General features: G+C 32.0%; 27 protein-coding genes across 27 annotated transcripts; 16 read left to right on the top strand and 11 right to left on the bottom strand.

Annotated features, from left to right (window-relative positions):
- Window positions 1–18199: 18199 nt before the first annotated feature.
- K444DRAFT_583576 (putative salicylate hydroxylase) lies at window positions 18200–19641 on the top strand (the record flags this gene model as incomplete). Its single annotated transcript, XM_024877832.1, has 1 exon — window positions 18200–19641. Exon 1 carries the CDS (start codon window positions 18406–18408, stop codon window positions 19639–19641), a length of 1236 nt encoding a protein of 411 aa, XP_024741033.1. The 5' UTR covers window positions 18200–18405.
- Window positions 19642–20183: 542 nt separating this feature from the next.
- K444DRAFT_309311 (uncharacterized protein) lies at window positions 20184–20984 on the bottom strand. The gene has a single exon (XM_024871796.1). The coding sequence runs from the start codon at window positions 20738–20740 to the stop codon at window positions 20291–20293; it is 450 nt and encodes a 149-aa protein (XP_024741034.1). The 5' UTR covers window positions 20741–20984; the 3' UTR covers window positions 20184–20290.
- Window positions 20985–22317: 1333 nt separating this feature from the next.
- Window positions 22318–23761, bottom strand: K444DRAFT_660638 (glycoside hydrolase family 12 protein). Its single transcript, XM_024886491.1, has 4 exons — window positions 23485–23761; window positions 23385–23434; window positions 22958–23331; window positions 22318–22904 (listed from the first exon to the last, which is right to left on the bottom strand). The coding sequence occupies exons 1-4, from the start codon at window positions 23621–23623 to the stop codon at window positions 22577–22579; spliced, it is 891 nt and encodes a 296-aa protein (XP_024741035.1). The 5' UTR covers window positions 23624–23761; the 3' UTR covers window positions 22318–22576.
- A 924-nt stretch (window positions 23762–24685) lies between these two features.
- Window positions 24686–26355, top strand: K444DRAFT_641065 (cytochrome P450; the record flags this gene model as incomplete). The annotated part of the gene is made up of 4 exons (XM_024884564.1): window positions 24686–24778; window positions 24837–25352; window positions 25425–26032; window positions 26085–26355. 4 exons carry the CDS (start codon window positions 24686–24688, stop codon window positions 26353–26355), a joined length of 1488 nt encoding a protein of 495 aa, XP_024741036.1.
- Window positions 26356–26825: 470 nt separating this feature from the next.
- On the bottom strand, window positions 26826–27535 carry K444DRAFT_609267 (uncharacterized protein). Its single transcript, XM_024879542.1, has 2 exons — window positions 27298–27535; window positions 26826–27243 (listed from the first exon to the last, which is right to left on the bottom strand). The coding sequence occupies exons 1-2, from the start codon at window positions 27428–27430 to the stop codon at window positions 26948–26950; spliced, it is 429 nt and encodes a 142-aa protein (XP_024741037.1). The 5' UTR covers window positions 27431–27535; the 3' UTR covers window positions 26826–26947.
- Window positions 27536–30499: 2964 nt separating this feature from the next.
- K444DRAFT_521561 (uncharacterized protein) lies at window positions 30500–31931 on the top strand (the record flags this gene model as incomplete). The annotated part of the gene is made up of 3 exons (XM_024874136.1): window positions 30500–30871; window positions 30917–31377; window positions 31424–31931. 3 exons carry the CDS (start codon window positions 30500–30502, stop codon window positions 31929–31931), a joined length of 1341 nt encoding a protein of 446 aa, XP_024741038.1.
- A 288-nt stretch (window positions 31932–32219) lies between these two features.
- Window positions 32220–34884, top strand: K444DRAFT_309396 (MFS multidrug transporter-like protein). Its single transcript, XM_024871797.1, has 2 exons — window positions 32220–33484; window positions 33555–34884. The coding sequence occupies exons 1-2, from the start codon at window positions 32716–32718 to the stop codon at window positions 34676–34678; spliced, it is 1893 nt and encodes a 630-aa protein (XP_024741039.1). The 5' UTR covers window positions 32220–32715; the 3' UTR covers window positions 34679–34884.
- Window positions 34885–35187: 303 nt separating this feature from the next.
- K444DRAFT_641068 (uncharacterized protein) lies at window positions 35188–35723 on the bottom strand (the record flags this gene model as incomplete). Its single annotated transcript, XM_024884565.1, has 2 exons — window positions 35188–35381; window positions 35489–35723. The coding sequence occupies 2 exons, from the start codon at window positions 35721–35723 to the stop codon at window positions 35188–35190; spliced, it is 429 nt and encodes a 142-aa protein (XP_024741040.1).
- Window positions 35724–36110: 387 nt separating this feature from the next.
- K444DRAFT_309399 (uncharacterized protein) lies at window positions 36111–36674 on the top strand. The gene has a single exon (XM_024871798.1). The coding sequence runs from the start codon at window positions 36201–36203 to the stop codon at window positions 36498–36500; it is 300 nt and encodes a 99-aa protein (XP_024741041.1). The 5' UTR covers window positions 36111–36200; the 3' UTR covers window positions 36501–36674.
- A 3364-nt stretch (window positions 36675–40038) lies between these two features.
- Window positions 40039–41573, top strand: K444DRAFT_714313 (uncharacterized protein; the record flags this gene model as incomplete). Its single annotated transcript, XM_024888325.1, has 3 exons — window positions 40039–40199; window positions 40266–40696; window positions 40750–41573. The coding sequence occupies 3 exons, from the start codon at window positions 40039–40041 to the stop codon at window positions 41550–41552; spliced, it is 1395 nt and encodes a 464-aa protein (XP_024741042.1). The 3' UTR covers window positions 41553–41573.
- A 2614-nt stretch (window positions 41574–44187) lies between these two features.
- Window positions 44188–44581, top strand: K444DRAFT_641069 (uncharacterized protein; the record flags this gene model as incomplete). The annotated part of the gene is made up of 2 exons (XM_024884566.1): window positions 44188–44314; window positions 44391–44581. The coding sequence occupies 2 exons, from the start codon at window positions 44188–44190 to the stop codon at window positions 44579–44581; spliced, it is 318 nt and encodes a 105-aa protein (XP_024741043.1).
- Window positions 44582–45999: 1418 nt separating this feature from the next.
- K444DRAFT_641070 (alpha/beta-hydrolase) lies at window positions 46000–46987 on the top strand (the record flags this gene model as incomplete). The annotated part of the gene is made up of 3 exons (XM_024884567.1): window positions 46000–46191; window positions 46236–46560; window positions 46722–46987. The coding sequence occupies 3 exons, from the start codon at window positions 46000–46002 to the stop codon at window positions 46985–46987; spliced, it is 783 nt and encodes a 260-aa protein (XP_024741044.1).
- Window positions 46988–47396: 409 nt separating this feature from the next.
- K444DRAFT_609269 (putative ubiE/COQ5 methyltransferase) lies at window positions 47397–48382 on the bottom strand. Its single transcript, XM_024879543.1, has one exon. The coding sequence runs from the start codon at window positions 48282–48284 to the stop codon at window positions 47457–47459; it is 828 nt and encodes a 275-aa protein (XP_024741045.1). The 5' UTR covers window positions 48285–48382; the 3' UTR covers window positions 47397–47456.
- A 580-nt stretch (window positions 48383–48962) lies between these two features.
- On the bottom strand, window positions 48963–51239 carry K444DRAFT_650914 (MFS general substrate transporter). Its single transcript, XM_024885672.1, has 9 exons — window positions 50701–51239; window positions 50556–50633; window positions 50474–50501; window positions 50374–50443; window positions 50142–50304; window positions 50053–50107; window positions 49838–49994; window positions 49513–49682; window positions 48963–49467 (listed from the first exon to the last, which is right to left on the bottom strand). Exons 1-9 carry the CDS (start codon window positions 51023–51025, stop codon window positions 49278–49280), a joined length of 1236 nt encoding a protein of 411 aa, XP_024741046.1. The 5' UTR covers window positions 51026–51239; the 3' UTR covers window positions 48963–49277.
- Window positions 51240–52078: 839 nt separating this feature from the next.
- K444DRAFT_641073 (putative oxidoreductase yteT) lies at window positions 52079–53324 on the top strand (the record flags this gene model as incomplete). Its single annotated transcript, XM_024884568.1, has 3 exons — window positions 52079–52192; window positions 52272–52384; window positions 52457–53324. The coding sequence occupies 3 exons, from the start codon at window positions 52079–52081 to the stop codon at window positions 53322–53324; spliced, it is 1095 nt and encodes a 364-aa protein (XP_024741047.1).
- Window positions 53325–53364: 40 nt separating this feature from the next.
- On the bottom strand, window positions 53365–54981 carry K444DRAFT_309567 (uncharacterized protein). Its single transcript, XM_024871799.1, has 3 exons — window positions 54288–54981; window positions 54070–54236; window positions 53365–54017 (listed from the first exon to the last, which is right to left on the bottom strand). Exons 1-3 carry the CDS (start codon window positions 54888–54890, stop codon window positions 53405–53407), a joined length of 1383 nt encoding a protein of 460 aa, XP_024741048.1. The 5' UTR covers window positions 54891–54981; the 3' UTR covers window positions 53365–53404.
- Window positions 54982–55692: 711 nt separating this feature from the next.
- Window positions 55693–57246, top strand: K444DRAFT_583595 (putative quinone oxidoreductase). The gene is made up of 3 exons (XM_024877833.1): window positions 55693–55961; window positions 56011–56235; window positions 56323–57246. Exons 1-3 carry the CDS (start codon window positions 55838–55840, stop codon window positions 57090–57092), a joined length of 1119 nt encoding a protein of 372 aa, XP_024741049.1. The 5' UTR covers window positions 55693–55837; the 3' UTR covers window positions 57093–57246.
- An 8-nt stretch (window positions 57247–57254) lies between these two features.
- Window positions 57255–58734, bottom strand: K444DRAFT_609272 (uncharacterized protein). Its single transcript, XM_024879544.1, has one exon. It carries the CDS (start codon window positions 58711–58713, stop codon window positions 57313–57315), a length of 1401 nt encoding a protein of 466 aa, XP_024741050.1. The 5' UTR covers window positions 58714–58734; the 3' UTR covers window positions 57255–57312.
- Window positions 58735–59209: 475 nt separating this feature from the next.
- K444DRAFT_650916 (MFS general substrate transporter) lies at window positions 59210–61039 on the bottom strand. The gene is made up of 5 exons (XM_024885673.1): window positions 60599–61039; window positions 60008–60562; window positions 59801–59968; window positions 59453–59761; window positions 59210–59399 (listed from the first exon to the last, which is right to left on the bottom strand). Exons 1-5 carry the CDS (start codon window positions 60971–60973, stop codon window positions 59337–59339), a joined length of 1470 nt encoding a protein of 489 aa, XP_024741051.1. The 5' UTR covers window positions 60974–61039; the 3' UTR covers window positions 59210–59336.
- Window positions 61040–61985: 946 nt separating this feature from the next.
- K444DRAFT_555460 (DAO-domain-containing protein) lies at window positions 61986–63929 on the top strand. Its single transcript, XM_024876708.1, has 2 exons — window positions 61986–62847; window positions 62908–63929. Exons 1-2 carry the CDS (start codon window positions 62194–62196, stop codon window positions 63871–63873), a joined length of 1620 nt encoding a protein of 539 aa, XP_024741052.1. The 5' UTR covers window positions 61986–62193; the 3' UTR covers window positions 63874–63929.
- A 1768-nt stretch (window positions 63930–65697) lies between these two features.
- On the bottom strand, window positions 65698–68631 carry K444DRAFT_555461 (uncharacterized protein; the record flags this gene model as incomplete). The annotated part of the gene is made up of 6 exons (XM_024876709.1): window positions 67713–68631; window positions 67358–67664; window positions 66464–67311; window positions 65926–66417; window positions 65786–65863; window positions 65698–65732 (listed from the first exon to the last, which is right to left on the bottom strand). Coding segments are annotated over exons 1-6 (2394 nt in total), but the record flags the coding sequence as incomplete, so codon positions are not given.
- A 1256-nt stretch (window positions 68632–69887) lies between these two features.
- On the top strand, window positions 69888–71636 carry K444DRAFT_641078 (uncharacterized protein; the record flags this gene model as incomplete). The annotated part of the gene is made up of 2 exons (XM_024884569.1): window positions 69888–71489; window positions 71520–71636. 2 exons carry the CDS (start codon window positions 69888–69890, stop codon window positions 71634–71636), a joined length of 1719 nt encoding a protein of 572 aa, XP_024741054.1.
- A 636-nt stretch (window positions 71637–72272) lies between these two features.
- Window positions 72273–73123, top strand: K444DRAFT_309750 (uncharacterized protein). Its single transcript, XM_024871800.1, has 2 exons — window positions 72273–72409; window positions 72467–73123. The coding sequence occupies exon 2, from the start codon at window positions 72562–72564 to the stop codon at window positions 73033–73035; it is 474 nt and encodes a 157-aa protein (XP_024741055.1). The 5' UTR covers window positions 72273–72409; window positions 72467–72561; the 3' UTR covers window positions 73036–73123.
- Window positions 73124–76281: 3158 nt separating this feature from the next.
- On the top strand, window positions 76282–77265 carry K444DRAFT_309773 (uncharacterized protein). Its single transcript, XM_024871801.1, has one exon. It carries the CDS (start codon window positions 76362–76364, stop codon window positions 77178–77180), a length of 819 nt encoding a protein of 272 aa, XP_024741056.1. The 5' UTR covers window positions 76282–76361; the 3' UTR covers window positions 77181–77265.
- On the top strand, window positions 77186–77945 carry K444DRAFT_609278 (uncharacterized protein). The gene has a single exon (XM_024879545.1). It carries the CDS (start codon window positions 77278–77280, stop codon window positions 77917–77919), a length of 642 nt encoding a protein of 213 aa, XP_024741057.1. The 5' UTR covers window positions 77186–77277; the 3' UTR covers window positions 77920–77945.
- Window positions 77946–89739: 11794 nt separating this feature from the next.
- Window positions 89740–91745, bottom strand: K444DRAFT_660655 (uncharacterized protein; the record flags this gene model as incomplete). The annotated part of the gene is made up of 4 exons (XM_024886492.1): window positions 91555–91745; window positions 91430–91504; window positions 90310–91360; window positions 89740–90250 (listed from the first exon to the last, which is right to left on the bottom strand). Exons 1-4 carry the CDS (start codon window positions 91661–91663, stop codon window positions 89740–89742), a joined length of 1746 nt encoding a protein of 581 aa, XP_024741058.1. The 5' UTR covers window positions 91664–91745.
- A 47890-nt stretch (window positions 91746–139635) lies between these two features.
- Window positions 139636–141078, top strand: K444DRAFT_583606 (glycoside hydrolase family 28 protein; the record flags this gene model as incomplete). Its single annotated transcript, XM_024877834.1, has 4 exons — window positions 139636–139908; window positions 139966–140039; window positions 140106–140159; window positions 140340–141078. The coding sequence occupies exons 1-4, from the start codon at window positions 139642–139644 to the stop codon at window positions 141076–141078; spliced, it is 1134 nt and encodes a 377-aa protein (XP_024741059.1). The 5' UTR covers window positions 139636–139641.
- Between the last annotated feature and the right edge of the window lie 820 nt (window positions 141079–141898).

The following is a 141898-nucleotide window of genomic DNA, read 5'->3' on the forward strand; positions in this document are numbered from 1 at the left end:
ACAAATTTTAATATATTAGTTTTAATACGAATATTCTTAAAAAATTTAAAATAGACTAGGATAGGTATTATAGTAAAAGCTTTTTTTAAAGTCTTAAAGCTTTTAGCTACTTTATTTATTTATATAAAGAAACCGGATTTCCGGCCCTTTTCTATTTCTTTTAAGAAATCTATTAAGCCTATAGTTACCTAAGAGTAATAGTAAATAAACCTGTAATAGAAATTAGTAAATCTAAGAAATACTTAAATATTATAAAATAATTCTGGTTCTGGCTATTTAATAATACTATAAACTTATTTAGGATTTATATAAATATTTTCTATTCTAATAAGAAAGCCCAAAAATTCGATTTCCTTAATATTAAACTCGTATTTACTAAGTTTATAAAACAGGTTATTTTTATGTAGCCTAGTAAGTACCTAGTATATATAATTATAATATTTATTCTTATTTCGGAAATAAATAAGAATATTATCTAAATAAATAATTACGAAATAATCTAGAAGCCCTATAAATATAATATTAATATATATTTAAAATATAGCTAGTATATTAGCTAGCCTAAAAGGCATTATAAGATATTTAAAATAATTATAATAGGTCCTAAAAACTATTTTTTACTTATATTCTTTATAAATTCTTATCTAATAATATATATTCTTAAGATCTAGCTTTATAAAAATCTTGGCTTCTCGGAGCTAGTTAAGGGTCTTATTAATAAGAGAAAGCAAATACTAATTCTTAATTATAACTTGGTTAAGTTTATAATAATTAATATAAAAATATAATTTTTTATTCTTCTTAGGAATAAAAAAAATAGATATTCTTACTAGGCTTTTACTAGGCCTTATCTAATATTTATAAAGCATATCCTATAAATATAGATATAATATTTCTAGTTAGGTCTCTAATAAATTATATAAAGGCCTATATAAGACTATATTATCTATATTAATAAAGTATTTAATACTATTAAGATTAGGAAGTTCCGAAGCTTTATTAGAATTAAAAATCTCTAAGAAGTCTTTATATTTATTATCCCGGAAATAGATAGGTATTTCTAAGGCCTCTTTCTAAAAAGTATTAATTTACTATATTAAAAACTCCTATTTAGTATTATTAGAACTATATAATAAAGCAAAGACCTAGTAACTATTATAAATATATAAAGTCTATTATCTAGGATAGTTATATTTGCCTTTAGTTAAGAATAAAACTTAAAATACTAGTTTAGGGTACTAGTTAAGCTTCTTACTAAACTCTTTTAGTATTAGGATTTTAATATTATTAGGCCATATAAATATATATATCTATTATTTCTTAATATAATCTATATATTATATAAGAATTACTTTATAAAATTCTATACTAAAGACGAGGCTATAAAAGCTAATATTCTTATATTTATAGAACTAGAGCTTAAAAAAACGCGTTTTATTATAATTATCTATAATAAATATTTTAAGATTATAGGCTTAATAGATCTTAAATTAGTTCTTATAAAAGATTATAAATTCTTAGTTATATTTAGCTAAGATAATAAAGCCCTGGCTTTAAGCCTAATTATTATTAAGGAAGTTATAATCTGACCTAATATTACTAAGTCTACTATATATCTCTAAGGTACTTACTTCTGGCTATATTAATCTTGCTTAAATAGTTATATAAAGTAATATACCTTTTTTATTATAGCCAAAATTATTAATATTTAAGATTTAGCTTTCTCTTTTTTCTATTTCTTAGGAAAATCTTCTCTAAAGTACTTCTTTATAGCTATAGTATTAACCTGCTTCTATAAATACCTTAACTCTTCTATAGTTTTAGTCTTATTAGGGTTTTACTAAGCCTATTTAGTATACTTAAAATACTTTATATTTCCTAAGAAATATTCTTTCTATTTATAAGTCTAATAAATTATACCTAAAGTAGAACTAGTACTTTATTAAGGCCTTAAAAAGGCTAAAGTATTATCTAAGGGTTTCTTATATAATTTTTAGAACTTATTCTTTCTTTTTTAATAGTTTTATAAATTAGAATTTACTAAGTTAGGATTTTTAGAAACAAAGTTACTCTTACTAGATTTCCCTATTTTTACTTTTCTTAATTTAGGATAAGTAATATACTTTGCTTTCTAAGCTTTCTTAAGCTATTTAGAAATAGATATTACTTTATTTCCTAAGAAAATAAATATAAATATCTAATAAGTCTTATAATTAGATAAAATAGTATTAAGAGTCCGGACTCGGTTTCTTTTAGGGTATGAGTTCTAGTTAACTTTAAGACTAATTATCCGAGTATATAACTCGGTAATTATCTTACTATTTTTCTAATAAAGATTTCGGAGTTCCTTAAAGGCGTCTTATTAATGGGTTTAAGATACTTAGAGTATATTAGCTAAATAGGTCTTAAATTACTCCTAATAAACCTTATATAATAGTAGGCTTTACTTTATTATAGCCTCCTAAGTATTATAAGATTTGTTCCTAAAAGCACTTATAATAAAGTTAATTCTAGAAAAGTATCTATTATAAGTCTAAGGTTAAGTCCTAGAAACTGCTTTTTAGGAAAATATAAATATTCTCTATTTCTTAAGGAACTTTCTATAATATAAGTCAGGTATCCGGATCTTAAAAAGCTTTTTTTAGTCTAAATATATTTTTAGGATATTATATAATAGCTCCTAATAAATAGTATTAAGATTACTCTTAAAGCTTATTATATTAGGAAAGAAAGTGAGTTCTAATCCTATTTTAGGAAGTTCCCTAATAGAAATTACTAAGGAAAATAGAATAGATTTATAAATAAAGTTTCTATAAGATATAATAAATTATAAGATATTCCTAAGAATACTCTTATATTACTCTAATTATAGGATATATTAGTTAATTATATTTACTAATTCTTGCTTTTATTAGAGTACTTTAACTTTAGTATATAAGCCCTATTTCATAGCTTAGGTAGTAGTAATTCGGGTATTAATCTCGGTATTTTAATTATTACCGGGATTATTTCCATTATTATTACTAGTTCTCGGAGGCTCCTAAGGGGCCCTATTAAAAGTATTAGACGAGCCTTTACTATTATTCGTATTAGGGTTAATCTAATTAACTTCCTCTATAGGAATAGCTTTAGCGAGAGGTTATATATTTCGCAGATTTTGAAATATAATTACTTATTAAATTATCTTTTTTAAAAGTAGAAACATTAGCTTATAAGATATTTATTAGTAGGTAATAAGATAATAGAATAAATTAGTGAGTTATAAAACTATAGTATTAAATTTAGTATAGAACTAATCTCTATTTCTCCTATAAGATCTAGGGAAGCCCTCTCTAAATAGGAGGCCCTAATAATATATATATAATTAGTAATTTATAAGCCTAATACTTATAATATAAATAATAGTTAGTTATAAAGTCAAAGGGCCTCCGATTTCCCTAATTAATACCTGTAATATCCGAGGTTTATTATATGCCTTTAAGTTACATATAACCCTATATATATTATAAAATACTTATTAGTACTTTAAAAATACTAGATCTAATTATTATATTTTAAAACTAATAAATTAAGAATAATACTTTTTATTTTATTATCTTATAAATAGGAAATACTATTATATTTAGTATAATTAAATATATTAGAAAATCTATAAAGCTAGTAATTATAGCTTATATAATAAATAGAATATTTAAGAAATTAGAAATATTAGCTTAAATATCTAATATTAATAGAATTATTTAATTTAAAGATAATAGTATTAATATTCGAATATTACTAGCTTATAAATATATTATATAATTTTTATATTTCTAATTTATATTTTAAGAACCTTAAGGAAATATTAAATATAAAGAAATAATTAATATTAGAGCTAAAATTAATATTTTTTCTAAAAAGATCTCTAAAATAATATTAATAAAATAATATATAATACTATAAATTATTAAAGATCTATTATTACTAGAATTAAATTAGAATTTATAGAAATAGTAAAACTTAAAGTTAAAGTTATAAATAAAGCAAAATATAAAAATATTTTTTTTCTAATTAAAAAAGCTTTAAAGATCTTATTTAATTAATTATTTTTAATAAAAATAAAAATAAATATTATATATAAAAGTAATAGTTTATAGAATAAAAGATTTACTAATTCTAAAAATAACTAGAATACTTATATTATTATAATTATTTTATTTTTAAAAAATATTAGAAAATAGAAAAAAAGATAATTTAAGAATATTAAGTTTCTAGAATTAAATAATTAAATAATACAAAATAAGAAACTAAAAAGAAAAAGAAAAAATAAAGCCTAGTATTATAATAAGTAATAATATTAAAGAAAATAGAAAAATTCCGGGATTTCTTATAAATTCTTTTAATTTAGATTTAGGAATTTAGAAAAATTAATAATATTTTTAGAGAAACTAAAATAAAAAAAGATTTTAATTAAAGTATTATTAAAAATAGTTCCGGATTTAATAGAAAAGAAAATAAAAAGAATATTAAATAAAGATATTTCTAAAAGAGAAATAAAGTAATATTTTCTAATAATAAAGAAATATATTTCCGAAGCTATAAAATCTGGAATTTAAAACTAGAAAGAATTCTGGAATATATAAAAGCTTAAAAAAGATATTTTAGAATATTAAATAAAAAGAAGCTAAATAAAAAGATTATAAATTCTAGAAATTAGATAAAAATAGTATTAGAAAAAATAATTATAGCTTTTAAAGAAAAGAATAATAATTATAATTTATTTCTAGTTATAAAATTATATAAAATAAAAAATAAGAAATTTTAACTAATAAATACTAATAATAAAACTAGAAAAGATTCTAATAAATATTCGAACTAATTTAAGAAATTCAAAACTAGAGAATATTTATAGAAATATACTAGAAAATATAAGAATTATTTTTTATTAAAAATATTGGCTATTTTAAGAAGTTTATAACTTATTTTAAAATGTTTTAAATAATTAGATATTAGAAGCTAGTTCTAGAAGAAAAAAAGCTAATTATATTCTAAAAATTAATAATTAATTAAAAAGATATAATTATATTTAATTAGAAAAAAATAAGAAAAGTTTATAAAAATATTAGTTTATTTATTTTAATTAAGATTATTAAATATAAAGCCTAATAAAAGAAGAATTTCCTATATTTTAAAGCTTTAATACTAATAATAGTAAAAATATTATTAGAATATTTAGATTATAGAGTTTTTAAGAAATATAATAAATCTTATTAGAATTTATAGTTCTTAATTATAAAAAAGATTACTAGAACTTATAAACTAATTAATATTATTATAAAAATAAATTTAGTAATTTTATAAGATATTAATTAATTTTTATTTACTAATAAAATCTCGGAAGAATTTACTAAATATATTTATATTTCTTTAATTAATTTCTTTTTCGAATATAATTAATTTATACTAGATACTTATAATAGAGATTTAATTATATTTATAATATTTCTGGAATTATTAAGAATAACTATATTATTTTAGGAAGTTATTAATTCTATTATATAATTTATATAAGTTATTATAATTATTCTAGAAAATCTATTTTCTAAAATTATTATATTATTTATTAATAATATTAGAATAAAGAAACCTTATATAAATTATAATAAATAGCTAATTTTATTTAGTATTTAGTATTTTATATTCAAATATCTTTAAAACCTAAATATAATCTTAGATAAAATTAAATAGGCTAAAGCTAATATTAGAAAAAATTATAGTTTTATTATAATAATATAATTATTATTAGCTTTATTTATAAAGTATTTAGAAAAAGCCTTTTAAATTCAGGAATTACTAAAATCTTAAAATAAGAATATTATAATAATATAACTAAAAATAAGGCATTTATTAGAATTATTATTTATTATTATATTTAAATTAAAGATTTTATAATTATTACTTAATAAGGAAAGATATAATATAGAAATAAAGTAATAAATAAATATTAATTATATAAATTCTTTAAAAAAAGCTTATTATTATTCTAATATTTTACAAGTTATATTATAATTTATTAATAAATTAGAATATTATTATATTAATAATAAATACTAGCCTAAATAAATAGAGCGGAATTTTTAGTTAATATAATAATAAAGAAAAAAAAAGAATTATCTAGTATAAGTCTAGAATCTAAAATAATATTAAATAAAAATATAATATTATTAAAAGAAAATACTAAGAACTAGTAAAGTATTTATAGAAAATATAATTTTAGCTATATAAAATTTATTTTATTCTAAAGCTAGATACTAATATACTTATTATATAGCTAAATAAAGCAGCTATAAATCTTTCTAAAATTCTAATTATTTACTAATTAATATAATTTTAATTATTTAATTTTAAAATTAAATATATTAAAAAAATCAAATAAATTATTAAAATACCTATAATAAGAAAATAATATCGAAAATAATAAAAATATTAATAAATAATTAGTAATAAAACCTAATTTTATTAAAATAATATTTATTAAATAAAAAGTTTAATTAAAGAAAATAGTTCTGGTTTAATTATATAATATTATTTTTAAGAAATTAAACTTCTAAAACCTTTATTAAATATTTGAATAATAATATCTAATTACTAGAAATTAATAATTAAAGCCTTATTATATCTAGAAACAAATTAATAATATTAAAAAATAATAATATTCGAAAGTTATATAATAAAAGCTATAGTTTTTTATATATAATTCCCGGTAAAATAATAAATAATAATATTAATTTTTATACTTTATTTAATAACCTAACTATTTTATTAGATTTCTTAAATAATAGCTATTTCGAATAATACTAGAATATTATATAATATCTTATAATATTCTTTAGACTAATAGAAATATCTAAAGCCAAGTTTCGAAAATTATACCTAAAATATATTTATTTTAGTTTATTATAAATAATTAAGAATAAAAAAAGATATTTATTAAAGAGCTATATAATAAGATTAAATATATTAGAAAAGAAAGTATTTTTTTATTTAGTAATTAGCTATTATTACTAGGAAAATTATTATAATTATATATAAAAATATATTAGTATTTATAAAATTTATTAGTATAAGAATAAAGGAAAATAAAAAAAAGCCTTATATTTAATAAAAGCTATATTTCTTTTTTATTATCTCAAAATTAATATAATTAAATTATTAGATTATAAGAAATATAATTTATTAGTTATTACTAGAAATAACTTTTTAAAATAAGTTAAAATCAAACTTTTAAAGAATCTAATTAGTAAGAAAATTATTAAGTTTATTTAGAAAGAAATTATTTATAAATATAATTTAGGAACTTAATAAACTAGAGATTAATAGAATTATTATTTTAGCTTATAATTTCAAAAGAAATAATATAATAAAAAGAAAATATTAACTAATTATTTAAGTATTTATTATATTTATAATAAATAAATAAAAGCCTTAGATAAATTTATTATTATATATTTTATTTATTAATTAAATTATTATATATAAACTAACTAGATTTATTCTCTTTTATATAGTTTATAATAGAAAAGCTATAATATTTATAGAAATATATTTTTTAATCTAGAAAATACTTAAATAAAATAAAGTTTATAATAGAGAAATATTTCTAGAAATATATATAAACCAAATATAAATAAAATATAAAGATATTAAAGAAACTAGAATAAAGAAAAATAAAAGATATTAAAAGAAAAAGAAATAATTTAATATTGTTTACTAGATTTATTTAAAGTCTATTTCCGAAAAGAATCTTATTCTTATATATAATATTAAATTAATAAATTAAAACAAGTTAAGAAATATAAAGCTATTATATTATTAGTTTAGTTCGTATAAAATAAGATATACAAATTAATTAAAAGAATATTATATATTAGAAAAGCTTAATAGTAATATATTTTAAAGAATATATACTAGAAATTAACTTAAATAATTTATTAAAAGAAATAAATTCTAGTATTTCTCTAAAAATAAAGTTAATAATAAATATATATTTATAAATAAATACTTTAGAATAGATATAGAATTAGAAAAGATATAGAATTAGAAAAGATATAGAATTAGAAAAGATATAGAATTAGAAAAGATATAGAATTAGAAAAGAAAATAGTAATAAAATATTATAAGTAAAATAATACTTAGGAAATTAAGAAAGCTTTTAATATTATTATATATATTCTAGAATTACTAGAATTAGAAAAAGTAAAATCTATTTCTTTTATAAAGAACTAGAAAAAAGTATTTAATAATAGAAACTTTTTTTAACCTAAAATAAAGCTTATTATTTTTAATTCTTTATATATCTTTTATTTTCTTTCTTCTAATTATTATTATTAGATTACTATTCTAGAAATTAGATAAGTTTTATTATTATTTATTTCTTATTATTATCTAGTTATTACTATTATTATATATTTTACTAAATAGTATTTTTAATATAAGATTCTATTATTAGATTTCAGGAATTAAATATAAAGTATTTATTTTTAATATAAAAATAAATAGGGAATTAAAAGATTATTTTATAAACTCTTAATTTCGAATTATTATATTTTCTAGAAAGTTCTTATAATATAAATAATTATTATATTATAAAAGAAAAAAAAGAGCCTTTTATATATTTCTGACAAAAAGAAAATACTAAACTAAAAGTTTTTTAGAAGCTTTATTTGCTTTTCTACTAGTTATTCTCGCGGCTTATACTAGTTTAAAATTTAATTATAATACTTATAAATCTCGACTTTAACTTAAATTACTATTATAAGTTTATTTATAATATCTAAATAAATTTCTTAATTAGAAGTTATATATAAACGAAATAACTAACTAGAAGTTCTATAAAAGAAAAGAAAAGTATTATTAAATCTAATAGTTATTTCCGGAAATATTTAATAATATATAATTTTAGAAATCTCTTAAATATTAAATAAACTAAATTTATTTATTTAAAGCCTATCTCGTATCGAGAAATTTATTTTCTTTTTAATATAATTATAGCTATTTTAAAAGCATATATTAAGGCTTAATTAATATATTAGGTATTTTTACTTTTATATAAAACCTATTTCCTAATTATAAAATTACCTCTTTATTAGAAATCTATTACTTCTTTAAAAATCTAATATAATTTATTTCTTATTATTAAATATTATTTAAATAATTAAAAAGAATATCTTTAATTCCTATATTTTTAATACTAATTTATAATACTTAATTTTCCTATATTTTATATTAATTTTAATATTAATATTAATTATTTTAAACTTAATAATAATATTATAAATTCTATTTATATTATTTTATAATTCTTTTTTTTATAATCTCCGAATTCTTTAATATTACTTTCTTAAATATAGGTATTATTTTAAAGTTCTAATTAACTAAATAGCTTTCTATTATATAAAATCGACTTTAATAAATATTAAATAATTATAATTAGCTTTTAGAAAAAACGCGAATTAGTTTCGGAAAAAGTAATATCTTATTCTAAATTATTTCTTAATTCTATTATTCTAATTTCTTTTCTATTAATATTTATTTTATACTTTTCTAATATTTTTAATATATTTATATGTTTTACTTTTTATATATTTCCTATATTATTTTTCTTATTTTATATTATTTTTTAAATTAATAGAAACGTTTTTAAATAAATAGAAAATTGAAATATATTTATATTATAAATTTATTATTATTTTCTTTTATATTCTAATACTTTAAATATTACTATAATATTTATATTTCTATTATATTATCTTTTTATTTTCCTATTATTATTATTTAATTTAACTTGCTTTAATTATTTTCTAAATTATATTTTCTTAAATATATATATTAGTATTCTTTTTTATAATTATTTCTAATTTATAATTATATTACCTTAAATATATTTAATTATTATATCTATTTTTTCTATTATATATATTACTATTTTAGCTTTATTTCCTTATTAGGAAAAAAGAAAACTCGAATATATATAATACCTTTATATAATTCAAGTTTATTCTAATTTATTTTTTATTTTAGGAAGTATTTAAAAGAAGTTCTTATAATTTTAAAAACTTTTAACTTTATAACCTATAATTATTATACTAATAATATTTATATAATTTCTTTAAAAATAATAAAATAACTAAAGAATAGATTTCTTAAGCTAATAAAGTATAATAGCTAGTTTTTATAAGTTATAATATTACTAAAAGCCTATAAATTAATAATATTAAAGTTTAGAATATTAAAGAAGTTTAAATAGTTATAAAAGGCCTACTAATATAAGAAAAAATAGCTATAATTACCGAATTTGATATAAATATCCTAGATAAGCTAAATAGTATATATAATAAGCTCTTGAAATAAAAAGCTTTTATTAAAAACAAAACTAGACTAGAATTAATTAAAAAAAAAACTAAAGAATTATTAAGCTAATAATAAAGAATTTAAGAATATTATTAAAAGTATTATTAAAAGTAAATAAGAAAAGCTTAATAAAATTAAAACTATAATAAATGGCCTAGAAACTAAGAATTAGAATAGAATTATATTATATAATAAAGCCTTTAGCTAATATATTAATAATATCTATAATAATCTTAATAAAAATATTTATAAGAATTTATACTTTTTTTAAAAAAATAAAAGCTTTAATAAATAAGGCTATTTAGTTAATTAATAAAAATATTTTAAAATATATTGAAAATAAAAAGTATTAGAATATTAATATATTTACTAAATTAAATATTATTAAGGTATTTAAATATACTAAAGCTATTTTAGAATCTAAAGAATTGGTTTTTAAACTACTATTAGCTAATAATCTTAAAACTAAATAATATACTTTTAATATTTTCGGAATTCTTATTAAAAAATATTATAATAATAAATCTTTTCCTGGCTTTTATAATAAGCCTAGAAAATAGATTTCTATTATAATTTTAATAATAACTTAATTAGATCTAGCTAGTAAACTAGAACTAATCTAATAAAGTCTATTACTAGTATTACTAGTAAAGCTAATAAAGCTAATATAATTAATTAAGAATCTAGTAAAAAAGAAAAATAAGCTAAGGCTAAAACTTCTAATAAATAATATAAATTTAGATACTAGTCCAAATATAAGGCTAGTAATATACTAGAAAATAAAATAGAGAAAAGTAAAAAAGAAATATTAATTAGAAGGATTTCGAGAAATATATCTAGAATTAAGAAAAAGAAAATTAATAATATTAATAATATATCTAAATATTATATTTATAAAATACTTGCTAAATAGAAATTAATACTTAGTTATTAAAATAATTATATTTTTAAAAAGTTATATAATAGTATTCTAGAATCTATTTATAAATAAAAATATTATATAATTATAAATAGATTTCTTAAAGCTTTTTATAAAATATGTTTTTAATAATTTACTAATATTCTTTTTATTTATATAATTAATATTAAGCTTATAGATATTTTAAAAGTAATTATTAAGATTTATAAAATTACTAAAAATAAAAAATATATTTCTATTATTTAAATAAATAAAGAAATTATAAATTATAAATATAAGTATTAGGTTTCTAATTAATTTAATATTATAGTTTCTATTTCCGAGTTTAATATCTCTAATCTAAATATAAATAGCCATATTTATAAAAAGAATTACCTAAAATAAACTAAAAAGCTTAGAATTCGAAAGCCTTTAATAGAAAAAATAGAAATATTATAGTTTTATTTCTAAAAATAAAAATAAAGTATTAAAATATAGAAATCTAGATAATAGCTACTTTATCTTAGCCTCTTAATTCTTAATAGCAGACCCCTTAATATGGCTTGAATTTTATAAAGTATTAGCTAAATATCTTATTTATTTAGTTATTTATTCTTAGCTAGCCTAATATTATATTTCTAGAAATATTAATTATTATTAGTAAAAAAGTAATACTAATAATCTGGCTATTATTAAAGCTTTAAATAGCGAGTTCTTTCTTAATAAAGAAAATCGGAATATTAGTTATATTTTTCTTATAAATTATAAAAAAGTGGGTTTTTTTAATAAAAAAGTTCTTAAGAATATTAATTATTCTTTTATTTATAATAATTTTAACTTAGAAAATATAAAGAAATTAAATAAGTATTTAGTAAAGAAAATAGAAGAAAAGTATCTAAATATAAAATACTTAACTAGATAAATAAATATCTTTAATTAAATAATTTATAAGTCTGAAATTATAGTTAAATAATAATTCTCAAATAAAATAGTAATTAAAGAATAGTTTAATAATAATTTATTACTCAAAAAGCCTTTTATTATAATTCTAATAAGCCTAGTTACTATTTAAAACGAAATATATAAAAATAAAATCTCTTATAAAATTATTAAAACTTTTTATTAAAAGCTTTTCTTTTTTACTAAAGACTAATTTAAGAATATTAAAAGAAATACGAAATTTAAAAAAGCTATTTATTTAAAATATATTATTATAATTTATAATATAATTTACTATAATAAGCTATTTTAATATCTAGCTATAAAGGCTAAAATTAACTAATAGTTAAAGGCAAATATTAAATAATAATAAGAATTATATTATATTTAATATAAGAATATAATTAAATAAATTCGAATTATATTTAAATAAGTTTAAAAGTATAAAATAAAACTATTTAAAAGTAATAGATTATATTTTTAATATATTAAGAAGAAATTAGAAATATTAATAAAAGAAAATTCTAATTATTTTATTATTTTAAATTCTAAATAGAGATTTTCTATTAGTTTTTAGTATTTAAGAAATAAATATAAATAAATAAAAGATCGGATATAATATAGCAAGCTATAATTTATTAAAATTACTTTATTTTAATAGTTTTAAGGTTTTGGTTATATAATAAAAGCCATGGCCTTTTATATATAACTTATAGAAATTATATAAAAAAACTAGGTTTTTTATAATTCTAGATAATAATTTCTTTTTTATATATTATATACTATTTATATTTTACTATTTATACTTTTAATCTTATTATTAAATTATTAAATTATGTTTTATACTCTAATATATTTTATATGAGTTTTTATTTTATTATTTTATTTCTATTATTATAATTATAATATTATTTTATTATAATATATAATAATAATATAATATAAATTATTAGAATAATAAAGTAATATTTCTTTATTTTTATAAAAAAAACTTTTTTATTATATTTTATATTTCTATTAATAAAGTTATTTTTTATTTTTATTTTTTTAAGCTAGTATTTCTTTATATTAAAATATAAGATATATATAATAATTATAATATAAAAGATTATTAAATAAAATATAATATATTTAAATATAATAAAAAAAGAAATAATATATAAATAAGAAATAGACTTTAAAATATATATTATTATAGTTTTTTTTTATAAAGCTTTTAAAATAAAATATAATTTTTTAGAAATAGGAAAATATTTTATATTAGTAGATTTCTTATTAAAATAGCTTAGAATAATTATATTATAATAAAAATATTATTATTTAAAGTCTAAAAAAAAGCTATAGTATATAATACTAGTTATATAATACTATTATATATAATTTAATATATAGCTAATACTTTTAGCTTATTTTAAGCTCTTTATTATTATTATAATATTATTTTATTATTTTATTATAATATTACTTTATTATTTTATTATAATATTACTTTATTATAATAATAAAGTAATATTTCTTTTATATTTTTATTTTTCCTTAAACTAGTATTTCTTTATATTAAAATATAAGATATATATTATTATAACTTGCTTTTTATAAGGCTCTTAAAAGTAAGATATAATTTTTTAAAAGCAGGAAAAATACTTTATACTAGTAAATCTTTTATTTAAATAATCTAAAATAGCTATATTATAATAAGAATATTATTTTTTAAAGTCTAAAAAAGAAAACTTATTATATAATACTAGTTATATAATACTATTATATATAATTTAATATATAGCTAGTATTTTTAGCCTAAAAAATAGTTTTAAGTTCAATTCAAACTCTTTATTATTATAATATTATTTTATTATAATAATAATTCTTTAATAATAATAATTCTTTAATAATAATAATTCTTTAATATAATAATTCTTTAATAATAATAATTCTTTAATAATAACAATTCTTTAATAATAATAATTCTTTAATAATAATAATTCTTTAATAATAATAATTCTTTAATAATAATAATTCTTTAATAATAATCTTTTAAGTTTTTTTCGAATTATTTAAAAACTTTATAAATTTATAATTTATAAATATATATAAAGTTATAATTATATATTTTTTTAATTCTAGCTTTATAATTAATAAATTATATATTAGAACTCTTAAAAATGTTTTTAATTATATATTTTTATATTATTTATATATAAATAAAAATAAGATTATAAAAATAAAAATTATATATTTAAAATCAAGAAATTAAAAGGCTATATAAATTACTATTTTATAATAATTTTTCTAAAAGTAAAATATACTAATATTAAATAATTAAAAAATATATATTAAATAAAAAAGAAATTAAAAAAGCTTAATATTATATTTATTAAAAAAAAGTATTTTTAAAATATATTTAAATTAACTTTTAAATATTTAATTAAATAATTAAGGTATTTTATAACTATATTATTATTTATATATTTAATAAAAATATATTTAATATATTTTATAATAATTAGATTTTTTAATATTTAATTATTTATAATCTTTTTTCTAAAGTAATTATAAAGAAAGAAAGAGGTTTATATTTATTTATATTAATAGTTTTAATTATTATAACTAATTTATAATTTTTATAAATATAATTATATATTTATTAATAAGGTAATAAATATAGGCTTTTAATTTATTTATATTTAAGATATTTTTTTCTTTATAATATAAAACTTCTTTAAAGTATTTTAATATTTTCGAAATTATATTCTAATATTTTCTTTTATATAAAACTCGAATTATATATATATAATTAGTTTTATTTTAATTATATAAAGTATTTTATAATTCTCTATTTAAATATTAAACTAATTAATTAAATAGAATAGTTTTAAAAGAAATTTAATTTAATTATATTAGATATATTATTAGATTTAAAAAAAGTATCTATAGCTTTTAAATAAGTAATTACGGCTTGAATTATTTAATATATAATAATTATACTAGCTTTTTATTACTTATAATAATATTATTAAATTGCTTTATTTTATATTTTATTTAGAATTTTGTTATTATTATTATTATTATTATTATTATTATAAAGTTTTTAAAAGTTTCTCTTTTATTATATTTATAAAATACCGATTTTTATAAAGAAGATTTCTTAATATAATATATTCTCGCAATAATAATTACTAAATTATTATTATTTTTAAGGTATTATTTACGTGCTTATTAAAGATATAATAATAATTAACTTTTATAATATATAAATAATAGAAATATTTCTAGAATATCTTTTTAATTCTAGTAAAATTAAATAAAAGTATATTAATTTTCGGAATTTTTAAATGCGAATTAAATAATAAATTAGTTAATAAATTAGGTTAAATATATAATTATAAAACGCGTTTTTTAATAAAAATTATATATAACTTTTAGGGCTTATATTTTCTTAATAAAACACTTAATTAAATAAGATACTTGCTTTTCCCGATTATAAGTAAAGTATAATAAAAGAAAAACCGGCTATTAATATATAAAGAGCTCCTTAAGCTCTTTAGAAGCTAGCTTTATAAAGAGTAAATAGAAAGTAAGCTTTAATACTTGTGAATTACGAGAAAAGGAAGCCCTATATTTATAGGCTACTTAGTATTAAATTTTAGGGCCACGGTCGCTAAATTATAGGCTATAAGTACTAAAAATTTAGTGTTTGGTGCAAGGGAATAATCGTTTAGTAATCAATTACTAATCAATGCGATTTGATAGCATTCGATTATGGGCAGAATTGATTACTAATTGATTGCTTAGTAATCGTTGCCAAGCCTGATTTATTCCCGGTAAACGTATATATCGCTTTGCCATATTCACATTTAATAGTCTCTATATATTCCCAGTAGAATTTTCCTTTGCCAAAGTGAAGAACTATTCTCGAGAGAATTCTTTCCTGGTACTGTATACCCAGGCTCGAGACAATAAGGGATATTGCTATCTAAGATAACCGGTGAGCTCAACAAACTGCTCTTCTTTGAACTCGGTAACTCTGATGAAGTAGTTGCAGTCCTCCCGAGCAGGATTGACGAGGGTTTGCTAAACAGACTTCCTGGGCTATCTCTGCATTAGGTTATCGCAATATTAAAAAGAGCGTTTTAATAGACTGCGCACAATGCACATGCGAGCTGACTCATTTTTCCATTCTTCCGGATAGGCTTGGACAATACAAAGACTATCTATCCAGAGATATCTGAAGCCCAATCACCAGACAGAGGATACGACATCTCTGAACGTCCGGGGTAGCGCCTTCCAAGCTATGCCTTGCTTGTGTTCTCCGAGGGTGGCTCGAGTGGTTTTGAATTGCTTCGACGCATCACCTCAATAATGACTCGGACACACATACGGAGCTAAATCTGTCATTTCGCGGGTTTCAAGATGTTATACGTCGCGCTTTGGAACAGAGACATCCAGCAGGCGGGTTGGCAATTGGCATCTTCATTTCGTTTTCGTTGCCTTCGCGTCGACATGTTGCATGGCCGTCAAGGCAGCGGTGCAACCACGTTTTCGCTAGCTGGAAACATATTCTGAGGAAGTGTCTCCACTGACTTTGTTTAGCTAGTCAAAAACCCACTTTGGAGCTATAGTCTGCATCGATTTGAGTTTCACAGCGCACATTTCCTGTTTTCAGGGAAACTATTTACCACGCTCGAGGGTATTGACCGTTTTCCTTTAGGATAGTTGCCGAGTGGGACCGCGGGCTATAAAATTATGAATATTTCCAGGAATGTCGCCGGAGAGCATCAGGATCTTGAGTCTGACACAAATGACCGACAATCGGTAATAGGAATCGATCGAGTAAGCGGCCCCTAGCGAAATATTAGTATTTATCTCCGCAAGGCAACAGGAGGTAAGGAGAACTTTTAAGTCAACGTTGAAGGACAAATTGATGCCCGGCGGAAAGTTACAAGAACCATGTTTGAGCCTTGTAACAGCAAGGCTGAATGCATCGGATACTGAGCGTGGATAGACTGGCGACTACTGGTCATAGAGACTTCAATAGGGGGCCTTGCGCGGAATACTGTTCAGCTCCAGGTGGTGATGAACAAGGAAGTTGAATGAAGGTAGGACTCAAGTTGAACGTCTGTCATCTTCGTGCTGCCTGCTTGTCCCGTGGTGGTGGCTGAGCAAAGCATGTTGTTGAACTGAGGTCACGTGCGTAGCAATGTAAACCTGGTGAACGGTACTGAACTGACTGCTGTTCTATAGTAGTAAAGTGGTCTATATATATGGGGCTTGAGCGCTCTAAAACATATGCCATAATCCCCCTATCTAGCTGAGCTTTCAGCTACTATATTAGCAATGCCGATATTCAAGTCCAGAGAGGCCTTAGGCACCCAAATCCATCACACGTGACCAGCCGAAGCGCCGGAGACACTTCTCCAATGAGAAATCCCTATAGCCTGATCTGCCACTAACTTGAGGTAGAGCTTTACAAAGTCCTCAGAGCACAATATTTTTTGGGATTTTTATTTTCAAATTCTGGTACCAACGCCACCCTATCCCCGCATACTGTCCCTGGGTATCTCAACTTTTGACCCTAAAGTAGTACTTAATTGCATTGGGGTCGCGAATTTCCCCAATGTTCTGCGCCTAGTTGGTAAAATATAGCCCGCGCTTCTCTCGATAATATCTAACCAGAAAAATGGGGAGTGGCATCCAGACCAAAGGGGAAAGACAGCCTTCTAGCACGTGACCGCAATTCTGGTGCAGCAACTTTTCGTCCGAACCACATTTCAAAGCGCGTTCTAGTATATGTCCGAAAGCCGAATTCAAAGGGCTGAATGAATTTCTCGTTGCATTCGGTCTTCGGCTTCGTAACAAACTCAAGGTTCAGGTGGACTTCGCCTGATCTGTATCTTACTCGGATGCGAGATTCGGATCCGAGTCTCGGCCCTGCGCCTACTCGACCACATTCGACCTTCGAATCTTTGACGTGCCCTCAATATATATACCGCCTTGAATTGTCTTCGGCATTAACCAAAGTATTTCAGAACATTCATCTTTAATTTGACGTGCACCAAATCTTGAATCGGACTCCGAAAACCACTCCAGACCACCAAATCGACAACTAATCCGGCGGGAAATTCGACCACTCGAAAACCGTACAATCAAACAAGAGTCTTCTTATTCAAAATCTCAGCAACATGGCCTCTCCTCCACTCAATGTTGCCATTATCGGGGCCGGCCTCTCAGGCCTTTCCCTCGCTCTGGCTCTGCACCAACAAGGCATCTCCTGCGTACTCTACGAGCGCAACAGCGCCCCCTTAAACATCGGCGGAGCCGTCATGCTCTCCCCAAACGCACTCAAAGTTCTCGAAGCTCTCTTAGTCTACTCTCGGATCAAGACCAAAGGCTACAACTTCGAGACCCTCGAATACCGCGACGTTGATGGGAGATTGTTGGAAGTATATGAGTTCGGAGGCGAAGAGAAGTACGGGTATAAGGCGTTGAGAATCTATCGAACGGCATTGATTGAGGAGTTGATGGTAATGTTGAGAGAGAAAGGGGTGAATATTGTGTTTGGGAAGAAATTTGTCAAGGTCCTTGAGGAGACGGACGAGGGCGTGAGCTGGGAGTTTGCTGACGGGACGAGAGAGACTGCGGGTTTGCTGGTGGGTACGGATGGAATCCATTCGGCGGTGCGGAAGTATTTGTATCCGGACTTGAAGCCGACGTTTGCTGGAGGGATGGGCGTTACAGCTGCGGTTCCGACTGAGCAATTGAAATTGCCTCTAGGATATCACATTCCGGTCACGATCTCGACGCCACATGGTTCTTTTGTTATTGCTCCGCAGGAATTCAATGGCTTGGAGGTCTTGATTGGGAAGCAGAAGCGTGTTGCGAAGGGCCATGACAGGGCTGGGTGGGATGCTATCTCGGCGGACAAGGAAGCACTTGTGAAGTTCCTCCAGCAGGATACTGAACACTTCCCTGAGTTAGTTCAAAACGCGGTGTCGAGTATTCCGCACGGAAAGATAAACGTTTGGCCGTTCTACATTGTGCCAAAGCTTGAGAGGTGGACTTCAGAAAAGAGGCGGGTGATTATTCTTGGCGATGGAGCACATGCGATTCCACCGAGTGCTGGCCAAGGAATCAACCAAGCGTTCGAGGATATCTATATTTTTGCTTTACTGCTAGGCCAGGTGGGTAGAGTGGACATGCAAGATGCGTTGAAGTTCTGGCAGGAATATCGGCAGCAGAGGATTGAAAAGGTGATGGAATTGAACGCTCAGATTGAGTTCAGACGGATGACGGAAGAGGAGAAGGCAAAAATGCCAGCTGGCTCTATGAAAGAGATTGAGTTAAGTTGGTTGTACAAACCGAACCTCAAAGCGGAGGTGGATAGTTGGATTGCAGCGAGAACAAAACTTACTGCTTGAAGTTCTATGCCTTTGTTACATCATGGATTGAAATCGCAGGTTGAGTCGACTTCATTCTCACACTCTGTAAAGGTTAGTTTCTTGAAGCTGTGAGAATTTAAATCTGAAATAGCAGCTTTAGAAGGTCAAGAATAGATTTGCTATCTCGCTTTTGCCATGTCGCTTCCTAATTGAGTCTTGGTTTGCACGGAAACGTGAAGAAGCAAAACATAATTTTGAAACATCGGATATAGCTTGACTAGTATTGGTTCCACAACTCGTCACAAATATTCGCCGGTGCGTAGTCTGACAGGAAGTAAAAGTTTGCTTCATCCATTTCGAGGTAGGAGGTCTAAAATTGTCAGAAGCCAATCTGCGTTCCATATAAACGCTCATGTTGAGGTAGAGTGTAGTTTAACATAAGGGAGAAAGGAGGGAGAGTACCCACAAGATCATTGTTGGTTACGGGCAGATCAGCAACCATTGCCGACGGTCGACCAGTCGGTCAGTGCAGCCCCATTTGGAAATGAATGCTGAGCATTTTGAAAAGGGGTTTGCTGTGCATGCTTTAGAAATCTGCGACTTCACACTGTGTGAATTATAACATATACCTTGTCATTTGCGTTCTCCTCAATGCTTATATCCTCCTGTCTGCCGGCTTCTCGACATGCTATAAGTACACAGTTAATTCCTCCATCATCACGTCCTCATATTCCCCCGGGTAGATTGTGCTTTTAGCAGTTGAGAAAATCACCGATAGTCTAGTGATGTCCTTGATATCGCTTCCATTTCTCCCGATTCTTTTCATTAAGCTGTCAATCGTGTCGTCAATTGCAAGCAAGAGGCTAGCTTTCGTCCAAGATACGAGTCCCGGAACCTGTGTGTGAAGACACACGTCTAAGGCTGCTTGCATGGTACTGTTCTGGCATAACATGTGGAACAGATTCCAATATCTCTCTCGGTGGCCAGTTTCGGGTCCAGAAGTCCTGGGATCGAAGAGCTTCTGATAGAATACTGATAGTGAGCATTGTAAGTGTTGAAATTGGTACGCTACCATAGCTAGCTTACCAGTCCTTCCAGCACCAGGTTCAACCACTAATTTAGGGTTCTCCACTCTCATTTGTCATGCGTCAGTCGCCGAGCTTACCAAGCTTACTAGTATATCGTCATTTTGATTACCTTTGATTTATCAGCTGATTGATAATATATCGGAGAAAGCGGGCTCGGCATCACCGGTATCGCCGAAGGGTAATGGGAATAAATCCCTTACTTTGGACACTTTTCCTCTGTTTCTAGACTTCACTCTTCTGTATCTAGTCATTCTACGAAGATTGCGGCATAAAGTGACGGGATTACAGGGCATTTACGTTCGCATAGGGGTGTTAGCGGACTCCAGGGTGTGGCTTAAGGTACTGCGCCTGCTAAAAGCCTTGTAACTCTAGGCCTGAACCCCTAAAACAAGGGCTGTGAGACATTTCCAAGGTGGTGGAAAATCTTCAAGGGTTAAGGTATTGCTGGCGGAGCAACCGTAGTGCTCGGGCGCTGTGAGAGAGCTATTATAGGACCCTTTAGCGAGTCTGCCCCTGTAAGTACAGGGGATATGCCTTCTAAAGGTGTGGTACCCCTTGTTTATGGTTTATAGCGTGCTTATAGGAGAGTAGCCTGGAAATATAGGGGACTTTAGTGGGTGAGTGTAGTAGAAAGTGGCCTGAACGTGGACTTGCGGTACAAATGCCCTGTAATCCCGTCACTTTATGCCGCAATCTTCGTACAGTCTGTCAACCTTCAATATATCGATTTTCCATCAATAAATCGATTACTTTTCAATAGTAAGCCAGCCGTTGTTGCTCCAGTTGCCAATTCTGATCAAGAAACGGATGATGGGTAGAGGTGTAATAGGGCTCATCGAATGTGGACATTGAGTAAGATTGTACGAAATAAGTGTCCAGCGTCTTCTTTCATGTCACGTTGGAGAGACAGCTTCGGTGGGAGATGCTGTATACGAAGATTGCGGCGGAATGCGGCATAAAGTGACGGGATTACAGGGCATTTGTACCGCATGTTCACTTTCAGGCCACTTTCTACCGCACTTACTCACTAAAGCCCACTATATTTCCAGGCCACTCTCCTACTTATGGTACTCGTGGAAACAAAGGTTAATTTGGTTCCAGCAGGTTCTGCGCTAACAAGGATAATTGACTAATCGTTCTTTCAATTTCGAAGAAGTATTACCTGAATCAGTTTGGCTTGGAAGTGAAGGCTTTACATCTGTTTCCCCGGGTACGAAGTACGGTGCCGCCTTCATACAGTCTAAGCCGGGCCCCCTGGCTAGCGTGGACCATGTCTTGCCAGACGAAGGGATAAAGTGAACTCGTGAAAATCCCGACGTCTTTGGGGCCTCAGTGATCGCCGATACGAATTGATAGAACAGCTTGGTGGTTGCCGCGCCGAGAGAGATGACCCGGCGACTGATGCCGCAGCGGATAATGGGTCGCTCATTGTCTGGCAAGAGAAAAGAGGGTTCCTTCCTCTGGTGCCCGGCATTCGAGGTTTTGTTCCCGCCTGTCCAGACGAGGCTGCTGAGCTGCGCCACTTTGAATGAGGCCGTGTATGGAAGTCTCGCAAAATGAGGCGGTCTGATCAGGCTTTTACTTGGCTCGTTGCAAAACACGAAATATCACGTAATTCTGTAATTCAGTGCAAGGCAGTTCCTGATTATGATAATAAATTTGGCAAGCAGAGAAGCTGTGAAATGTTTTCTGTTCGAAGTCATAAGCTTATCCGAAAGTGATACATGCCTCCTAAAGTATTTAAAACTCCGAGCTCCTCCCAATGATTAAAGTCTATGGTATATCCCATTCCCTGCAAATTTTTCTTTGCTCCGCGCTATGACTTTAAGTCCTGTGGTTAGCCCCTCCAATTTGCTCTTCCCACCTATTAAAACGAAATCGACAGTCTAGAGCAGTGCCACCACACCCCCGAGCCCCAAGAACGCGATCAATGCCAAGTTCGGCGCCACTCCTCCCATTGCCATGGAGGCTTTCTTTATACCCTTCGTCACTTTGAGGTTGAAGTTCGAGGCCGAGAAGGTAACATTAGAGGTTGCATGGAAGGCCTCCGTTCCATATTGTACCGACCCGAGGTAAGTTGTCGCTGGAAGTAAATTATGGCTCGTGAGATAATCGAAGAGTGGGGAGATGTCGAAGTTGAAGCTGGTGATGTTGGACGCGGCCAGCCAGGAGAAGACGGTCTGACCGTTGCCGTTAGGGCCTGTGTAGAGCGAACTATGAAGCAATTAGTCAATGATCAACCAGCAAAGATGTTGATAGAGGCTTACAATGTTGTTCCATTCAGCTTGTATGTGGGAGGGGTCTTGGTGATGTTGGCCCCGATGGCGTTCGCATAACCAAATTGTCCCATCCAGACCATGACTTCGTATTTTGGCTTTGTTGAGCTGCTAGATGCGGTGATACGATTGGGATCCAGAAACATGTCGATCACAACATCTGCTGATGCACCAATGGCAGACAGGCTGCTCGAGCCGTCGCTTGGTGTCATGGACCAGTCGACCGCAAGGTTCAAAGAGGTAAGGTTCAACAGCTGAACTGGGAGTTGAGTCGATACAAGCCTGACGTTGGGGAATGCGTGAACGTTGTCCTGATTCTTGGTCCATTTCCATGTGGCGCTGAAACTATCGTCACCAGCGGGGATCTTCGACTGTGAGTTAGTATTCATAAACACAGGTCAGGAGAGGTAGGACTTACGCTGATACATGACGCGCCCGAGCCATCATTTCCCCATGCATCCGTACTGACTATTCAGGTCAGATATCGCGATGTTGGCCAAGAGTTTTTTATAACTTACAGATGTTCTGAGACGCAGCACTTGTGAGGGTATCGAAGTCCCCACAGTAAACCCTGGTGGTGGAGGATGAGGCTGTTGGGGCTGCTGCACAAAGAACGGAAGCGAACAACGCTGAGGAAAACAACCTTAAGAGCGCCATTATTTTATTAAGTTGTATGCTAGTTTAGAAGACCTAGAAGGATTCGAGGAAGTAAAGCTTTTGCGGTTCAGGTTTTGGGATTGCACAGAGGGCATCCATTGCGGTGAGGCTCCCTTTTGTTTTATATTTCTTCTCTCATTTCTTCTCTCACGTAATATTATTTTTAGATTTGCTGAGTGAGACCCGTGGGCAGAGGCGCTGGCACAGGGGAGGCGGAGAGGCACAGTGGCGCCATTTTGTCGGGGCTGAGCCTCAGCCGCAGCCCGGAACTTTATGGCCGCCTCCGAAATTTCTCACGCACCTAAGACTGCGGCTTTCTCATCTTTATCGATAGGCGCAAACAACGAGGCCCCACTCGTCAGACCGATACTCAGCTTTTCCAGATGTGGGCGCCATGACTCAGCCAAGTGAACAGCAGAAAGGCTCCTTCACAGTCTAGCAGTCTCACAGCATCAGCATATCCACTTAAGATGGAACGTCGCCCACCATCCCAAGCAACATGGGCGTTTCTGACTCCTCCGGCCGATACCCAACTCTGAAACTCTTTATCCGGCTGTCGATCTCAAGGCTGTTTTTTGCCAAGGCTGTCTCAGCTCGGAGGGTAGATCACGTGACTACAATGTACAGGATTTACCGTGACGCCTGGAGAAAGCCGATCTACCCTCACTCATATTCCCCAACTTTCAGGCTTTACCAAAATCAATCGTGGTACACTTGCATCCCCGTCTGGCGCGTCTGCCCGGCTTCCTGGGCAAATGCTAAACGCCACGTGCAGCCGTGGTGGGGGAGGACGGCGTCCACCCACATTCCGAGCCCCTCGAAAAGGCCTCGATTTCACCACAATATGGATTGGCAACTTTTGGTGATAGTTGGCGGAGTCTGCGGGGATATGGAGTAGTTCTAAGTGCACTATGTTCGCATAAGTATCCTAGCTTCCGCCCTTTTCCTTCCTTCAACGAATGCATTTTTCATTCCCTTCCTACCAGTCCTCATTTACGCAATCACGGAGAAATGAGTCTGGGCTCTTGAAAGATTGTGCTCATCTCAATATTACTCCAGACTATGCCTCGTCTGCCTATTGCAACGCAGACCTTTCCTTCTTTCATGCTAATATCAGCTGGTATTTCGCTTGTGGTTGTTGGCTGGCTTGTCTACGTTCGTCTCCACCAGGAACATTTCACTGCGAGGGGAAAACACTAAACGGCTATCCCAGATCATTTACCATGCTTACGTAACGCCTCTTCGACATATACCCGGGCCATGGTACGCAAAATTTACTCATCTCTGGCTGAAAGTCCAGGTACTCGGAGGTCGACGCGTCCAGTACATCCACGCACTTCATCAAATATATGGCCCCATCGTGCACATTTCTCCTGCAGAGATCGCAGTCGCAGATTTTGATATCTTCCGCGAAATTCATAGGATCAAGTCCGGCTACCTTAAAAGCCCTTGGTATCAAGAGTTCGGTCCGCCGGGGATCTTTACCATGATCGATCCTCACCGGCATGCAAAGCGAAGACAGCTACTCGCGCGAGGGTTTAGTAAGTCATATCTACGACAGAACTGGGAGCCTATGGTCAAGGAGAAAGCGGAGACGGCGGTGGAGAAGATCAAAAGAGACGCTCAAAGAGGGACGGCAGATATTCTAAAGTGGTGGACCTTTTACACGACAGATACTGTTGGCCAGTTGTCGTTTGGAGAGTCGTTTCACATGCTAGAACAAGAGGAGGTGAATCATTTCCCCCGCTTTAATATAGCTTGAATCATTGATTTGAATGGCAAGCTAAATCTTTGCATGTAGAAAAATACCTACATTTATGTCCTCGAGTCGGCTCTTATGATGAGTGGAATCCAGACAGAGCTTCCTTTCCTTCGATTCTGCAGGTATCTACCCCTGCTATCTATCCGAAGACTCTTCCGCGCAGACGACTACCTTCTGGAGTACGGCACTCGTGCGGTAGCAAATGTCAAGGGGCAGGAGGGTCACACCAGCAACGTCTTCTCTACCATCTCCGCCGAAGCGGAGAAAGTAAACATTGCCCTCTCGCCCCTGGACGTAAATCGCGAAGCGGGAAATTTCATCGTCGCTGGATCTGACACCACCGCCATCACACTCACGTACCTGACCTGGGCAGTCTTGAAACAGCCTGGACTTCAAAGAGCTCTGGAGGGCGAAGTCCATAGTTTAAAGTATGATTTTGCGGATGCCGATCTTGAAGCTCTGCCTCTACTCAACGCGGTGATCGAAGAAACTCTCAGATTATACGGCGCGGCACCAGCCAGTCTTCCACGGACAACCCCTCCAGGTGGTGCAACCCACGGTGGATACTTCGTTCCTGGCGGCACTACTGTCAGCACACAAGCTTTCACAATCCACCGCGATAGCTCTCTCTTCCCCAATCCAGACAAGTATATAAGTCCTTTCCTCCCCAGCCACCTACCCGGCTAATATAAAATCCAGATTCGACCCTTCCCGCTTCCTTCATAGAGAGAAACTATCCGCAAATGCTTCTGCCGCCCTTCATGCTTTTGGTGCTGGCTCGAGGGTCTGTCTTGGAATTCATCTTGCTCGTATGGAGCTTCGGATTGCAGCATGTTTGTTTTTCCGTGAATGCGTTGGTGCGAAATTGGCGGGCACCTGCACGGATGAAAGTATGGAGATGGAGAACTATTTCCTCATAGCTCCCAAGTCTCACCGCTGTGAAATAATGTTGGAAGCAAACGTTTCCTGAGTGTTATGGCGTTGAATCAGAAAATATAGGACAAGGTTTTCAGAATAGATCACCTTAATTACTGAATGTCGAAGACATTATTGCATGGCAATAGCGCACCAGGCTTTTGGCCAATGAGAAACCACCAAGCCAATCGAAGACGAGAGAGACGCAAGTAGCGAACATGGAGGTCGCAGGCTAGACTACTGCTGTCTTGTCTTGTAATAGGCCTCCGTCTCGATAGACAAGGTCTGCAGATAACGACCCGAGGAAGCCTCTTTGGGTTCGGTGAGGGGGACTCTTTGCCCGGTTGGGGTGGCTGGGCAGCAGACCTCGAGCAGGCTACCCCTCCAAACACTCAACCTACGCGTGCGTTTGAAGCTCTGTCCTCTTATAATCTTGATCTTACAAGAGGTATGGGATTAAATGAAATTGTGAGGCGTGCTGGCCATAGAAGTAGAGGGTCATACCATAAGAGCTTTCGGCAATTTCGGAGTCAAAAAATGGAATGCAAATGAAATACTCTGTGAACGATCTGATTGCAAAAGGATCAAGTAAGGAGTAAAACTTGCTTGCTTCGTCTCCACCCCCAGCTCAACTCCAGATCTTAACATCAATCGAAGAAAGCACTCTTCTGCTCTACAAGCTTTGCACTGTCCAACCACTCAATCATCCGCTTAATCTTCCCGTCCTCCTCAAACCAAAACGTGTAAACATACTGTTGTTCGTAAGCACCCCCTGTAACCACTGCATCCGCTTTAGCCGTCGCAAACAACACGACCTTCTTCGCCTTTGGGTCTTCAACAATGTCGGATATATTCAACTTCCAGTTTGCGAGACGAGGAATTACGGAGCCGCCAAAGAAAGCGCGGTAGGTCTCGTTGTCCATTGCAGGCTGCGCAAGACTTGCTATGAGATGAAAGTCAGTAGCAAAGAGGCGGGAACTAAGGGAATGGGGACTACCAGGCTGCACTTCGGTGACGCAGCCGGGTGTTCGGATGTTCATTATGTTGTCAATAGACCAGCTTTCGTAGGCGGCTACTACGTTCAATGCTGCCTTTCCGAGAGCGGATGTTGAGCTTGCTGAAGCCATCATAAAAGCATATAGTGTTGAGGGGAGCTGGGGGAGATTGAAACGAGGTTGGCAAGCGGACCATTAGTGGTGTTCTGAGGAGGTGCTATCTGGTCTCATTATAGACCGATGGATGGTATGCAGAAGCGTTATGCCGCAGCCAAGACTCCATCGCCCCCAAAGATAGGGAATTTTCGATTAGTAAGCCTCAAGTCTTACGTTATATGTAATCTCGGTTGGGCAGGCTGGTCAGCTGGTTAGCATCATATGCTAAAAATGGAGGACTGATTACATATTAAGTTATTACGCTCTAAAGCAATTGATTCGTGGGCCGCTGACGGGTTCTCGCTTCGCTAACTAAGTCTACCCCTTTTCCAAGCTCCTGAGCTGTCGCCTCGCTACCCCTTTATTCCACTGTGCATCACGTGCATGCCATTTACCCTGAACTTCACCCCACTGTGAAGGAAAGCAATGGAAATGCCCTTGAAACGACAGAGGAGGGAGGTGTTTCCATAGAGCATACCAAGCCTACCAAGCCAAATATATGGCTCTCGTATGAGTAAAATAGCCTTCTGTTCTGTTCAATCGAGGGATTCGAGGTCAAGCCCGGACGAAGCTAGGTTATCTACTATTAGACTGTACAGTAAAAACTCGCTATAAGGATAGGGGTTTTGTCGCCGATTCTTAAGGATATACCAAGGTATCCTTATATCAAGGATTACGTGCAGAGATATATAAATAGAAATATTACTAGGATTTGAAGATATATACAGAACCTCTCCATTCTAAGGCCTCACAATGCCCCAATTACCTGTAGATAATTCAATTACAGCTTGCTGTACCTTACGCTGGTGGATTTGCGTGCTTCCATCGCCGTACGGCACGTCGATCGGCCTCTGTCGTCGCTCTGCGCCTCTTTTTAGCCTGTTGGGGAGCCATAGGATCGGTGGGGGGGAGGGTAATAGGCTGTGAAGGCTCTGGAACAGGGAGATTAATCGTTCGGCGCTTCCCACCCAGTTTCTCGTATTGCTGACCCTCACCCAGTAAGCGTGCTAAGCGAGAAACTGGGTGGGAAGCGCCGAACGATTAACGCTTAGAGTGCGGGTTTACTGGTGCCTGAAGGCCTGACAGGAGCGGTAAATTAGCCCATCACGTGCATAATTATAAGGATAAAATACCAAAAAATCAAGGTTGGGATAAAAAATCGTAAGGATAATCCTTATAGTAAGGATATCCTTAGCTCAGGGCTAATTTTTATTGGGATCCTAAGGTAGCATCCTTATATTGAGTATCCTTTTAGCGAGTTTTTACTGTAGAACGCGATATATTGCGGAGTAAACCGTGAGAATAAAGCTAACTGTCAGCCAATGAAAAGAGAAGCGGGGGGCAGTGCATGCTGTATCAATTACAAAAAAACCTTAACACGTGACTGTAGTCTCGTGCCACCGCGACACCAGGGAAAATTTTCAAACCTGCAGCTTTCTTTTCTTTCCTACGAACCACGACCTTTTATCAACTCCACCCCTCCAACCTGGCATATCCTCATGCCGCCATCACGCTCCAGCAAAGCGGAGGCTCTCCTCCGTCCGCCTTTCATACGTGAGGCGTTCACAAATCGAGCTTTAGGTTGATTATCATTATTTAGCCTGGGGAGATATACACGAAAAGGGACAGTCTAAACCAAGAAAGTCTTGTCCACAGCCCCAGACTAGCCCAGTACGACCACCTTTTGGACCTCCAGGCCATCCGCCTCGGGAGAAAGCCCGAAAACTCCCCTTCTGGATCTCGATCTGGTTATCGCTTCTCCAGGATAAGTTAGTTTAATGTTCAGGGACGGACTGCGGCCGTAGACGCTAACGCTTGAAGGAAGAGAGACGAAAACTATTCCACCAAAGTCTTCTTATCGTCCGCAAATAATCCTTATATAATCTCTAAGCCTTAATATGCCTCTATAGCCTAAGCCCCTTAATAATATAAATAAACCCAAATACAAAAATGCCCGTTAGATATGTCCCCAATATCTCCTCAACCCCGATTAAGGATACGTATTATTAGTATATAAAGGGTCGGACTCCCTTCGTTGGCAAGCGGAATAAGGTACCGATTTCTTATGAAGTCTCAGTCGATTAGAGACGGGCGGGCGAATCTTGTATATTGACATTTGAATAATAGAGGAGATACGAGTCTCGAGTCGAGGGGAGGAGTTAATTCGAGTCGGAGCGGTGGCGACGGTGAGGAGGAGATTCGCTGTCGTCAGATCGGGGGACTCAATCCTAGCCCTGTATTCTCCAAAGAGACTGTAATCGGTGGACTAACTACTACAGGTTACCACACCGCACCACGAGGAGGTGTTGAGTCGTCGCGGTCCGAGGCGTTCACAAATCAAATCGCACAAAACCCCAACCGGATCTCGCGGGCTGCCGAATCCGAGCCCACAACCACCAAAACCTAGCACCATCCCGCAGATCATCACCACCTGACAGCACGCGAACAGCTCCGGGCTCCCAAGATGGGCAAATCAGGAATCTCATGTTGATATCTGATTGAGGTTTACTCAGCGCCAAGTGGCTGCTGCCGCAGTGCCGGCGTACATCCAAGGAACTGACTGCCGGCTTTTCCGGCAAAGGCAATCGCGCGTGTGCTCGCTGGCGCCGGCTCTACTCTCGAAGTAAATTCTGTACTTGCCTATCCATCGTTCACGAGACGTGCAGAGACGAAGCAGAGACGAAGCAGCGACGATGTAGTGGGCTCTATGATCAAGGTAGACAGGTACAAGTAGGTGGTCGTTCTTTCCCCGTTTCTCCTCATCTACGTTGCATGTTCTGCTGCTACTGCCCTTCATTACTGTTCTTCTTGCATGCGCATCAGAAATTAGGATGCCCCGCAGCATTTTCATTTTGTCAACAAAGAACCAGTGCCGGATCTCTCGGATCTCTGGCGCCATACACGTCACACACGCACACTTTATTATCCCGCTGTCGCTCGTTTGCGAAGGACTGTCCCGCGGAGCCTCATATACCCTCCACTCCTCACCGCGCAGTGACATATCCTCCACGCCATCTTCTCCCATCAACACGGTAGCGACAAGCCAACATGGGTGGGATTGGCGCGGTCACAGAGCCGCTTGTGGTTATCGCATTGCTTGTTGGCGGCACGTGGATTAATCGTGATTTCAATCCTGGCAGAAGAAGGAGGCCAAGAGACATCAGAAGGGTTTCCGATAATGCGAGGGTGCATGGAGAGACTGCGGCATTGATGGAGGATGATGTTGAATCCAGGTCTGCAAGCCCGAGTTTACTTGGAGGCCAGGAACCAAAGTGGAGGACAAGAACTCTTGAGGTGTGGGGAATGAGGAAAGAGGCTGTGACGCCGAATACGAGGAGATTCAAGGGGTATTTTTTGAGTCGGCTATTGGAGAGATTCCCGTTTTTGGTGGAGTGTTGGTATTGGGCTTTGATTTATTGGGTGAGTTGTGCAGACCGGCATTATGGGATTCGCTGACAGCCAAAGGTATATCAATTAGGCCGCGCAGCAACAGCAGTTTGGATCGTCGAAGGCACCATCCATGCCGCCCGAAACCACGCCCTAAAAGTCATCGCTATGGAGGAGAGGCTACGCATATTCTGGGAGCTGGATATTCAACGGTTCTTCATGCAGGATCATTTCGCAATGACTTGGATCAATCGGACCTACTCCTTTATCCATATTCCCGGCTCGATCGCTTTCCTGGTTTGGCTTTTCTACTATACCAATACGCGGAATCGGATAGATGACAGTCAGAACTGCAAGAATCGTGGGGAGGCGAAAGGGTCTCCTGCTGGCCCGAGACTGTACGAATCTCGGCGACGGACAATGGCGTTCTGCAATTTGCTTGCGTTCATCATATTCACCGTCTGGCCATGCATGCCTCCACGACTCTTGACCGCCGATACCTCCCAGGGGAAAAGCGGACAATTGGCAAGAAGCTATGGGTACGTTTTCCCACCAAAACCTGGGGTTACTTCTAACATGGCACAGCTTCGTCGATACAGTTCACGGACCAGGAGGTGAAGGCTCCATCTGGACCGACAACCGATTCACCAACAAATTCGCTGCGATGCCCTCTCTACACTTCGGTTACTCCCTTCTAACCGGACTCACTATCGCAGCGATTCCTCTAAACTCGGCACATCCATCCACCACACAGTTCGTACTCCCTTTCTTCAATCAATCGCACCCCAAACTCGCACCCAAGATCACAATGCCTTCGTGGAGACGGATGACCTGTCTGTTAGTCGGATTCTTATACCCAACAATTATCCTTGTCGCAATTATTGCCACGGCAAATCACTTCATCCTTGACGCTGTAGCTGGTAGCATTGTATGCGGCGTTGCATGGTGGGGCAACGACGTCCTCCTCAACCTGCTTGCTTTGGAAGACTGGTTCTTGTGGGTAGTGCGGATCCACAAACCGGAAACTGAGGTTATTGATGTCGAAGAAGAAGATCAACGTGGTACCTGGACCAAGGGAGTTTTGAGAAACTGAGCTGTAGCGGATGATACTAAGTTGTTACTCACTCGTAGGGCGGAATTTTGGAATGCATGGAGCCAAAGGAGCAGCTTTCCCCCAGCGGCGTGTTGGCACAATCAGCCTTAGCGTAAGGTATACACACGGCATTGAATGACAGCGACATCGAGATATCAGATCGGGACCCGCCGAACACCGTCTTTCATTTTCTGCAGGTTGATGACATCGCTCGCAAAGATTCTGCACTGCTACGTCCCGTGATCGGTGTGAGACTTTCTCCGGATGACTACTTCCGGCAAAAGTTGCCTCCTAAGAAATTCACCCAACATACCAAGTGGTAGACTGTACCACCCGGCACCTTACCGTTGCTTTTAAATTTTGCTTGAAGGGTAAAGCAAACTCTATCCCTCACGCAGTCAGCATGGCATATGCGGTGCAAGTGTCACCCCGGATTCTTATTTCAAAATTCGGAACCGACTCTTCGTGTACTGCCCCGAACCCCCTGTCAAATCTCAGGTCGCGGTCTGAATCATAGCCTCTGAATGGCTCTGAATGGCGAATGTCAGACATGAGCGCGGAAACGGTGCCGACTTCCGATGTCGCCCCACCCTCAATAACCTTTACTAAGACCAAAGGGTCCAGGGCGTCATTATATTCTCTCAAGGCCGAATGCGCGAGGGCGAGAGGGGGGCACGTCTTTCCTTCAGCTGAGAGAAGGTTTGCAGGATGGCTTTGAAGTTTGGAAGAAGAAAAGAGGTGACACAGTGACGAGAGACGAGACGAGAGACGAGACGAGATCAAGATGCACGAGAAACGAAGCGAAGCGGAGGCTGAAGCGCCAGCCGAGGCGGGTGCTCGCGCAGACAGAACAACACTCGAAAGCCAAATCGACGAGAAACACCAACGCGACGACCTCGACATCGACATCGACGCCTCGAAAGACAAGAACATCCCCACCGACTCCTCTTCCGCAAGTATCGAAGCAGCAGAATCCTCTTCCAAAATCGAAAATGCTGCTCCTACACCCCCGCCTCCCAAGGATGGCGCAGACTCGAATCCAGAGGCGTCGCGCACAAAGCTCGAGACAACAATCATCATGCTCTCCCTCTGCGCCTCCGTCTTCCTCGCCGCGCTCGACACGACCATAATAACTACCGCTTTGCCCACGATATCAGAATACTTCCACTCCAACGCCGGCTACACCTGGATCGGCTCTGCCTATCTGCTCGCGAACGCAGCGAGTACACCATCATGGGGCAAGTTCTCCGACATCTGGGGACGAAAGCCCATCCTGCTCGTCGCCGCCGCTATTTTCTTCGTCGGGAGTCTGCTAGCAGGAGTTAGCGTGAGCATCGGGATGTTAATTGCTGCGCGAGCTATTCAAGGCGTCGGCGGAGGAGGCCTGATTATATTGGTCAATATTTGTATTAGTGATTTGTTCAGTATGCGGAATCGGGGCACCTACTTTGGGGTTATTGGGATGGTGTGGGCGTTTGCGAGTGCGGTGGGTCCGATACTTGGAGGCGTGTTTACAGAGAAGGTGTCTTGGAGGTGGTGTTTTTATATCAACTGTAAGCTGCTTCCCCCATTTCTGTCTTGCTCCCCCTCCTACCTCAAAATCTTTAGCTGACAAGGTTGTAGTGCCAATCACAGGAACCGTATTCATCCTCCTCTTCTTCTTCCTGCACCTCCACAATCCCAAAACGCCAGTCTGGGAAGGCCTCAAAGCCGTCGACTGGGCCGGCTCCCTGACTATCGTCGGCGGCACCCTAATGCTCCTCCTCGGCCTCGAATTCGGTGGTGTTACCTACCCTTGGGCCTCCGCAAAAGTCATCTGCTTGATCGTTTTCGGCCTCTTCGTCGCCAGCCTCTTCATTCTCAACGAGTGGAAGCTTGCCCGCTATCCCGTGATGCCATTGCGGCTTTTCAAAACCCTATCGAATATTGCGTCGTTAGGAGTCACGTTCTGCCACGGCTACGTCTTCATAGCAGGGACATACTACCTACCCCTCTACTTTCAAGCCGTGCTAGGCGCCACTCCCTTATTATCCGGTGTCTACCTATTACCCCTCGTGCTCTCGCTATCTTTCGTGAGCGGCGCCACAGGCGTCTGGATCAAGAAAACTGGAAAATACCTGCCCGCAATTTGGTTCGGGATGGCGGTCCTCACGCTGGGCACAGGCTTATACATCGATATGGACGCGAGAAAGGCGTGGACGAAAATAATAATTTTCCAGATTATTGCTGGCATTGGCGTGGGGCCTAACTTCCAATCGCCTCTCCTTGCTCTGCAAACAGGCGTTGCGCAGAGGGATATCGCGACTGCGACGGCGACGTTTGGGTTCGTGAGGAACTTGAGTACGAGTATTAGTGTGGTTATTGGTGGCGTGGTGTTCCAAAACGAAATGCAGAAGCGCTACCCGTCTCTCGTTTCCTCCTTGGGGCTGGAAACAGCGAATATGCTGTCCGGCGGCTCGGCAGGCGCATCAGTGGGGATTGTCAAGGCACTCCCCGAGGCACAGAGGGCGGTGGCGAGGGAAGCCTTCGCGGGCAGTTTGCGGACGATGTGGATTATGTATGTTGCGTTCAGTGCGCTGGGGTTGGTGATTAGTTTGGGGATTGGGAGTACGAAGTTGAGTAAGGAGCATGAGGTTACGAGGACGGGGTTGGTGGAGGAGGAGAAGAAGAGGAGGGAGAACAAGGAGTTGAAGATGGCGACGAAGAGGGAGAGGAATGGGGAGGTTGTTCCGAAGGAAGAAGTTTGATGTGGTTGGGAACGGTGATGTATGATTGCATTTTGGCATTTTCGGGAGTTTTGGGAAGGGGATGAGATATCAAATCTGCATCAGCACAGCACAGCACAGCACAAGCATACCATTGGGTTGCATTTCACATTATACGATACGAGGCGTTCGGAGAAAAATTAGACATTATTGTATCCTGATTCTAATACTCGTACATTCATTCATCTCTTCTACGTCATGAACTGGCCAAAGCAGCCGTACATCGTCCTTCCATTTGTTCCAGCTTTCATCCCCTATCGTACTTCGTAATGTACATGCATCCAGTGCCCCAGCACGGCACCAGGGAATTTTCAACCAAACTTCTCCTCTTCATGTCGTTTGTGGGAGAATTCCCCGAACAGACGAACCGTTCGTAATGGCGTTCCTAGCGCCATGTCGTCTTCGCGTTCCATAATTTCTGGGTATATCCATCTCTTCATATCCTCATTCCCTACTCCTCCATTCTGGTATAATGTTGTCTCGTCCTTCGATCAAGCCCCATTCGTCTTCCCATTCCCATTCAATCCCGTCCCCGTCCGATCTACCGGCGTTATGAAGGGTGTCTGTCTATCACGGCCCGGCTTAGCAGGCATAGCGATCACCTTCGCAAAGGCCTCTGCAGATGCTTCGTGATCGCGAATTCGTCGTTCATGGTCTCGAACCCGGTCTTGGTGCCTTCGGACTTCTTGTTCAAAGAGTCAGCATTCCAATTCTCAGGTCCCTCATAGTTCTTCGATTCATCTCAGAGGAAAAAGAGGGAAGGGGAGATGCTCGCAAGCTCGCACTACGTACCTTCTTGATGTATCCTCACCTCCTCCGCATGCTTTAACGCCTCCGCCTCATAATACTGCCTCATCTCATACTCCTCCTGCGCAATTCTCTCCTGTTCCGCGGCCATCCTGGCCTGCTCCTCCAGCATCCGTTCCCTCTCCTCATTCATCGCATCTTGTTCTCTCGCCCTTTCGTCCGCCTGCCGTTCATACTCCAGCATCTGCGCCGTGCGCGTGCCGCGCGGTGGCGTCGCCATCTTTGCAAAGTAATTACTTATCGCAAATCCCGAGCTGGAGCCAAAGGTCGTGAGGCCGCCGCCTCGAGTCTGCGACGAAGATTGGGATAGGGAAGGAGCCTTGGTTTGCGAGGAGGAGGGGTAGCCCGACCGCCCGCGGCGATCCTCGACCGGCGGAGGGGAGGATGAGGAGCTGCTGTACGAAGTCCGCTTGGTGGATTGGCTGGGTGAGCGGGTGGTTGTGGATGTGCTGGAGGTGTCGATGGAGCCGGGCTTGCTGCGGAATACTTGCTCGAGCGGGATTCGTGACAAGGACATGAAGAGTGAGCCCGCTCTCTGGTCTTTATATTCTGTGGAGAGGAGAAAATAAAAAAGGGGTGGGTAAAGCCACTAGAGAAGTAATACGACCACCCGTTCGTGCATCTTGCACTGGCACTGGCTCGATGTGATGGGTCTTGCAGGTGAAGTCCAAGAGACAGATGTTCAGAGGGGGTCCACATGTGCACAATGTCTCGGCGGCCCAAACCCTTATGGGAAGGAAGTGTCTGGTGCAGAGGATGGCGCGCGCTGATGTCTGCTCAACTCGAGCGTGTGATCGCCACAGGGATAACCATCCCATCACCCAAGGACGGGGATGCAGCAGAGCTGCTGTGTGGGTGGAGACGTCAGGGCGTGTTACAATGCGTGCGTCACGTTTCTGGAGCTCCGAACGCGTGCTGCAGCTGCAAACCCCTTGTTGCCACCATGACCCAGGAGCAGCTGCTTGAGTGGTTTTCCAGACGCGATGGCCTCCTTTGAGAGAATATCAGAGTTTGTGGCTCGCGTGGCATTTCCGCGGGAATGGATATGGTTGAAGATGAAGAAGGGTTTGCTGATAACCGACGAACCCAAAATCACGTTTCAGCCTCAGGGTTTCAGCCTCGTGGTAATCGGTTGAGTGAACAACCCAGATCTGCCTACCTGTAAAAATCCGGGATTTTTTTTAAAGCCTTCAGGGCGGCAAACTGCCACCATTGGATGCGCTTCTGCAGAGAAACCATTTATGGGACAATTTGAAGCGTCGATCAATTTGAAACGTCGAAGCGGGTTTTTGCCCCTGAGCCAAATCGGGGCCTGCCCTTCAATTCCACTGCCGAGCACGTGACGTCTCCTTTTCCTCCTCATTCAATCGAAATCCCAATACCGTTCGAATGTTCTTCCGCAGATTTAGGATTCTAGAGGGATTTGGAAGTTACAGCATTACGTGGTAAGCCCTTTCGCGAAATAATCTCCTCACTCCACCTTCGTACAGGCAAAGTCTCGAATCGTGTACCACCTCAACCTCCTTGGTAATCTTTCGGTTCAGAGATCTTTCCCTTGGCACAGAGACGAGACCATTCTCAGGGTACATCGTCGGTTTCATTATTTTGACAGGTTTACCTTTTTTCTTTTCTTTCTTTCTTTCTTTCTTTCTTTCTTTTTGGACTTTTGGGGAGTTTCATGCGGTAGTTCGCGGATTGTTGCATCGACGTGGATTATTGCTTGAATTTGAGAAGCCGAGGTGCTTTGCAAATTACTTGTTATCTGCTCTCTTATAAACTTGTAATTTGCTACGTAGTATTAGAAGCTAATTTAGGCGTGGATGCCACCGCTCCTTTTCCATGGGCCAATTCCCTTTCACTCTTCAGTGGCTCGGGTCATGTGACGTGGCAACGGACCCGGTACACCCCTGTAGTCCAGGAAACTCTTTATGGCAAAGCTATTGTCCAGATATCCTTACCTATTCTTAAAACCACTCCAAAAAACAATCCCTGTGTGTTTCGACTGAATCAAATACGCTTTGCGAGGATGAAATTCAATTTTTCATATCTCCAGCCGCCGAGATTTTGGAAAAGGGGTAGCGAAGCGAGCAACCCTCCGCTGGCGTCTCCGCTTTAGGTGTTCACCTCATAAACGTATCAGGGGGGAAGGAATTGATAAATATGCCAAAAGGTGGGTTATCCAAATCGCTTGCACTACTCCTGTTTTTGGTTGTCGTAAAGGCTTTGGATCGAAAAGGTTACGGCATCGGGGGGCATTTCATGATTGACCCCAACAACCGTGATTTGGAGTCTGTAGTCAATACTATATACAAGCCAGGCATTGTTTAAATTTTGTTTTCTTTGCAGCATGCCTTTGAAATTTGCTATTTTATAATTCCCAACTTCAAACTGCACACCCATTCGCATCCAGTTACCACCCTCATCACGAACCACATAACCATTAAATCTAACAGACATGTCTTCCACAAATGATCACTACCAATTCCACGGTCTCACAAGAGACTGTACAGAAGCCGGTATTACAACGGTGTCTAGAAGGATGTGCCTCACTAATCATCCTGACAAGAACCCCGGATGTAAGGAGTCAGAAGAGAAAACTAAAGAAAGACAGTCTCCCCAAAAGCCTCACTCCAACTGGGAGAAGTTGACAGAAATAGAGGGTAAAGCCTACGAGATCCTGTAAGATCCAAAAAAGTGGGGAGCATACGACGCCCAGTTTTCTCTGTGTCGACCACGACTAAGTCCGACCTAGTACAATGCCCATTCCCAGGCATCTGAACCACGCCACTTCTGGGAGTACATGTTTGGCGCCGCCTCACGGAAGTTTCAGTAACTTTCCTCGCCCATTTGCGGTCATGATTCCTACTAGCCGAACATCTTTACACCCACGGCGACGACGCGGTGCAAGGCATGCATATGCATTCTACCAGCAAGAACCCATAAGTAGAAAACCCTACATCTCTACATATTCCGAGTCCGGCAGCCGATCTGGTTGCAGAGCTCCGCTTGGATTCGTTCGCACGAGCAAGCATAGTCGATGGTCGGACCTAGCCGAGCAGCGCTTGTTGGCACCCAAGAAAGTTGCGTCGAGTTAATTACTATGTGAAGGCGAGCTTGCTATGACGAGCCTTGTCCTAGTCAAATCCCTTCGTCTTGCCAATTCGTCAGATATTTCACTTGTTCGATTTCTGCATAGGGAAAAGGTGCTGGCTGCTGTGGCGGGGCCGCAGCTTCAGCCGTGTAGCTTCGTCACTGTCATGACTGGGCATCTTGTGATGGAAGATCGAGAATGAAGGCATTGTGAGGACTTGACTAGGTTAGCGTTCAGCATGAATCGATTAGTTCCGACTAAGTGCAAAGCGGGTCGTAGTGCCATGTTGCTTATCCCTGTGGTGTAAAGGTTATGTGAAGATTATTAAGTTATATAAAGCGATAAAAATGGAGGAGTAATGTGCACATCTTCTCCCTTTGCTTTCCGTAACCCCGGCCACGTGGAAGCACATTCTCGCCTCAAATTCAACTTCTAAGCATTCCCGAGTGCATCTTACTTTGCTCCCAACTTATAGCTTTCCAGAACGCGTCTCAAATCATCCCAGATGGCTGTTGGATGAAGAGAAAATGCAATGGAAGGCGCAGGCTTGCCATTTGGGTGGCAAGTGAGCTGCATGAACCTGCCAGTGTGATTTGAGAGGGACAATAGCTTCTGTCCATCTTTATGGCGATTAAATTGGTGAAAATGTTTGTCGTCGTGCAATTGCGGGTATTAGGGAAGACGAGACTCGCAAAGTGATCGACGCATCGCGACACCTTTCAGTGGGCCAACTCTTCTGCTATGTAGCCCCTCTAGCGCATAGGGCGACCCGTAGTTGATTGGTGATGAGAGGTTGCCAAGCATGTTCTGTCCGGTGTTCTGGTGTCAAAGGTTCGATAGGTACTAAGCGACTTGGCTTGTGGGTAGCGTGTGTTAAGATATATGGGCTGATACCTCATACATTCCCAAAGGATATTAAGGTAATATCCAGAATACAACGCATATTTAACTCACGACGGGGAATGGAAGAAGTTCCTTGCCGTAGAAATCTCCTTGACGTTTTATGTCCTTAATTATCGTAGCGGAGTTTTCTGTTTTGAAGGGATTTTACACTCTGGCTTGGATTATACATATTAATCAATAGAGCCTTCCGCATCCACTTGAATTGATTATTACATGTATATTACTTCCATTAACTATATTCACCTAGAATTCTAATTTTTGGGATTGGCTTTGACCTCCTGGTATTATATAACACTTGGTTGCCGCGTGAACAACAAGGCCTTCCATTCCCAATCTTGATAGCGGAATGTAGTCGATAATAATATCGTGCTTCTCTTCCGTCTTCTACTATTGTTTGTTTAGATAATCACTTTAAGTTTGCTGCCCGTATAATGGATGAAGAACTTTCGGTGAAGCCTTTATAGCAGATATTCCATCCCCTTCACATATCTACCTTTATTTAATTATTCCTTTTTGTTGTTTACTAATCCCCTTATTTATTATGCGGTTCCCAGAATTCTCATCAGCCCTTGCCCTCTCACTTTTATCGGAACCTATTGCCAATGGCCCTCCTTGCCCTTCTACACATGGCCAGGGTTATGTTGCTATCAGTGATATATCCATATCTATAACTACATCCGTATCTATTAAACCTTCTGTTCCGTAAGTTTACCTCGCTTCCATACAACTCAATTCACAATTCCATTTTCTCACAGCACGCGCCATTAGATCTCTACCCGTTCTAATCCTGAACGTCACCCAGCAGCAAGCCCAGCAGCAGTTCATACTTGAAATTGGGTTCTCCGGTTCGAGATCTGTTAGATTCGGGCAGCCTCCATCGTATGTCTTTTCACAGGGCACATCAACAACTTGTCAGTTCGCCACTGCCTTTATCCTTGTCGACAACCAGCTATATGCAGATAGACAACTAGTTTCAACGAGTGCAGGCACGCTATTTCAGCCGTTTGTCACGAGTTCATCTAGCGGTGGCATTAATGATGGGTTTCACCTGGTCAACGGTGTCTTGCAATGGAGTAATCCAAGATTCGCTGCCAGCTCTGCCACCTTTTGTCTATCAACTTCCAACATCGTTTTCGCTGCTTATAATCCTTCTGCCACACCTAGTAGTTGTATTCCAATTACTCTGACCCAAGTACCTTGTAAGTTTGGACATCCTTTAGATTTGTATTTTGCACACTGAAATGAATCTTAGATACCCAATGCTTTCGGACCATTTCTGTATTTATCCCATTAGCTCCTCTAGGTCCTCAGGGTCCGCAAGAAACGACAATTATAAATGGTGCGACGGGTGTAGCAGGCGCTATAGGTCCAACAGGGGCAGCAGGTGCTTCAGGTGTTATAGGTCCGACAGGTGCAGCAGGTCCGAAAGGCGCAACAGGTGAAATAGGTCCTACAGGCGCAGTAGGTCCGACAGGTGCAGCGGGTGCAACGGGTGCTATAGGTCCTACGGGTGCTACAGGTGCTACAGGTGCTACAGGTGCTACAGGTGCTACAGGTGCTGCAGGTGCTGCAGGTGCTATAGGTCCTACGGGTGCTACAGGTGCAGCAGGTCCGACAGGCGCAGTAGGTCCGACAGGTGCAACAGGTGCTACCGGCGCCACAGGCGCCACAGGCCCCTCAGGTGGCAATGAAACATCCGCAGGCTACGCTGTAAATTACGAATATCTAGGCTGCTACGTCGCCAATCCGGACGGAAATTTTGGGCTTGCCCCCCTCTCGGCTCAAAACATCCTCACCACGTCAGTCGACGACTGCGTATTCTTTTGTGCGGGCCAGGCTGGTGGAAGCCTTTACTTGACACTTGGTACAACTAGGGCTGGAGCCTCTATCTGCTCGTGCGGCAATACTCTTACCTCTCAAAACTTTCAGTCCATAGGAGCAAATTTTCAATGTAACTCTCCTTGCCGACTGTCGGTGACTCCGAAGGTCGGGGTGGATTACTGTGGCGGATATTTTGGCGAAGATCCGTTGGTCTCTGTTTTTGGGGCAATTTGAGGTTGGCTTTTAGGAGAGGGAAATGAGCTAAACTTCAATCTTCTCCCTGATATGAGCGCTGTTTAGTGTGCTATTTCCGGCAGGGTTGCGGATATAACGGCACAAATAAAGCGCAATCCTCTTTTTTTCTTTTTTAGCCAAAAGTTCAGGCAATGATAGTCTTGTTCGGAGAAGGTATAGGGAATATGCTTTCTGCATTCTGTTAGTAACCCGGATTATTGGTTACTGCCGATCTGCTGCACACGCCGCATTGAAGATACAGAAGACACATGGGCTGATAGACGGTAGGGCTGAGAGTGGGCAGGATTCGAAGTTTCTAAAGGTCATTATCCCTAGTAATCGCAATTATATTAGAAGTTGACGGCTGGCTGCGGCAAGGGACTAATAGCTGGCGGGAGTTTCAAAGTATTACTTAAGGAATATTAATAAATTATACCAGTAGCTTAGCAGCTAGACCACTTGGGATCAGCTATTATTTTGTGAGGCTACTAAAGACATTTCGTCCCTTTTCTGGATTTGGGGGACATAATTGGGCAAATGGAGAGAGGATGGGTTACTATCGACTCGTGCTTCAGAGATTTCCGATAATGTGAATAAGGCAAAGCTGAGATACTGAGAAATAATGATTGAGTACAAGCTCGGAATGATCCGTCAGTGCCGTAAAGTGCCCCAGTTAGAGGATTGATTATATGAGTAGGATGACAAGAACTAAGATATGTTATATATCATATAATAGTGTGCCCCTGCCAACCCATGTAACCCCCCTGTTCTGCTCGCGTAGCATTCCTAAAACATGGGTATACGCCCAGAGCAGTGATTTTTGATCTCAACTCTGATTAGAATACATATAAGCACCCTTTCAGGGCAGCCCTGGAAGGGTGGTTATGCGGTTGAGAATTTGATTCCCTTCTAGCCCCTGTCCCCCACACGTAGCAAGCTAATTTTTATAATTTTATAATAAAGTAAGGCTTTCTTTTTCGGCTATTCTTTAGCCCCCGGCACGCGCACAAAAGGTAGGCAAGAAGCACGTCCCTCTCTTGTAATCTCTTAAGAAGTATATCCTCAAAGCACGTGAAAACGCTCCGCACGCCGTCGCGCGCCGAAGGCGCGTAACGGCGTGCCCCTAGCCTATTAAGGTCCTAGTATGAGCAGAGATAGGCTTTAGAACTCCCAGAATTAGCACGATAGCTAGTTATATCTAGAAAAGGCATAATAATAAAAATATGATCCATGCATACATGCTTTCAGAATGCACAAATGCGCCGATATTCAACGAGTAGCTGTCATGCCATAGATGAAGCCTTTGCAGCTCATTTCAAATAAAAGGATTCGCAAGTTGGAGAGTTTGTACAATCAGGTGGGAAAAGTCATCGTCACATAATAATTTGAGACTACTCACTTCCTTTATTATAACTGTACCAAATTCTAATCAAATTTAATTATTTTTGAATATAATAAGAGGCCTTTAATATTTACTTATATTAGTTTAACTAATTATGTATATTAATTTTTAAATTAATAAGAAATTATAAAGATTTATAAAAGTATTATAAAAATAAAAGACAAATTTTTAAACTATTATTGCTTTTAATTGCGTTAATAATATTCTCTAAGATTAAACCCTATTATTATTTATAGTATTTTGAAGCCTTATTATGAGTTACGTATAATAATTATAATATATTATTACATTATTAAGATTTTAATTCTTAGGTTTTCGAGAAAATAAGCGAAAATAAGCGAAAATATATGAAAATCATAACTTTTAGATTCGAATAACTTTATATTTATAAGCGATAATTATGTGAAATTTGGCTTTGCTATTTTAAACTACTATAAGTTAAATATATTAAAGTTTTGGAGATTTATAATTAGTAAATAATAAGTATAATAAGACTAAAATTTAAGAAATATTATATAATTTTCAAATTAATATTAATATATTATTAATCTAATAATAAAAGTTTCTTATATTATATTATACATATATTTTAGCTCTTAGTATTAATTTTTTAAACAGAATATTAATAGATATATTATACAAAAAGTTATAGGATTCTGAATATCTTTAAAGCTGAAGGCACGTGACGAACACTTAACCCACCTGATTGTACTACCACCAAGAGTATTTTCTGGCATTGGATATCTCGTAAGCGACTGTAGTCATTTCACTAACGTCCAAAACGTGCTATAGAGGGATGGGCTACTCAACGGAATGTCAACAGAATGTCAACGGAATGTCAACAGAGTGTAAACGGAATGTCAATGGAATGTCAACGGCGTGTGAAGGGAATGTCAACAGAATGTTAATATTTTGCGATCGGCAGCATCATAACGCACAGAGCTCAAGTGCAGTTAAGGATCTCTCTAAATTTCAGAGTCTGAAATATATTAATATCGAGATATTGTTAAGAATGTGGCATGACTCATGGGCCAAGATTCAAAAGGCCTGGCCAACAGAGAATTATGCTTCATGTGATTAGTCGCCATAGGACGAAAATGTATAAGTTCCCCTCGCATCCCCAATTTAAAACTTCATCCTCATCAGCCTGGAAATCCAAATTCACTTCTTACCAACTATTACAAAACGGCGACTATTATCACAACCGGTACTCTTCTCTTCTCATTTCCAAAAATGATGTTCCCACAGGCACTTATGGCTCTCGGCGCCCTGCTTGCGTTTGTGCCGGCAACACAAGGATCGACAAGTCCCTGTGTTTACCAGGGATACAAGTGTGGCTATACAATGGTCACGGAGTTTGGTATGTCTACCCTCACCTTTTTCCAGTGCACCCGTCCATCTCTATCAGACATCTACTAACGTCATTTCTATAAAAGGATACAATAACACTGAGTTGACCTTTGCCGTGAACAAAACCAATGTTGTTCCTCCGTTGAACACTATACAGCTCCTCAATGTTCTGTACAGATGTGTGGATACCAGAGGCGACATCGCTGCGAACTCTTTCTGTATCGCTGGCTGCATCTCCGTTGGCGATTTTACGGTTAGCGACGAGTGTGCCATGTAGTAACTCTTGGGTTACTACGACATCACTACTACTATTACTGAAGCGCCTAATACGGGCCACTTCCTCCTAGGATCAGTTTGGTAGGACGAGGGGTGGTGTTCAAGGTGGATGTGAGGTGTGGGTCGAGGTTTTCTTTCGCTGCTTGTCCACTTGGTTCCTAGTGCGTTCGTAATATTTGCATGTATTGTATGCTATATTGCCTAAATATTTGAACAGGGCTCTGACCAGCTAGAACTGCCAACCAGCTATAGTAGTTGGAAAGCATGATTAATCATAACTGTCACTCATTAATTACTCTTCCATCGATTGCAAAAGAAAACAGGGTGACATTAAGGAAAGTTCTGCTAGTGCGGTTAGACCGATACTAAACAGCAGCCATGATGAACACCTCGGATGCCACCCACTTGCTGCAAGCAACATGAGTAGGGGGTGATGCGAGTGTCAGTAGAGCCTGAGCAGGGCGGCGGCGTTGATCAACCGGGTTAGAAGGGACTGTTGATTTGTGAGTCAGAGGCGGAGTGATTACATCGCTCAAAGAGCCGAATCTAGGAGTGGGCAATGCCCTGATTATATACAACCTGGTGGTGGTGCTGACAAGAGGCTACTGTAGTCATGCGATTCCTGACCCACCATTTCAACAGTGACGCACGTCGTGGTCCGTCGCAGATTACCTCTCTGACCAGCGACGAATCTTGACCTTACCTAAATCCGTTTCCGTCTTTGAACCTGAGCTGTCGGTGCTCTAACCTGAGCCGAGCCCTGAGTACGCTGATGAGCCAGCTGGATCATGCTTGGGGGTCCTCTTCTGGCCCCCTTCGCGAATCGGGCCGCTCCCGGTGGCACCAACTCCTCAAGAGCCATTGCGTAGGACGGCAGGTCAGTGGACGTGTTTTTAGCGATATTTTCAGGCAGGGAAAAACCAAAGGTCGCCCACTTCACTTAATAAGTGTGCCACAACTATAAATCATGGCCAATTATAATCTAAGGTTACACGATAAAAGAAGGTAAACCGAGTTTTCATGCCTTTTTTATACAATTAGGATAAGGTTAAAGCGTTAAAATTGCATTTGGTGTTCGTTTCTTAGCGGAATGCCCTGAGACACGGGCTTCTGAGGGCATGCTCGTAAATTGATGGTTGGGTGACTGGGCAGCTGTCACAGCCCGCAAGTTCACTAGGGCTGACGGATTGTGCGACAGCAACGCGCGTATACCACCATTTGCGCCAAGAAGCTATATAAGTTATTAGCGGCCGGACATTGATCGTCCCTGCCCTGTTCAAAGCTCCCACAAGATCCAGTTGCAAGTTATCTTCGGTCTGCTACCGTCTGTCCCCGTACGGACCATCTAGCACACAACTTTGCCGGCGATTCGCTTCTACTCTTGGGACTGATATCTACTCTGGTAGATTCCAGAGCATCATGGCTGACCCTGGCCTTAGAGAAGGCATTGTGCCACTCAAAATCCAGCACATCGACGCTCCATGTCACATTTACTACAATATCATTGGCGATTTATCGAGCAACTCGCCTCGGCTGATTGTACTTCACGGTGGTCCAGGCACTGGCCATGAGTATCTTCTTCCTACTGGAGATGAGTCTTTTGGCAGGAAAGTCTTTTCCTGGCCGAGTTGGACAACCTGCTAGATTTCCTTCAGCTTTGCGACGGGCCGGGCTACCGCATTCTAGGCCATAGCTGGGGTCGCAGAATCGCCGTCACTTTCGCAACCACCCAGCCCCGGGTGTTGCAACGACTGGTCCTCGCTAGCGGTATAGCCAGCTCTCGAGGTTGGGTGGAGGGTATCCAAATCATCCGCAGGCAGTTGCCGTCTGATGCGCAATTGGCGATTGATGAAGAGGAGCAGAAAGGCAATTTTGAAAGTGCCCGCTTTAGAGATGCGATGAGCGTGTTTTTCCGCAATTACCTCTGTCGCGCGAAGCCCTTTCCACCTAAGGAGCTTTTACCTGAGCGAGGACAAGACTGTACGGGACACAATGTCAGTTTATTCCATCACCACTGTTAAATCTGTTCTATTCTTCGTCCTGCGATATATTTCAAATATCTCCTCTTTCGCAACTCAACTCTCGGGCTATCTCATGCAGTCTCCGACATTACTCACGCTTTCGCTAAGTCTTCTTCAGAGCGGGACCATCGCCTCTGGACTGCACAGGCTCCTTCCGGGACTGGTCCTGCACTCCGTACCTGCATCAAATTGCCGTGCCGACGCTTGTGTATAACGGCGAGTTTGACACCTCGCATGACATAACTACAGTGCCTTTTTTTGAGCACATACCTCGTGTAAGATGGATCACATTTCCAGATGCCGGACATATTTGCCATCTGGAGCGACCGGAGCTTGCATGGAAAGAGTTTAGAATCGTCGGAGAGTTCCTGACGCAGAAGAAATGAAAGCTACGGTCAGTAAAACTAGTTATAGTCTACTAGCTCTTATAGAGCCGGACTTAAATATTTACAAAGTCACACGAGGATCACGCGACATTATTTAAATCTGATATAGTAGTAATATATGTAAGTAAATAACTATAATATAATTATAAAAAATAAGAGAAGCAAATTATATAAAAGATATATAATATAAAACTAATATATTACTAATAATATTAATTTCTATATATATTATAAGATTTGTACTTAAATATAATTATAATATATATAAAGTAAAGTTTATTTTAAATATTTTGTTTTTATTTATATTACATTATAATATATTAAGTTGAATTAATTTATATAAGTTATATAAGTAACTTATTTAAGTCTTCTAATATCTTGGAGCAAGTATATCTTTATTGTTGTATATTTCGCAACTTGCTTTTTTGCCAGTTGTGCTTGATTTGAAGCTTAGACTAGATCAGACATTTCAATTTTCTTTACGACATATGACCTCCCCATGCAATACAGAGAACCATGCATCTTCTTGCTCTCCCCACTTTTGCCAGGCCTCTGCAATCCTCTCAAGGTCAGCACTAGTCGCAAGTTTGCCATCGACAGCAGTCTTTGCAAATGAGGAAGCCTCTATTCTCTCAGCCCATAATCCACTCCACCACGCAATCTCCTCCCTGGTGCTATAGCACCAAGTGCTAGAACTGCTTTTGATGCCACCCACCTCAAACCCGGCCTTCCTCGCCCAAGCGTGAACCATGCGCCCAGCATTCGGCTCACCTCCATTCCACTTCGCGAGCTTCAAATATAGAGACCGCCATTCTTTCATCCCTTCCACATCCGGATACCAGACGAAAGACTCATAATCCGACTCTCTCGCAGCTACGATTCCCCCGACCCTTGCCACTCGCCTCATCTCCTTCAGAACGCCGACTGGATCCTGAACATGTTGCAAGACTTGATGGCACACCACTATATCAAATGTACCATCCGCATAATCAAGAGCATTAGCATCGCCCTCGACGAAATCGATGTTCGTCACTTTCTTGTCCTTCGTTAGTGCCCGTGCTTGAGTTAGAACGTCCCCGACTCGCTCGAGACCGGTGATATGGCCGTGGGGGACGTAGCTGGCGAGGTCGACGGTGATGGTCCCGGGGCCGCAGCCTATATCCAGAATGGTCATGTTGGGTGTTAGGTGGGGGAGCAGGTAGGCGGCAGAATTGAGAGCTGTGCGCCAGGTGTGGGAGCGGAGAACTGAGGCATGGTGCCCGTGGCTGTAGGTTGCGGTTTCTGATTTGCGATCCATTGTGAATAGAGTGAAATTGTGTATATAGATATTGATAAGACGTAGACTAGATTGGATGTGTTATGAATACTGTAGCAGAGTGGAAAGAAACATTTGGATCAAAAATTAAAGGGTCGCACAGAGCGTTATTATATGTGAAATAGGGGGGGGGGGGGGGTTAAAGTTGCCCTATTCGTCCGGTATCGGAGGATTGACTGAAGCCATAGAAGTCGCTTAGCTGTTTCTCGAGAATATGAGGACACCGCCCTTGTCTGTAAATCCTGATTCTCTAGGTGGTTTACAGTGGGATTGGTGTCCTAGACCCTTGTATGGCTCATGATAGGACACCCTTTCCAGTAAAACTTCGAATCATTTATATGTACGCCACAGTCCAAGCATGATGTGCTAGAATCCGCAAATTTTAGCAACAATTGCACAGAAACATATTCCATATCCTGCCTTGAACCTCATATATTTACACTGTCAAGTAAAAACGACCCCAAATTTCTGAAACAAACCTGGGCTTGAACTGCAGCGAGCGGGTCGAGAATGGCTCCTGTTTACAAATCGAGAAAAGCAGCCGGACACAACGTGAAGTTCTCAGAGTCATGAAACTCATTTAATCATATTACTCAAAACCTTTTGAGCTATTTCAAATTCATCATTTCAAAAGCTAGGCGAGAAGTAAAAAATTTCTCTCCCCATTACACGCTTCTTCTGTCCATTGTTCCTCCTCCCTCCAGTTGTCTTCCAACTCCCAACACCATCAACCATGACACTCTGTTGCTCAGGTCCTGCTCACGATACTCACCCTAGGTTCAGGTTAAAGCGGATGCTGCTCATGTCCGCAGACTAGACTGGAACCAAGAAAAAAAATTAATCCCTAGTCAAGGGGGATAAATAGGCGAGTAGTATTCAAACCTCGAATTTCTCCTTTGATGCCGTATGGACCTACTAAGGGAAAGGTCGCCCAGTCCTCCTCAACTTAATAAACATAAGTGAAATCCTCGTTCTTCAAGTCCGGCATGTTAGCAAAAGAATGATCCTCCTCCCGAGGAGTAACTTGTTGCCCTGCCCCTTTCCTAAATACTGCAGATCGGCCTTTCGCATCATGGATTCATCTTGGATGGTAGCTGATTTGCCCACTGCAAAACGCATGCGGCTATGCTTACCATTAAGGAATTTGAGGTAAAGCATGATGAAACTTTGGAGTCAGCAAAATATATTGTTAGAAAGGGAGATGATTTACCCAACCAAAACTTCGACAAAGATAAACATGACGAGATTTGATATCAAGACAGTTCTATTATATGGCTTCTCTTCGGTTGAATATAGAAGTGGACCAATGATATTTCCGGTATATATCCCAACAAAGACAAGGCCAGTGGTGACCTTGCGCTTGGTATCTCCTGTAGTGTTCTAGACATGCCATGTATAGATCAACAAAGTAATGCCGGACAAGAAAGAGGTGTAATAATATGCGAAAAGTAGAGGGCCTTTGCTGCCAGGTTCGCGTTTAACCCCAGAAGGAGCGAATCCCCAAGGATACATGGCAGAGCCAAGATGGAAATAACGGCCCCCTTGCTATGCGTTGCGAGCCAGCCACCGCCGAGGATTGCAATAATATTAATAACACCAAATGGGATACTGAACAGGATGGTATTGAACTTATCGAAGTCGAATGATTGGGCGATCAAGGGCCCAGAGGTACCGATTTCACCTGATGGGATGCTGCTAATTGTCAGTAACGTCGATCAAGAAGCAGAAGTTCACGGAGAAAGGGACATACGAGATCCCCATTACGAGGAAGAACCAGCACCACGACTTTGGATCAGGGAATGCCTCTAGCACATGATCCCAGCGCCATTTGGATGATACCCATTTGGCTGGCTCGCAGACGCTCGATTGCAATATCTCGTTCTCCTTGTCTCCAGAACTTTGCTTCCATGAGCGAGTCGGGAAAAAAGATGAAAAATAATACAGAGAAGACGAGTGTGAGGCCATCGCAGTAAAGGAAAATAACCTGGTACGAATGCAGCTTCTGCAATGCAATATTATGGCCTTAACCATAGGTACTCAAGCTTCCAAACTATTGACATTAGTCTAGCACTCCCGCAGCTGGTGATACACTTTCACATACAATGGAAGTAATACCGTTCATCGCATTCCATGCAGCGGTTCTATTAGTCTATTCACTACGTCGCCACCACATCTGAGTAACAGCAACAAGGGAGGGACCTATCCCGGCAGCACATGCAGAAGCACTTGGTAGAGGAGAAAGGTACGAATGACCTTTAAATCTGCCTAGGACAAACCGAGCGGCCAGCAATTGCTTAAAGTTGTGACATGCGGCCATTCCACACATTGTGCCTCCCCAGAATAAAATCACAATCGAGATCAGCTTCCCAGTTGGCAGCTTGACAAAAAAAAATGGCACCTAAAGACTGCATCACAAGCTGTGCAAAGTATAGAATGGACCTCAACCAAGAATACTGTTTGCCATGGAGGGGTGCATCTGCCTGGATATTGAACACCGAAGTATATGACAAAGAGGACTTGTCGAGTTGCTGGAGGAAGTATGCGCCGAGCATGAGTGGTAGCACAGGCCAGTAAATCTTTCTCAACACTCGTTTCCCTTCATCAACGTCGAAGTACACGTTTGTATAGTGGTCGAGGAGGTCGTTTGGATACTCTCTCGCCATCTCCGACTGTCGCTCAACATGAGCCGAGATGGCGTCTTTGTTCTCCTCGGGGGGAGCCATTTCGATTTGTTACAAAACAACTGAAGGCGAAAAACTCTACGCCGGAGTTGTAGATAACGAAGGAAGACAAAGCGAACTCTTAACTGAGGGAGAGGTGTTTATCTGTGCATTAGCCAAACTGTATTCGTACCGCTCGGTTGGGTCGCACACGAGAATTGGTAGCAGAAGACTTCTGCATGTGGTACTCGGATCATTTCAACCGATCAGTGAGTGGCCAGCAATATGGTTTCTACGATCGAGGCCGAAGACGGAATGAATGCAGTCAAGGAAGGATGCATGTTAGTTGTAGATGACCTGATAGGATGTGATATGATCTTACAGTACGCCACATTTCTTGAATGAACATCCTGGCCATGGGAGCCTTCCGACCTAACTGTTGTAGGGCTTCGTTCCCCTCCTTCGACGATAGGTTTTGGTAAAACTCGCATGATCCGCACTACCTTAGCCCTCCCGGCTTCGGTTCATCTAACGGCGAAGACTTGCTTCCAAGACAGCCAAGCACAACAATCCGCGTATTTGGCACGGTGCTCCTCTCCCGTATCGGAGATCTTCGTACTACCTGGGTAAGTCATTTCTGCCCGGTGAAACATTTATGAGCCTTGGCTCTTGCTCGGGGTTGTTGCGAAGCAGTCTGGTCGCCGGATGTGGGACAAGATTTGTCGTTTGGGGTTGAGCCTACTAAGTAAAGAAAACCTGGAGAGGGTGAAGGCGGTGGAGAGTTGAGATTCAGGCCAATGTCAAAGGTGGGACGGTCGGATTCCGGTGTGGGGTTCATTGGCACACGTGACCTCTCCCCTTTTTCCGGAATCGGCAGACTCGGGCAAACTTTAAATGTGCTTTCCATTTCTGTAAAGCCTCACATATTGAAGCGCAAATTCACTATTCGGTTCTTTTACTTCAAGAGACTCGAATTTTCCCTGCCATCGCCGGTATGGTGAAGAAATACGCAATGATCGGCCTTGGAGGTCGGAGCAGCTTCTTCTACACAGCACCCGCCAAGGATTTCGAATCCAACTCAGTCATCGTTGGTCTATGTGACACAATCCAACTCGAATGGATGTCGCCAATGCCAATTTGGGGTTTCTCTCATCTCCCTCAGCACCAATACCAACCTACAAAGCTCAAGGTTTCGACAAAATGATTGCAGACACCAAACCAGATGAGGTTGTCATCACAACTACGGGATCGCACCCACGACATTTATATTATCAGAGCACTGGAGTTGAGCTGCAATGTGATAACTGAGAAACCAATGACGATTAATAAGGTAAGGTGTAAAGCCATCATTAATACGGTTAACAAGACGGGAAAGAAGGTCAGGGTGACTTTCAATTACCAATACGCACCACATAAGACAAGGTATTCGAGCTCTAGGTATGTTGAAGTACTTCCTATTATTTGTCACGGTTCATATCTATGAGTCAATCACAGGCTAATAAAAGGAGGCGAAGAAGTAATTGGCCAAGTCAACTCCGTTCATTTCGAGTGGGCTCTGAATACCAGCCATGGAGCCGATTACTTCCGTCGCTGGCACCGAGACACACGCAATGCTGGAGGTCCTCTGGTACACAAATCAACGCACCACTTCGACCTCATCAACTTTTGGCTACTCTCACATCCCGTCTCCGTCATGGCTCAAGGAGGTCTCATGTTCTACGGTCGTGAAAAGGCCGAGAAGCGTTGTATCACGGAATTCTACTGTCGCGCACCTGGCAGTGAAGTTGCAAAAAAAGATCCATTTGCACTTCACCTAGAAGAGCATGAACAACTACTGAGAAAGATGTATGTAGAAGCTGAGCACGAGGATTCCTATTATCAAGACCAAAGCGTCTTTGGGGATGGGATCAGCAACAAGGATACGATGGGAGTCCTGGTAAAGTACGCAAGCGGGGCCTTTTCGACGTACAGTTTGACTGCGTATGCACCATGGGAGGGGTTTAGAGCTATCTTCAACGGAACGAAGTGGAGGCTGGAGTTGGTCGTTGTGGAACAAAGCTATGTCAATAGCGCAGGCGAGCAGGGAGCTGAAGGCGCTTTGCAGAAGTGTACGGTCACATTGAGACCCTTATTTAAAAAGCTTAGGGAATTTGAAGTTGAGGGCGGACTTGGAGGCCATGGTGGCGGAGATCCCGTTTTGCTGAATGATTTGTTTGGTGGGAATGTGGGAGAAGACCAATTTGGGCGGGCTGCAGATCATGTTGATGGAGCGAAGGGTATTTTAACGGGGATTTGCGCAAATAAGTCCTTGAGAACGGAGGGTGTGGTTCAGGTGAAGGATGTATTAGATCTAAAATATTAGATGACTAGAACCTATGATTCCCTGAACGCCTCAACTCTTCGCACGATCCCTCTTTATAGTGCTTCTATCTGCCTCTAAGTCTACAGGTTCTCCACATGAGATAAGACCCAACCGTAGTCGTCGAATAGATGATTTGCTTTCTTGCTTGCCCAGCCCATGAATGGATCATCACTGCACATTAATGCTTCCTCGGAGTGGCCAGGGGATGGTTGTGACCGGATCTGCGCGGGGCCGTCAAGTGATAATGCGGTGTATGTTTGATCTGAAGTCTCATCGGACAGTGCCGGAGATTCTTGGTGAGGCGGAAACCGAAGGCCCTGTGCGTCAGCTATACTCGAGTTCCTCAAATTTGAGTCGACGATATTGGACGCAAGAGCATGTGTCTTGAGGCCCGGAAATGCCTCGATGTCATCTCCAGTGTCGAGTCCAGGAGAAAAATGATTGCCCTCAAGTGGTTCTGGAAAGGCGGGGTAGTGACTGTATGAATTCCACGGAATGGCACCAACTTGATCGCTGTCTGTCCAGTACCCAGAGTCGTTGTTGCTAGCCAGATCTCCAAAGCTCGACACTGAGTGTTTTGCGTGCAAGGCCAAAGCCTCTTGCTCGAATGCATCCCAGAATACCTCTGGCGCGGCCGGAATGGGGACGTATTCAGCATGGCTTGCATCGAGGCGAATATCATCTGTTCCAGTTCTGCGTACATCAGCTAAAATCTTTCTGGACTCAGAAATAATAAGTGCCATACCTTGCGATTTTCCCATCATCTGTGTCACATATACTAGCCTTTGTGACGGGCTTGGGTCGAGGTAGACTGGCTTGGGATGCTCTGCCCCTCAATGTGCGTACTTCTTTTGGACTGCCATCTGTTGACTTTGCGTGGATCTTGTTTTGGGGGCATTCATCCGGATCGCACTGCAGGTGGTAAGAATAGTGGTAAGTAGATTTTCGTGGTTGGCGACTCACAGCTGTCTTCGAAGCGCGATGCTTGTCGCAGGCATTGCCTCTATTCTCCGCCACTTTCCGACGTTTGATTGGGTCATATGGCTGCCTCTTTCGTTTCTCCAGTTCCTGCCCATTCGACAGATTCCACGTCGTCATAATTCCACCTGTACGGATTTCGACTAATGGCTCTAGGTTTGGAGTTGCGTTCTCAGCTCGCGGGTTCTCAGCTCGAGACGGTGTTCGAGAGGACGCTCTAGAACGGCCCCGCGACGACGCCCGGGACGAAGCTCGTGATGATGGCTGAGATGGCGTACGTTGTACTCCAGGAGCCTTCCAACTCCTCAGAGATGCCTTGGTAGCTTGTACAGGCGACACTGGGACGTCTCTCTTCTTTGCAAGGCTGGCTTGCAGGTTGTTTTCAGGCAGCTCACAAACGAATTGCGTGCCCCGCTCGGAGTCGAAGAAGTTCCTCAATGCCGCCTGCATGAGCTGCAGTTCTGTCTCTAAGCTTGGAAACGTGTATATTAACGCATCTTTCAACGCCTGTGTGCCTCTCTTGGGCTCGAATTGCGGGATCCCGTGCTGGTCGCGGAAGACCCTGTACGTTGGTGGCGACGCTGCCATGGCGAGGCGATTGTTGTTGGAGCCGATTAAAGGTGGTGTGAGCCCCTACATTAACGAAACATTATTTGAGCTGTCTATATTGAGGCGAGGCATGATTTGAGAAGTGTAAGCTGATGCTGTGAGGCTGAGTCGGAGTCCCGAAACGGAACAGCTGCTAGTCCAGATTAGGTGGCCGACATACATCACGTGATGTAATACAGCCCCCACACCGAGGCTCCTGCCTTGGCTCATTCCTACCTGAAGCTTCCCGAGCACGGAAAGGATTGTGCATTTCCCTTTTGTGAATTCCCATCTCCATTTCCTTCCACAATGCACAGCGCACATCTTTTCTACTTTCTAGAGGACGACTTGATGTCAAGGGTTGATTGGAAGCAAAGGCAAAAAAGGTGTGCATATTGATTTACGGAGGTTTTATATTGTTGAGTAATAATGGATGTGTACACGGAGAGGAAAGATCTAGAGACTCAAAAAAGGATGTCAAATTCAGGTTCGATTTGCTATTCTGGAGTGTGCGCATTGGCCCACCAGTTGATTCGTATATCCCATGCTAACAGAGACACCAGCAAAGCTGGGGGGTGTACGGCACAAATCCCGACACAGCCAAGAATTTATAGAGATAGAGAATTATCTACAGTTGGTTTGTTCGTATGGGCCAATCTTGTACTGAATTCTTTGCTCGGGGGAATCGGTGTATTTGTAAGAAATTATTCATCAGCATAGATGCAATCCGATTACCAACCCCAGAAGCCGCAGCCGCAGTGCGGGTATTCGGGTATGCAACCACTGAAATTTCCTGATCATCCACTCAGTCAGCAGCCACTGACATATCGAAAGCCTCAACATCGACCGTTCTCTATAAAACAATCTCAAATTCTGAAGTGGCTACACCTTGGCATTTAACAACTGCCCAGATCCAACCTCAAACAAGTATCCCCAAAACTGGTAAAATGAAGGAGGCAATCGTCCATCCAACCCCTGAACTCCACACCACGATCCACGAGGTCCCAATCCCAGAACCAGGGCCCGATGAACTGGTCATCCAGGTAATTGTCGCAGGATCGAATCCGAAAGGCTCGTCTTTCTCCCAATTTTCTAAATCAGTCTACTAACTGGGACACAGATTGGGATCACCTCACATCGATAAATAAATCCCTCAACAGCGGAGATGATATCGCCGGGATTGTTCGATCGTTTGGCTCAAACGTCGTCAAGACACAGGAGTTCAGAATTGGAGATCGAGTTGCAGCCTTTCATCCTATGATGGCGCCACATGGCGCGTTTGCTGAGTATGCTGTTGCACCCCAGCATACGGTGTTCAAGGTTCCAGATGGGATTAGTTTTGAAGGTCAGTTCGGTTAACCCTATTCCCGTCATGGTTTACCTGTGCCAGAATAATTGATTTACCTAAATGGAGACTGAGATTTAAGAACAGAAGCAGCAACAATCCCCTTAGTTACGACGACAGCAGCGATCTCCCTTTTCCGCCGCCAATACCTGCCAGCTCCATGGTCCCCCCGCTCGTCCACTGCTCTACCTATTCCATTAATCATCTACGGCGCCTCTTCCTCCCTCGGAACTTTCGCTATCAAGCTCGCCCGTGCCTCAAATATCCACCCTATCATAGCAATCTCTGGGTCCAGCAGCTCGCATCTGACCCCGCTTCTTGACGAATCCAAAGGCGATGTATTGATCGATTACCGTATCGGGGTAGAAGAGATGAAAAAGGCTGTCAAAGAAAAGATTAACGGGCTAGAAGCCCACCATGCTCTAGATGCGATCTCAAGCAAGGGGACATGGATCCCTGTTTCTCAAATGCTCAGCCCGTCAACTGAAAAAGAAACCAGTTATCTGAGCGTTGTATCGGGTGCGAACAAGTATGAGGAGGAGGCGATTGGAGAGGGAGTTGAAGTGGTATACACTTATTGTGGGAGTGTGCATTCTGGCTCTTATCGACCTGGGATGCCGAAGCAGGGAAATGTTAAGGAAGTGAGGAATGATCCCGAGTTCGGGTACTTGCTCTTTCGGTACCTGGCGCGGATGCTGGCTGATGGAAGGTTTAGCGGGCACCCCTTTGTAATTGTCGGGGATGGACTGGAAGGTGTAGGGAAAGGACTGAATATGCTGAAGGAAGGGAAGGCAAGGGGGAACAAGTTTGTGTTTAAGGTTGGAGAGGAGAGATTTCCGTCAAACCTTTTTGCGTAGTAAGAGCCGCTACCATCAGTCTGCGTACAACCTACTTCTAGAAAATAGGGGAGGCTCTAGTACGTTCATCCTTGGTTGCAATTGAGAATGCACCTGAAATGCTTTCGATTTAAACTCTCGGCCTTCGCTAGCAATCTGACGATTTCAGAACTCTGGTGGACATTTTCGCTATAGTTGTAGGTTTTCATAAAGTTTTGACGGGTGTTATCAACATTACTTTTTAAAGCGGGTAGGGGTCGTAGTCTACCTCTACTGTATCTGGACACATAATTATTCCCCCTTCAACCAATATTTCAATTCCGCATCGAGAACCTGTTTCCAACAAAAGCCCCAATTCTCCAGCTGCCTCATTCAAGTGGAACCACCGAACAAATCCTATCACCAGAAGTTTTAGATTAGGAACCCTATCCTTATGCTGCAAGAGTCCCATTACGTGCTCAATAGTCCAAGTCGAAGCGTTCCTCAAGGCAAGCCGCTTTATCGAGCCCGGCAACAACGCAACTAAAGGCGCAAGCTGATGTTTTCCATGATCTACAAATACCCAACGAATCCATTGATCGTAAGCCAATATGTCAATAACCTCGAGGTTTTCGAATCCTGAAAAAGACTTTATCATTGACATATCACCAAGATTGTCTCGATCACCACACCCGCTCCCGTTCTTGACATGAAGCTCTCTTAGCGGGGGTCGTAGTTGAATGAGCGTATGCGCCAGGGACATCATTATCAGTTGGCTGGGGCTGATGTCTCCTTCATGTAAATGCTCACAATGCAGCTTCTCGAGGGCTGGAAAGCACTCGAAGAACGGTGTGAAGAAGGTTTCCTTCAGATTGAAGTTCAGGAGCTCCAGTTCGATAATGGTCGTGTCAACCCTGTCGATTATCCCCCAGCGGAGATCCCACCCTCTTGCAACCAGCTTTCTCATGGATTTCAGCTTTAATAACGGCAGTAGTTGGGACGCCGAGAGTTCTCGGCTACCTTCCCGGTTTGGCACGAGTGTAAGCGTCGTCATGTGTTCGAGAGATAGCGGCGACGATATTCCTTGGTGTTGCAACTGGGCAGCTCGCATCAATGTTTCCCTAACCCAATAGTAGTTCCCGACTTGGTGGTCTACTTGAAAAATGCTGATAGGCCGATGGATGCCTATGATTGCAAGGTGGAGGTGTTGAAGATTGGGCAGATGTGCAAGAGCTAATGCTGTCGTTGCATCCCAGGATCCTTCCTCGATAGCTTCGACCCAGTCCTGCGCTTCCCGGTCGTCGGATGCAATCCCGTGAAGAATACTTCGCAAAAAAGTTTTCTGCACATTCCAACCAGAGAAGAATAAGTTGTTGACAGAGTATTTGGTGAAGGTCTTGGGTTTGTGCCATCCCTGGTATTGCCTAACGTGGGCAGCGAGATGTGGACATTCTAAGATAGTTCCAAGATATTTAAGAAGAGATCTTTCGTTAAATTCCTCGAATGTTAAGTAGAGAAGTGGCTCAGCGGAGTGATGAAAACGACTCGAGGTTCTGGAGATACTTGCTAAGCTCCAGATCGGATCTTGGAGGTCATCTTCATCCTGCGCGACGTAAGTGAATATCTTGTCATGAATTTCATTTGGCAACTCGCTGATCGACATCTTTGGTGGTGATGAGGCTCGATGAAGAGGATAGGAAATAGGTCTGAAGTTGAGGTTCGAGGTCAAGGCACCTCGTTGGTGCCTATATCAGCTGAGTTCAGCCACCCTTCACCTGCGCCAGCCTATAATTAGAGGACTAGGCACCCAACCAACACAGAACCAATAAAAGTTCTTACAGAGCCCAAAAGGTTCATTTTTGGTCGCATGCTGTTTAAGACGTCCAAGCTCCAAGTTTTTCGAAACTTCTAGGCTCAAGAGAGGGCATGTTGGTCACTCGCCGACTTCTAAACCTGAGGGCAAATTCTATTTTTCATTCATAAACACTTAAGAAATATAGATAACAAGCTGAAGTAGGTTAGAAATATGTTAGTCGAAATATTTTCAAATGGAACCGGAATGAATTTTGAGCGGGAGAAGGGGTCAACCCTTTGAAATGATGTTTTGTATTACGACAGGCTCAGTGGCCGAGAGAGAGTTGGTAAAAGTGGTAGGTAGTGTTAGGAATGAGTACTCTAGATCTCAACTAGATATTGGCTAAGCATTCTCATTGTTGTATGGCGTGAAAACAAATTCAGCCACCCCCTCGAAACCCCAAAGTAGATCCGGGGTATTGAAGCCGTTCCCTATAGCCCGTCTCTCAATACGAGGAAACGATTGTATCTCTCTGCTGTCCATTCGCGACAAGTCTTTCCATAGACTACCATTGGCAAAGTACTCGCCATGAAGACGAATGACAAACTCCAATCGCGATCCATGTGTTCAAAGTCCTGCTGGTAGCAAGCCAAGGCGAAGCACCAAAAGTGAAGATCATCCCAATAGTGCAGTTGATGACAGCAACCCCCACCATCCCCTCCAAAACCATTTTCGGATAACAGTCTTCAAGATATGCCATCCTCACATCTCCCGCATTGCCCCAACCAAACCCAATGAAGCCCAAGGCAACATATGGAACAGGCCACGACCAACCTTCCGCGCTGGCAACACCAAAAAGGAGCATACCAAGAGGGAATAGAAACGTGGCTGGTATTAGTAACCAGAGTCGCATCTCCTCTTAGATACCTCCATTCCGCCTCGTCATCCATCGCACAAATGGATCAGAGAACCATCCGCCGTACGCACAACCTAAGACAGCTCCAATCAAGCAAGGCACATTCATGGCTCCCAAAGCTGCAGTGCTGTAGTTCCAGGGCGCCTCAACCCAGTTGTCGGCTTCGGTTGTCAGATAGAAAGTGCGCCAGGCATCTTGAGCTCCCCACTGTAATCCCGCGAATCATACAGCGGGGAAAGTGAAAACTCGCAATGCGTGGAAGAGTCGTGAAAAGTATTGTTTGAAGCCAGTGCCGCGGACGTTTGGAGCTAATGTGATTAGCGCGATGCGTTGACAGTATGTTTTTCCAGCGGTTGCGACTGGGTTGGGGACAACATCTCTGGCATTCTTGAGTTCTGAGGTCATCTTCTCTTTGGTCGCGTCAGAAAATTCGTGTCCATGTGAGGTTTCCTCGGTGGAATCTGTCGTGTTGATGCCATCAACTAGAAGATGTGCATTCCGATCAAAAGCGGTCTCCTCGAGCCCAAAGAAGACGACAATCGCAAGAAGTCCACTGAGGATAGCCCTAAACCAACCAATCCATCTCCATCCCATGTTCGCAGCAATGTAGCTGGCCACTAGCGGACCCAAGTATGTTCCAGCGCTGATAGCCAACATGTAAGAACCTAGCACTGCACCACGCTGATGCTGGAAGAAGATATCCATGAGTGACAGCTGCACATTTGCTTCGGAACAAGATTCAGATGCTCCAACGAATAGCTGGTTCCAGATTGCATCGGAGGTCTTATTACCCATTGCAAACTAGATCCCGCCAATTACTCCCAGACACAAGCATACTAGATATGAAATTCGGCGTCCATACAACCATACAGCTGGAGAAATCAAGAGTGTCCAGTATCCAATCCCAATGAACAATACGCCAGCTCCCGCATTGAACGATGCATAGCTTATTTCCAACTCATCGTTTTCTTGGAATTGAGCTGAGCCAGAATCGTTCGTTGTCGCTCCGGTCAAGGCGGTGATGAGAAGAAGGAGAAGCGCATGCCAGCACTTCCGCTTGAATGACCAGTGAAGAAGGTCATCCGGATGATCCGTCGGTTGAGGAGCGAGGACGATATCGCCGTGTTTCTTGAGCTCTGTATGTTGGGATAACACAAAACCATGTTCGTTGTAGAGGAGTTTCGTGCCGGGAAGGAAATCCTCTGTTGACATGGCGAGGAACTAAGGAAAGTGAGTCTTACAGACGAAACTGAATGTTGGAGGACGAGATCTGCAACCAAGTACGTGCTGCAAAAGCACCAAGAACTAATTGGCGTTGGTCTGGTGTATTAATAAAGACATCTAGAAAGAGGATTGGGGTCGGGACGGCGCACCCCCCGCTCAAGCTCAAGCATCCTAGAACGTTATCAGCAAGTCATCATGATATCAGGAGATGGATCAGGCAATTCGGAACCGAGATAGATGCTGATGAGTCTGTGTTCTATGATAACTTGAATGACACTAAGCCCCAAGTACGCGCGGCGACAGCCAGGGTGGGATAGCTCCCCTAGGAGTTTTACAGGCTCCCACCATCCATAGAAACTTGACCGAAGCTTGTTCATGGCCAAGCGTGCTTGAACGACTGCCACGAACTGTACTCAGGTCTTCCAAAACTATCAGGTTCGAAGATTTGAAACGCTAGTTCTCGCATCAAAACCCGGACAGCGGCTGAAAAGTAGGCCTCCTTAAGCCTCACTATTGAAAAGAAAGCCACCATAGCATCCCGTTGAGACCCAACTCTTATCTGTTGCCCCGCATTTAAAATGGAGAAAGTGTTATAGCAGGTAGAGCTGGAGTCTCGCTTTTTAGTTTCGAGCCTGGTTCAAACGAGAAAGCGGTCCTGCGTCGAGTTCTACATGGGCTGATAAGAGATCTTAGGCTTTTAGCCGATAGACAAAAGATAAAGGAACGAGGAGTCAAAGGCCGGCTTCGCGGCTGGACCTTCTACGTTCGGCTAAGGTCAGCCGCTGCAGATAAGCTTTCAAGGGGAAGACCGTCCCGGCCGGGCTTTCCGGGTTCGGCAAGGTGGATTGAGAAGCTTTTAGGTTTCGGATACCGTGCTGCTCCACAGCATCGCATCAAGTTATCATATGATACGAATGGTCCACTTGAAACCTGTTATGGGGAGCTTCTGGCTTCGAATTATTAGAAGTTTGTGAAGAGATGATACAGACCCCTCGTGGTAGTTTATCTACCCCACCTTTGCCACATCACTAGCTGCATGCACTCATGTGATACTTTTACACACAGCAGAGCTTTCCCTGGAGCTTCAGTTTCGAGAGTGTGACAGTTGCGGGTATATTCTTGTGGTTGAGTTGCGCATACATTCCAACGGTCCTCCCTTCTTTCTTTACACGCAAGTTGCCAATACCTCTACCCGCAAGTTCGCAACCATGGCCACTCTGCTTCCCAGCATTCGCGAGACTTACTTCGGGGTTAAAGCACTGCTCCAAACTGTCGCAGAAGACAACGCAGAGCTGACCTCCTTACAAGCTCGGCTCAATGCCGACCCCGGGATTCCCGTATCAAATCCAACCACCTCTTTCTGGCTAAAGAACACCCCATTTCTTGATCTAGTCGACAAGCGCTCCAAAACGCTACCCAAATATGCAGACATTGTTATCATCGGGTCAGGCATTACTGGTACGAGTGTTGCACGCACAATTCTGTCAGAATGCGCGTCCATGGGCATAAATAGGCGCGTAGTTATGCTGGAAGCAAGACAAACTTGCAGTGGAGCAACGGGAAGAAACGGGGGGCATATTAAATGCACCCCACATGAGTCGTTCTGTGAATATAAGGACAGATTTGGAGTTGAGAGAGCAAGAGCGCTGGTGGATTTTCAGACTTCTCATCTTCCAATTTTGGTTGATCTCGCAAAGCAGGAAAGCTGGGATTTGGCTGAAGCAAGGCAGGTAGAGACTTTGGATGTCTTCTACGATGAGGAAGTTTGGCTGGATAACAAGCGTAAAGTGGAAGAGTTCAGGAAAGGAATGCCAGAGGGGACTAGAGATACGTTTGTTTGGGAGAAAGGTGAGGCACATGAGGTAAGGTTTACCCCTTGAACAGGATTATCTGCATTGTTCCTAACCCTTCCTGTGGCAAAGAAATATAACTTAGGTGGCCATGCTTACGGAGCAATAACCTACCAAGCAGGCGCAATTTGGCCCTGCCGCCTCGTTACATGTGCGCTGGACTCTTTACTCCGAACCTATCCTTCTGATTTCACTCTCGAAACTCATACATCAGTTGAAAATATCAGCACGACGAGAAACCCCAACCAACCGTTCATTGTTCATACTTCACGAGGGGACATTCTTGCATGTCATATAATTCATGCAACCAACGCACATACCGCCAGACTTGTGCCAGGCCTTCGTGGAAAACTATTCCCTGTCCGAGGGACGATGACTGCTCAACGTCCAGGAAAATCTTTTCCTAAATTAGATGGATCAAGATCATGGTGTCTGATCAACAAGAAGGGCTACGAGTACGTAACTCAGCGTCCGGGACAAGTTGACTCTATCGACGGCCTAGGTGGCGAGATTATGATTGGGGGTGGCATGATACAATCTGGACGGAAAGGATTTGGGGAATTTGGTGTCGCGAGTGATGCTGAGACGAATTATTTGACTGGGTGCCACTTGGGAGGAGTGTTGCCAATGGGCTTTGGTCTTGAAAACTGGGGCGAGGATGCTCCCGGGGGAAGAATGAAGAATATGTGGTCTGGTAGTTTGGGACTTACTGCGGACATGATGCCTTTCGTGGGGAGGTTGGAACCAAGTTTGACTGGACGAACGCCCGTGAAAGCAAATTTATCCAAAGATGCAGTCGGGCCCGTAACACTTCCTGCGGAATGGATTTCAGCGGGTTATAATGGGGAAGGCATGGTTAATGCGTGGCTGTGCGGGGTGGCCTTGGGTTTGATGGTACTTGGGAGAGAAGACATCTCGGCGGCAAAGACATCTGGGAGGCCACATGGGAAACTGGATGAATGGTTCCCAAAGGAATATATATGCTCCCAAGCACGGGTTACGAATGCGAGCGTTTATGAGCTCTTGGAGACAAGATAGATGGACTTATAGACGCAAAAATGCCTAGCTGTCCCAATTTAACGAAAACTATCTATAAGTGTTGTCCCCTTTCGGCTCTCCTAGTTTCGTCCACTGCTGCAGCTTCAATATAAAAGGATAATACTTCAACATTTCTAAACAAAATAATATAATAAATTGATAGAATGCGTCACTATGATAACGTAGTTGTCTATCTTTTATCGGAGGGGTTTGAATCCAATCTCTTATCCAGGAAACCTTGAAAGTGTTCCGAGGGACTTCGTTGAGAAAATAGGCGAGACGTTCGGGGGAAGCTAGAGGGCTCAATAAGCTATTGCTCGCTAAACAACAGCGCCTGGGTCAGTTACCAACCTGCAGACTAGGTAAAGTCCGTGTTTTTAGGGCATTTCGCTAAGAAACGAGCCCCATAACTATTTTGGACGCTTTCATTTTATATTCAGAATTGGGGTTAAAGGCCTTCTAAACCCAATCTATCCTTTTTTATTGTGTGCGCTTAAATTATACGAGGTTTTAGTCTGTAGTTGTGAAGAAACTGCGAAGTGAAGTGGGCGACTTTGGTTTTGTGATGCCTGAAAACATCGCTAAAAACACGGACTTTTGTCAGCAGGCTCGTTAGATAGGTAACTTTTCCAGGATAGCGGTACAATCCTTTGCGGCTCGGTCGTGCTTTATAGCATATTGACTCTTGCGAAGTTGAAGTATTGATATAGGCACGTGGGTGTATCTTGCGCGACTGTGGTCTTGGTGCAAGGACTTCGCTTCTTTACGGGGAAGAACTAAGATCTGAGCCTGTTCTAGGATAATTGGTTTTTGTGCAGTAATAGCAATAGATAAACTAAAGTGAATTTTTGGCAAGGAGTTCCAATAACTACTGAGGCGAGTGAACTGTATCTATTCCACCCGCTAGTTTTTCAATGAGCCGCGCCATTGCTGCTCTTAGAAAGGCAAAAATCCAGAATCTTCTCGCCTCACACATATTCAAATTTATAGCCTTTATCCAACTTCACAACATACCAATCAAACCTAAATTGCATACCCACACGAATCGTAACTTTATTTCAAGGATCCATATCTATTTTTTTATTTTTTTTGATCCGCCTCATCATTAGTCGTGATGGCTAACTACGGTCCACGTGGGAAAGCTAAGAGGTGTGATCTCCTTACGGAATCTCATCAAGTTCATCGACCGCCTGCATGGGATGAAACATCACTAGAACAACTCCCTCTAGAGCCCCCATACCTGGCATCGGCAGATTACTGCCGGTCTCCCCAATAGTTCTACATTATCTCGGTAGCCTCCCCCTCCTCCTGAAAGTCGGGACCCACCACTTCACCTCAGGCCTGCTATGAATAGAAACGATACAGCTGAGAGAGCTGATAAACATAGACTCACTTCTCGGAAAGGAGGCGGCGCCATGAATACTGTGCCAAGTGAGCGAATTATGTTGGAATGATACGGCTGATACCTAAATATACGTTATTGGAAGTGTTGGAGAGATTTATAGAGGCTTGTCTTGTGAAGTTGTGAGTCAGAACTTAGGACCCGGAGGAAAGGGTTCACAAGTCACGATCAAACATCAACCTGGACTGATAAAAGAATGACCTCGAGTTTCAAGCTCATGGAACCTAAAGTAAGAAGGAAGTTCGGTTTGGCACTTGCCATCTGGACTGGCATAAATCGATCCCAGGACATTAGACTGAACATTTGTGGCTAATTGATTCTGAATTGATTCGTGGTCTCATTTCATTTAAAAAAAAGTCTCGAGCGCGACGAAAACCAACGCGAAAAAGCGAGTAAAGAAACATTGGTATCATGCCGTTCACCCCCCCCCCCCCCCCCCCCCCCCCCCCCCCCCCCCCTTTTCCCATCCCATTCCTTCGTTATGTTCGTACAGTAATTGCGCCTTCTAACCACCACCACCTCCGCATCCACCGCCACCTCCCCCACCGCAGCCTCCTGACCCACCGCATGCGCCTCCCATACCTCCGCCTGACTACGGAAAGTTAGTTCCAGCCCATATTGAAATGGCAAACATGAGGGGGAACTTACACATCCACCGCCCGTCCCACACCCACCCGCGCCACCACATCCTCCAGCCGCAACGCCACCACTGCAAGTCCCCGCAGCACAAGCACCTGCCATTCCAGCACCCATTGGCATACAGTAAGGATCGCCGTACGCATAAATACCTGGATAATAGCCATACGCCATCCAGGGTCCATACATCATGTACGGATAACCCCACGGGCCGTAATAGTATGCGTCTCTACTCGGAACAGGCCTGCCCTTGTTTCTAGCCCGCTTGCAGGCTTTCTCATAGGCGGTGTCGAGCTCTTGTTGACGCCGGGCGCGCATGGCGTCGTATACTCTGGCGCGAGTGGAAGACTCGAGGGCCTTGACGGCGGAGTGGGCGCTGATGTGTGCAGAATTATCCGGAGGACAGAGCTTGGCCGCACCAGAATCGTAGAATTTGTCGGCGACTTTTTCGTGTGTTGAGGTGCCGAAAAGGCGTCCTGCGCTGGAGATGTGCTTGGAGCGAATAGCTGTGAAAGTGAGTAGTGGACAGGAGCGAGGGGAGGGGAAATTTACCTTCGCAGTACCAGCAGGTGCATTCAGAGTAGACGCCCTGGAAGAGCTTTTGGTAGGTCTTGCTGGTCCACTCAAAGCTTGTGTTCAGTTGATCTTCATCCATCTTGTCATCGTGGTCAATGAACTTCTTGCACTTCTCGACGGTGTAATCGTAGTATGACCTTGGTGACAGCTGATGTGTGTGCCATCCGAGATCCACGTCCAGAGTTGGGACTGCAACATGAAGTGGATAGGTTGCCATTATCTGAATAAATCGCTGATACTTCAACATAAGTCGCTTCATTGTTTCCTTGGCTGCAGGACTGTGAAGCCAGTCGAGACTGTACATCTTATCGACGAAGACGCTCTGGCGGATTACAGCACCTCCAAGCTCAAGAGCAAACACGGATGAATTCTCCCAGTATCTTGACATCATCTTGCGGACTGCTAGTCGCTCTTGACGTCTAAGAGCACCACTTTCGAAAGCCGATTTACTGTTGACTTTCTTGACGGTATTCTTGTCTTTGATACTGTTTTCGATGAGGTCTCTAACATCAAGCATGGTGGGTTTGCGATAGTAATTGGGGTTGGTCAATTCCAAGACTTTGGATCGGAGAGCCATGCGTATGAGTCGATTTGGGAAAGTGTTGAAATGGGTAAAAGCTTCGCTTGCAATTGGACCGTCTGGACCGCCAGTTGTTGTTGACAAGATTGTACCACCCAGAGGCCAGTCTCTCAAGATGAGATTCTCGGAATCCTTCTTGAACTTGGCAACTCGGAGAAGATCTTGGTTGATTTCTCCACCGCATTTATGGCAGATGTAGGAGAGATCTCGGTCTCCGTATCCTGTGCCAGTCATTTCCTGGAGCCTGGACTCGTTAGCGAATATCCTGCCCGTAGAATGTGAAGCCCTACTCTGAAATCGAGGGCTTCTCTCCTTGACTGCATGTTGTCCATGGGATTTCGAGCTGCTGGTTACATCGTGGACACTGAAGGTTCTTGACAAGAGAATCCTGTGCATTGGTCCAATGGCGCCCCGTCTTCGCAGTCCAGGCTTTCTTTCCCTCGTCAGGAACTTCATAGTTGAAGCTGGTGTCGATTGCAGCATTGACTGCGGGCCATGGTAGACCAGTTGCCCATAAGTCTTTCAACCCGAATCTGACACAATCTTCTAGGTAATTTCGAGGATTCAGCATAAAAGCGTGCCATACCATCAGAACATCTACCGGAGTTAGCGTATTTATCTTCTTGAGAATTAAAAATCCCATACCAATTGGAGGCAACATGCTCGTCGTCCATTTCTGGACCCGTCCCCTCTTCGTGAATTCCATAAACTTTAACGAAGTCGCCACCATCTCCTTCCCTTCCAACCTCCTGGCTTCTTCTCCATAGCATAGAACGTTCAGCCACCAATCTTCAAACCGCTCGACAGCTCTGGCAATAAACAACACCCATCTCTTCTCCCTCATCTTCGCCAACGACTCGTCTCGATTGTCCAGCAGTTCGCATTTCGCATCCCAAAGATTGAACAATCCATCTGTGTATCCAACGTCTTCTTTCAGCGCATGGAATGTGGAGAGGAGCTTGAGATGTACGAGGCAGGAGTCGGTGTCTGGGAAGGCGGGCGGGGCATCGGAGAGTCTGAGGGAAGAGAATGCTGCGCTGAGTGCTTCTGCAGTTGGGCCATCGATTGGCTCGGGGGCTGCAGGGAGGGGATCGGTGACGGCGTAGGTGGGGAGAGCTTCGTTGTTGTCTGGAGAGTCGCCGTTGCCATTGCCATTTAAATTGGCGGCGGCAGCAGTAGCAGCAGCAGCATTCTCTTGCTGCTGGTCAGGAGAGGTCCCGTTACCATTCGACTTCTCCCCCTTCAAAGAGTCCTTGAACTTGGAGAGACCGAGAGGCATGATGGAGCTGGTTGATCAAATCATGCGGTGGTGGTGGTGGGGTATTGGTATCCGTAGAGATCAAACTGGTGAATGGCCGCAGGCGAGACAGAGATCTGTGTGGTGTCTGGTGTCAAGAGGCGGAGGGGAGCTTATCGCGCGAGGCGAAGCTTTATATCAATCGGTCTCGCCTCCACATTCGCCCGGCCATGTGGTTGCTGGATGTCAGCTTGGCGACATGCGGTGCTGCGGTGTGCAGTGGTGCAGTGCTACGGGGCTGAGTCGAGAGTCGAGAGTCGCGAGCTGCAATGCGGGCCTGAAGCGGAGATCGGAAGCAACAAGCCCCGCCTGCAGAAGGCCGCTAGAAGCGCGATGGAAGCGCGAAAGGCTAGTACGCAGGCTAACCTCGTACTAAAGAGAGCTCCGCCCCTGTCATGCGACGCCCCGCCCACCCAATAAGCTTTGCGGGAATGTGGCAGCCTTTGCCCAGTCTTTTGCCCAGCCTTGCCCAGAGATGCTTGACTTGCAGAAGCTTTATGAAATGAGCAGGGTAGCCGAGCTGTGCACACCTGCAGAAACTCTCGGTCCTGAGTTCTGGTTGAAGACCGCTCCGTGCCGCTGTCACGTGCGGGACTCTGTGGTGGTGTTGAAGGGATAAGTCTCGGTCCGATTGATGGCTTGAATGCGCCCCCGACTTTTGTGCAGTTGCAGCCAACTTCCTCAGAATCAACACATGTGGAGGACGCAAGCTAGTGTCCCCCTCAGAGCACAGCATATTCTTACCCGAGATTGTTCAAAGGCTTTTCAGGCAGCAAAAAGATGGCTTAGAGACCATCCGGGGCGGTGCTGTTGAGAAGGTTCGCCGAACCGTTCCAATCACCGGCTCCTTCTATTGAAGCTCCTGGCGGCCGTGATATTCGAGAAGTGCAAAAATGACAACTTTCCTGTCACACAGGTCCAGTAAGCATTGTCATCGATTGTGGAGGCCTTAGTTCGCGGATCCACATGTTCTCAAGCCTTGTTTTGGAGGCACTTATTGAAAAGGTGGCGAAGTGGAAAATCTAAGCGAGATCTCTCAAGAAAAGGGGGTAGCGAGTTCTACTGTATCCCCTGGTGCTATACAGATACACTATCAAGAGCTTGAAAGGAAACCGTGAGGCTAGCATATTATACACTTACTATAGGAAGTCCAGTAAGCAGAGAAGTGGGAATCATGCTGTGCGTGCTGGGAGATGTGGAGTTGTGCCAGCTTCCCGAAGCCAGTGTTCTCAACCTAGAGAACTTTTAGACCGCTTGGACACAAAACAGTTGGAAATCGTCGATCTCGCACTGCATGTTCCAGCCATTGGCTGACGTACTCGATTTCCAAAGGAATATTGCAAAACTTCAAGTCTGCATGCTTGGGTAAGGGAGAGGTTTCATCCCATCTTGAGACTTGGGGCAAAAATAGTTCCATCACGTGGCACTTCGCGTCGCCAATTTATCCCAAACAAACTCTCCAACTTTTCCCACCCTTTCATCCCATTTTCCACCACCGCATCGCGCTCCATGCAGCATTCTACATGTTCTTCGTTTCTGTGCTCCGTTATGCACTATGTATTCTAGTGCCACTCTCCTTTCTTCTTTCCTCTTACCTGTACCTTTACCCTGTATTCCATCTCTGCGCGTTTCCCGCCCCTGAAGACCCTCCCAAGTCAGCATTTCTGAACACCCTCCGACAGCACACCCTCTCCTCCCAAAATTCCAGCAAGATAGCACCCTTCCGACTTCTCACGCTCGGCGACCCCCAACTCGAAGGGGACTCTTCCATCCCCGACGCAGAAGCTGCCACCTTTCCCAACTTCTCGAAGTTCCGGAGAGATGCTCTGCTCCTTGATGGCACGAAGCACAACCCTCTGCAACGACTACGGCATAGTCTGCACGATCTAATCGATTTCCTCCTCGACGATATTCCCAAAGCTCTCGAAGTCTACCGCAAGCGTCTCGATCACATTGGCAATGACTATTATCTTGGACACATATACCGAACGTTGCATTGGTGGACGGATCCTACACATGTCACGGTCCTTGGGGACTTGGTTGGGAGTCAATGGATAGACGATGATGAATTCGAACATCGCGGATGGAGATACTGGAATCGTGTCTTCAGGGGTGGAATTCGCGTCTCTGAGGAGGTTGCCTCACAACCCGCGGAAGACTTCCAGGACACCATCATACTTGGGGATGATGCTGAGGCGTGGAAGAAGAGGATCATAAACGTTGCTGGGAACCACGACATTGGATATGCCGGTGATCTGTCTCAGGAGCGAATGGCCCGGTTCACACGGGTCTTTGGGAAAGCAAACTACGAGCTACGATTTCAGCTTCCTGTTAACTCGACGCCGGCCACAAACACATCGAGAAAGGTTACACTGGAAGGTGGGGATGACAGTGAAGCAGATGGAGAGGAAGAGAAACCAGTCCCCGAACTCCGAATCGTAGTCCTCAATGACATGAACCTCGATACTCCCGCTGGCTCCACGGAACTGCAAGACGAAACCTACAATTTCCTCAACCAAATCATCACCACCTCGCACGATGTAACGCGGCCCGCCCACTTCACGCTTGTCCTAACACATATCCCCATGTACAAAAAGGGCGGGATCTGCGTCGACGGGCCGTTCTTCGATTTCTTCGACGGCGAATTTAGCGACGGCGTCAAAGAGCAGAATCACCTGTCTGCGGATGCATCGAAAGGCTTCCTGGAGGGTATCTATGGCATGAGCGGCGATTCCTGGGTCCCAGGCCATGGATTCGGGAGGAATGGAGTGGTGTTGAACGGACATGATCACGAAGGCTGCGATGTGTACCATTACATCAACCAGTCGGCGACTCCGGAGCGGTATTGGCAGGCCGCGTCATGGGCTGAAGCTGAATCGGGAAGATACGACGACGAAGCGGGGGTTGTTGGATTGAGAGAAATTACCGTGCGAAGTATGATGGGTGATTTTGGCGGCAATGCCGGGCTGCTGAGTCTTTGGTTTGATGAAGAGACGCGGGACTGGAGGTTTGAATTTGTGAATTGTAAATTGGGGACGCAGCATATTTGGTGGGTGGTGCATATCCTGGATCTGATTACATTCGGCGTTGGGATTGCGTACGCTGGCTTCGTGCTCGTGCCAAAAGTTCTCCCTCCAGCGCAACAATTTGGGAAGGAGCCTAAGAGTAACGAGCATGCGAAGCGGCCGGAGAAGAAGGAGAATGGGACAGTACATATGCCGAAAATCGACGGTAATCTCGACTCTCCAAGAGCAGGAAAGAAAAGTTTTTAGGGGAAAAAGAGCAGGGCAGCCATGAGTGGCGGGAGCCCAAGTCAGAATAGCTCGATTGTCTCGAGGAGTTAGTTGGTTCTATACCCATTGTACGAATATTGTATCCTCAAACCTGGTCGGCGTTATCAATACTTGAATTCTGATCCAATTGAAACGGCCAAGTGGCTATGGTCTTGCCTACGGCAAATTAAAACATTTGGCGTCGTTTTTTGGTCGAATTTGGAGTATCTACTCTCTATTTGTTAGTCTGGATTAAAAAACTCGTGCTTCGAATGGCGTCGACCGTTTGGACTAGGCCTCGAGCCGCAACCATTCACTACCGCTCGAGCACAGCTCAAAACCACATAAAAAGATCCTACTCCGCCCGGCTCGTACTTTCTGTCCAGAGCATCGTTCTTGCTTTATTGGTCTTATTTGCTCTTGCCTTCGGCGTAATGGTAGACAATCAGGGGAACGCAATCGTAACTGAGATCGTTGAGAATGATGGGAACAGTTTTCGGCATTGGAACGGGTTTCTAAGGAAAATATGGTTATCTATCATCGACTTCTTGCCGGACTTGTGTCTGACGTTGCCAAGTATCTCAGGCGAATGAACAAGGAACGGCCACCAAAGATCAAAGGCTCTCCCTTTCCCCTCTGGGGCTGCCATCAGCAAGTTCCCAAAGTTTTCCTTTTGCTCCTCAACAAAAATCTCTCAGACTCCATCTACTTACAGCGACTACTGCGGGATGCTTCACTTGCTCAATCAAACCAAACTTGAACAAGAAAAGATGGTGAGAGATCGCCTGCGCCAGAGTAGCAAGAAAACATGCTAAGGGCTATCTCTACAGACATAACTTCTCCACTGACCAGTACATCATCAAGCGACGTCGTTTGGGGCTATACACTACTACGCAGCTGAATCAGCCCTCCAGATCAACGCAAGATGAATACACACCACAGGGGCAGTTATACCGCACCGAAACGCTGGCACGGATATACAATGGGAGGCTCCCTTCGTACGGAACACAGAGTCTATTTCAGAATCAGTTTGATGTCCCCCTTGTCGTGGGAGATGGACTGGCGTCCACATCTCAAGGCTCGCACGAAGAACCCCACACGACCATTCCAATATTGGCAATTTCTAGACTCTGTGCTTTGTCACGCTAGACATATATTTCGAGGACACGGCAATTGCGCTTATTATGGGAGGGTTTCTAGATGTTCGCAATGCAAAATCGAGTTCCGGATTCAAGGTAGTGGGGTTGAAGGTGGGAAGTGGTGGGTTGAGATGGTCTGCGGGAAGGACTTTGGTGTGGGAAAGAGTCCGTTTGCCGGGAGCTGGAGTGACCATACAGTGGCGAGTTGGCCGAGAAGGATGACTATTCGCAGATGGGAGGAAACATCAAATCGAGTTTGAGGAGGTGGCTGGAAATCGCGACCGTTTGTGAGGGGGGGTTGTGGCAAACGGCCGAGGGTTATTGGTTTGAAGTTCTTTTCCTCGACGGCTTAGAGAGACGAAAAAGATTGTGGCAATAGATTTGCATTTCTTTTTAACCATCCTTATTATATTTCTAAATTGGAATTAGGATTTTTCATACCGGTAGAAGTCTAGCTGCAAGTGCAGTGAGTCCATGGCCACTTTTCTCCCCAAAACCACGAACTACAGTAGATTGCGTTAGGCGATTTCCATTAATAGTCGGACTTAACGTCGCGCTAAAAGGGCCCTTCCCTTTAGTCGGGGAGAGCGAGTTGGCCCGCGAAAGCGAGATGGCCCGCGCCAAACTAAAATTTGTATGCGACCGTGAATAATTATATTGCATTATATAACAAATAAACCTCCATTTTATATATAATTAAAGATATAATATTTTATTACTTTAATGCTATGAAATCTGCATTTTGAGCTATTAAATTAGTTAATATTACTAATCTGAGTAATAAAGAATATAGAATTACTTCTCTTTTATTAATTTTATTATTTATATTCTTTCTTATCTTTTTTATTTCTTATTTAACCTCCCAGATTCCTCTAATATTGCCCTTATATATAATTAACTAAAAGGATTTCTCTTTATATAATAAGTATTACGAAACCGGGTCTCTGGGCTTGAAAAGCAAGGTAAAGTGGCTCTTAATCCGAGGATTCTAAACTAAGGAGGGGGGCTCGTAAGTACAGGAGCTTTGGTGTTCTAAATACTAGCTAGCCGCATGCGTTATTACGGTTATATAATACTAAATTTACTAGTAAAGCAGTAGAGCGTAATAAATACTAGATAATATTTAGTTATAAATTATTTATAAAGGCTTTATTTAATATAGAGATTAATATAATAGCTTGTAATAGGCTTTGTTTTAATTATATAAAGTTTTAAAGTACTTTTTAATTATTAGAAAAACTACTTTTAAAATAAAGCTATCTAATTATCTTTTATTTATATTTATATTATATAATTATATATTTTTTGCTTTATATAATAGCAGGAACAGAGTAATAGAACGAGGCTTAAAGATTAATAATTCCAATATTTTAAGGATTTAAAGCTAAGGGGAAAAGGAGTGAGGTGTGGCAGTGGATAAGTAGGTATGGCCAAGACTACTAAAATCCCGAGCTTTGGAAGCGAGCTTGGTTTGAACCATAGCTTGGAACCTTAGCTGAAACCAATCCCTTTGACTAAAACCACGTCTATATCAACCATATAATACTAGCCGTTATACTTTATAGCTTCTTTTCCTTTATTAATTACATATAATATCGCATACTAAATTAATGCCTTGTATTAATTAGAATATAAGATCTTATTCTGGCCTTCTTATTACACTTTTCCCTTCTTTATTCTCTTCCTTTCTTTTTATTATACTTTCTATATAGCATCTTTGCTCTTAATATTATATATGCATATAGTAGTAGTAGAACTCTCCTCTGGATTCTTCTTTAGGAATTGAATAGCCTTATAAAGCTTATCCTTCTCTGGTATATTATACAGAAGCGTATTAGTGGATAGGTTACTCAAGCGAGTTGTTGCAATTGAATTGGACAAATTTTGTGGGCTGGTAGTGCCCAAATTAATTTATTTTTATTATGGGAGTTACATACAAATTCCAAATTTACGCGTTTGGTACAGGCCAACTCGCTTTCCCCGACTAGAAGGGTTCACTGGCCTACTGCCCAAACCACTTAATTGCCCAATTAAAAAAACTTAATATTTAATTAATGCCTTAATAAAATTATAATTCCTATTAAATACTAATACTTTATAGTATTCTTAATTCTCTAATAGTTATATATTACTTTAAAATTATATAATATTACTAAAATTATTTATTTAATAATATTTTAATATTTTTCTATTAATTTTTATCTTGCAATTCTTACTCTTTACTAATTCCTATATATTTAATTAAAAATCTTATATAATATTCTAAATACTTTAATAATATATAGCTTAATATAAAAGAATATATTAAAAGCTTTTTTGTATTATTATAATAACTTTTCTTATTGAATTTTCTTTGAAATAAGAATTAGTAACTTATATTTAGTAAAGTAATAAGCCTAAATTTAGGTATCTAATTCTTGGGGCAAAGAATTGCTTATATGATATAAATATTTAATTATAATTTAAATGCCATTTAATTTTTCAGTTATAAATACTTATATATTAATTAAATTCGCTATTATATAATAAACCTTATACCTTCTTTTAATTGGCTAGCTGCTTCTTGCCTTACTAATAAACGTTATCTTGCCTTTATATCTTATATCTTTGGTTTTGCTCCATTAATTCGATCTCAAAGGGTTTCGTATGCAATTTCATACTCTCTCGCGCATTTCCCAACGGATTTAGTCTTCTTATAATCGAGATATTATTATGAGCCGTCTATAATCGCACGCTTTCTGAGAGCTTGTTGGGATTATTCGCGAATTTGATATAGTGATTTTTCTTTACAGACATGTTGAGGGGCTAAAAAATCTTTAGAAAACAGTTGATTTGATAGTAAAATATTATGTGGGTGTTGAATTATGATTTTTGGAAAACAGCGATTTTGGGCGGTTGGGCGGTCTGGGCGGTTGGCCAGTGTAACCTTCTAAAGGGAAAGGCCCCTTTAGCGCGGTGTTAAGTCCGACTATTAAGTGACAGCTCTCAAAGCTTTCTTGCGATTGGTTTCTCCCACCAAGGCTGCACGTACCGTCTCCCGTGCGGTCCACCTCAAACACTGCTTCAATTGTGTTTCCGTTTCGAAACATCCCCCACTATTCTACATCCAGTCTCGCGCGACGCAGGAAACTCGCCATCTGTGAACTCGCATCCGGGATGATCTGAGAAAGAATGTTCCGAATGTCATGCAGGCGAATCTGATAGGCTCTCCGTGATATCCTGATGATCTTTCGATGGGGAACTGTACTCCCTTCAACGGCCAAGTTGTGCCAGTGCGACTTGCGGCTCCATTATGCTGTCCATCGGCCCCGACTATCCGCCGTTTCTTGTAAGATATGCCCAGGGGCTTGGCTGCAAGTCTTTCGAATTCTTCTTTTGATGGCTTCTGGGGATTCTTTGTTTGTTAATGTCACCTCGAAGTCCTAATATTGTTATTTTTGCCTTTGGCTATCAAAGATTTTAATTTATACCCCAATTATCAGCGATCGGTCTTCGTTCTCGTTCCACACCACCACGCCGCCACGCCGCCATATCGATCATATAATTATTGAAGAAAGGCAATGACTGTACGGGTACTAGACCCACCATGACAATAGTCCTGTCCACCAACGGGGAAGGGAACGAGGGCCCGGGATCGAATCCCAACGTGCAAGTTCAGGAACTCGGTCCAGCGATCTTCATCCCATCCCAAGCAATCGGCAATGTCGTCGCAGAAACAAATGATCTGCTTGCCGGCCACAGAGAATGGTTGAACAGTCTTCCTCAACGAGCCGAACTGGAACAGCATCAGATCAAAGCACGGGATGCTCCAGCTAGTAAGTCTTCCTGGCTTTGTCACGTTGCATTTTTAGAAAATAGCAAAATTCCCTGTCCATCGAAGCTATCTGATTTATCTGCATCAAAACTTACACCTCCAGGTCTCGTCACCCCAGCACCATCTCTCAGCAAACGTTCTCCGGTCCCACAACCACAAGCAGCGATCCTCCCAGAATGTTCTGGCTTCGTGGCCTCCGCGAGTGCATCCGGCTCAAATATTGGCTTTGCATCCGCCTCCACGAAATTCGCCATTTCTCTCTCCTCCATCTCCTCAACAGCATCCGCAACAATCGCCTCTCTCCAAGCACTCTCTGCTTCCCAAAGTACCGCACTACAAAGCGCATCCACAGCCCTGACATCAGCGTCATCAGCTCTTGCTTCCGCGAATTCGTCTGCTATTGCAGCTTCAAGCAGTGCAAAATCCGTTCAATTTTCGGCGGCGAGTGCAATTTCAGTTGCACAGGCAAGCGCGCAGAGTGCTATTATCAGTGCTCAGAGCAGTGCAAATGCCGCTGTGCAGAACGCGAACAATGTTGCTAATGCCGCCCTGGGTACTCTTTCCTCCCCATCTTTCAACCTCACTTACTGATGTGTACGCAACAGCAACGGCAACCTTCGCAATAACTCAGGCCCAAGCTTCCATCTTAGGCATCAATGCACAAGCGCAATCCAAAATCCAAGTCTCAATGAACAATCTCAAATTCGCCTTAATCCTTACGTTTTCCATCCTCGGTTCCTCGTTAATTACCATACTCATCATCTACCTCCTACTGAGCCTTCGTCGTCGTCGCCAGAAGCGGAAAGAGCGGAAGAGAGAGGAGTTCAAGGAGAAGATTGATGTGAAGAGAGGCTCGGATGATAGTGCTATGCCTAGTTTAAGCGAGTTCCCTCTACCAGTGAATAGGAAGAATTGGAATGAGACTGGTGCTGGTGGCGAGCGGGGCAGGCCTTCGTCTGAGGTTGTTCCTACATGGAGAGTAAACAGCAGCCAAGGCCGAAAATCTGCCGAATTCCCATTCCCTGGTGCTGGAAATAGCAGGAAGACATGGAGCGCCAGCGCCGATCGAACAGCTGTTGATGGGGGTGAAGCAATGAATGGGAGAGCAAGGAGGATGGCGGAAGGCGAGACTCAGAGAGCGAGGCCACCAGGGAGTCTTAGAACGTTGACGTATGATGCGGATTTCCCGGATCAGCCACCGCGGTTTGGGAGTTGGTTGGGGGACTTGAGGAAGAATGAGGACCTGCTGGAGATTAAGGTGACGAGGAATAGCAGTACAAGTCGGAGGAGAGACAAGGATGGGGGTAGTGAGATTGGGACTGCGTTTTGAGAACGTACTTCTGAAGTATAATAGCATTTCTTTCTTGTTTTGTATTAGTAATTTAATTCTAATTCTTTAATTTTTATTTTATATTTAGTTAATAAATATATTACTTAAAAGTATTTATTGTAATATAATTTCTCAATTAGATATAGCGCAATTACTTCTCTTAATTAGGCTTTATATATTTATATTTAAAGCTTTAATTAATTCTTTTATCCTTAATATAACTTCTTACTTTACTTGATTTATATATGTTACTTATAAGCCTGGCCTTATATTAATATACTTTTAATTAGTATATTATAAAGATATTTAAAAGTTTATTTAATTAATTTATAAACTAATTTAAAAATTAAATTAAATTTACTAGTAATAATATATATTATATTAATATTATTTTTATAAAAAAGAATTATAAAATTATATTTATAAATTTATTATTAATATAATATTAAAATATAAGTAAAAAGTTCTTAAATTAAACTTAAAAAATATATATTAAGCTATTATTAGTATAGCTATTTCTCTGGGAGTTACGTATATAGTTACGGGATACGGGATACGGGATATAGGTAATAGAATATAAGTAATGGGATATAGGTAATGAGATATAGGATACGGGATATGGTTATATAATCTCGCGTCCTATTAGTAACTCGACTAGTAGACTAGACCCCTTTATACTTAGTAGATTTAGGGATTATATATTAATACTATAATACTATAATCCCTACTTCTGAATAATAACTTTACTAACTTATGCAAATAGTATTCTATAACTATATAATAGTACTATATATTTCTGGTAAACTAATACTAATTAGTTAGTACTTATAGATTAGGAAGAATTAAGCTATACTTACCTAAGATTCGGTTACTGTAACGGCTGGTGTTATATGGTTGGTTTTAGCCAAAGGGGTTGGTTTTAGCTAAGGTTCCAAGCTATGGTTCAAACCAAGCTCGCTTCCAAAGCTCGGCGTTTTAGTAGTCTTGGCCATACCTACTTATCCACTGCCACACCTTACTCCTTCCTCCTTAGCTTTAAATCCTCAAGATATAGGAAATCATTAATCTTTGAGCCTCGTTCTATTGTTCTGTTCCTGCCGTTATATTATTTAAAGCTCCTATATTCTCGGCAGCGGATATTAGTATTACAAAGCCTGTAACCTTCTATTATCGTCTGTCTGTCTGTCTAATTAGTGGAGCACCGCTCCCAATACCTCTGTTCTGTCTGGCTTGGTGGAGTACTATACCGTTCCCAAGCACCCATTCTGTTATTATCCGGCCTACTGGAGGGCATCCCCATTTTAAACATTTTTTAGCACCAACGTTACCGATATTCCCTTGAGAATAGACCCTACCCTCCAATCCCAAGTCTAATGCGAGTTCGATGGCCTATGCTCGGAAATCGCTACTCTGCAAGTAGCTCTTGCGAAATCCCAAGCTTCCCGGCCCTGTCCAAAGCTCCCTGATCCTGAGAAGTTCGCTGGAAGCATCTATAAATTCGATACTTGGCTCCCGTTAATTGAAGCAAAGCTAGCTGTCGATGGTACGGCAATTGGAGACGCCACGGCTCAATTCTACTACGTCTACCTGAACCTTGATTCGTCCGTCTAATTAATGGTCCTGCCACAGCTTTCTTATGCGAAGCACACTTAGTTATGGGACTACCAAACGATCCTGGATCAGCTTTCACGGGTATACGACAATCCAAACAAGTAATCGGAGGCTGAAGACAAGCTTTACGCCCTCCGCCAAGGCAATGATTCCCTTCCTGCCTATATTGCCAAGTTTGAACATACCCTGTACGAAGCGAATGGTCAAGGCTGGCCAGATATCAATAAAATTTCCAGCTTTCGCAATAGCCTCAATTCCGCGATTCGCTCTCGTTTGGCCCAACAGCTTGTTCTACCCAGGGTTTATGCCGATTTCCTGCGTACGGTTCAGCAGCTCTCGTCAAAAACAGCCGCTCCGCCGTACCAGACTACTCCCAGAATTGCTAGCGATCCCATAGACGTCAGCGAACTGACAATTAGTGCTCTCACGTCAAGCCCAGTACCTATCCGCCAGGACTATCGAAAATCTGGCCAGTGCTTTAGATGCAGTTCCTACGGCTACCAAGTAAAGAACTGTCTCTGGCCACCTGTAAGCACTCCTGGTTCTGGCGAACGGGTTACAATTACCGCAGTAAACGACGATTACTCGGGTACAGAGAGTAATGATTCTGGAGAGGGTTGCGAGCTTCCACCGGGGCTAGACTGGACAAAGCTGATTGCTAGGGAATAGGGTCCTTTTCCTTTGTTCTGTTATTTTTACTATACTCGCTTTAGCTTTCCCTTTGTTTTTCCTAATACTCGGGACGAGCTTTTTTGGAGAGGGGGGTGATATAACGGCGGGTGTTACATGGTTGGTTTCAGCTAAGGTTCCAAGCTATGGTTTAAACCAAGCTCGCTTCCAAAGCTCGGCGTTTCAGTAGTCTTGGCCATACCTACTTATCCACTGCCACACCTCACTCCTTTCTCCTTAGCTTTAAATCCTCAAGACATAGGAAATCATTGATCTTTGAGCCTCGTTCTATTACTCTGTTCCTGCCATTATAGTTACTTAGGAATAAAGCTATTATTCTAGTTAAAAAGAGAATAACTATTAATTCTATTACCTATAATTCGGTTATATAGGCAGGAAAGACACTTAATCTTACTAAGGCCTAATTATACTATATTAAAGAAAGGAATATTTATTAGTTCTATTACCTATAATTCGGTTATATAGGCAGGAAAAAGCACTTAATCTTACCAAGTACTAAAATAGTTAGCTATTTGACTATTCTATTCTATTCCTATTTAACTCCTATAAAACCCTCTCAAAAACCATCTTCTTTTAAATCTCTAGGGCTCTTAAGCTTTAGAACTATTAAGTCTTCCCGGAATCTCGATATTTTACTTCTTAAATTTCATTTCCTAAATTTCTTATTATAAATGAAATTTTTACCTCAAATATAATACCTACTATAAACTACTTTTCTCTTTATAAACCTATTCTTCTTATAAACTACTATACCTCGAACTAGGTATAAGCTTATAAAACATATAATAGCAGAATATACTATAGCGGATAATTCCTTTATTAGATTTATTTAATCCAATTACTTTATAAATAATAATAATTTTAAGAAATTAGTAAGAAAATAGAAATATAGAATTAACCTGAATTTTACTAAGGCAGATAAGATAATTAAGTTCTTAAATACTAAGCTATTTTAATATATTCTCTATAAAATAATTAATAATAGTTTTTAGGAGCTATTTAGATATAATTTTAAGAACTTTACCTATTAAGAAAACTTTAATAAATTCGAACTCCCAGAGATCTTATACTTATATAAGACTCTTTAGTATAGTAATATATTTATATAATAGAATAGTAATATTAATACTATTATAAATATCCTATATATTATTATAAAAGAGAATAAATAGTATATATAATTAAATAAGAATATATTAGTAGCTAGACTAGACTTTATTAAAGAACTAATTCTATTAGGCTTTATTACTTTTATAAAAAACAAGTATCTAGAACCTATTATCTTTAATATTCCTATATTATTACTTTTTCTACTATTTTCTCTACTATTATATCCTATATCTTTACTAGATTTATATACTAGTACGAAAGCTTTAGAAGTAAATAATATATTACTATTATTATTACTATAATTATATCCGAATAATTCCTAATTTCTTTTAACTATAAGACTTATTAGAGAAGTTACTAAGATCTATACTAAAAAGCAAAAACATAATAGATCTAATAATAATTTTAACTATAAATTTACTATTTTTCTTAATATCTACTAATATATAGAGCTTTTATAAGAGGTACTAATGCGAGCTTTTCTTACTATATTAAAGGAACTAGCTTAAGACCATTTTTATAGTAACTAGCTCTTTTAATATATATATAAAAAGGCTTATATTAATATTTGTAATTTCTTTAAAGGCCCTAAATTCGAATATTAAAATTTAGATAAGTAAAATACTACTATATTAGCTTTTATAATAGCTAAATTTCCGGAAAAGATAATATTTGAGATTATTTAATTACTAATTAATAAACTATATTAATTATAGTATAATCTTATATCTAATTCGCGAAATACCGAATTCCTTTATAATAAAATTATTATTTCTTACTAAGGCTCCCGGATATATAAATATATAATCTTAGACTTTCCTATAAATCTCGGCTAGCTTATTAATAAGCTCTAGTTATTTATTACTATATATAAAAGCAAATAATAAGCCAATCCTGAAACCTTCTTTACTAATTAATAATATTACTCTTAGAATTCTTTAAGCTATTATTTTTCCGAAAATTATTAATATAAACTCAGCCATAATTTCGGAACCCGTAATAATTACTTTAAGCCCTATAATTATAATAATTATATCCCGAAGTTATATTTTATATATAAGAAACCCGAATACCGCTTATAGAAGCATATATTAGAGAAATAAGAGGCTAAGAAGGCTTGATTTAGGAATAGAAATATTTATTAGTTCAGATCTCGAAATACCCGCAACTTTAATAAATGCTTTAGTAATACTTATATATAGTATATTACTAAAGCTAAAGGCAAAGAGGATAACGAGAGTAGTAAGAACAAACTAGTAAATAATGCTTTTAAGGCTTTATTAGCGGAAACGAATAAAGAAGAGAAATATTACTCAGATTTCTACTTTATTTTAGTTAAGAGCTTTTTAGCTACTTTTATTACTTTTACTTTACTAATAACTATAACTAATATTCTTATAAATAACCTTATTTCCCTTTTTCTTATATATTAGATAATAGACGAAAATTATATTTTAAAGCCTATTAAATCCTTAATAAAAGACGCCTAGATTTTTATAATTAATAATATATTAAGATATAATACTTACTGCTTTTATAATTAATAATATATTAAGATATAATACTTACTGCTTTTATAAAGTTATAATTAATACCGGAGCCTCTAGATACTTAATTACTAGTTCTAACTAATTTCAAGCTTTCTAGTAAACTAATAATAATATTAAACTTAATAAAACTACTAAAGATTAAATTAATATCTAGTTTAATATTAGATCTATATCTTTTTGTGAGGCTCCCAATATAGCAGGGTGCTACGCAAGTAGTCAAGGTAAAGGGGTGGAATATAGGGTAAAGTATGGAGTGAAGCGTGGAAGTATATTAATTCCAGGAACTAGTTCTCAGTAATAAACTAATCGATGCCCATTTCCAAAGCTCGCATGCCTCCATATATAGAATCTAGTGTTCCGCTGGATGTACGGAAGCACTAGTCCCAATTTGGGAGTGCGATCCCACATAAGCACTAGCCTAATTAGGCTGCTGAATCCAGCTGGACGCTCGCTATCAATGTGTGCATCACATCGCCTCCCTCTCTGGGCTCTTGTCCCCAAGAGCCTAAGCTCTCGTACGCCCTTCGTATGCCCTTCGTATCGCAGGCTCCATATACTCCATGCCTTCGCACTACAGTATGCCCATTTGGGTTTTCAGAACCAGGGAAACCACCTCTGTGAACAAAACCCAGCTCCACACTTCACTTGTCCTCTGCTCTGCTCTACCAATTCGCTTTGTATTCGTTCGTACGAGGGTTTTTTATACTTGGTTCTAGGGTGTTTTTGGTGCTTCGTACGTTCGTACCGCTTTCGCATTGCTTTCGTATTTATGGGGTGGCCACTGCCTCCCTCTCTGGAACGTCGTCCCCGACGATTAGCCATTGCTTTATTTTTTGGGGTATACTTAATAGCTCCCAAATCAATTACTCTCAAACTGCTACCCTCAGGTATTCGGCCCGGTAGTGTCTCTCTCGCGGCACACAGCCTTCAAATTTGAGGCATACGACCTCCAAATTCTACTATCTCTCAGGCGTTCGGCCAGACAGTAAGCCCTACTAGTACTACCTTTGGCCAAGGCTATACTCCATAGGCAAGGGTACTCGTGCGTTCGGCATTCCCCTTGTGGCTAGAGGACAGCGTTCGACTAGCCCTCTTGATCTACCGAGCACCTGCAGATACCAGATCACCAGCTCCAAGTATATACGATACATGGGTTCCAGGCTATCGGGACATTGGCCATTAGTATAGTCAGTCATACCCAATAGCTCTATAATGTCCGCAATAGCCCGTTCAAAGCTCCTAAAAAGGTATATTATTAACTAGTTCTGGTACTTATTGGCATAGTGCCCTTTCTCTTGGTACTTGAAACAAATCGCTTGCGGACACTTGCTACTAGCATGGTTCCCGCTTCTGTAATATCGACAGGCTCCCGCTTGCTCAGGGCTTCCTGCTCGCCCAGGGCTTTCCCCCTTGACTTATACTCCTCTGGAGGCCCCAAATAACCGATCTGCGGTCTCAATCGAACGTGCTAGCTGGAGTAGCCCCTTTCGTATGCGTAGCGGATTGCCCCTTCTCGATATCTCAGTCTATAGCTCCCGCCATAGCCCTGAAAATAACGCATCTGCTAGCCTCCGCTTATTGGTATAGCCTAATTCTCGCTCGTATACCTGTAATTCAGCCGCAAAATCGTCCGTCGTTTGGTCTTTCTATTAGTAGGCATTTTTGTACGATTCCATAGCGCTCATTTGCCGATTATTAATATCGCAGATCGACTCAAAAAGGTATGCTTTAAACTGCTCCCATATGGTATGCCCTGGACCTCTGGTATCCTCCTCAAAAACGCTCTACTAGCGGTACGGCTTCGACTCAAACGCCAGAACGCAATAGTCGATTTTGGATGTATTATCTGGATAATAGTACCCACGATCGAGGCGAAATTAACGCTCTGCCCCTGAAATGAAATCCTGGGCTTCTTATATGTCTTTGCCACGGTAGGCTGGTAGCTCTCGCATTCGTGGGGGTGGGGGCCTTAGCTCCTGATCGCTTTCGCGGCAACGTCTTTGTCCTCTTGCAGGCTATTCCGGCTATTCCGGACGTTCCGTTGAGCTCTCTGGCTGTGGTATTGGCTATTCCGGTAGCTCCGTACGCTCCGTTAAGCTCTCTGGTATGTTTTCTAAAGTCATTTTCGATAAAATCATAGAAATCGTGGTATTTCGGGTATCTTTCGTACTCCTAGCGGGCTCCTTCTGACCAAACTGAGCTAAATCGTAGATTTTTGGGTGTTTTTCGTGCTTTTGGCAGGCCTTGATTGCTCCGTAGCGAACTGCTTCCCGCAGGTTGGATTGATTAGTATATGAGGCTCCCAATATAGCAGGGTGCTATATAAGTAGTCAAGGTAAAGAGGTGGAATATAGAGTAAAGTATGGAGTGAAGCGTGGAAGTATATTAATTCCAGGAACTAGTTCTTAGTAATAAACTAATTAATGCCTATTTCCAAAGCTCGTATGCCTCTATATATAGAATCTAGTATTCCGCTGGATATATAGAAGCACTAGTCCCAATTTGGGAGTGCGATCCCATATAAGTACTAGCCTAATTAGGCTGCTAAATCCAGCTAGACGCTCGCTATTAATGTGTGTATTATACTTTTATTAGATCTATAATAGTAAGTATATTAATTAGGCAAGTATAATTCTATATTATATCTTTAAAAACTTTATTTTTACTTAGCTTAACTAATATAAACAAGCTAGGGATCTATTTTAATAATTTTACTAATTATCTTATTACTTTTACTAGAAAATATATATCTATAATATAATATTTCGGATATTCTTTCTTATTTTAGAATACTATACTATAAGGCTTTATTTCCGAATTCTTTACTTATAATTCCTGCTTTTTTATAAAAGTCAAATTATAATATTTATACTATTATTTTGGTTATTTATTTATTAGTAAGCTCTAAAATATACTAGAATAAGCAGGCTATAATATTAATATAAAAGCCACTCGATATTAAACCGGCTAATAGCTCTAGAATATTAGTATAATATATATCTAGGATATACTTAAGTAATACTAGATTAATAACTATTTAGGCCCTCCTAATTAGATTATAGTAAATACCGGAAAGTAGTTTACTAGTAAGGAGTTTATTTAGCTTGCGAATATTATAGGAACTAAGATTAAGATTATTTCTATAGAAGCTTATAACTTTATCGGAATTATAGAATACTATTATAGCTAAAGTTAATAGAATTAATAAGGATATTATATTTCAAATAGCTTTTAAGGCTATTAATAACTCTATAGAACCTAATAGTATTATTCTAACCTTTTTAATTTATAGTACTTTACCTCAAATAACTAAATATAATACCTTATTACCTATTATATTATAGTAATTAGTAGTATTTAAGAAGGTAATAGTAGAAATTCAAAAGCTTTAAGCTAGATATTAAATTATAAATGCTTTAAATACCCGAAATAGTTCTAATATTACAAATATCTATAAACTATTTCTAAATTTAAATATTTTCATTTAGTATAAAGGAAATACTAGTTAACCTAGTAATTAGGATAGACTATATAAGCTAGTAACTATTAATAGGGAGAACTATATACTAGCTCTATTATATAGTAATACTACCTTTTATTTAATCTTTATAAAGCCCTTTTATATAGGAGATATTAAGGTTATTATTAATAGCCCCGAACCTAAACCTATTCTCGAACCTAATAATAAGGCCAAAGGTAATACGAGTATAATTTCTCCTGTTATTTTACTAAAGTATAATAGAAAATACCTTTATAAAACCCCGGATATTATAGTATTTCTATAGGATAATAAACTATATAAGAATTCCTATTAAATTAAAGTTACTAGCCTCCTAGAAAAGAATATATTTAAGGTTACTTCCAGATCTCAGGTACTAAAGGAAATATATATTTTTAATTCCCGGTTTATTAATAAGATTAAGAATAAGGATACGGAAAAAGAGCTTAAAAAGTCGAGACTAGTTATCTAAGCCTATAATAATAATAAGAAATATATAATATTAATATAATTACTTACTATTTAATATATTAGCTAGAGAATTATTCTTAGTATTATTACTATAATAATAAATACTATAAAATTATATTTATATAATATCTCGCAAGCTTATATCTAATTAATAATCTTACTTAACTATAATTTTTATATTAACTTATTTTATAAGCTTATTAAAAAGCTAAATCTAAATAATAATTTAGTTCTAAAAATTATAAAACTATTATATAATATACTAGAAACTAGGAATTACTAGTTTAAGACTTATTATTTCTATTATATTAATAAGCTTTCTATAGAATAGTTAACTTATAATTCTTGCCTCCTTTATAATAAATAATTCTTCGGAATTATTAGTCTTTAAACTAATAATACTCTATTTATTAGAACTAATAATTTTATAAAAATAAAGTAACTAAAGTTTTATAAGACTAAATTCTTGGCTAAGAAATATAAATATCTTACTTCTAATTATAATCTCAAGTTTAATAAAGATATTATTTATATAAATATTACTAGAATTATTCTTATATAGAAATACTAATATAAAAACCTCTAAACTATTTCTATAAAAAATACTACTATTATAAATAATAGAGATACTATTTATTAAGATCTTTTTATTAAGAACTAATATATTACCTAATATACTAGAGAAGTATATATTATATTAGTTTATTAACCAGAAGCTTTATATAATTTATTAATTACTACTTAAGTTATTAAACTCTCGGAAACTAATATAAAGGCACTTAATAAGTATATTTAATAATAAATTGAGAATATTACTAGAAAACTAAGATTTATAAAGCTAGTAAAGAAGTTCTTATATTTAATTATTTTTACGAATGCTTTATTTATAAATAATAGAAATCTCTTTTCCCAAATTAGATAAATTCTAATTCTAGTAAATAGAATTAGATATACTAATATTATCTACTAGTTCTTTACTAAATATAAGAAAGTTACTAGAAGTATTCTAGCTTTAGAACTTTATAATATGGCTTACGGTTTTAATATAGGTGCTTTAATTAAATCTATAATTAATAAAGTACTAGAAATAGAACTATTACCAGTTATTTATACGGATTTGAAGTTATTATATAAATGCCTTATTAAATTAGGTATTACTCGAGAGAAACGCCTAATAATTAATATAATATATTTTTACTAGATATATAAATAATAAGAGATTATAGAAATTAAATAAATTAAAAGAGAATTGAATTCTATTAACTTTATAACGAAATCGAAGCTATTAAATACCCTTAAGTGCCTTATTAATACGAATACTATATAGTTAGATATAGAGAAATAGATTAAATACGAATAGAGTAGGAAATAGATATAAGAATAGAAGAATATATATAAAGATTTTCTTAGAGTCTAGTATCTGGATATCTAGTATCTGGATACCTAGTATCTGAGTATCTAGTACTAGGCCGGATTAGGAAATTGAGTATCTGGGTATCTAGTATCTGGTATCTGGGTACCTGATATCTGAGTATCTAGTACTAGGCCGGATTAGGGAATATAGATATATGAGAAGAAAGATTATATATAAAATGCTATAGCTTTTAGTATATAACCAAAACCTTAAAAGTAATATGGATATATAGAGTATTTGGGGAATCTAGTACTAGGCCGGATTAGGGAATTTATATATAATTAGAGAAGAGTATTATTTTCTGTTTTTTGCATTTTTAGAGAGTTTCTAGTATTAGTATAGCTATTTCTCTGGAAGTTATATATATAGTTACGGGATACGGGATATGGGATATAAGTAATAGGATATAAGTAATAAGATATAGGTAATGGGATATGAGATACGGGATATAGTTATATAACCTTGCATTCTATTAGTAACTTGACTAGTAAACTAGATTTCTTTAGACTTAGCAGATTTAGGGATTATATATTAATACTATAATACTATAATCTCTACTTCTAAATAATAACTTTACTAACTTATATAAATAGTATTTTATAACTATATAATAGTACTATGTATTTCTAGTAAACTAATAGCTATTTACAAATTAGGTTTTTTATTAAAAATATTACTTATATTATATTATTTAAAATATAGTAAATTATATTTTTAATATAAGATATAAATTAATTTCTTATTAAAATTATTTATTAAAATTTATTATATTTATAAGTATTATTTTATATTATATCTTATTTTAATTATTTATATAATATTTTATTATAAATTATATATAATAAGCTTTAATTATTAAATAAATAAATTTATAATTCTTATATCTTATTATTTTATTATTATTTATATTTCTTTAATATATATATATATATAATTAAAGCCTTTTATTTTAAAAAAAAATCTTTTTAAATCTTAAAAAAGAAATAAAATTTAGTATTATATTAATTTATTATTTTAATTATTTATAATTATTTTATAATTTATTAAATTTTATTAATTTTATTTATAAAAAATAGCCTCTTAGATTATTATAATAAAAGACTTATATCTTAAAGCAAATTTATATAATATTAGGCTATGATTAAAGTATTACTTAAAAATATAAGTTATATAAAATTATTTAATTATAAATATTAAAACTTATACTTTTCTTTAGCTAATAAGCTTTCTTTTTTTATTTTATTTAACTGTATTTGCCTGGCTTACTTGCTCTCCACGCTATCTTGGCTAAGTAATAGCCTATTGTGAGTGCTTTGTTAAATTGAGGTAGTTGGAAACCTTGACTCATTATTAATAGCTAGGAAGCCCCTTAATATAAGTACAAAATCCACTAGTCTCTCTGCCCCCTCGCTGCCTTAGGCACCATAAGCTTGGCGCCTTTCAACATGATTCAGGCGGCGGCAAGCAAACGTCTTTCAATAGGGCCTTCTATCGGGTAATTCGTATACTAATTCTTGACCCGGCAACTCACCCCGTCCTAAAGCTTGACCTGCTCCGTTTTCTCGACCCGGCAACTCACTCCGTTCAACATCTTTGCCTACTCCCATTTCTCCTACAGTTTTTCTATATTCCCCGATTCCATCCAACTCCGCCTTTTTATATGTGTTCGTGCTCGAGATGGTACCAGAGTCTGGTCGGCGACGATGTCTATTTAGACACCAAATACCGCCACATACGAACGCGAGGAATGCGATGCCACCAATAATACCGCCAACGATAGGCCCGATTGGAGTTGATTTGTGTGTAGGGCTATTGGAGGAATTTGGCGATGAACTGTTTGTTGCTGATGTTGGTGTTGACGAGTGTGTATTGCTGGTTGATGTGGGACTTTTAATAGTGAGGGCAAAGATCTTATTTAGATCGGTGTTGTTGAAACCACCTACTGGGCCAGTGGCTGTGGCTCCACCTGATGCACTACAGAATAAGCTGTCAGCGTGTCCTTTTGCATTAGGCCCAAGAATAAAGGGAAAGTGAACACAACTTACTTCCCACCAATTAGATTATACATCGGTTCCGGCACCTCGTATGCTCCCAGATCTGACTGAAACTGAGTCTGCCAAGCATAGGTACTCGTATCCAACACTCTTATAGCAGGATACGACGTATTGCAACTGGTCCCTCCATTGACCTGGGTGTCTCCAATCCTGAAACCTCCTCCAACCACAATCATCTGTCTGTCGTTCCAAATACTGCACGCACCACCAAATCTGCCAGTGATTTGCCCCAGCTCCTGCTCGGTATTTCCCGTATCACTAATCTTGATCCAGCGGAATGAAGGTATTGTAAGGACATACACATCCTCAAATGCCTGGCCTTTTAGTAGATTCCAGCCTTGATACATGGTAACTTGGAAGCTAGAGCTATCTGGACTCGCCGAGACAACAGAGCATGCTAGCTCGCGTTGGGGTGGGATTTGGCCGGATGCTGTAACTGAATACCAGGTGTTTGTAGCGATATCGTATACGTTGATGATTGACATGTCCCTAGTTCCATAGCAGCAACTGTTCTGAAACAAATCACTTGTTGCAGTAGTATCGACGCCCCCGAAAGCGAGCAAGACTCCTTCTTTCGATAATGGAATGTACGCCATGCTACCGGTATCAATGTTTGGTGCGTTGTCTGTTTGGTTCGCCCATTTAAGGGCATTGGAGTCAGAGCCATTGAAAACCAGTAATCCCTGAAGATTCCACCCGTTTTGATCCCCCGGGGATCCCGTTCCCAAATAGAAACCCATTCCCGTGTCCAGATTGGTGGTTGTAAAACCACCATTGCGACCTGCGATATTGAACGCACCACCGGAGACCTTTGAGTTGGACCACGTATCTGTAACGGTGTTGTAGGATATGATGGTGTCCGTTGCATTTGGGAAGGCAGAACCGGTGCTGTAGGAGTACAATATATCTCCGGATGTAAAGAAGGCGCCTTGATTTGTGGATTCGACAAAAGATGGTACGGGGATGGAGTGCAGAGAGTTGACAGGTATATAGCCTTCGACTGGGAAACTTGTCGTTAGGTTGAGGTAGTACAGGAATTTTTCTATTGAAGTACGTATAAGTTAGACAGAGTCTGTAAAACGATTTCAATTTGCCTTCCAATGACGCTCACCATTAGATGTTGTATCGCCATTCACGAATGAGTAAGTGCCTCCCATAAAGTAGAGCACATCATTGAGGATAGTCGCTAAGGGAAATTAGTAGTTATCCATAGTTTGAACAGTGTTAGGCACTCACCGCGCACGTCGTCCGCAAAGCACATATCACCAGTAGCGGCTGGAACGGTTGAACGACAGATCACTGGGAACAGCACCAGGCTGAAATGCCATGTAAATGAGGAACGCATACTGGAAATTGTCGGATCTTGCAAGAATCCAGCAAGACAATCAGAAAACAAGCGATACTTTGGGCACGATGAGGAACATAAAAGGTAAATTGTAAGCCAAAGGACAAAATAGAACGCATCCAGGAGAGAAAGTGGGAACTGCTTGAATCCTTGCTAGCTTTAACCTTACGAAGGCGCGCGGCAATGAAAACCGTCCATCTCCAAAGAAAGGGAGGGTTTCAGGGGCACTTGGACCCACTTTTAAAATTAACTCTCTACCCCCCGTCTGGTGAGACATTACTAGCGTATTAGCCACAGGATGTGGCACCAGTAAATTATATTTAAAAGGTGGCTTCTGGAATTTTATTAAGTACCACAGCTATGGCTAATACGCTAGTAATGCCTCACCGGACGAGTGGATAATATTGTGCGGAATTATTGTACTCCCCCCCCCCCCCAAATAAATGTAATAGTGGATCCAAGTGCAGGGGTTTTTTTGGTATGGCAACTGGACCGGCCAGGCGGGTTTTGCGGGAACCCACTAGAGGGGGGGGGAGAGTAATATGGTTGGGTATTATTGGCTTTTTCTGAAACATGAACTATTTTTAATGCCCTGCGCCTCGTATGCTTTGACTCCCTGCCCATGCACGGTTGAGGCTACGGAAAGCCGTAAGGATCAGAAGACCTTTTGATGTCCCACTTGTGGCACGTGCTCACCCCATCAAAAATTGCAAACACCCACACACTATGCCTATCCCTTCGTCCGGTGAGACATTGCCAGGCGCTAGCAAGGGGGGTGTGGCTGCACGCAAGCCTCTTGAAGCACAATAAAGAAATAAAGCGAGATGAGGCTTGCGTGCAGCCACACCCCCCTTGCTAGCGCCTGGCAATGTCTCACCGGACGAAGGGGTATCATACTATGCCTCCTTTCCCTGTGCCTCTATTATTACTTCAAATATTTCCTTCCTTTAATTCTTCTCGCTCTCTTTATAAGTATAAGGGTAGGAGAGGGGGAAAGGGAGAAGAGGGGAAGGGCAAGGCAAAAGAATCTTACTAAAAATTTATATTATAAAGCACTAAATTTTTAGTACCTATAGCCTATAATTTAGTAATCGTGGCCCTAAAATTTAGTAATAAATAGCCTATAATTATAGGGCTTCCTTTTCCTTGCAAGTTACATGTATTAAAGCTCACTTCTCGATTTCCACTTTTCACTTTTCACTTTCTACTTTTCACTTTTCACTTTTCACTTTTCACTTTTCACTTTTCACTTTTCACTTTTTACTTACCTTTTACTCTCTTCTCTCTCTTTTATCCTTATTCCTATCTGCTTCTTATCTCTTATCTCTCTCTTATATATATATAAATAAGAATTAAAGAAAAAGTAATATTTTAAATAATAATAATAAATAAAGATATAAGAAAAGAAAATATAATATATAGGCAATTTTTAATAAAATAAATATATATTATAAATCAAATATTAAAAGTCAAAAACCGGATTTAAAAATTACTTAGTTTTCTAATTTTTATTACTTTCTATATAAAATATAATTAAAATATAAATACTAATATATCTAGATTTCTTATTTAAATAAATAATTAGAAATATAAGCTTATTATAAATATAATATTTAGGGCTTAGAAAGTAAAATAGAAGATTTCTTATAAAGATAATTTAAAGCTAAAGAAAAGAAAACTAGAATATAAGAGGCTATAAGGAAATATATATATCCTATAATATATTAGTTCTAAAGAAACTTAGCTTTTTAAATATTTCTAGTATATTTCAAGTATATTTCCCTAATAAAATAGCTATATTATATATATTTAGAAGGCATTTAATATCTAGTAAGATATCTCAGATATTAGATATTTAGAAATTATAATATTATTTCTTCCTTTATAATAAACTTGTTTCTAAGCTTTATAAAAGCTATTAATTTATCTAATTTCGTATTATACTTTTTCTTAAAATAAAACTAGTATTTCAGATATAAATATTATATATAAAAGACTAGTATCTTTATTATATAACCTAGAAAGATTTATTATTATTTCTGTATAATTCTAGATAAGTATTATTTTTTATATAGTCTAGCTAATATTATAGGTTTTATAGAGGTTCTAATATATTAATATTATTATTATAAAAACTTTATAAAACCAGGAGGCTATTATTTAATACTAAAGCTAAATACTATACTAAATCTTTATCCTAACTAACTTACTAAATTCTATACTTTAGTTTATTTCTTATTAGCTTAGCTATAATAACCCGTTTAATGCTATATTCTTATTTATTATTTTCTAGTATTAATAGAAATAGTTCCGGATTTACTTAATCTAATAAAGAATTCTAGAAGTTTTTTTATAGCTTCTTTATATAAAAAACTAGATATATTTTTATAGTTTCTAGTAATTTTAGGAAAAACAAATAGCTATATTATTCTAGAATCTCAAATAGGTTCTTTATTTAGTTCCCTAACTTCTAGTTTAAATAATTAGATTTCTAGTACTTTATAATAATTTATACTTTATTTCTAACTTTAAAATTAATTAAATAATAATATTTATTAGCTTATATTATATATTATTCTTATATTTATTTTATATAGCCTTAAATAAGTTACTATAATTTATATAATTAATTTACTAATACTTTAGCTTTTCCTTAAGTAAGTTAGCTTTAATAAAAGAGTTCTAGTTTAGAGAAATATAAAACTTATAGCTTTTTTTAGTTATAAATAAAAACTAGCTAATAGTTTTATACTAAAGAAAGGCTTATTAATAATTAATTATAATAATCTATTTATTCTAGTTATTCTAGTAATAATTAATATATAAGTATAATCTCTAATTAAAGTACTAATTAATAATCTCTATTTATTTATTTATTTATTTAGGAATAATTAGTTATAAAAAACTTGAGCTTTATACTAATTCTTATATAGAATTTGCTTTAAAAATCGGATATAAATTAGGGTTCCTAATCTAATATAATTATTTCTAGAATATTTACTTAGTATATTATATAAAATAAAAATAAAAGTACTAGCTATTTAATTATAATTATATCTTATACTAGAATTATAATTAGATATTTAAATAAGTAATTTATAAATATAATAATTATATTATAGCCCGATTTGCTTTCTAAATAGCTTTTAAAGTTTATAATAATATATTACTAGAGATAATTAAAAACTAGAAAAAAATAAAATAAACTAGGCTTCTTATTTCTAGATATATATAATTTCTTATAAATATAATAATTACTATAGTATTAATTAATATTCTTACTTATAAATAGCTAGTAATATTACTTTTTTAATAGCTAATAAAGCTTTATATATCTAGGATATCTAAAAAAGAATTTATTATATATTTTATAAATTAGAGTAATTTATAAAAGTAGTTCAGAAGGTATTTCGTTTTTTATAATATAAAGTTTTCTATAATATAAAAAGAAGTCGTCTTATAATATTTAGATATTACTTTTAGTTTAGGCTATTATATATAGCTTTTCTAGATCTAGTAATATATAATTATTCTATAAGTTATTATTTATAAGTTATAAACTATTATACTTAATAGAAGCTTCTAATAGTATTTCTATAAAGGCTACTATAGTAGAATCTACTAGTAAAGCTTTTAAGAAAATATTTTCTTTTAGGAAACTTATATTTCTAATAAAGGTATTCTTTTCTAGAAAGTCTTTAGTATATATTTGATTTTTAGGGCCGAATTCCGGATTAAATAAGCCGACTTTATAAAGTATTATTATAAGCTATAAGTTATAGATAATTTCTGAATTAATCTTATTTTTAGGGAAAAGTATTTGGGTTTATAGCTTTTTCTTAATCTGGCCCTAAATATTTACTTTATTCTATTTTTATAATAAAATATTTATTTATTCGATTTTCTAGAATAATATATAAGCTTAAAATAATAGTAAAATAAAAGCTTAGCTTATCTAGCTTATTAAAAAGAAAGCTTTTTAGTAGTTATAAAGTATTTTAAGATATAGTAATTAGAATAGATTTTAAAGAAAATATTCTAAAGGTTCTTTATTTTAGTTTTCTATTTCTCTAGTACTTATATTATAGTAAATATCTCTTTATTATATATATTATAATTAAACTTTACTAAAAGTATAGTTTTGGAAAAATAAGCTATAAAATACTAAAGGCCTATTTTTAGGTCTTATTAAAAGAATAGGCTAGTAACTATTTCTTTAAATATATTTATTTCTATTATTATAAATAAATCTGAATTATAGTATTATAGAACTAAAATAAAAATTATAGCTTTTTTTTAGATAAATAAAAGCCTTTTAATATTACTCGAACTACTTAAAAGAAATCCCCTTTTTATAAATAAGATAAAAAGTTTAGTAATTCGTTTATATTCTCTAATAAAGTATTTATAAAAGTTATAGAAGCCGAGAAAGAATTATATATCCTTAATTATCTTTGGGAATTACTAGTTATATATTATTTTAATTTTATTAGAATCTATTTTAATATTAGATATAAAAATAATAAAGCTTAAATACTTTATATATATAACTTTAAATTCTAATTTTTTAATATTTACTTAAAAACTAGTAAAATATAAATAGTCTAATATTTTTTATATATATTATTTATATTTTATTAGGTTCTCTAAATAAATAAGAATATTATTAAGATATATTATATAAAAGTTATCTAGATATTTAAAAAGTATATTATTTATATAGTATTAATATATAGCCGGGCTATTTATAAGGCTTTTCTAGAAAATATTATCTTTATATATTTTATAATAGATATGAAATATTATTAGTTTCTAAAAGTCCGGGTCTATAGCTATATAATAGAAAGCTTAGTAAATATCTAATTTAATATAGATCTTAGCCTTAAATAATTAACTTAAAGTCTTATTAATAAGTAAAAAAGAATATTAATTCTTTCGGGTAATATTATTTAGATAATAGAAATTAATATAGAAATATAAACCTCTATTTACTTTCTTTATAAAAAGAACTAGTAAAGTAAAAGAAGCCTAACTAGCTTTAATAAAGCTTTTAGCTAGATTATTTTCTAAGAAATACTTGATTTCTAGAAGCTTTTAAATAAACTATTACTAGAAAAGTTAATATTTAATATTCTCGGTTTTCTTTAGGCCTTTAATCTGAATCTTATAATTATATAATTTATAGAAAGAAAGAATATTAGATTTCTTTTTAGAGAAAATAGAAATATATTTCTTGAATTCCGGAAATAATATTTTCTATAATTACTAAAGTTCTATTTCTCCCGGTTATTAATTCTCTAGACTAGAAATAGCTTCTTTTTTCCGAACTTTGAGCTTCTTATTAATCTTATAAATAGAGATTTAACTAATAATATTATTTTCTCTTTTAGCTATATAATTAAATATTATAGAAATAAAAATAGCTAGATCTAATATTTGCTTTTTATTAAGAATTTCTTCTTGCTTCTTTAGCTTTTACTTAGATATTATATCTTAATTAGGCTATAGAAACTTCTTTTTTATAGTTTTATATAATTTCCTTTAATTAATTTAAAAGAAGGAAAACTACTTTAGAATAAAAGATTTCTAGAAATAGCTTATAATAGAATCTTATTAATTAGTATTCTTTTAATATTTCTTATTAGATTACTTCTCTAGCTATTATTATAAAGTACTAATAATATAACTGAATTATATAGATTTAGGCTTATTTTTTTTTTTTAGCTATATAAGCCTATATCTTCTATAATTAACTAGAATATTAATATATATTATCTATTTTCTACTAAGAATAATATTATAATCTCTAAGATTTAGAATAATTTTAAATATATTAATATTTCATTTATTAATTAGAAATAAAACTTTTATATATTTCTTAATAAACTTAGCTAGCTTTCTATTAAAACTATATATAATATAAGATAAAAAAAGAAGTTATAGTTCTATTTCTAAGAATTACTTTATAAGCTAAATAAGCTTTATATTAATAAAAGTATAACTATTAGTTCTAGTATTAATAAGGAAAAAAGACTTAATTCCTAATTTATTTATACTAATAATATGGGATATTATAAAAGTATTTTCTTTTATTAGATAAGTTAAGTTAATTTCTATTAAATCTATATTATAAGTTCCCAAAATAGAGACTTTCTTTAGGAATACTTGTTTCCCGGTTCTATATTAGAATTAGAACTCGAATTCTTTAAATACTTTACTAGAATAATATACTTTAGTAAAATAAGAACTAAGCCCGGCTTAATTCTAGAAAAAGTAACCTTAATTTCCTTATTATATAAAATTAAATAGTATCTAATATAATAGCTAAACTCGTTATAATTAAAGTATTTAATAATTAAAAAATCCTTAGTCTTTATAGAATATTATTTATACTTATAAAGAAATATATACTTAATAAAAGTAATTAATATAGGCTTCTTAGGCTTCTTCTTAGAAATATATTTCTTAGAAATATATAGAAATATATTTCTTAGAAATATATAGAAATATAATACTAGAAATAAACTTAACTAAAATAGCTTTTGCTTTTTTATATTTTTTGATTTTCTTATATATAGCTTTAATTTATTAATTATTAATAGTATAATATTAAGTAAAGCAAGTAATATTAATAAAAGAATTATTATAATATATATATATTAACTTCTAGAGCTTTAGTAAAAGCTTCTTATTTAGTTTATACTTAATATCTTAAAAACTAATATTATCTTTTATAAATAATTATAAAAAGAAAATATAAAACTTCTAAAATATTTAACTAGAATATATTTAAAGCTTACTAAAATTATAATAAGTATTTTATATTTTATTAGAATTAGAATATAACTTCTTTAGATAAAAGTAAAACTTTAAAAGCTAATAATATTAATTCGAATTATCTTTATTTATATAAGAATTAGTTAGGGTAAGAGTATTACTAGTAAGTTTATTAGAAATATAAATAATTTTAAGATTCTTTAAAAAAATATAAATTAGTATTTTCTTATAGCTTATTTCTAATCTAAACTAGCTAATTATTAAAAATAGTATAATCTCTAGTAAAGAAAGTTAGATCTGGGAGCTTAGTAATTCTAGTATTTCTAAAGAAAATATAAAATATAAGAAATCCTAAATAGAAATAAATAAGAAATAGTTTGAAATTCTTTTAAAAAGGATTTAGAATAGCTAGAGTAAGTAAAATAAAAGTAGTTAGAGCTATTATAAGCCGATCTACTATAACTATATAGTATTTAATATTATTCTTAAGCTTAGTATTATAGAGCTTAATATTTTCGAGAATAACTTTATTATAATTAGAGGATAGGTATTCTTATATAAAATAGCTTTTTAGATATTTTTCTAATAGCTTTTTATAATAATATTAATATCTAAAAATAAGATATTAGGTCCCTTAGCTTATTTATATAACTCTCTGGTAATAATATAGTTTTTAGTCTCTAAAAGCTTTATAATAAAAGCAAAGAATTCTATTTTTATAAACTTATTTATAAATTCTTTAGGAATACTAATAAGACATTTAATTCGAAAAGGGCTATTAACGGGATAACCTAAACTAGCAAAAGCTTTACTAGAAGCCTTAGCAGAAATTAATATAATTCCTAGTTATATAATATCCTAGGAAATTAACCTATTATACTTTTCCTTTATTATATTTTCTCTAGTAATCTTATTACTAGTATATATATAGGGCCTATAAGGTTATAGGATAGGGCTTAAGAATAGTAGTTAGGTTACTAGCCTATAGGTACCTATTATTCTAGAACTTAATTAAAAAGTAGCCTTTATTTAAGGTTCTTTAATTTTCGGGTTTTTTAAAAGAAGTTTTTAATATATTACTAATATATATTTATAAAGATATAAATACCTGATTTTTCTAAGAATTCTAAAGCTTTTTGCTTTTATTATTCTAAAGTCTATTACTTATATTTCTAAGGTTCTATTATCTTAGTAATACTTATATTACTAATAGTTCTAAATTAGTTTATTTGAAATTCTCTATAATATTAAAGGAAATAAGCTTTAAATACTATTATAAATATAGTATTTAGGGCTTAAAAAGCAAGATAGAAAGTTCTTTATAAAGACAATTTAAAGCTAAAAAAGGGAAAACTAGAATATAGGAGGCTATAAGGAAATATATATATCCTATAGTATACTAGTTTTAAAGAGGCTTAGCCTTCTAAATATCTCTAATATATTTCAAGTATATTTCTCTAGTAAAATAGCCGTATTATATATATCTAGAAAATATCTAGTATCTAGTAAGATATTTCAGATATTAAGTATCTGAAAATTATAATAAAGCTAATAAATAAGAATAGCCTTAATTATTTAATATTTCTTATTTAGTTTTTTATTTAGTATATCTTATAATAGATTAAATAAATTAGAAATTAAATAATTATTTATTATATTATAGCCAGATATAGACTTTATTAAAAGTAAAAAAGTATTAAAAGTTATATATTTTTATTTTTAGTTATTATATTAAATCTTTATAATAGCTTTAATAAATATTATATATTTATAATATAAAGAAATAATTAATAATTTATAAAAGAAATTAAATTTCTTATTATTATAAAGAACTTTATTTGAGTTTAGAACTAGAAGAAAAAAAAATAATAAGATTTTTATTTAATTATAATAATAATAAAAAAAGATAAAAAAACCTTTAATTAATATTTTTTTTAATTTAATATATTAAATATATATAGGGAAAAAATTAAAATAAAAAGAAATATAATATTTATTTATTAGTTTTATTAGAGTTTAAAATCTAATTATTATTAATAATATAAATATATTTCTTTAAATAATTAATTTTTATATTTATTTTCTTATTTTTAAAATATTCTTCGAAATTAGAATATATTTAAATAATATAATATAAATAATTTTTAGTTTAATAAGGGATTTTCTTTTATTATTATATTCTGTTATTATTATATTTATTAATATAGCTTTCTATTTTATCTTAAATATATTATTTTTATTATTATAATAAATTAATATTAAATTTATAAATAACTTTATTAAATTATTAATAAGTTTAAATTTAAATAATACGAATTAATAAATTATTAATAATTAGTAAAAGTTTATAATATATAAGTTTAAATATTTTGGCTTTTATAAAATAATTTATATAATAAATAATATTAATATATTTAATAATTATATTTTAATCTTATTTTAATTAATATAATATTAGTATTTCTATATTATTATTAATATTTATTAATTAGTAAAAAGTAATTAGAAAATTATTAATAAATAATAAAATTTAATATTTAATATAATAAGCCTATTTATAATATATTTCTACTTTTATAATTAATAATTATATAATTTATTATTAATTTCTAGTTTTTTATTCTTTATTTTATTTTTAAATAATATTATTTTGGCTTTATTTATTAAAACTACTTTTATTAAATAATTAATATTTTTATTTTTATTATTATTCGAATTCTTTTAAGAAATAAATAATAAATTAGCTTAAAAAACTATTAGATATTAGTAAGAAATAAAGAGAAAGTAAGTTTATTTAATATTAAAAAATATTAATTATATTATTAAGAATACTTTATATTTATATTAAGCTAATAAGAATTATTTAACTTATATTTTAAATTTTTAAAAGAATTTACTAGCCTTAAATAATAGTTTTAATATAAAAAATATATAAAAATTAATATAAAAAAAAGTAAAAATCGCTTTTTTTAATTAGATATAAAATAAATAAAATAAATAAAATAAATAAAATAAATAAAATAAATAAAATAAATAAAATAAATAAAATAAATAAAATAATAAAATAAATAAAATAAATAAAATAAATTAAAATAAATAAAATAAAATAAAATAAATAAAATAATAAAATAAATAAAATAAATAAATAAAATAAATAAAATAAATAAAATAAATAAAATAAATAAAATAAATAAAATAAATAAAATAAATAAAATAAATAAAATAAATAAAATAATTATATATATTTATAGCTTAAAAACATAATTTAATTATATTATATATATTTAAAAAACCTTAAATAATATTAAAATAAGAAATAAAAAAGGAAATTATAATTTATAAAATTATATTTTTTATTTTTAAAATAATAGTAATTATATATTAAATAATTATTATTTATAATATAAATAAAATTAGAAAGCTTAGTAATATTTTTAAAATATTAAAAATAATAAGAATAAATTAAGGCTATAAAAATATTAGCCAAATAATTAATAATAAACTAATAAATATTAAAAAAAAGATTTATTTTAATAAATAAAGAAATAAAAGAAAATATTAGAAAAGGCTTAAAAAAAGCTTTAAAAAAGTTTAAATAAGAAAGGCAAGATATAAGAAAGAGCTAAATATAATACTATAATTAAGAAAAAAAAAAGCCTTTTTATAATATCTTTTTTTTAAATAGTAATTATAAATTCAATATTAGTTATATATTAAAAATATTCAAAAAAATTCTAAAAAAGAAATTTATAAATAAACTAGAAAATTAAATTAACTTTTTTAAGCTTTTAGGCCTATAAAATAATTATTTATTTATAAATAAGAGCTAAAATAAAATTTATAAACTAATTAGGAAATTAAATATACTTTATATTTAATAATATATATTATATTTATATTATTTTTATAAGAGGAAATTACTAGAAGTAATTTATAAATTAATTAATTAAAATTAATAAATTATATTTTTGGATTTATTATCTAATATAATAATAAAATAAATATAAAAAGCTTTTAGGAAAAATTATAAGCCAAGAATATTTTAAGAAATATTTCTAAAGCTATTAATAGTTTTTTAAGGCCTTATAATAATAAGGGCCTAAATAGAAAATTAATATAATAAATATATAAATAAATATTATAAATTTAGTTTCTTATTTTAAATAAAGCTTATATTAGAATTATATAAATTATATAGAATTATATTTCCTAATTAAATAAAAAGCTTTATATATTTAATTAAATATTAAAAAATATATAAAAAAATATTTTTAGTTTTAGAAAGAAATATTAATTAGTTTTTTATTAAAATTAATTCTTAAAAATTAATTATATTTATAAGTATTATTTTATAGCTTATTTATTTTAATTATTTATATAATATTTTCTTAAATATCTTATAAAAGTATTATTTATTATTTATGTTTTATTTCTTTTATTTAATTTTATAATAGAGCTTATTATAAAATATTTTAGAAAAAAGAATTTCTTTAATTTCTTATTTAAGTTTATTATTAATTTTAATAAAATCTAGTAATATAAAAAATTAATTAAATTTTATATAATAAAAAAAGGTTTAATTAATATAAATAGTTTATTATTTTATTAATTTTAAATAATTTAATAAAGAAATAATTTAATTTATTAAATAAATAATTTGTTTTTTATATATTTTTAATTATATAAATTATATTTTTTAAATTAAAGTCTAGTTTCTATTTCTTTTTATTAGCTTATTTAGCTTAATACTTTTAAGTTATTATTATATATTTCTCGGATATAATTAATAATAATATTAATTTTTTTAGTTTATTATTATAATTCTTTTTAATTAAATTTCTTTTTTAATATTTTAAATTTTATTATTAATAATATTTAATTAAAATTTAATTTGAATTTGGATTTATAATTAATTATTAAAGGAAATAAGCTAATTAATTTATATAAACAAATAATATTTATAATATTAAATACTGGGAATAAATTTACTTGATTATTTTAAAAATAATTAATAAAGAAATAAAGTTAAATATTAATAATCTAATTAATTTTAATAATTTATTTATAAAATCCGAAATAAATTAGAATTTTTAATTACTAAAATAATAAAACAAAAATTTCGAAATTACTAAATATAATAATAAAATAGATTAATAATAATTCTAATAATTATTATAATTTAGCTTTTAATTTTATTAATTAATATAATTATTTAATAATTATTTATATTCGATTATTTATGTTTTATTATTTCCTAAAAATATATAATATAATTATTTTATTAAAGAAATATATTTAAAATATATTAGAAATATTTAGAAAGCTAAGCCTTTTATAAACTAGTATATTATAAAATATTATAAATATAGTATTTAGGGCTTAAGAATAAGATAAAAAGTTTCTTATAAAAATAATTTAAAGCTAAGAAAAAGAAAACTAGAATATAGAAAGTTATAAGAAAATATATATATTTTATAATATACTAGTTCTAAAGAGACTTAGTTTTCTAAATATTTTTAATATATTTCAAATATACTTTTCTAATAAAATAGCTATATTATATATATTTAGAAAATATCTAATATTTAATTAGATATTTTAGATATTAAATATTTAAGAATTATAGTATTACTTTTTTTTATAAAAATAAGCTTATTTCTAAGCTTTATAAAAGTTATTAATTTATCTAATTTTATATATTTTTTTTTCTAAAATAAATTAGTATTTTAGATATAAATATTATATATAAAAAACAAGTATTTTTAATATATAATTTAGAAAGATTTATTATTATTTCTATATAGTTCTTAATAAATATTATTTTTTATATAATCTAGCTAGTATTATAGGTTTTATAAAAGTTCTAGTATATTAATATTATTATTATAAAAGTTTTATAAAAGTAGAAAACTATTATTTAATATTAAAGCTAGATATTATATTAGATTCTTATTCTAATTAATTTATTAAATTCTATATTTTAGTTTATTTCTTACTAGTTTAATTATAATAATTTATTTAATATTATATTTTTAATTATTATTCTTTAGTATTAATAGAAATAATTCCGGGTTTACTTAATTTAATAAAGAATTCCTGGAGTTCTTTTATAACTTTTTTATATAAAAAACTAGATATATCTTTATAATTTCTAATAGTTTTAGAAGAAATAAATTATTATATTATTCTAAAATCTCAAATAGGTTTTCTATTTAATTCTTTAGTTTCTAATTTAAATAATTAGATTTCTAGTACTTTATAATAACTTATATTTTATTTCTAACTTTAAAATTAATTAAATAATAGTATTTATTAGCTTATATTATATACTATTTCTATATTTATTTTATATAACCTTAGGTAAATTACTATAATACAAGTAATTAATTTACTAATACTTTAGCTTTATTTTTATTTAGCTTGTTTTTAAATAAGCTAGCTTTAATAAAGAAGTTTTACTCTAGTAAAATATAAGGCTTATAATTATTTTTAGTTATATAAAGAACTAGCTAATAGTTTTATATTAAAAGAAAGCTTATTAATAATTAATTATAATAACTTATTTATTTTAGTTATTTTAATAATAATTAGTATATAAATATAAGCTTTAATTAAAATACTAATTAATTATTTTTATTTATTTATTTATTTAAAAATAATTAGTTATTAAAAGCTTGAGTTTTATATTAATTCTTATATAAAATTCGCTTTAAAAATCAAATATAAATTAGGGTTTCTAATTTAATATAATTATTTCTAAAATACTTATTTAGTATATTATATAAAATAAAAATAGAAATACTAGTTATTTAGTATAATATAATGGGCTATATTTTTTAAAAATTATATTATTTTAGTAATTTTAAGGTTTTAGTTATATAATAAAGGCCGCGGCCTTTACTATATAACTTGTAGAAATTATATAAAAAAGCTAGTTTTTTTATAATTCTAGAAAATAATTCTTTTTTAATATTTACCTAATTAAGCTTTTATATACTATATATTATTTATATTTTATTATTTATATTTTTAATCTTATTATTTTATTATTAAGTTATATTTTATATTCTAGTATATTTTATATAGGTTTTTATTTTATTATAATTTTTTTTATATATTTTATAATAAGTAATATAAAGAAAATTAAAACTTTATAATTAAGGTAATACTTTTATAAAGTTCTAAGAAATTTTTATAAAACAGATTATTAGTTTAGTAAGTTAGTATTAGTTTACTAGTAATATATAATACTATTATATAAATATAATAATACTAGTTATATTAGTTAATAAAGTTATTATTATTTAGAAATAGGAATTATAATATTATAATATTAATATATAATTCCCAAATCTACTAAGCCTAAAGAAATCTAGTTTATTAGTTAAATTACTAATAGGATATAAGATTATATAACTATATCTCGTATCTTATATCTTATTACTTATATCCTATTACTTATATCTTATTATTTATATCCTATTACTTATATCCCGTATTTCGTATCCCGTAATTATATATATAACTCCTAAAGAAATAGCTATACTAATACTAGAAATTCTCTAAAAATACAAAAAATAATATATTTCTCTAATTATATATAAATTCTCTAATCTGGCCTAGTATTAGATTTTCTAAATACTTTATATATTTATATTACTTCTAAGGTTTTAGTTATATACTAAAAGCTATAGCCTTTTATATATAACTTTTTCTCTTATAATATTCTTTTATCTCATATATCTATTTCCTATTCTATTTATATTTAACTTATTCTTCTATATCTAATTATATAGTATTTATATTAATTAGGTATTTAAGGGCATTTATTAGTTTTAATTTCGTTATGAAATTAGTAGAATTTAATTCTTTCTTAATCTATTTAACTTCTATAATCTCTTATTATTTATATGCCTAATAAAAGTATATTATATTAATTATTAGATACTTTTCTCGAGTAGTTCCTAATTTAATAAGGCATTCGTATAATAACTTTAAATTCGTATAGATTACTAGTAATAGTTCTATTTCTAGTACTTTATTAATTATAGATTTAATTAAAGTACTTATATTAAAACTATAAGCTATACTATAGAGTTCTAAAGCTAGAATACTTCTAGTAACTTTCTTGTATTTAATAAAGAACTAGAATATATCCGATTTAGGAAAAGAGATCTCTATTATTTATAAATAAAGTATTTATAAAAATAATTAAATATAAGAACTTTCTTACTAGCTTTATAAATCTTAGTTCTTTGGTAATATTCTTAATTTGCTATTAAATATACTTATTAAGTGCCTTTATATTAGTTTTCGAGGATTTAATAGCCTAGGCTATAATTAATAGGTTATATAAAGCTTCTAGTTAATAGACTAATATAATATATACTTCTCTAGTATATTAGGTAATATATTAGTTCTTAATAGAGAGATCTTAATAAATAGTACCCTTATTACTTATAGTAATAGTATTTTTTATAGAAATAATTCGGAGGTTTTTATATTAGTATTTTTATATAAAAGTAATTCTAGTAATATTTATATAAATAATACCTTTATTAAACTTGAGATTATAATTAATAATAAGGTATTTATATTTCTTAGTTAAGAACTTAGTTTCTTAAAGCTTTAGTTACTTTGTTTTTATAAAATTATTAGTTCTAATAAATAAAATATTATTAGTTTAAAAGCTAATAATTCCGAAGAATTACTTATTATAAAGAAGAAAGAATTATAAATTAACTATTTTATAGAAAGCTTATTAATATAATAAGAATAATAAGTCTTAAACTAATAGTTCCTAGCTTCTGGTATATTATATAATAGTTTTATAATTTTTAGAATTAAATTATTATTTAGATTTAGCTTTCTAGTAAGCTTATAAGATGAGTTAATATAAAAATTATAATTAAATAAGATTATTAATTAGATATAAGCTTGCGAAATATTATATAAATATAATTCTATAGTATCTATTATTATAGTAGTAATACTAAGAATAATTTTCTAGCTAATATATTAAATAATAGGTAATTATATTAATACTATATATTTCTTACTATTATTATAAGTTTAAATAACTAGTCTTAATTTCTTAAGCTCTTTTTCTATATCCTTATTCTTAATCTTATTAATAAACCGGAAGTTAAAGATATATGTTTTCTTTAATATTTAAGATCTGAAAATAACCTTAAATATATTCTTTTCTAGAAAGCTAGTAACTTTAACTTAATAGAAGTTCTTATATAGGTTATTATCTTATAAGAATACTATAATATCCGGGTTCTTATAAGAGTATTCTCTATTATATTTTAGTGAAATAGCGGGAATAGTAAGAGAAATTATACTTGTATTATCTTTAGTTTTATTATAGAATTCGGGAATAAGTTTAGGTTTAGAGCTATTAATAATAACCTTAATATCTCTTATATAAAAGAGCTTTATAGAGATTGAATAAAAAGTAGAATTAGATAATTAGAGCTTATTAATAAGCTAGCCGAGATTATTAGAAGAGTCCGAGACTATATATTAGTATACTAGTAAGTTTTAATAGGAGGTAATAATCTTATTATATAAGAATTTAGTATTTTATAAGGCAAGAGTAAAACTATACTATAATTTATATAGATTATTAATTAGTATTTAGATAAGCTTAAATATTGTCTTTTTAGGGTTCTTTATTATTATAGTTACTAAAATAATAGTATTTTATTTATCTAAATTTTAATAATAGAAACCGGGGCTTTTAAAAAAGCTATAGATATTTATATAAGCCTTTTTATATATATGACTCGAGAGCTAGTTATTATAGAAATAGTCTTATACTAGTTCCTTTAATATAATAGGAAAAGCTCTTACTAGTATCTTTTCTAGGAACTTTATATATTAGTAAATATTAAAAAAAATAATAAGTTTATAATTAAAACTACTATTAGTTCCGTTATATTTCTATATTTCGGAATATATCTTTATTACTTCCCTAATAAGCTTCCTAGTAGAAATAATAGGTACTAATTAATAGTAGTTCGGGTTTAGTATAAATACTAGTAATAGTAAAAATAGAAATAGTAAATAGCCTTAATTTAGAAAAGATAAATAAATAGTTTGATTTCTTAATTAAGATTATTTAGTTCTCTTATATCTAGTTTTATTTAGAGTAAGATAAACTAATATAATAGGTTTCTAAAGAAGATTTATTTTAATTAGATTATTATTAATAATATTAGTTTTATTTTATATACTTTTTATTTTTTCTTAGATAAGATTAATAAAGAATTATATAATAATAAGGTTTCTATAGTTCTATTTAATATAAATACTATTATACTAAAGTTAGGCTTAAAGATTTAATATAAATATATAATTAATTAGATTATATATTATAGTATTAAAGTTTTTAAAGTTATTCTAAAATAGATCCTATAGATTATTATTACTTTTCTTATATAAGATATACTAATATATCTTAGTTATTATATATTCCTAAAGTTTAGTTTTTATTATAGTTATTAAGTTAATACTATTTTCTTATTTCTTAATTAGTTTCTTTCTTTTATTAGTATCTATATTAAACCGAGTTTAGGTTCTTTCTAGTATATATATATGGTTTATAGTAAGAGGAATTTAAAAGTAAAGTAATTTATAATAGGTTTATAGAAAGAATTTAATAATAAAAATATCTAGATACCTAGTTTAGATATCTGGTTTAGATACTAGATATCTAGTTTAGATATCTAGTTAAGATACTAGATATCTAGTTATTAAGATATTAAATACCTAGTTTAGATATTAGATATCTCAGATATCTAGAGATATTATAGGTATTAAAGTAAATATTTTGCCCTTAAATATTTTATTTATAATAAGAAAGTTAGGAAGTGAAATATTATAATTCCGGAAGAATCTAAAACTCAAAGAACTTAATTTAATAGTAAAATTAAAGTAGTAATTAAAGAGTTTTAAGGATATATATAAGATATATATTCCGGAAAAAGAGTCCTATAAATATAAGTATTATATAAATAGAAAAGATAGTTTCTAAAAAAATAGTTTTAGAACTAAAAGAAGTTAGTTTTAAAGAATAATAGAAGTTAAATAAATAAATAAATAAATAACTAATTACTTATTAATTAGTAAGAGCTAGATATCTTTTCTATAAGCTACTAAATACTTTTATAAAATTAATAAGTAGTTTCCTTCTTTAATATAAAATAAACTAGATTTGTTTTAGGCTACTAAATGCTTTTAGGACTAATCTAAAATCTTCTCTAATCTATATATATAAACTAATTAGTATTAGTTTACTAGTAATATATAGTATTATTATATAAATATAGAAATACTAGTTATATTAGTTAGTAAAATTATTATTATTTAGAAATAGAAATTATAGTATTATAGTATTAATATATAATTCCTAAATTTACTAAGCCTAAAGAGGTCTAGTCTACTAATTAAGTTACTAATAAGATACGAGGTTATATAACTATATTTTATATTTTATATTCTATTACTTATATTCTATTACTTATATTTTATTACTTATATCTTATTACTTATATCTTATATCTCATATCTTATAACTATATATATAACTCTCAAAGAAATAGCTATACTAATAGTTAGAAAAGAAAAGAGCTATTATAATATTTTAAGCCTAAAACTAAAATATTAAAGATATATAAATATTAATCTTAATATCTTATATTAATTTCTAATATATTTAGTAATTTAAATATAAGTTAGTTATAAAATATAATTATTAATATAATATATAAAAATAATAGAAATAGAAACTAATTATAGAAAAAAAAGAAATAAAGCAAATAAAATAAGAAATATTATACTAAAATAATATAAATTAGATCTTAGTTAGAAATAAACTTTAATATTCGAAAATAAAGTTATATTATTAATTTATATATTATTTTTAGTTATAATAAAAACCGAAATAAAAATAGTATTATTTTTAATAAAAAAGCTTATTTTTAAATCCAAAAAAGAAATTTAAAAAAGAAAATATTTTTAATTTTAAATAAAATAATAAATAGGAATTAGAAATAAGAAATTATATAAATAATCTAGAGAAGCTTTTAGAGAAAGAAAAAAATACTAAATAAAAAAAAATAAAAGAATTCAGAAAAGTTAGAAAAATTAGTAAAATTATTTTTATTATTTTTATTATTACTTTTAATAGTATTATTAAATATATCTAATTTAGTAAAATTAAGAAAAAATATTATAAATATTAAATTAATAAAATAAAAAATAAAATATAAGTAATAGAAATAAAACTAGAAAAGCCATTATTTTATTACTATTAATATTAAAACTCGAACCTTAATTATATTTATTATTATTAACTAGTTTCTTCTAAATTCTGGTTTCTAAATTAAAAGATATATTTAAATAAGAAGTTAGCTCTTTAGGAATTTTATTAATAAAAGTTTTAGATATAGAAATTCTATAATTAATTATAAAAGAAATTATTAAAATTAGTATAATTAAGAATAAATATATACTAGTACCGGATTTAAATCTATTACTAGTAAAAGCTCCTGAAATATTATAATTTTAAGAAAGTAATATTTCTATATTCTTGAAATAATATATAAATATATATAAGAATTATTATATTTCTAATAATACTAAAAAAAAAAGAATTATTTATTATATTTCTTTTATTTATAAGAATTAGATTAAAACTATACCAGAATACTATATTAATAACTTAGAAAATTACTAAAAAACCAAGTTTTTAAGGCCTTATTAAAAGAATTCCGAAAATATAATTAGGAAATATTTAAAATTAGCTATAACTTTCTTAATTAAATTATTATATAAATCTAAAATAAAAGAAATTTTTCTAAGTCTTATATTAATATATTTAATAAAATATTAAAAGAATTATTAAAAAGAAAAGAAATAAAAGAAATAATTTAATATTAAGAATTTATAAAAGAATTATTTATTCTAAAAAAAATTATATTCTTAAAAATATAAACTTTAAGTTTATAAATATTTCTATTTATAAATATAGTAAAATATATATCAAAAAATAATAGTATTTTATTAGTATAAAAAAAAGAAATACTATTTTAATATTATTAATAATTTAGATATATTTAGATTTAGATAAAAATACTTAGATATAGTAATTTATAATATAATTCCTAAACTAGAAAATAATTATTTTTTACTAATTTCTTCTATTATATTTTCTAAAGCTATTATAAATATAAGTAAAAAAGGAATCTAGCTTATAGCTAATTATATAAAATTTACTAAAAATAGTAAACTTAAAAGAAATAATATTAACTAGTTAGTAAAGAATCTAGAAAAACGATTTATTATTATTATAATTTAAGAGAATATTTATAGTTTATTTATATAATCTAGCTAATTATAGTAGATATAATAATATTAATAGCCTAGTAAATATAATTCGAGTTTTTAGAGAAAATATACTAGAAGTTATAATAAAGATTATAAAGAATACTATAATAGCTATTATTAATTTACTAATAATATATAATACTATTATATAAATATAGAAATACTAGTTATATTAGTTAGTAAAGTTATTATTATTTAGAAGTAAGAATTATAATATTATAATATTAATATATAATTCTTAAATTTACTAAGCCTAAAAGCCTAAAAAAGTCTAGTTTACTAGTCGAGTTATTAATAAAATATAAGGTTATATAACTATATCTCGTATTTTATATCTTATTATTTATATTCTATTACTTATATCTCGTATTTCATATCCCGTAATTATATATATAACTTTTAAAGAAATAGCTATACTAATACTAGAAACTTTCTAAAAACGCAAAAAATAATATCTTTTTCTAATTATATATAAATTTCTTAATCCGGCCTAATACTAGATTTCCTAAATACTTTATATATTTATATTATTTCTGAGGTTTTAGTTATATACTAAAGGCTATAGCCTTTTATATATAATTTTCCTTCTTATAATATTTTTTTATTTTATATATTTATTTCTTATTTTATTTATATTTAATCTATTTCTCTATATCTAATTATATAGTATTTATATTAATTAGATACTTGAGGATATTTATTAGTTTTAATTTTATTATAAAATTAGTAGAATTTAATTCTTTCTTAATTTATTTAACTTTTATAATCTCTTATTATTTATATATCTAGTAAAGATATATTATATTAATTATTAAATACTTTTCTTAAGTAATTTCTAATTTAATAAGGCATTTATATAACGACTTTAAATTCATATAAATTACTAGTAATAGTTCTATTTCTAGTACTTTATTAATTATAGATTTAATTAAAGTATTTATATTAAAGCTATAAGCCATATTATAAAGTTCTAAAACTAGAATACTTCTAGTAATTCTTTTATATTTAATAGAGAACTAGTAAATAATATTAGTATATTTAGTTCTATTTATTAGAACTAGAATATATCTAATTTGGGAAAAGAAATCTCTATTATTTATAAATAAAGTATTTATAAAAATAATTAAATATAAGAACTTTTTAATTAGCTTTATAAATCTCAGTTCTCTAATAGTATTCTTAATTTACTATTAAATATACTTATTAAGTGCCTTTATATTAGTTTCCGAGAGTTTAATAACTTAAGTAGTAATTAATAAATTATATAAAGCTTCTAGTTAATAAACTAATATAATATATACTTCTCTAGTATATTAAGTAACATATTAGTTTTTAATAAAAAGATCTTAATAAATAGTATTTCTATTATTTATAATAGTTGTATTTTTTATAGAAATAGTTTAGAGGTTTTTATATTAGTATTTTTATATAAGAATAATTCTAGTAATATTTATATAAATAATATCTTTATTAAACTCGAGATTATAATTAGAAATAAGATATTTATATTTCTTAGACAAGAACTTAGTCTTATAGAACTTTAGTTACTTTATTTTTATAAAATTATTAGTTCTAATAAATAGAGTATTATTAGTTTAAAGACTAATAATTCCGAAGAATTATTTATTATAAAAGAAGCAAGAATTATAAGTTAACTATTCTATAAAAAGCTTATTAATATAGTAGAAATAATAAGTCTTAAACTAGTAATTCCTAGTTTCTAGTATATTATATAATAGTTTTATAATTTTTAGAACTAAATTATTATTTAGATTTAGCTTTTTAATAAGCTTATAAAATAAGTTAATATAAAAATTATAGTTAAGTAAGATTATTAATTAGATATAAGCTTGCGAGATATTATATAAATATAATTTTATAGTATTTATTATTATAGTAATAATACTAAGAATAATTCTCTAACTAATATATTAAATAATAAGTAATTATATTAATATTATATATTTCTTACTATTATTATAAGTCTAAATAACTAGTTTTAATTTCTTAAACTCTCTTTCTATATTCTTATTTTTAGTTTTATTAATAAACCGGGAATTAAAAATATTTTTTTTTTTTAGTATCTGAGATCTAGAAATAACCTCAAATATATTTTTTTCTAGAAAGCTAGTAATTTTAACTTAATAAAAGTTCTTATATAAGTTATTATTCTATAGAAATACTATAAAATCCGGGTTCTTATAAGGGTATTCTTTATTATACTTTAATAAAATAGCAGGAATAATAAAAGGAATTATATCTATATTATTTTTAGTCTTATTATAAAGTTTAGAAATAAGTTTAGGTTTGAGGCTATTAGTAATAACTTTAATATTTCCTATATAAAAGAACTTTATAAAGGTTAAGTAAAAGGTAATATTATTATATAATAAAGCTAATATATAGTTCTTTCTATTAATAGTTACTAGCTTATATAGCCTATTTTAACTATTAGATTAACTAGTATTTCTTTTATATTATATAAAAATATTCGAATTTAAGAAAAGTTTATAGATATTAGTAATACTAGAACTATTTCAGATATTTAGGGTATTTGTAATCTAGTATCTAGCTTAAAACTTCTAAATTTCTATTATTATTTTCTTAAATATTACTAATTACTATAATATAATTAGTAATAAAGTATTATATTTAGTTATTCGGGATAAAGTACTATAAACCAAGAGAATTAGAATAATATTATTAAGTCTAGTAGAATTATTAATAGTTTTAAAAGCTATTTGAAATATAATATCCTTATTAATTCTATTAATTTTAGCTATAATAATAAGATAAATATATTAAATTAGGCTATAGTAATATTTTATAATTCTAATAAAATTATAAGCTTTTATAGAAATAATTTTAGTCTTAGTTCCTATAATATTTATAAGCTAAGTAAACTTCTTACTAGTAAACTACTTTCTAGTATCTATTATAATCTAATTAGAAGAGCCTAAATAGATATTAATTTAATACTATTTTAGGATATCTCAAATATATAATATACTAATATTTTAAAGCTATTAGCTAACTTAATATCTAGTATCTTTATTAATAATATAAAGTATAGGCTTATTAAAAATATAGAAAATATTAATAATAATAAAGTAATTAAAGCTAATATTATTTCTTAGATTAAACTTAAATTATACTAGTAATTATCCGAATTTCTAGTATTATTTATAGTACTTTATAAGATATTTAAAGGCTTTTATATTAATATTATAGCCTGCTTATTCTAGTATATTTTAGAACTTACTAATAAATAAATAACTAAAATAGTAATATAGATATTATAATTTAATCTTTATAAGAAAGTAGGAATTATAAATAAAGAATTCGGAAATAAAGCTTTATAGAATAGTATTCTAAAATAAGAAAGAATATTTAAAATATTATATTATAGATATAAAGCATTTAGTAAAAATAATAAAATAATTAATAAGATTATTAAAATAGATTTCTAGCTTATTTATATTAGTTAAGCTAAATAGAAATAGAGTTTTTATAAGTATAATATAGAATTATACTTACCTAATTAATATTCTTATTATTATAGATTTAATAAAGAATATAGATCTAATACTAAACTAGATATTAATTTAACTTTTAGTAGTTTTATTAAGTTTAATACTATTATTAGTTTACTATAAAGCTTAGAATTAGTTAGAACTAGTAGTTAAGAATCTAGAGACTCTAATATTAATTATAACTTTATAAAAGTAGTAAGTATTATATTTTAATATATTATTAATTATAAATATCTAGGTATTCTTTATTTACTTAATAGATTTTAGGATATGATTTTTGTTTATTATTTAGTATATAAAAAAAAGGGAAGTAAGATTATTTATAAAAGTATTAATTATAGGAATAATAGAGGCAAGAGCTATAAAAGTAGCTAGAAAGCTCTTAATAAATATAAAATAGAAATTAGAGTAATATTTCTCTTTTTTATTTATTTCTACTAATAAAGCTTTAAAAATATTATTTACTAGTTTATTCTTATTATTCTTATTATTTTCTTTTTTTTTAAATTTAGTAATATATTATATATAAGTATTACTAAAGTATTTATTAAAGTTATAAATATTTTAAGATCTAAATTAGTAAATATTTCTATTTTTAAATCAAGCCTTTTTAGTCTTTTATTTCTCTAATATATATTTCTATAAATAATATTCGGGTTTCTTATATATAAAATATAATTTTAGAGTATAATTATTATAATTATAGAACTTGAAATAATTATTACGAGTTCTGAAATTATAGCTAAGTTCGTATTAATAATTTCCGAACAAATAGTAATTTAGAGAGTTTTAAGAATAATATTATTAATTAGTAAAATAGGTTTTAGTAATAATTTATTACTTTTTCTTATAAGTAATAATAGATAATTAGAGCTTATTAATAAGCTAGCCGAGATTATTAGGAGAATCTGAGACTATATATTAGTATACTAATAAGCCTTAATAAAAGATAATAATCTTATTAGGAATTTAGTATTTTATAAGGCAGAAATAAAGCTATATTATAATTTATATATATTATTAATTAGTATTTAGATAAGTTTAAATATTATTTTTTTAGGATTCTTTATTATTATAGTTATTAAGGTAATAGTATTCTATTTATCTAAATTTTAATAATAGAAACCGGGGCCTTTAAAGAAACTATAAATATTTATATAGGCTTCTTTATATATATAATTCGAGAGCTAGTTATTATAGAAGTAGTTTTATATTAGTTCTTTTAATATAATAGAAAAAGCTCTTACTAATACCTTTTCTAGAAGCTTTATATATTAGTAAATATTAAGAAAAATAATAAGTTTATAATTAAAACTATTATTAGTTCTATTATATTTCTATACTTTAGAGTATAATTTTATTACTTCTCTAATAAGCTTTCTAGTAGAAATAATAGATACTAATTAATAATAGTTCGGATTTAATAATAATACTAGTAATAATAAAAATAAAAGTAATAAATAAATAGCTTGATTTCTTAACTAAGATTATCTAGTTCTCTTATATTTAGTTCTATCTAAAGTAAGATAAACTAATATAATAGCTTTCTAGAAAAAATTTATTCTAATTAGACTATTATTAATAATATTAGCTTTATTTCATATATTCTTTATTTTTTCTTAAATAAGATTAATAAAGAATTATATAATAGTAAGGTTTCTATAGTTCTATTTAATATAAATATTATTATAATAAAATTAGATTTAAAGATTTTATATAGGTATATAGCTAATTAGATTATATATTATATTATTAAAGTTTTTAAAGTTATTCTAAAATAGATCTTATAAATTATTATTATTTTTCTTATATAAGATATACTAATATATTTTAGTAATTATATATTTCTAAAGTTTAATCTTTATTATAATTACTAAATTAATACTATTCTTTTATTTTTTAATTAGTTTCTTTTTCTTATTAATATTTATACTAAATCGAGTTTAGGTTTTCTTTAGTATATATATATAATTTATAGCAGGAGGGATTTAAAAATAAGGTAGTTTATAATAGGTTTATAGAAAGGATTTAGTAATAAAAATATTTAGGTACCTAGTTCAGATATCTAGTTAAGATACTAGATATCTAGTTTAGATACTTAATTAAAATATTAGATACCTAGTTATTAAGATATTAGATATCTAGTTATTAAGATACCAGATATCTAGTAATTAAGATACTAGATACCTAATAGGATATTAAAGTAAATATTTTGCCCTTAAATATTTTATTTATAACAAGAAATTTAGGAAGTGAAATATTATAATTCTGGGAGAATCTAAAGCTTAAAGAACTCAATTTAATAATAAAATCGAAATAGTTATTAAAGAGCTTTAAGGGTATATATAGAATATATATTCCGGAAAGAAAGTCTTATAAATATAAGTATTATATAAATAGAAAAGATAATTTCTAAAAAAGTAGTCTTAGGGCTAAAAGAAATTAGTTTTAAAAAATAATAGAAATTAATTAAATAATTAATTAAATAGCTAACTACTTATTAATTAGTAAGAGCTAGATATCTTTTCTATAAGCTACTAAATACTTTTATAAAGTTAATAAGTAGTTCCTTCTTTTAATATAAAATAAACTAAATTTATTTTAGGCTACTAAATACTTTTAGGACTAATCTAAAATCTTCTCTAATTTATATATATAAACTAATTAGTATTAGTTTACTAGTAATATATAGTATTATTATATAGGTATAAAAATACTAGTTATATTAGTTAGTAAAGTTATTATTATTTAGAAATAAGAATTATAGTATTATAGTATTAATATATAATTCCTAAATTTACTAAGCCTAAAGAAATCTAATCTATTAGTCGAGTTACTAATAGGATATAAGATTATATAACTATATCTTATATTTTATATTTTATTACTTATATCCTATTACTTATATCCCGTATTTTATATTTTATTACCTATATCTTATTACTTATATCTCGTATTTCGTATCCCGTAATTATATATATAACTCTTAAAGAAATAGCTATACTAATAGTTATAGTAATTAAACTAGAATAAATAAAGAGTTTAGATAATTATATTCTAAAGAAAATTAGTTTTAAATATAATTAGAAAATATTATTCAAATTAATATAGCTTATAATATAAACCTAAAACAAAAAAAACGAATTTATTATAAATATTATAATAAGAATAAAAATAATAATATTAATTTAGAATATATTTATATTTTTTAGTTCTATTATCTATTAATAAAAAAGCTTATAAATTATAAATATATTTACTAATTTAATAGAAGATAATATAAAGAGCTCTTTAAGCTTAGATAAGAAAGTATTTCCTTTTTTCTTACTAGTAAATACTAGTAGTTTAATTAAATTATTTCCTAAATCTAAAAAGGAAAATTTAATTATAACTTAAATATTTAATTCAAAAATATCTAGAAATTAATAAAAAATATCTAGTTTATTAAATAAGAAAAAGAAAAGAAAACTCGCTAACCGGAATTTATATATAAAAGTAAATAAATTATATCTAGAGAATCTAAATAGCTGCTTTATTTTAAAGGAAATTATATTAGAATTACTAATATTTCAGGTTCTAGAATTAATAAATAATATTAAAATTTAATTATAAATAGTATTTCTATTAATACTATAATAGGTTCCTTATTAAAAAGAAAAGAAAAAGAAAATAGAAATAGCTAAAAAGGTTTTCTAAAAACGAACTAGAACTAAAAAAAAAGCTATTTTATATAAGAGGCTAAAAGAATATTATTCTAAGAAATAATAAATAAAGAAATAGCCTAATTAAAAATAGAAATATTAATACTTCCGGAAATAAATAAAATAAATTAGGAATCTAAGATATTTTTAATTATATTAAATATAAGACTCCTGAAATTAATAATATTCTAATAAAACTATTAAAGAAAATAATTATTTTATTTCTAAAAATTTAAAAAGAAATAAGAATATTTATTAATATCTTAAAAATACTAGATTTAGCTATTATATTTTAGAACTAATAAATTAAGAATAATATTCTTTATTTCATTATATTAAATATAATTAGATATACTAAAAGATTTATAGAACTAGTAGTTATAACTTATATAATAAATAAAATATTTAAGGAATTAGAAATACTAGTTTAGATATCTAATACTAATAGAATTATTTAATTTAAAAGTAATAATATTAATATTAAAATATTACTAGTTTATAAATATAATATATAATCTTTATATATCTAATTCGTATTTTAAGAATCTTAAAAAAGTATTAAATATAAAGAAATAATTAATACTAAAGCTAAAATTAATATTTTTTATAAAAAGATTTTTAGAAATATTAATAAAGTAATATATAATATTATAAATTATTAAATATTTACTATTATTAGAACTAAATTTAAATTTATAGAAATAATAAAGTTTAAAGCTAAAATTATAAATAAAATAGAATATAAAAATACATTTTCTATAATTAAAAAATCTTTAAAAATCCTATCTAATTAATTATTCTTAATAAAAATAAAAATAAAAATTATATATAAAAGTAATAGTTTATAGAATAAAAGATTTACTAATCCTAAAAATAACTAGAATACTTATATTATTATAATTATTCTATTTTTAAAAAATACCGGGAAATAAAAGAAAGTAATAGTTTAAAAATACTAAACTTTTAGAATTAAGGAATTAAGTAATATAGAATAGAAAACTAAAAGTAAAAAGAAAATATAAAATCTAGTATTATAATTAGTAATAATATTAGAAAAAATAGAAAAATACTAGGATTTCTTACTAATTCTTTTATTTTAGGTTTAAGAATTTAGAAAATTAATAATATTTTTATAGAAACTGAAATAAAAAAGGCTTTAGTTAAAATATTATTAAGAATAGTTCCAGATTTAATAAAAAAGGAAATAAAAAGAATATTAAATAAAAATATTTCTAAAAAAAAAAATAGTATTTCCTAATAATAAAGAAATATATTTCTAAAGCTATAAAATATAGAACCCAAAACTAGAAAGAATTCTAAAATATATAGAAGCTTAAGAAAAATATATTAAAATATTAAATAAAAAAGTATTTTTTATATTTAAATAAAAAAAAGCTAAATAGGAAAGTTATAAACTCTAGAAATTAAATAAAAAGAATACTATAGAAAATAGTTATAGCTTTTAAAGAAAATAATAATAATTATAGTTTATTTCTAGTTATAGGAATATATAAAATAAAGAATAAGAAAATTTAATTAGTAAATACTAATAATAAAATAGAAAAAGGTTTTGGTAAATATCTGAACTAATTTAAAAGATTTAAAGCTAAAGAATACTTATAGAAATATATTAGGAAATATAAGAATTACTTTTTATTAAGAATATTAGCTATTTTAAAAGATTTATAATTTATTCCGAATTATCTTAAATAATTAGATATTAGAGACTAGCTCTAAAAAAACTAGCTATATTTCAAGAATTAATAATTAATTAAAAAGATATAATTATATTTAATTAGAAAAAAATAGAAAAAGTTTATAAGAATATTAGTTTACTTATTCTAATTAAAACAATTAAATATAAGGCCTAATAAGAAAAAGAATTTCTTATATTTTAAAGCTCTAGTACTAATAGTAATAAAAATATTATTAAAATATCTAAATTATAAAATCTTTAAGAAATATAATAGATTTTATTAAAATCTATAATTCTTAATTATAAAAAAGATTACTAGAACTTATAAACTAATTAATATTATTATAAAAATGAATTTAATAATTCTATAAAATACTAACCTATTCTTATTTATTAATAAAATCTTAAAGAAATTTATTAGATATATTTATATTTTTTTAATTAATTTCTTTTCTAAATATAATTAACTTATATTAGATACTTATAATAGGAATTTAATTATATTTATAATATCTTTAAAACTATTAAAAATAACTATATTATTTTAGAGAACTATTAATTCCGTTATATAATTTATATAAATTATTATAATTATTCTAGAGAATCTATTTCCCAAAATTACTATATTATTTATTAATAATATTAGAATTAAAGAACCTTATATAAACTATAATAAATAGTTTATTTTATTTAATATTCGGTATTTTATATTCTAATATCTTTAAAACCTAAATATAACCTTAAATAGAATTAAATAAACTAAAGCTAGTATTAAAGAAAGATTATAATTCTATTATAATAATATAATTATTATTAGCTTTATTAATAGAATATTTAGAAAAAGCCTTTTAAGTTTAGGAATTATTAAAATCTTAAAATAAGAATATTATAATAATATAATTAAAAATAAAGCATTTATTAGAATTATTATTTATTATTATATTCAAATTAAAAACTTTATAATTATTACTAAACTTATTTATTACTTAATAAGAAAAGATATAATATAAAACTAGAATAATAAATAAATATAAGCTATATAAATTCTTTAAAAAAAGCTTATTATTATTTTAATATTTTATAAATTATATTATAATTTATTAGAAAGTTAGGAAATAATTATATTAGTAATAAATACTAGTCTAAATAAATAAAATAAAACTCTTAGTTAATATAATAATAAAGAAAAAAAGAAAGTTATATAATATAAATCTAGAATCTAAAATAATACTAAATAGAAATATAATATTATTAAAAGAAAATATTAAAAACTAGTAAAATATTTATAGAAAATATAATTCTAATTATATAAAGTTTATTTTATCTTTAAACTAGATACTAATATACTTATTATATAGCTAAATAAAGTAGCTATAGATTTTTTTAAAACTCTAGTTATTTACTAGCTAATATAGATTTAATTATTTAATTTTAAAATCAAATATATTAAAGAAACTAAATATATTATTACTAATAGATTATTAAGATACCTATAATAAGAAAATATTATTAAAGATAATAAGAATATTAATAAATAATTAATAATAGAACTTAATATTATTAGAATAATACTTATTAGATAAAAAGTTTAATTATAAGAAATAGTTCCGGTTTAGTTATATAATATTATTTTAAAAAATTAGACTTCTAAGACTTTTACTAGATATTTAAATAACAGTATCTAGTTATTAGAACTTAATAATTAAAGCTTTATTATATCTAGAAATAAATTAGTAATATTAAAAAATAGTAATATCCGGAAATTATATAATAAAGATTATAGCCTTTTATATATAACTTTTAATAAAATAGTAAATAATAATACTAATTCCTATATTTTATTTAATAATCTGACTATTTTACTAGATTCTTTAAATAATAGCTATTTCGAATAATATTAGAATATTATATAATATTTTAGAATATTTTTTAAATTAAAAGAAATATTTAAAGCCGAGTTTCAAAAATTAAATAAAAAAGCTTTAAATTATAATATAAGTAATTAATTACTATAAAGAATTATATCTAAAGTATATCTATCTTAATTTATTATTAATAACTAAGAATAAAGAGAAATTATTATTAAAGAGCTATATAATAAAATTAGATATATTAGAAAAAAGAATACTTTTTATTTAGTAACTAGTTATTATTATTAGAAAAGTTATTATAATTATATATAAAAGTATATTAGTATTTATAAAGTCTATTAATATAAGATTAAAAAAAAATAAGAAAAAGCTTTATATTTAATAAAAGCTATATTTTTTTTCTATTACCTTAGGATTAATAGAATTAAATTACTAGATTATTATAATAGCTAGTATTATATAATTAGTTTTAGTTAAAGGAATTAGTTTTAGCTAAGGTTCCAAGTTATAGTTTAAACTAAGCTCGCTTTTAAAGCTCGGTATTTTAGTAGTTTTAGCTATACTTACTTATTTATTACTATATCTTATTTTTTTTTCTTAGCTTTAAATCCTTAAGATATAGAAAATTTTTAATTTTTAAGCCTTATTTTATTACTTTATTCCTGTTATTATATTATTTAAAGCTCCTATATTCTTAATAGCAGATATTAGTATTATAAATCCTATAATCTTTTATTATTATCTATTTATTTATCTAATTAGTAGAATACTACTTCTAATACCTTTATTCTATCTGGCTTAGTAAAGTATTATACTATTCCCAAGTACCTATTCTATTATTATCCGGCCTACTAGAGGATACCCCTATTTTTATGATTTTTTAATACTAACTTTACTAATATTTCCTTAAGAATAGATCCTATTCTCTAATCTCAAGTCTAATATAAGTTTAATAGCCTATATTTGGAAATTACTATTTTATAAATAGCTCTTATAAAATCCCAAGCTTCCCGGCCCTATCCAAAGCTCTCTAATCCTAAGAAGTTTACTAGAAATACCTATAAATTTAATACCTGGCTTCTATTAATTAAAGCAAAGCTAGCTATTAATAATATAGTAATTAGAGATACTATAGCTCAATTCTACTATATTTACCTGAACCTTAATTTGTCTATCTAATTTATAGTTTTGCTATAGCTCTCTTATATAAAGTATACTTAATTATAGGACTACTAAATAATCCTGGATTAGCTTTTACGGGTATATAATAATCCAAATAAGTAATCGGAAACTAAAAACAAGCTTTATACCCTCTGCTAAAGTAATAATTCTTTTCCTGCCTATATTACTAAGTTTAAATATATCCTATATAAAGTAAATAGCCAAAGCTAGCCAGATATTAATAAAATTTCCAGCTTTCGTAATAGTCTCAATTCCGTAATTCGCTCTCGTTTGGCCTAATAGCTTATACTATTTAGGGTTTACTCTAATTTCCTATATACGATTTAGTAGCTTTTATTAAAAATAGCCGCTTTGCTATACTAGACTACTTCTAGAATTACTAGTAATCCTATAGATATTAGTAAACTAATAATTAGTACTCTTATATTAAGCCCAGTACCTATTTGCCAGGACTATTAAAAATCTGGTTAGTACTTTAGATATAGTTCCTATAGCTACTAGATAAAGAACTATCTCTAGTTACCTATAAGTATTCCTAATTCTAGTAAACGGGTTATAATTACTATAGTTAATAATAATTCTAGTAATAATTCTAGTAAATCTGGAAAAGGGCTAATATTAGATCCGGCTTTTAATTATATATAGAGGGCTAATTTTATAACTAGTAATTAGAAATAGGGTTCTTTTCCTTTATTTTATTATTTTATTATACTTGCTTTAGCTTTTCTTTTATTCTTCTATATTCTTTTAATATCCTAGTATTTGGGGTCGAGCTTTTTTTTAAAGGAAAGAAATAATATAATAGCTAGTATTATATAATTAGTTTTAGCCAAAGGAGTTAGTTTTAGCTAAGATTCCAAGCTATAGTTTAAACTAAGCTCGCTTCTAAAGCTCGGTATTTTAGTAGTCTTAGCTATACCTACTTATTTACTACTATACCTCACTTCTCCTCCTTAGCTTTAAATCCTTAAGATATAGGAAATTATTAATCTTTAAGCCTCGTTTTATTACTCTATTCCTGCTATTATAATTATAAAGAATATAACTTATTAATTATTATTAGAAATAATTTCTTAGAATAAATTAAAGCTAAATCTTTAAAGAACCTAACTAGTAAGAAGATTACTAAGTTTATTTAAAAAGAAATCGTTTATAGATATAGTTTATTTAAATAGCTTAAGGTAAATAGTAAATCGGAATTTAAAGAAATAGTAATTTAGGAACTTAATAAGCTAAGAATTAATAGAATTATTATTTTGACTTATAATTTCAAGAGAAATAATATAATTAAAATAGGATATTAACTAATTATTTAAATACTTATTATATTTATAATAAATAAAATAAAGCTTTAAATTAATTTACTATTATATATTCTATTTATTAACTAAATTACTATATATAAACAAACTAGATTTATTTCCTTTTATATAATCTATAATAAAAAAGCTATATTATTTATAGAAATATATTTTCTAATCTAAAAAATATTTAAATAAGATAAAATCTATAATAGAGAAATATTTCTAGAAATATATATAAAATAAATATTAATAAGAGATAAAAATATTAAAGAAACTAGAATAAAAAAGAATAGAAAATACTAAAAGAGAAAGAAATAATTTAATATTATTTATTAGATTTATTTAAAGTTTACTTCTAAAAAAGATCTAATTCTTATATATAATATTAAATTAATAAATTAAAACAAGTTAAGAAATATAAAGCTATTATATTACTAGCTTAGTTTATATAAAATAAGATATATAAATTAATTAAAAGAATATCTATTAGTATAGCTATTTCTTTAGGAGTTATATATATAATTACGGGATACGGGATACGGGATACGGGATATAAGTAATAGGATATAAGTAATGAGATATAGGATATAGTTATATAACCTTGCGTTCTATTAGTAACTTGACTAGTAGACTAGATCCCTTTAGGCTTAGTAGATTTAGGAATCGCATATTAATACTATAATACTATAATTCTTATTTCTAAATAATAATAACTTTATTAACTATATATAAATAGTATTTCACGACTTATATAATAATACTATATATTACTAGTAAACTAATACTAATTAGTTTATATATATAGATTAGAGAATAGAATCTTTTGAGCTAAAGAAGTATCCGGTAGCCTAAAAGAGAAAATAGCTAGCTCTTACTAAGAACTAAGAACTATTCTATTAAAGAGGGAAATTACTCGTTAACTTTACGAAATATCCGGTAGTCTAAAGAAGAAGACTCTAGTTCTTACTAATTAATAAGCGATTAGCTACTTAATTATTTATTTATTTAACTATTTATTATTTTTTAAAACTAACTTCTTTTAGCCCTAAGACTATTTTCTTAGAACCTATCTTTTCTACTTATATAATACCCGTATTTACGAGATACTCTTTCCGGAATATATACTTTATATATATCCTTAAAGCTCTTTAACTACTACTTTAATTTTATTATTAAATTAAGTTCTTTAAGCTTTAGACTTTCCCGGAATTATAATATTTCACTTTCTAAATTTCTTATTATAGATAAAATATTTAAGGGCGAAATATTTACTTTAATACTTATAATATTTCTAGATATCTAGGATATCTGGTATCTAAACCAGGTATCTAGTATCTGAACTAGATATCTAGTATCTAAACCAGGTATCTAGATATCTTTACTACTAAACCCTTTTTATAAACTTATTATAAACTACCTTATCTTTAAACCTCTCTTATTATAAATTATATATATATTAAAAAGAGCTTAATTCTAGGGATTTAGTATAATAGAACTATAAGATAAATATATATAGGTAAAGAAGTAGAAAGGTAATATTAATCTAATTACCTATAGTAATAAGGAAGTTCTAGATTACCTTAATACTAGACTATTCTAGTATAAGATAAAGAAGTTAACTAATAATAATCTCTGGGAATTATTTAAGGAGAATTTTAGTAATTTTAACCTTAAAATACTTAATTATCTAGATTAATATATATTATATAAATTATAAGCTACTTTATAATATAGTAGTATTTATATTAAATAAAATAATAAGAGACTTACTATTATATAGTTCTTAGTTAATACTATTTAGGAAGAAGAATAATATACCTGGATTATAGCTAATATTATTACTACTAGACTAGACCTTAATATAAGCCCTATTACCTTATTATATATATTTTTTAATAATAGTATTATAAGAAATTAATAAACTAAACTAATTATTACTTATATTTCTTTATTATCTATAATTACTTTTACTAGTACTAGACTATAGAAAGCTAGTAATAATAGATTTCTACTACTTTTACTATCTTTACTATCTTTAAATAGCTCTTTAGCTAGCCCTCTTACTATAAAGCTAATTAGAGAAATAATAAAGATATATACTAAGATATAGAAATATAATAAAACTAATAATAGTTTTAACTAAAAACTTATTATTTTCCTTAATATTTACTAATATATAAAGCTTTTATAAAAGGTATTAGTAAGAGCTTTTCCTACTATATTAAAAGAACTAGTATAAGATTACTTTTATAATAACTAGCTCTCTTAATATATATATAAAGAGGCCTATATAAATATTTATAGCTTTTTTAAAGGCTCTGGTTTCTAATATTAAAACTTAGATAAGTGAAATACTATTATAATAGTAACTATAATAGCTTAATACCCTAAAAAAACAATATTTAAGCTTATCTAATTACTAATTAATAACCTATATAAATTGTAATATAAACTAGTACCTGTCCTATAAAATACTAAATTCCTATATAATAAGATTATTACTTCTTATTAAGGTATACTAATATACTAATATATAGTCTCGGATTCTTTTCCTAATCTCGGCTAACTTATTAATAAACTCTAATTATTTATTACTATCTATAAGAAGAAATAATAGATTAATACCGAGATTCTCTTTACTAATTAATAATACTATTCTTAAAACCCTCTAAACTATTACCTGTCCGGAAATTATTAATACGGACCTAGCTATAACTTTAGAACCTGTAATAACTACTTTAAGTCCTATAATTATAATAATTATACTCCGAAGTTATATTTTATATATAAGAGACCTAAATACTACTTATAAAAGTATATACTAGAGAAATAAGAGGCTAAGAAGGCTTAATTTAAGAATAGAAATATTTACTAATTTAGATCCCGAAATATTCATAACTTTAATAAATACTTTAGTAATACTTATATATAGTATATTACTAAATTTAAAGAAAAAAAGAATAATAAGAATAGTAAAAATAAACTAGTAAGTAATACTTTTAAAGCCTTACTAGCGGAAATAAATAAAAGAAAGAAATATTATTCTAATTCCTATTTTACTTTTATTAAGAGCTTCCTAGTTACTCTTATAGCTCCTATTTTTACTATTCCTATAACTAATACTTTTATAAATAACCTCATTTCCCTTTCCCTTATATACTAGATAATAAGTAAAAACTATACCTTAGAGCTTATTAAATAAATAGAAAACGCCCAGATATTTATAATTAATAATATATTAAGATATAATACTTACTATTTTTATAAAGTTATAATTAATACCGAAGTCTCTAGATTCTTAATTACTAGTTCTAACTAATTCCAAGCTTTATAGTAAACTAATAGTAGTATCTAACTTAATAAAATTACTAAAGGTTAAGTTAATATCTAGTTTAGTATTAGATCTATATTTTCTATTAGATCTATAATAATAAGAATATTAATTAGGTAAGTATAATTTCATATTATACTTATAAAAACTCTATTTTTACTTAGCTTAGCTAATATAAATAAGCTAGAAGTCTATTTTAATAATCTTACTAATTATCTTATTACTTTTAATAAATGTTTTATATTTATAATATAATGTTTTAGATATTCTTTCTTGCTTTAGAATACTACTTTATAAAGCTTTATTTCCGAATTCTTTATTTATAACTCTTGCTTTCTTATAGAAGTCAAATTATAATATCTATATTATTATTTTAGTTATTTATTTATTAGTAAGCTTTGAAATATACTAGAATAAGTAGGCTATAATATTAATATAGAAGCCCTTAAGTATTTTATAAAATACTATAAGTAATACTAGAAATTCGAATAATTATTAGGATAATTTAAGTTTAATTTAAGAGATAATATTAGCTTTAATTACTTTATTATTATTAATATTTTCTATATTTCCGGTAAGCTTATACTTTATATTATTAATAAAGATACTAGATATTAAGCCGGCTAATAGCTTTAAAATATTAGTATATTATATACTTGGGATACCCTAAAATAGTATTAGATTAATACTTATTTAGGCTCTCCTAATTAAATTATAGTAAATACCGGAAAGCAGTTTACTAGTAAGAAGTTCGCTTAGCTTGCGAATATTATAGGAACCAAGATTAAAATTATTCCTATAGAAGCTTATAATTCCATCGGAATTATAGAATATTACTATAGCCTAATTTAATATATTTACCTTATTATTATAGCTAAAATTAATAGAATTAATAAGAATACCGTATTTTAAATAGCTTTTAAGGCTATTAATAATTCTATTAAACCCGATAGTATTATTCTAACTTTCTTAATTTATAATACTTTACTTTAAATAACTAAATATAATACCCTATTACTAACTATATTATAGTAATTAGTAGTACTTAAAAAAGTAATAATAGAAATTTAGAAACTTTAAACTAGATACCAGATTATAAATACCCTAAATACCCGAAATAGTCCTAGTATTACTAATATTTATAAACTTTCCTTAAATTCGGATATTCTTATATAATATAAAGAGAATACCGGTTAACCTAGTAATTAGAATAGGCTATATAAGCTAGTAGCCGTTAATAGAAAGAACTATATACTAGCTCTATTATATAGTAATATTACTTTTTATTTAATCTTTATAAAGCCTTTTTATATAAAAGATATTAAGGTTATTACTAATAGCCTCAAACCTAAACCTGTTCCCGAACTTTATAATAAGGCCAAAAGTAATATAAGTATAATTTCTCCTGCTATTTCTGCTATTTTATTAAAGTATAATAAAGAATACCCTTATAAGAACCCGGATATTATAGTATTTCTATAAAATAATAACCTATATAAGAATTCCCGTTAAGTTAAAGTTACTAGCCTCCTAGAAAAGAGTATATTTGAGGTTATTCTTAGATCTTAGATACTAAAAAAGATATATATTTTTAATTCCTGGTTTATTAATAAGATTAAAAACAAGAATATAAAGAGAGAGTTTAAGAAGTCGAGACTAGTTATTTAGGCTTATAATAATAGTAAAAAACATATAATATTAATATAATTACTTATTATTTAATATATTAGCTAGAGAATTATTTTTAGTATTACTATTATAATAATAGATACTATAGAGCTATATTTATATAATATCTTATAAGCTTATATCTAATTAATAACCTTACTTAACTATAATTTTTATATTAACTTATCTTATAAGCTTACTAGAGAGCTAAATCTAAATAATAATTCGGTTCTAAAAGTTATAAAACTACTATATAGTATACTAGAAGCTAGGAACTACTAGTTTAAGACTTATTATTCTTATTATATTAATAAGCTTTCTATAAAATAGTTAACTTATAACTCTTATCTCTTCTATAATAAGTAATTCTTTAGAATTATTAGCCTTTAAACTAATAATACCCTATTTATTAGAAATAATAATTTTACGAAAATAAAGTAACTAAAGCTCTAAAAGGCTAAATTCTTAGCTAAAAAGTATAAATGCCTTACTATTAATTATAATCTCAAGTTTAATAGAGGTATTATTTATATGAATATTACTAGAATTACTTTTATTTAGGAATACTAGTATAAAAACCTCCGAATTATTTCTATAAAGAATACTACTATTATAAGTAATAGAGGTACTATTTATTAAAATCTCTCTATTAAGAACTAATATATTACCTAATATACTAGAGAAGTATATATTATATTAGTCTATTAACTAGAAGCTTTATATAATCTATTAATTATTACTCAAGCTATTAAATCCTCGGAAACTAATATAAAGATATTTAATAAGTATATTTAATAGCAAATTAAGAATATTACTAGAAAACTAAGATTTATAAAGCTAGTAAAGAAATCCTTATATTTAATTATTTTTATAAATGCTTTATTTATAAATAATAGAGATTTCTTTTCTCAAATCAAATATATTATAGTTTTAGTAAACGGAACTAGATATACTAATATTATTTACTAGTTCTCTACTAAATATAAGAGAGTTACTAGAAGTATTCTAGCTTCGGAACTCTATAGTATGGCTTATGGCTTTAATATAGGTGCTTTAGTCAAATCTATAATTAATAGAATACTAGAAATAGAACTACTACTAATAGTCTATATAGATTTAAAGTTATTATATAAATGCCTCATTAAATTAGGAACTACTCGAGAAAAGTATCTAATAATTAATATAATATACCTTTACTAGGTATATAAATAACGAGAGATTATAGAAGTCAAATAAATTAAGGGAGAATTAAATCCTATTAATTCTATAACGAAATTAAAGCTAATAAATGCCCTCAAGTACCTAATTAATACAAATACTATATAATTAGATATAGAGAAATAGGTTAAGTATAAATAGGACAGGAAATAGATATATAGGATAAGAGAATATTATAAGAAGGGAAGTTATATATAAAAGGCCGCGGCCTTTAATATATAACTAAAACCTCGGAAGTAATATAAATATATAAAGTATTTGGGAAATCTAGTACTAGGCCGGGTTAGGGAATTTGTATATAATTAGAGGAAGATACTGTTTTTTTTGCGTTTTTAGAGAGTTTCTAGTATTAGTATAGCTATTTCTTTAGGAATCACATATATAGTTACGGGATACGGGATACGGGATATAGATAATGAGATATAGGTAATGAAATATAGGATATAGTTATATAACCTCGCGTCTTATTAGTAACTCGACTAGTAAACTAGATCCCTTTAGGCTTAGTAGATTTAGGAATTATATATTAATATTATAATACTATAATTCTTATTTCTAAATAATAATAACTTTACTAATTATATATAAATAGCATTTTATGACTTATATAATAGTACTATATATTACTAGTAAACTAATAATACCCTATATTAGAAAAGCTTAATAGTATTATATTTTAAAAAATATATACTAGAAATTAATTTAAATAATTTATTAAAAGAAATAGATTCTAGTATTTTCCTAAAAATAAAGTTAATAATAAATATATATTTATAAATAAATATTTTAAAATAAATATAGAATTAGAAAAGGAAATAATTATAAAATATTATAAATAAAATAGTATTTAGGAAATCGAGAAAGCTATTAGTATTATTATATATATTTGTCACGTGTGGCTGTCACGTGACTACGATCTAGCCATTTAATTATAATTAGGCATATTTACCGTACGGTGAATACTATAGTCTTTTGGTCTAGTAAACTATAGTACGAGCCTAATTCTCACACGTTATAATATTCTAGAATTATTAGAATTAAAAAAAGTAAAATATATCTCTTTTATAAAAAACTAAGAAAAAATATTTAATAATAGAAGCTTTTTTTAATTTAAAATAAAGCTTATTACTTTTGGTTTTTTATATATCTTTTATTTTTTCTTTTATTAATTATTATTTATAGCTTTTAGAAAATATTATTATTAAATTACTATTCTAGAAATTAAATAAGCTTTATTATTATTTACTTTTTATTATTATTTACTTTTTATTATTATTTACTTTTTATTATTATTTACTTTTTATTATTATTTAATTATTACTATTAAATAGTATTTTTAATATAAGATTCTATTATTAAATCTTAGAAATTAAATATAAAATATTTCTTTTAATATAAAAATAAATAGGAAATCGAGAAGTTATTTTATAAACTCTTAATTTCAAATTATAATATTTTCTTAAAAGTTCTTATAATATAAATAATTATTATATATAAAAAAGAAAAAAAAAAGAAAAAAAAAAGTCTTTTATATATCTTATTTTAAACTAGAAATCTTTTAAAAGCTCTATTTGCCTTTTTAGCTAGCTATTCTTATAGTTTATACTAGTCTAAAGCTTAATTATAATATTTATAAATCTCGATTTTAACTTAAACTACTATTATAAATTTACTTATAATATTTAAATAAACTTTCTAATTAGAAGTTATATATAAATAAAATAATTAATTAAAAGCTTTATAAAAAAAAAGGAAAACCTTATTAAATCTAATAATTATTTCTAAAAGTATTTAATAATATATAATTCTAGAAATCTTTTAAATATTAGATAAACTAGATCTACTTATTTAAAACCTATTTTATACTAGAAAACCTACTTTTTCTTAATATAATTATAGCTATTCTTAAAACTTATATTAAAACTTAGTTAATATATTATATATTTCTATTTTTATATAAAAAGAACTTCTTTTATATAGAACTTATTCTCTAATTAAAATATCGTTTTATTATTAGAAACTAATTACTTTTTTAAAAAGCTAGTATAATTTACTAATTCTTATTATTAATTTATATTTTATTATTAAATATTATCTAAATAATTAAAAAGATATCTTTAATATTATATTTTTAATATTAATTTAGAATATCTAATCTTCTTATATTTTATATTAACTTTAATATTAATTATTTCAAATTTAATAATAGTATTATAAATTCTATTTATATTATTTTATAGTTTCTTTTTCTATAACTTTTAAAGCCTTTAATATTACTTTTATAAATATAAATATTATTTTAAAGTCCTAACTAATTAAATAGTTTTATATTATATAAAGTCAATTTTAATAAATATTAAATAAATATAATTAGCTTTAAGAAAAAATATAAATTAGTTTTAAAAAAAATAATACCTTATTTTAAGTTATTTTTTAATTCTATTATTCTAACTTCTTTTTTATTAATATTTATTTTATACTTTTCTAATATTTTTAGTATATTTATATATTTTATTTTTTATATATTTTTTATATTATTTCTCTTTTTTTATATTATTCTTTAAATTAATAAAAAGTCGGAATATATTTATATTATAAAACTTTTATTATTTTTTTCTATATTTTAATATTTTAGATACTATTATTATATCTATATTTCTATTATATTATTTTCTTATTTCTCTATTATTACTATTAAGTTTAATTTACTATAATTATTTTTTAGATTATATTTCCTTAAATATATATATTTATATTCTTTTTTATAATAGAAGCCTAATTTCATATTTTACTTTTTATAATTATTTCTAATTTCTAATTATATTATTTTAAATATATCTAATTATTATATCTATTTTCTCTTTTATATATACTATTATTTTAGCTTTATTTTTTTAATAGAAAGAAAGAAAAAACTCGAATATATATAATACTTTTATATAATTCAAATCTGTTTTAATTTACTTTTTATTTTAGAAAATATTTAAAAGAAATTCTTATAATCTCGAGAATTTTTAATTTTATAACTTATAACTATTATACTAATAATACTTATATAATTTCTTTAAGAATAATAAAATAGCCGAAAAATAGATTTCTTAAGCTCATAAAATATAATAACTAGTTCTTATAAGCTATAATATTATTAAAAGCCTATAAATTAATAATATTAAAATTCAGAATATTAAGAGAGCTTAAATAGTTATAAAAGGCTTATTAATATTAGAAAAAATAGCTATAATTACCGAATTTAATATAAATATTTTAGATAAGCTAAGTAATATATATAATAAGCTCTTGAAATAGAAAACCTTTATTAGAGACGAAACTAAACTAGAATTAACTAAAGAGGAACTAAAGAACTATTAAGCTAATAATAGAAAATTCGAGAATATTATTAAAGATATTTTTAAAAATAAATAAGAAAAGTTTAATAAAATTAAAACTATAATAAACGGTTTTAATATTAAGAATTAGAATAGAATTATATTATATAATAAAGTCTTTAGTTAATATATTAATAATATTTATAATAATCTTAGTAAAAACATTTATAAAAAGTTATATTTTCTTTTTAAAATAAAAGCTTTAATATATAAAGCTATTTAATTAATTAATAAAGCTATTTTAAAATATATTAAAAATAAGAAATATTAGAATACTAATATATTTACTAAATTAGATATTACTAAAATACTCAAGTATATTAAAACTATTTTAGAACCTAAAAAATTAGGTTCTAAGCTATTATTAACTAATATTTTTAAAGCTAGATAATATATTTTTAAAGTTTCCGGAATTCTAATTAAAAGAATTTATAATAATAAGTCTTTTCCTGTTTTCTAAAATAAGCCTAAAGAATAAGCCCCTATTATAATTTTAGCTTTAATTTAATTAGATCTAGCTAATAAGAATAGAGCTAATTTAATATAGCCTAGTAATAATTCTATTAATAAAACTAGTAGAACTAGTATAACTAGATAAAAAGAACCTAGTAAGAATAAAGAATAAGCTAAGTTTAGGATTTCTAATAAATAGTAAAAATCCGAATACTAGTCTAAATATAAAACTAATAAAATAGAAGAAAATATAAAATAAATAAATAAGAAGAAATTCTTTATTCTAAAGAAAAAGATATTATCTAGAAAAACTCTCGTATTTATATCTAGAACTAAAAAGCAAAAGACTAAAGATATTAAATCCGGGGAAATTAAAGCTAATAAATATATTTATAAAATACTAGTTAAATAAAAATTAATACTTATTTAGTAAAATAAATATATTTTTAAAAAGATATATAATAGTATTTTAGGACCTATTTATAAATAAGAATATTATAAGATTATTAATAAATTCTTTAAAGGTTTTTATAAAATATATATTTAATAGTTTATTAATATTTTTTTTATTAATATAAGAGATATTTATATTATTAAGAATACTTTAGAGCTAGTTATTAAGATTTATAAAATTACTATAAATAAGAAATATGTTTTTATTATTCAAATAAATAAGGAAATATAGAATTTCTTTTTAGAAAACTAGGAAATTAAGAAATATAAATATAAGTATTATATTTCTAATTAATTTCACTCAAATTTATAACTCTAATTTAATATTATAGTTTCTATTTCTAAATCTAGTATTATTAATCTAGATATAAATAGTTATATTTATAAGAGAGATTATCTAAAATAAATTAAAAAGCTTAGTATTTAAAAGCTCTTAATATAAGAAATAGAAATATTATAATTCTATTCCTAAAAATAATAATATAATAAAATATAGAAATTTAGATAATTACTACTTTATTTTAGCCTCTTAATTCTTAATAGTAGATTTATTAATATAGTTCGGATTTCACGAGATATTAAATAAGTATTTTATTTATTTAGTTATTTATTTTTAACTAATTAGATATTATATTTCTGGAAATATTAATTATAATTAATATAAAAATAATATTAAAGATTTAGCTATTACTAAAGCTTTAAACAGCGAATTTTACTTTAATAAGAAGTATTAGAATATTAGTTATATTTTTTTTATAAACTATAAAAAAACTATTATTTTTAATAAAAAGTTTTTTAAAAATATTAATTATTCTTTTATTTCTAATAATTTTAAGCCAGAAATAAGAAAGAAAATAGGTAAGTATTTATTAAAAGTAATAAAAGAAAAGATTTTAAATATAGTTTATTTAACTAAATAAATAAATACTTTTAGCTAGATAATCTATAAGTCTGGAATTATAAATAAATAATAATTCTTAGATAATATAGAAACTAAAAGATAACTTAATAACAATTTACTATTTAATAGGCCTTTTATTATAATTCTAATAAATCTAGTTATTATTAAAAATAAAATATATAAAAATAGAATTTCCTATAAAGTTATTAAAGCTTTTTATCTAAAGCTTTCTTTTCTTATTAAAGATTAATTTAAAAATACTATAATAATACGAAATTCGAAAAAGCTATTTATTTAGAATATATTATTATAATTTATAATATAATTTACTATAATAAGCCTTTTTAATATTTAGTAATAAAGGCAGAAATTATATAATAATTAAAAATAAATTAGATTAGCTAATAAAGGAAAATTCTAATTATTTTATTATTTTGAATTCTAAATAGGATTTTTCTATTAGTTTTAGTATTTAGGAAATAAGTATAAATAAATAGAAGATTAGATATAATATAATAGACTATATTTTCCAAAAATTATATTATTTTAGTAGTTTTAAGATTTTAATTATATAATAAAAGCTATAGCCTTTTATATATAACTTATAGAAATTATATAAGAAAGCTAGTTTTTCTATAATTCTAGAAAATAATTCTTTTTTAATATTTAATTAATTAAACTTTTATATATTATATACTATTTATATATTATATATTATTTATAGTTACTTTCTTATATTATAAATCTTTTTATTAATAATTAAAATATTCTAATTATAATATAATTAGAAAAGAAATAAACTAATTAGAATCTATATTAGAAAACTATATACTATATTATATAGGAGTTAAAAAATTTCTATTTTAATATTATTTATATAATTAAATAGCTTAGCTAATATTATAATAAATTTATTATATAATATTAGAATATTATATTAAGAATATTTTATAAAATATTAGAAAAATTAAAAGCCCTAAACCTTAGAACTTTAATAATACAAATTATATAAGAAATATAACAAATAAATATTTTATTATATAATATTTATATTTATTTAATAAAAAATTTATTATATAATTCTTTATTAAATAATATTATATAATTACTTTTATTATATAATTAAAGTATATTAGCCTATTAGAAGCTAGTAAATAGAACTAGTAAATTAGGGCTTTATTTAGGGAATTTGAATATATCTAATATTTAAATATTATCTTTTTAATTTTTATATTTAATAATAATTAGAATTATATAATATTAGCTAGAAATTCTATAGCTTATAACTAAACTAAATATATTAATATTTACTATTATAATATTAGAAAGCTAATAGCCTTTAATAAAATTACTTTTAAATATATTTTTATTAAAGAAATAATAACTAATATATTTATTAAATTTCTATTATTTATAGTTTTTAAGTATTATATTAAAGAATTATTTATATTATAATTATAAAATTACAGGCTCTTTTTTAGGCTACTTTTAGGATATTTTTAATTTTTTAAATATTAAGGCTTTAAAAGCTTTAATAAATAAAATAATAATTTTTAAAATTATTTTCTTAGAATTATTTTTAGTAATATATAAGAAAACTATTAAAATTAGGGGCCTAAGAACCCTAATAGACTTAGTAAATTCTAAAACCGAATATTATAGGACTATATACTAGTTTAATATTCTATTTAGCTAGTTTAATAAAATCATTTTTTAGATTTTAAAAAATAATATTTTTATTATAATATAGCTATTTTAGGCTATTTAATAAAAAGTATATTAATATAAATTTTTTTTTTTAAAAGCTTATATTTTATTTCGAAGAGTTCTATAAATAAGCTATAATAATATATATTTCAAAATATATCTTTTATTTTATATTATATCTTATTTAATAATCTTTTATATTATAACTATTATATATATTTTATATTCTAGTATAAAAAGATATTAGTTTAAGAAAAAAATAAAAATAGAAAGTAATTTTTCTAGTAAAAATATATATAATAAAAAGCTCTTTTTATAGAAATAAAGAAAATATTACTTTATTACTATAGTAATTCATATTATATTATAAGGCTAATTCTAATTCTAATTATTATATTATTATTATATATTATAATAAAATAATATTATAATAGTAATAAAAAGCTTGAATTAAGCTAAAGGCTATTTATTAGACTAAAGAAATATTAGTTATATATTAAGTTATATATAATAATATTATATAAATTATTATTATATAATAAAAAAGCTATATTTCTTTTTAAATTAAATAAGCTATATTAATTCCTTAAATTACTAAATTTATAATTATATTTATATAACTTTTTAAAGTCTTTGTATAATATTTTATTTATTTAAAAATAATTTATATTATTTTTATATTTAAGTATTTATTCGAGTAATATTTATAAGTTTAAAGTATATTTATTTAAATATATTTTATATAATTTAAACTAATATTATATAATATTAAATAACTTATTTCTTTATTTAATAAAATATTACTATATTAGTAATTATATATAAATATTTCTAATTTGACTAGAATATAATCTGAATTAGAAATATTTATATATAGTTACTAATATAGTAATATGTTATTAGATAAAGAAATAAGTTTATTTTATATTTATAAGCTAAAATTATTATTTCAAATATTTCTTATTATTATATTTTAAATATTAATATATTATTATTATTATTATTATTATTATTATTACTATAATTTCGGTTTTAACTTTATTACTAAACAAGCTTAGTTCTGATCTTAAGTAATATGCGATTTATAGTTTTGGTTTTTGGGGTTTTGGTGTTCTAGTACTCGAGCGCTTTGGTATTTTGGCCCTTCACTACCTAAAATCCTGCCCTACACGGCAGTTTCGCATATAGCTGTAATCAAGTCATGTTTCAACCACGAGATTGCCATTTCAGGGATACCCCACAATATCTCCTCACTCTTGAGCGCCAAGATTATCCACCAATAATCTGCAACCCATCTGGGAGAGCAACTTTTTCTAACAAGCCTTAAAGGCAAACCCTTTCCAGATTCTACTATGCAAGATCTTGACGTTATATACTTTTCATTCTCCATCTATTCCTGGCCATGCTACTGCCATCAGTAACGATTCTCACTGCGCTTCTAGCAAGCGCTGGAGTTGTGGGCAACCCTGTTGCTGCTCCTGGACCAACACCGGCACCGAGTCTAAAAGACACTATTATCAGGAGAGCTGCGAATTGCACCTTCAGTGGTTCGATCGGGTATTCGTTGGCATCGAAGTCGAAGACGTCTTGCTCTACTATTGTTCTGTCCTCCCTTACGGTTCCCTCAGGAGTTACTCTAAATCTAGAAAAACTTAATACTGGGACGAATGTTCGTTACACAAATTTTGTCTTAGGACGTTGTAACCGTATCTAATGACTGCAATAGGTTATCTTCCAGGGGACTACTGCATGGGGGTATGAGCAATGGGAAGGACCCCTTTTCTCTGTGAGTGGTAACCAGTAAGTGTCCTATAGCATGTCATTCATTCTCACCCATGAGTTTCTAAACAACTAACAAATTCTTAGAATCACCGTAAGAGGTGACCCAGGATCCATACTAGATGGCCAAGGCACTCTCTGGTAAGCAATTTCAGGGGCTACTGTCTATCATTTCTGGCGGATGTTAGGAGTATACCACCATAGCAGGCTCATTAAGAGCCATGTTCTGGGAGTAACACATCTTAAAAATATGCCCACATAGAAAATGTACCCTCTGCAAACGGAAGAAAGGAAGAAAATTACTGATGCCACAACTTGTAGGTGGGATGGTCTAGGGGGAGCAGGCGGCAAGATCAAACCGAAGTTTTTCAGGGCGAATGACCTCACCGACTCGATTTTGGAGGGCATCACCATTCGCAACGCACCTAAAAACTCCTTTAGCATCAACGGCGTCACAAGACTGACAGTCAAAAACATCACCATTGACGATTCGGCCGGTACCTCAAATGGCAAAAATACGGACGGATTCAACATCAATAATTCAGATCAGGTATACTTCACCGGGGTAAAGGTGTGGAACCAAGACGACTGCATGAATGTCAACTCAGGGACAAACATCTACTGGACCAACGGCTTTTGCTCCGGAGGCCACGGGCTCTCGATCGGCTCCGTAGCCAACGGCACAGTCGTACGCAACGTGACCTTCGAAAATACGATTATGGAGAAGCAGCAACAGTCTGTCCGAATCAAGACCGTTTCTGGAGCTGTTGCTAGCGTGGCGGATATCTCCTACAGCGGTATCACCATCAATGGCGGCACAGACTACGGGATTTTGGTCGACCAGTCGTATGGAGGTACCAAGCACGAGCCGACGAACGGTGTGACTATCACGAATTTCCAGTTGAGAAATATCACCGGGTACGTGGATAGTGGCGCAACCCAGATTCTCATCGAGTGTGGCTCAGGGTCTTGCTCAAACTGGTCGTGGTCGAATGTGAAGTTAACTGGAGGTAAACAGTCGACTACGTGCCTGAATAAGCCGAGTTCGATCTCCTGCTAAGTACGCGTTTGTTTCAAGTCGGAGAGTACAATTAGGTATCCTCGGAGGGACAGAATTGGAATTGATATAGATATGATAGCTACAGAGATGGGTAGAGTGTAAATAGTTTAAGAGCGATCAAATATAGGAAGATTTTACAATACAACTTAAAGCGCAGGTCCTAGCCATTCACTAATATTTTGAATTCGCGGATTAGACTGCCTTATAAGGGAATGGTTTAACCTATTTACGAATATAAAGTAATTCGTATAATTCTTTTTCTTCCTTCTAAACGCTGCCACCTAGGTTCCAGTATAATCTCGATCACTGGTTGTACTTCTCTTGCTGCCGCTCTGCGCGAAAATCGATCAAACTTCCAGAGCAAGCAGCTTGATTTATGGAATTATTTCTCGGCGCCAATCCAAAAACGTAAGAAACTAGATGCTTTCTTGCGGGCGGTTAAATACATGAGGCGAAAAAAAGTTCCGCCGAGTAGCCCACCCCTGAATTTTTGGGGGGAATACTACCGCGCCAGGGGTCAGCATTTTAACTAAATGAAATAATTTTCCTTATTACTAAACTACTTTATTTGTTTTACGGGAGTTTATAAGTAACCCCCCCCCCCAAAAATGAGTATTAATTAATTAATTATTAATTAATTATTAAACTCTAAAGCAGAATTTAATTATATTTAATTATTACAAAAAGTAATATAAGTATTATATTAAAAATCGACTTGTTTTTTAATATAATTATAAAGCTATAAAATAAAGTATTATTTAAGCTAAAAAAAAATAAGATTACAAATTAAGCCTTATTAAAAGGAAATAACTAATTATCT

The sequence above is a fragment of the Hyaloscypha bicolor genome (genome assembly GCF_002865645.1).
Source record: "Hyaloscypha bicolor E unplaced genomic scaffold K444scaffold_42, whole genome shotgun sequence".
In the NCBI taxonomy this organism is placed as follows: Eukaryota; Fungi; Ascomycota; class Leotiomycetes; order Helotiales; family Hyaloscyphaceae; genus Hyaloscypha; species Hyaloscypha bicolor.

What these genes read in the sequence shown, in the direction of transcription:
- K444DRAFT_309396 (XM_024871797.1), top strand. Translation starts at nt 32,716, where the DNA reads ATGCACGAGAAACGAAGCGAAGCGGAGGCTGAAGCGCCAGCCGAGGCG. An exon ending in GTGGTGTTTTTATATCAACT is followed by an intron (nt 33,485 to 33,554) that starts GTAAGCTGCTTC and finishes ACAAGGTTGTAG; the next exon opens with TGCCAATCACAGGAACCGTA.
- K444DRAFT_309773 (XM_024871801.1), top strand. Translation starts at nt 76,362, where the DNA reads ATGACAATAGTCCTGTCCACCAACGGGGAAGGGAACGAGGGCCCGGGA.
- K444DRAFT_609272 (XM_024879544.1), bottom strand. Translation starts at nt 58,713, where the DNA reads ATGTCGATCAGCGAGTTGCCAAATGAAATTCATGACAAGATATTCACT.
- K444DRAFT_309567 (XM_024871799.1), bottom strand. Translation starts at nt 54,890, where the DNA reads ATGGCAGCGTCGCCACCAACGTACAGGGTCTTCCGCGACCAGCACGGG. An exon ending in ATCGCGCTTCGAAGACAGCT is followed by an intron (nt 54,237 to 54,287) that starts GTGAGTCGCCAA and finishes TACCACCTGCAG; the next exon opens with TGCGATCCGGATGAATGCCC. An exon ending in GATGATGGGAAAATCGCAAG is followed by an intron (nt 54,018 to 54,069) that starts GTATGGCACTTA and finishes TGATGTACGCAG; the next exon opens with AACTGGAACAGATGATATTC.
- K444DRAFT_650916 (XM_024885673.1), bottom strand. Translation starts at nt 60,973, where the DNA reads ATGTCAACAGAGGATTTCCTTCCCGGCACGAAACTCCTCTACAACGAA. An exon ending in GACTCTTCCACGCATTGCGA is followed by an intron (nt 59,969 to 60,007) that starts GTTTTCACTTTC and finishes GCGGGATTACAG; the next exon opens with TGGGGAGCTCAAGATGCCTG. An exon ending in ACACATGGATCGCGATTGGA is followed by an intron (nt 59,400 to 59,452) that starts GTTTGTCATTCG and finishes GTCTATGGAAAG; the next exon opens with ACTTGTCGCGAATGGACAGC.
- K444DRAFT_555460 (XM_024876708.1), top strand. Translation starts at nt 62,194, where the DNA reads ATGGCCACTCTGCTTCCCAGCATTCGCGAGACTTACTTCGGGGTTAAA. An exon ending in AGAAAGGTGAGGCACATGAG is followed by an intron (nt 62,848 to 62,907) that starts GTAAGGTTTACC and finishes CCTGTGGCAAAG; the next exon opens with AAATATAACTTAGGTGGCCA.
- K444DRAFT_583595 (XM_024877833.1), top strand. Translation starts at nt 55,838, where the DNA reads ATGAAGGAGGCAATCGTCCATCCAACCCCTGAACTCCACACCACGATC. An exon ending in CGCAGGATCGAATCCGAAAG is followed by an intron (nt 55,962 to 56,010) that starts GCTCGTCTTTCT and finishes ACTGGGACACAG; the next exon opens with ATTGGGATCACCTCACATCG. An exon ending in AGATGGGATTAGTTTTGAAG is followed by an intron (nt 56,236 to 56,322) that starts GTCAGTTCGGTT and finishes ATTTAAGAACAG; the next exon opens with AAGCAGCAACAATCCCCTTA.
- K444DRAFT_609267 (XM_024879542.1), bottom strand. Translation starts at nt 27,430, where the DNA reads ATGATGGCTTCAGCAAGCTCAACATCCGCTCTCGGAAAGGCAGCATTG. An exon ending in CGTCACCGAAGTGCAGCCTG is followed by an intron (nt 27,244 to 27,297) that starts GTAGTCCCCATT and finishes TTCATCTCATAG; the next exon opens with CAAGTCTTGCGCAGCCTGCA.
- K444DRAFT_309311 (XM_024871796.1), bottom strand. Translation starts at nt 20,740, where the DNA reads ATGAGAGTGGAGAACCCTAAATTAGTGGTTGAACCTGGTGCTGGAAGG.
- K444DRAFT_309750 (XM_024871800.1), top strand. Translation starts at nt 72,562, where the DNA reads ATGAATACACACCACAGGGGCAGTTATACCGCACCGAAACGCTGGCAC.
- K444DRAFT_650914 (XM_024885672.1), bottom strand. Translation starts at nt 51,025, where the DNA reads ATGGCTCCCCCCGAGGAGAACAAAGACGCCATCTCGGCTCATGTTGAG. An exon ending in TCTGCGAGCCAGCCAAATGG is followed by an intron (nt 50,108 to 50,141) that starts GTATCATCCAAA and finishes ATCATGTGCTAG; the next exon opens with AGGCATTCCCTGATCCAAAG. An exon ending in TTTGTCGAAGTTTTGGTTGG is followed by an intron (nt 49,468 to 49,512) that starts GTAAATCATCTC and finishes CTGACTCCAAAG; the next exon opens with TTTCATCATGCTTTACCTCA.
- K444DRAFT_609278 (XM_024879545.1), top strand. Translation starts at nt 77,278, where the DNA reads ATGAACAATCTCAAATTCGCCTTAATCCTTACGTTTTCCATCCTCGGT.
- K444DRAFT_609269 (XM_024879543.1), bottom strand. Translation starts at nt 48,284, where the DNA reads ATGGATCGCAAATCAGAAACCGCAACCTACAGCCACGGGCACCATGCC.
- K444DRAFT_660638 (XM_024886491.1), bottom strand. Translation starts at nt 23,623, where the DNA reads ATGGCGCTCTTAAGGTTGTTTTCCTCAGCGTTGTTCGCTTCCGTTCTT. An exon ending in TGCTGCGTCTCAGAACATCT is followed by an intron (nt 23,435 to 23,484) that starts GTAAGTTATAAA and finishes TGACCTGAATAG; the next exon opens with TCAGTACGGATGCATGGGGA. An exon ending in CGGGCGCGTCATGTATCAGC is followed by an intron (nt 23,332 to 23,384) that starts GTAAGTCCTACC and finishes TCACAGTCGAAG; the next exon opens with ATCCCCGCTGGTGACGATAG.
- K444DRAFT_309399 (XM_024871798.1), top strand. Translation starts at nt 36,201, where the DNA reads ATGTGCACAATGTCTCGGCGGCCCAAACCCTTATGGGAAGGAAGTGTC.